General features: G+C 41.6%; 1 protein-coding gene across 1 annotated transcript; it reads right to left on the reverse strand.

Annotated features, from left to right (window-relative positions):
* Positions 1–30,897: 30,897 nt before the first annotated feature.
* Positions 30,898–118,694, reverse strand: dchs1b (dachsous cadherin-related 1b). Its single transcript, XM_023281254.3, has 29 exons — positions 118,115–118,694; positions 103,752–104,597; positions 103,451–103,648; positions 102,297–103,070; positions 53,346–53,534; positions 51,504–51,735; positions 50,380–50,616; positions 48,561–49,616; positions 48,128–48,315; positions 47,562–47,658; positions 47,286–47,443; positions 44,840–45,280; positions 44,074–44,369; positions 43,779–43,894; positions 41,279–41,518; positions 40,566–40,691; positions 40,236–40,445; positions 39,481–39,737; positions 39,177–39,383; positions 38,654–39,050; positions 38,416–38,529; positions 38,067–38,278; positions 37,780–37,931; positions 37,182–37,312; positions 36,730–37,016; positions 35,927–36,068; positions 35,613–35,784; positions 35,119–35,528; positions 30,898–35,006 (listed from the first exon to the last, which is right to left on the reverse strand). Exons 2-29 carry the CDS (start codon positions 104,577–104,579, stop codon positions 32,959–32,961), a joined length of 9,915 nt encoding a protein of 3,304 aa, XP_023137022.2. The 5' UTR covers positions 104,580–104,597; positions 118,115–118,694; the 3' UTR covers positions 30,898–32,958.
* Between the last annotated feature and the right edge of the window lie 5,930 nt (positions 118,695–124,624).

The raw sequence follows: 124,624 nt of genomic DNA on the forward strand, positions 1-124,624 counted from the left end.
AAAGGCTGGTTTAATAGTCTTCAGCTTAATAGTTTTGCTACAAAAAGTATGTTTGAATTGTTCCAAAGCCTTCAGTCACTGTTACATACTCGAGGAAAAAGCTATAGTGGAAGTTGTAACAGGGAAGAACCATACTGTCTCCACTTCACATATAAAGGAAAGTTAACTGCACAAAAAAGAGAAAGCCTATTGTATGGAAACAAACATGTAAACATGTTTCACATCACATCTCACCCTAAACAGTCAGTATGTCATTAATATAAAGTAGCTTGAAACAATGAGGAAACCAGCATAGTTGAGGATATACAAAAGAATGTCTGGCAAATGCATTTTTAAAATATTCTCCCTTCTACTTGATTTTCAATGCATTTAGTGAGTTTTTAGGGCATTAAATTATCATTTTAGACCCTTCTATGGTACTTTTTTAAAATCTCTTTTCACCACTTCCAAATCTCAGGCAGTCGAAAGTGCAACAAAGCCACAACACTGCCCTCTGTGGATATCTTTTCATATGTGATTTCCTGAGGAGGAAAAATGTGCTGGGTCACCACTGTCTTGTGCCTTTTTCCTTCAGTGTGGTCAGCCTTCTCAGAATGATGTGACCTTAATGACGGTTTCCATTGTTACCACACACACAGAAACAAACAGACCCAGTGACTTAATGTTATTTTTTGAAGGAAGAAACAGAACAGAGTGTATTACATGCATGTTTTTCATAAAATTCAGTTTACTTTTTTTGAAATATACTTTTCTGCCAGGTTACCCGGTTGTCACAAGCAATTAAAGCAAATTTGTTATGTTTGAATGAAAGGAAGGTAATAGCTGATAATAGCCAGCGTGCAGAAATGCTGGTGTCTTAGTCACAGTATGGATGCCATCCCAGAGAATGGTGCATTAAAATAGTTTCACAGGAGATGAAGGATAAAACCAGCAAAGCGCAGACAAAGTGCTGCAGCTGTGTGTGCCCATGAGTGCATTAATATTTTCTGGATGTTATGGTTCAAACCCACTCAATTCCCTCACATGGGCCTGGAGATCATTACTGTATGATTCAGCCTCTTGGTGATAGTTTGATGACAGAAACAAAGCAAATGTCTGAGCCTAACACAGACACATGCAGCATGTGCTCGGTGATGTGAATTTATAGTATATGTAGACTATTAATGGATGCGATCAGTGATGGGCTGAGGAGTTTCAAACAGCTTCTGTTGTCAAGCAGAGTCTTGAGGAAGGAGGTGCGAGGTGAAAGCGAGGGAAAGAGGGAGCGTTTTATTAATGAATAGATGGGAAGTTGAAAGAAGAGTGGAGCCAAGAGAAACTCTTGCGGTAGCTTTTGGAAGGGGGGTGTGAAATGTCATATGGGAACATTTTACTAATGTAAGTGTGCTTGAATACAGGACGAGTTTTCCAGCTGTGGGTGTACGGTTTTGTTTTTCTCTTCATTTCTTGGTGCCAGTCTGTTGCTACCTGTTTAAACATGGTGTGGCGTTCTGTGCAATTTCTTGTCATCTTCTTTTCGTATCTTATACCAACCTAAAAGCAACAAAAATGTTTTATGGCTTGCAGACATGTTGACAATATAATCACATGCAGCATAATAATTAGCTACAGATGCTGCTACTGCAAATGTGTGTGTACATTTGTGTCCACCCAGGCTGCAGCCGCCACACTCCAACTCCCAACTGGCCAGTTATGATCGACTTCTTCTAATTGTCATAATGACTCACTTTTATTGTGCAGTGAATTTTGATTTATTGAACTGAGAGGATTTATTGGCTCTTCTGGTTAGTTCCACGTGTTTTACACATGAGATGGACGATGACAAAATCCGAAGGGGAAGCAATAAATAATGGATAATATACAGTATGAATATACAAACCCCCTTTTTGAGGGACACCCAGTGAAATCCTACATGAACCACTGTATTTAGTATGTGTGCTTTTCATCCCCAAAAACAGAGAATGCACAATTACAGAAGCAATTTCTTTTTTCTCCAATTTTAGCGACAATAATGAAAAAGGAGACATGCTAATAAAACATTTTTCATCAAAATATCAAAACCATAAAGACATGTGCTGTAGAGGTGAATGGCTTTAACAGAGACTTGTGTTTAAAGCTACTTCTTATTAACTTCAAATCAAGGACCATAAGTTTTGATTGCTTTTTTATGTACAAGTGAAGGGATTTTGCTGCACTTCGTGTGGAGTAAAAGCCTAAAATCACAGTAAACTGTATCCATTTGTGTCAAACATACAAATGAACAATTGTGGGAAAACACTAAGGATATAATGATCACACTACACAGTAGGGAGCCACACTTAAATACCCAGTTGTGCGTGACCACCCATTAGTTTTTTTTGGAAAATGCAGAGTTAGCAGAGTGAAACACAGAGGAGGTAAGCACACATTTTTCTGCTCAATGTCAGTTGTAGAAAGTGACGGAGAAAGTTTTTGATGTCCAAATTAGTCAGCGACCACATTAAATGTGAGTTTGGCCATAAAGCGACTCTTTACTGTAATCAGGGATGTTATCCGTAACTCAGTCACTGGCCTGCAGACTCACCTGTTGACTCATGTAAAGGCTCACATAAATTTAGGAAAAGTCTCATGCAGACACTTTTCCCGCCAACACTGAACATAACAAATTAGAAATCATTGTTTTTCACATTTTTAACTCATGAGAGGAACTCTATTATAAGTGCAGCACACATTTTGTCTGCTTCGTCCAGTCACTTCCTCAACGCACACACTAAATACTGAAATCAGTCAATCAGGCTTTATTAATTTGGCACATTTCATACAAATGAAATGTAACACAAAGTGTTTTACAGATGGAAGGAATAAAGATGCAATTAAACAACACAAAAACTAACCCCCAACCCCAACATCATGATATAAATAACTAAAAAACACAGAGATTAAGGAACTGAGGAGATGCTATCATAAATAATGTATACAAAATGGAAATGCAAGATAACATTAATTGAGTGATTTAATATGTAGAAATAAAAATTATAGATGGATAGAGGACACAACAGAAGTCAAAAATTCATAAAAACAAAAAAGAAGTAATAATCAATACACTCAACAGACTAAAATGTGCAAATAAATAAATAGAAAAATCTGTAAATTAAAGTAGTTGTAAAAAAATAATAGTAAAAAAAAAAAAAGAAATAAAATCAATCAAATCAATTAAAAGTTTTTCTAAAAAGGCAGGTCTTGAGTTTGACTTTTGGTTCATACCTAAAACGCCCTCATGGTGGCACCAAATCCCAAAGTTAACCCCAAATGAGAATACTTTTCTATAGCATATAACATGTAAAAAGCAGATATCACATAAAGCCACTGCATGCTAAATGGATGTCTTTGCTGTCATCATCACATCAGAGAGACAACTCAGCAGCTTTTATGATCATTTCATGATCTGCTGGATGACTAAGAGTGTCTTGAAATCATCTGCTGACTTCACATGGGGCCTCCTCATCTTATTATAAACAGAACTCTTAATGAGCTCGCCAGTCACCACCAAACCTCGATCAAATGACGCTGATGTATATTCTGTAAGAGACCACAGCAGCCTTGATTGCTTTTGTTCATCAGCTAATCAGAGATGCCGCTAATAGACTGCTGTTCTCTTTGTAGAGTTTACATTGTGGAGCGACACCCCACCCTCTTTTCAAACAGAGTGTTTGACCTCACAGTGGTTCTTTCACACTGAAGCTGTGTATATTCTGCTACTTGATTAATGTATATAGATTCCTGTAAAGCAACCACACATACGCACAAACAATTTTCCATGTGTGTTTTAAAGACATATTAGTGTTTAAATATTTTGACTGACCACATAGCTGCTAAATACAGCGTGTTTAAATCTTCAGTAGCAACTGAAAATGTCCAAAAAAGTCATTTTCATCTGTTCTGCATCAAGAGCAACAAAAACACTGGCTTCTGCCCTGAGGTGTGCGAGCAGCCTCTGTATCAGCGAGCCAGTCATTCAGGGGTCACTATAGGTAAATATTACAGATCATTGCTATTGAAGGTTTTTCTTTTTCCTTGCTGCGTGTTGGGCTGCTGTTTTTGTAAAGTGTGTGTGTTTTGAGCCAGGATATTAGCACAGGAACCTATAGAGGCCAGACGTGTAAATCATCAACTCTCACTTGCATTGACAGCAGACTAACAGTAGCACCAAACACAGGCTTAGCCAAATTTAAAGATTTTGCAGATTTCAGTGTTTTTATTCACAGTCAAGTATGTTTTAAAAGGTAAAATATTTATATCACCAAGGCCACTTTAAGGCTTCATCCAGACCCTTTTTAAATCACATTCTATGTGGTTAAAATGGACATAATAACATAATAGAGTAGCTCAGCTATAATCACATGAGTTAAGGATGACAACTGAGCTATCTCCATGACAACCTGATTAAACTACATCCACTGAGGAATGCAATTAAATACATTTAAATGTTGTTATTAGTAGGACTTGGGTTAATAGTGAGAATAAGCTTTCTTGCTATGCATCTTTTCAAATAATAACTACTATGTCATTTGAAAAGAAAACACTTTAACTGAACTGTCAAATTTTAGCTCACAACTGTTTTATGGATAATTTTACTCAATTGTACAATTCTAACACTTAGAATAGTATCAGCTGACTACAGTCAGTTGCTTATTATTTAATGTTGCACAGACAACTATTACAGTGACAACATTCCCCCAAACTCCAACCCATTATTTTACCTATAAACCTCAACTGACAGTCTTATAATAATGTATATTGCACATTTGTACACATCAGCAGCAACATATTGTGTAGGTTCCCATTGTGTCTTCCAAACAGCCACGGTCCATTGAGCCATGGATACAGGATCAGATTTTTACACTTGCACCCCACGGACACTTGATCAGATCAGGATCTGAGGAGTTCGGAGGCCTTTAGCTCTTAGTTGTGCTCCTCGTGCTGTTCCTGAATGTTTTTTTCTGCTGTCAAGGAGCGCTGTTGCCTCAGGGATTGTGCACATGCTTTGTCTGAAACCATGTTTAGGTGGGTGATATGCGTCAAAAAAAAACATTTACATGAACGCAGGAAGGTTTTCCAGCAGAACATTGCATTTTAACAAGATAATCAGTGGCATTTACTTGACCTGTCAGCAGCTTTAATGTTGTGGTTGCTCAGTGTATGTTAAGTGTATTTATGCATGCTGAACATGATCTTGCTGTAGCTGTCTGTCCCACTCAAGAATTAGTAATTCCAATGTAAGCCTTTGCAACATTGGACGCATTCATTGGCCTAGTGTGTCCCAGAGATGTTATTAATGCTTCCTGAGTTTATTTTGCTTTTGAAATCAGCTACCTGTACTTGGCAGAGCACGGCATAGCTTGTTAAAACCCACACAAATGTACAACACTCACTCGCATAATGAACCACACACACACACACACGCATACACAGACAAACACACACAGATGTGGGCAAATGAGCAAGCTGCGATCAGAAGTGTTTGCCTCAGTTGCCAAGACTGGTGTTTTACAGCTGTATTTGTTCCTGAATCTGCGGGTTTATGGAGCGCTCTAGGTCACGCACTACATCTAAATACTGCCAGAGTAAAAAGGGGGCGAACGTGTACCCCTTCCCCTCACGGCTGCCACACACACTCAGGGCTAAGAGGTCTGCCCACACACACTAAGCAAGGCACAACCCACATCAAAGCAAATGCACTAATCCCGCCAGGAAATGGGGAATCCATATGTCTAATCATGAAAGGAGGGGAAAAAAATGTGTGTGAAATAAAAATTAAAAGGAGTTATCTTCTAAACGTGTGCCAGCTGCAGTTAATCAATAGTTAATGAGAGTCCAGACTTTTTTCCTCAACTATACTTTTTCAGAGGCGATAATTTTAGAGACTTGTCCAATAAAACATGTTGGATTAGCATGTCAGAGTCATTTCCATTGACTTTTGAGAGAAATAAAAGCATGAATGCATCTCAGCGAAATATGAACTCGGGCTATATTTTAACCTCCACAAAAAAGAAACACAAAATGCTGCTTTGGAAAAAGTCTGAATAGTTATCAGCAAAGATTGTTGGATTACAGCCATTAAAAATGAACGTAGGGATTTTGTACAAAACAATATGTCATAGCAACATTTAGGAGGTCAGAGGACCTCCAACATATTGTGTATTCTGAAGAATCCCCTTTCAAATGAAGGAGCTTAAAAGCACGTCTTTGATTTTTTTTTTGTATGTCCTACTGCTCCTTTTTTTTTTTTTGCACTGAGCCCAAAAGCCCCTAAACTAACCTCAGGTGGTCTGAGCTCTGTGGGACCACAGTGGGTTTGGTTCACAGAGGAGAGCCAGGCAGCCACCTGGTGGGGCTGTGGGAGAGGGGAAATGGACTATAATCAAACAAGCTGCCACAGAAACACCAACTATCCACCAGGTTTATGAGGCAGTCATATCCATTCGACCACAAACAATGAAAGAGGAAACACCTTTTTGTTGCAGACATTCTATGCCGTTCTTTGTCTTAAAAACGCTCTTTATTGTTGGTGCCTTACTATGAAATTACTATGAAATTTTAGCTTTCCCTTCCTCCATTGTTTGCAGAAAATGATTAAACAGCCATTAAAAATTCCAGGGAATGGATGAGTTACATTTATTATTGTGGAGGAGGCATCAAGAACTTTATGTCTTTGTATGTAAGATCAGGCTGAGTGAACTGCTTCATAGTTCACATCGATGAATTATAGATTTCGGAACACTACTAGCCATGTTCTAATATAATCCTTTCACATGCACACACTCAGACACTGGTCCTCTTGTTTTTTTTGTGATCTACGTCTGAGCGCCTGGGTGACATGTACATTATTTAGCATTATGAAACCCATTAGGCAGACTGCACTGTGCTGTGAGTCCAGTCTGGTTTGTTATGGAGCATTTCATTACACTGGTCAGCTCTGCGAAAGAGGAAAACAAGGACAAGGCAGAAAAAAGAATAGATGAGCAATGGAAAAGACAGGAACTTTGGAGCGTTTAAAGTTCTGCGTGAATCTTTTTGAATGATTTTTCCCATCTTGGAGGCATCCCAACACAAAGGATATTCTAAATACATGACCTTAATAGCATTAGCGGTAGCTCTGATGCTATATCTCAAAGTTAAATATGCAAAATGGAAGAACTGATTTGCCAAGTACCAGAAGTGACAACCAAACGGAAAGTTAACATTTACTAATGTGCAAGTAGTCAAAAGATATCCTCCCTTACTCAAATCCAAAGTTGTATTAAGTAATGTGCCGGAGATGCCAAGAATGTGTCTGTTTACCAGGCAACGGCATAATATGAGCCTCACTGGAGCATTTGTCTGAAAGAATAATGTCCAAAATTATGTCAAATAAACCACCGACAAGAACCAAAGTGATCGCAGGCACTGCAACTATTAACTAGCAAGGATAATACAACTGCATGGACACACATAGACATAAATAAATGCAAGTAATCTCATATTTCTTCAGATAGACAGAACCAACCACATAATATGCGCAACTAAATCTTCACAAATTTATTGGGTCTTTAGAAAAAGCAGCACATAAATAAAAAAAAAAAAAAAACAGCAAGAAACTATGGAACAGATGATCCTTTAATGTGTAAGGCCTTGTATCCTGCCCTCAGAACACATTGTTTTACCCTCTCCTCCCCTCTATCACCCTTTTGTACAACCGGCCATAACAGCACCACAGCAGGCCAGATGTGTGAGACGTGGAGGTGCAGAAAGATTCTATCCAGCGCCCCCCAGAGATTCTCAGGTCCATTTGGTCTCCATGTTTCAGAGCGAGCTGTCAGCCCCATTGCCAGGCTCCACGTGACAGACTTCTGTCCCTGGTCATGCTCAGTGGCAGGTAGTGTAAATGATTTAGAGGCTGATTTGTGTTCATGTATGCTGGTGACCTATTTTTATCTATCTTTTTGCTTTTTTTTTGCTGCAACATATTTGTAATTCTTTCTTTCGCTCACAAACTTGCAACACATGCACCTGGAAATTCCTCAAGGTCCCCTTACTGCATTTCAGTCAGTCTGTAAATATGCATTGGATATTTATTAAAATTAAGATATTAAGATTGGATGTAAAGAAGCTGCACTGTCTGCTTTCATTGATGAAAACAACATATCGTGTATCTACAAATATTTCTAAACACCACATACTGAAGTTTAAGTTCCATTAAAATGCAAAATCCCATACTCCTGTATGTCTGAGTGCAACAGAATGTAAACTGGTTTTCTGGGACTTTATTAATATAGAGTCTATCTCAGCTTGATGTCAGTGTAATGGAATTTGCTCTAATAATGGTATTTTTCCATGTGTGCTCGGGCATATCTGTTGGAGTTTGTGCAATCAGTCACGGGGCAGAATTGGTCCATTCCTCTTGGGCTTTCCCCCCTGAAATGCGTGGAGAGAAAGATCGATGCTTCCAGTCCTTTTAAGCCATTAAGACGTTGAGCAAACATCCCCTCGAAACCCTTTAAAATGACAGGACCATCTCCCCTACCACAAAAAAAAAGCAAATAATCTCCCCTGCTCTTCCTTGCTTTCCTCAACTTTCGTCCACTCCTCTTCCTCCTCATGATTCCATCTACAAAGTCTTGGAGATGGTGATACATAAAGCAAAAGCCAGTTGTTGACCTCTGCCTTTTAGCTGCTGTTGAAGTGATTGTACTAACATTCAGCTGCAGACACAGGATGTTTGGAAAACACTGAGTCCAAAGAATCATTAATGAACCGTAAAGAAGAATAATCAATCAATCAATATGAGCACTTTACTGGACAAATACTACAAATGTCTTGGAAGCTGGCAACATTCCTGCAGTGATGTAAAGAAACAGCCAGAGCTCATTCAAATACTTGTGATAGTTTCTTTTAAGAAACACACAAACTCATCTGGGAGTGAATTCCTCAAGGGGGTTAATTTATAGAGCTTACAGGGGTTTTGGTATGCAGGGGGCTGCAGCCACCCAAACGGCCACTTCCTAAGCTTCTATCCTCTGGGTAAGACAACTCATCAAAATGAACTTACTTTTCAAATCTACTAAAATAGGAGGCCAACAAAGGGGCAGACTAATAGGTCACAAAACTTGACCCTGCATTCCAGACATCCTACACCTCCAAAATGCACTCTTTGTTCTTGTATTCCATCCAAAAGTTTCATCCCTGGACTCCTTTAAGAAACAGTGTTCTTACAGGATCCAGAAAAGCTTCTAGTGGAGGAGAAGCAGTTGCTTTTTTTTTTTTTTTGTGATACTGTAAAATGGTGGAATTATATGACAGTGTCATTTTTCATTGAAGCTTTTATCGGCGTTCAGGCAGACACTGAGGATTTCTGCAGGGAAAAAGAGTTAGGAGAAAGGGGAAAAAATGGATACTTTATTCTACACTGTAAAAAGGATGTATTTTATTCAGTTTACCATTATTTTACACATTTGCCCTGTTGTTAAATAACTGAATATCTGGTACTAATAACAAAAAACTATCCATTTACATGTTAATCCTATTTAAATACACAGGCCAAAACTGAAAAATGTCCACATCAAAAATCTGTATTTCTATAAGTTATTCTTTTACCATGTTTGACTGCAAAATTCCACATTTTTTTAAACAATATTTTAGTCATTTAAATCAGAAAAATATAATTATTTAACTGTTATTTGGAAAAAAGTATGTACATTAAGTAGTAAAAATGGTATATCACGTTTTACGTTTTTTTTTTTTTACTGTTTTGCTAAATCACAGAAAATATCTAGTAAAATCATGGAAAAAAGTATTAATTTACATGTTAACTGTAAATGAAGATGGCATAATCTAACTGTACATAACGACCACATCAAAAATCTGTATTTTTACAAATGTGTTTTTTTACATTGTGTAACCATACAATATCCTTTCTACTGCTTTTAAATCTACTTTTTTAAAAAAAATCACTTTTTAACAGATATTTGCCATTATTTTCACAGTTTTTACAGTTTTTTAATATTACAGCATTACATTATTTTCATGTTCATTTTTTTCTGGCAACCTCATAGACAAACAATTTTTTTACTGACCTTTTTAATAGTGTACAACACATGGAGAAATCTGAGAAATGCACAACAGTCAACTCTCTATGCATACCTCACTCTCACTGACAGAAGTCTGCCAAATGACCAAACAGGGTGCAAGCACTACATGCTGACACTGGAAATGAACACAGCACATGATAAAATACTGTGCAATCTCAAAAATACTTGAGTTTTACTCACTGATGTTTGCATTCCCTGCCCAAGAACAAACCTTAACCATTGTAGTTGCATTCACAATACCTGACTGCAGCTCTCACCCAAACCTGAATCAAAACATAAATGTCCTATTTGTAACCTCAACCCTAAAACCTAGTCTTACAGCCATGGCCAAAAATTTTAAGAATTACACTAGTATTGGTTTTTACAAAGTTTGCTGCTTCAGTGTTTTCAGATCTTTTTGTCAGATGTTACTATAATATACTGAAGTATAATTACAAGCATTTCATAAGGGTCAAAGGCTTTTATTGACAATTACATTAAGTTTATGCAAAGAGTCAATATTTGCAATGTTGACCCTTCTTTTTCAAGACCTCTGCAATTCGTCCTGGCATGCTGTCAATTAACTTCTGGGCCACATCCAGACTGATGGTAGCCCGTTCTTGCACAATCAATGCTTGGAGGTTGTCAGAATTTGTGGGTTTTTGTTTGTCCACCCGCCCCTTGAGGACTGATGACAAGTTCCCAATGTGATTAAGGTCTGGGGAGTTTCTTGGCCATGGACCCAAAATTTTGATGTTTTGTTCCCCAAGCCACGTAGTTATCACTTTTGCGTTATGGCAAGGTGCTCCATCATGCTGGAAAAGGCATTGTTCGTCACCAAACTGTTCTTGGATGGTTGGGAGAAGTTGCTCTGTTTTGGTGCCATTCTTTATTCATGGCTGTGTTCTTGGGCAAAATTGTGAGTGAGCCCAGTCCCTTGGCTGAAAAGCAACCCCACACATGGATGGTCTCAGAATGCTTTACTGTTGGCATGACACAGGACTGATGGTAGCACTCACCTTTTTTTCTCCGGACAAGCTTTTTTCCAGAAGCCCCAAACAATCGGAAAGGGGATTCATCAGAGAAAATGACTTTACCCCAATCCTCAGCAGTCCAATCCCTGTACTTTTTGCAGAATATCAGTCTGTCCCTGATGTTTTTCCTGGAGAGAAGTGGCTTCTTTGCTGCCCTTCTTGACACCAGGCCATCCTCCAAAAGTCTTCGCCTCACTGTGCGTGCAGATGCATTCACACCTACCTGCTGCCATTCCTGAGCAAGCTCTGCACTGGTGGTGCCCCGATCCCGCAGCTGAATCAACTTTAGGAGACCGTCCTGGCATTTGCTGGACTTTCTTGGGCGCCCTGAAGCCTTCTTCACAACAGTTGAACATCTCTCCTTGAAGTTCTTGATGATCAGATAAATGGTTGGTTTAGGTGCAATCTTAGTATCAGCAATATCCTTGCCTGTAAAGCCCTTTTTGTACAAAGCAAAGATGGCTGCACGTGTTTCCATGCAGGTAACCATGGTTAACAGAGGAAGAACAATGATTTCAAGCACCACCCTCTTTTAAAGCTTCCAGTCTGTTATTCTAACTCAATCAGCATGACAAAGTGATCTCCACCTTGTCCTCATCAGCACTCTCACCTGTGTTAACGAGAGAATCACTGACATGATGTCAGCTGGTCCTTCTGTGGCAGGACTGAAATGCATTGGAAATGTTTTTGGGGGGATTAAGTTCATTTTCATGGCAAAGAGGGACTTTGCAATTAATTGCAATTCATCTGATCACTCTTCATAACATTCTGGAGTACATGCAAACTGCCATCATAAAAAATGAGGCAGTAGACTTTATGGAAATTAATATTTGTGTGATTCTCAAAACTTTTGGCCACGGCTGTAATCCTAAAAATGCCCTTTGAAGAAATGGGAATTTCAAGCAAAAACAGGCTCATTTTCCAAAGACATGCTCACTCAAGGTCTAAAACTCACATTTGTGCTAACGAAGTACAGCAGCACACACACACACACACACGCACACACACACACACACACACACACACACACGTGCAGCTGCATTTGAGATCTTAGATCAGGACACATAATTTCCTTATAAGGCCACAGTGTAATTTCTCTCACTGTGCTGCTGGCTGGACTAAATCTCAGTGTGTTTATAGAGTTTATGAAACCTGTGAACCTGGGTTAGCAGGAAACTTGGAGGAGTAAAAGATGCCAAAGCGACCCTTCCAAGTGATTTTCTGCAGCCATTGTGATGATTGCAAGCTTGACTTGATTTGTTTTTTAAACTCATTGTGTGGTTTCTCTTCAAAGAATAAAAAAAGGTTTTATTAGTATTTGCAAACGCAGAGCCAATTTATATCATGGAGTTATTTTCTGTCAGTTTAACATGGATACCCATAATTAGAAAACCACTGTTTTGATGTGGTTACTTTTGGATGTTCAGGATCTCTATGCTGAGTTAAAGCTGCTGCCAGAGTCTTAATCCATCCAACTTTTCTCTTCCACCTGCTACAAACGTTTACTGTGAATTGATTTTTTCTCCTGTATGTTACACTTTTCTGGTGCGGTCTTGTGGTTTTGGTTTCTTTACAATCTTTTCTCAGCGACTTCCATTCTCTGAAGATGATATGTTCACTGTTCAACTGTAGAGATTAAACCAGTCAAAACTTGGCATAAACCAAAGTGATCTCCATATTCTCTTGCAAATCCTCATCCTACTGGAAAAAAAAGTTCCAAAACGCAGCTTCAACTTTATTCTGGGTGAGCGCAGCTTATAACACTGCTCATCATGGCTTCTCTGAGCCTTTCATTGTGGCTTACTGTTAAAGCTGCTCACGCTAGTCCTGCTGATATTACTGAGACATATGTCGCTCATAGTTAGGAAATATGCAGCTCAGTGTTTATCGTGCCCCCGAGTCACATTCACCTCATCTAAGAGTAGTTTCAGTATATGTAGAGTAGCGCAGAAAGGGGTCTTTTCATTCTATATCTGTCTGTGGAAGCTTAAGAACCATTTTAATACCTCTCACTGCCTGAAACTCTGCTAGGTTTAGACTTCAAGTGTAAAGAGGGCTTTTCAGCCTGAATTATAACCAGGATGAACAAAGTAAACTTTAACGTTGTTTTATCTCCCTCTATGAACTCTCTCTCAGTCCTGATTTACTCCCATGCTCTTCAAAACTGGGTCAAAGGGTCAAAAGGGAAAGAAAATCTAAATATGCATGACTGACTGTGTATGACCAAAGACCATCAGCTGTGGAAAAGTTGCATCAGGCGAAAGCTTGTTGGCTGTTAATGCTGTCATGTTTCTTGAAAGCGTGTTCAATTCCTGCAGAGAATCTTTGGCTGTTCCTCTTGTTCTTGCATGATATCATCCATCAGGTGATATTTGTGAGTGGGAAACTTTGGATCTTCATCCATTCTCTTTCCTCCATGTTCTGTTTCCAAGCTTGATAAATGCATCATGTGGGACACAAGCTCAGACACAAAGTGACAAGTACTTGCAAAGCATTTACTGACAGTGACAGAAACGACATTTGTAATCCACAAACAGCAGCCAAGTGCAAGTTTTCCTTTCCCAGCTGACTAAATGTCATAAATCCTAAAAGCAGGTTGCGTTTTGAGTCTTATGAGTCACACCTGGCAAAGAATCCCCACCAGCAATAGATGCACATGCTGCCTCTTTTTGTTGTGATTGTGTGTTTGGATGGGCAGGTTTTGTGATCATCTTACACTTGCATTCACACATGTGCATGCACACACCCATACCACACACCAGAAGCATGCCTGTCATGTTTTAGCGTAACCCTGATTTACTACCTCCTGTCTATGTGATTGTATATTCGGTACTCATCTCTTCCTGCCAAGCTCATATTTTCTTGGCTGTTCTAAAAAATGTTTTCCTGTAAATGTGTTTCGTTGCGCGTCATTATAGCAAAATTGGAGCCGTGTAATGACAGGAGGCCAGGAAATGTTTAGATAAATATAGTCACATAGCAACCAAGCATAATCTGACACAAACAGCAGTAAAAACTAATTAAATCTTTATTGTGGATCAGGTTTTGACATTATCTCATGCTGCATTCTCTGAGCAGGGCTGTAGATGCTTACAAACGCAACAGAGAATTGTTGATTATTTGTATGAGCAGCTTGAAGAGTGCAGGATCTGGAATCAAATGCTAATGTGAATCTGAAGTTGAGATATCCTGCAGAGCGGAGGCAGAATGTATGATCGGAAAAGACAGGTGTGCGAGGCCTTTACTAGTCTGTGGCATTTTGAAAAAAACATACCGGCGCAGTATTTCTTCTTTCCAGTCATGCTGCATTCTGTTCTTCAAGGTGGGAAATGCTTTTTGGACTTTTTGCACATTTTTACATAAATTAGTTGGAAGAAGCATCAGGTTACCAGTTTAGATTGTTTTCTTTTCTCTCATAGTCAATCATCCTTGAAGCCCTTCTCACCCATCTTAAGCACTTTGTATTCTGACCTTCCACCTCTATACCCACATCATGCAGATCTTGTTCTCCAGGGGTCAAGCCAAAACCTAGACTGAAAAACAAAACATAAACACTTCAATAGAACGCTGCGTCATTCAAAATGTAGTCAGCAAGAGTCTTTTCATGTAATTTCTGATTCCTATTCAGTAATTTGTGACCTAATTCTGAATGTCTCTATGTTTTTTAAAGGGCAATAACTTATCTCTTCGATCTGACTTGGTTGGCTGGGCTCACTGTAGCCGACTGAGAATCCCACTGAGAAATCACCCTCCGTCACATGGGGCTAACATACAAACAAGTAAATCAATAGATGAATAAATTGCCCTCTTCACCACAAGTGGACCCAATGGAAAAACAGGGGGAAGGCAAATAAAAGGGCGAGTGTGCATCTTTTAAGAGAAAACTGACCCTGAAGCAGAGACGCTCAGGCTAGTTTTTGCTTTAATGAAGAAGCCTTTGCCTGAATTTAAATAAGCTAAAAGTAGGGAGAAAGGAGGCAAAGAGGAGCATCACCTCAGACAAAAAGAAATCCCTACTTCATGACTTATTCATGTGCGTTGTGTTGGCTGGTTAGAGTCCCATGGGAGGAATTAGAAGGGAGGCAGTGCACTCAGCCTGTTGATGTCTCCAGACCCATGAGGTCACATGTGACCTTGCTGGTCGGCAGAAGCTCAGTCTGCCCCCTTACCACTCAAATACCAAGCCTGAGTTACGCTGATCATCAGCAGGCAGAATTACCTCCCCATAAATGTACTGTAAATGTCTCTTTGGGATACGTAGTCGACCACAAATTCACTATTCATCACTTTCTCAGCAGATGTCTTTCCATGTGTGTGGACATTAATTTTATGAATTATTTGTCCGGATGGTGAAGTCTTTGTTCAGTGCCCAACAACTCTAATCCCTCCTTTTGCTGTCTGCTGTTTGAAACTCAAATAAACCTAACATCAAAAATGGACAGTGTTTGAATAGACAAACAAAAACATGGCCTCCGTTGGCTCGGGGCTGCAGCACATGCCTGGGAGTTAGCCCCGTGATTGTATAGGCTGCAGAGTGTGACAATCCAAACCATACCATGCAGGGAGAGGCCGGGGAAGGCAGCATGCTGGAAAGACATTAGCGGATGGATATAATTCACTGTGTAGGAGCTGCCTCAGTCAGCACTGGACACGCAGATGCTTAAACATGGACTCGAATGGCTCTTGGTCTACCTCCAGCAGCACCAGAGCTGCAGTGCTTCTCATCCCATTGACAATTTAATGGGACTCAAAGTTGCGGTGTTGATTCAGTTACTGTAGGTTGCCTCGGTTTACTGTGGCAACTGTTCATTATGGCAAGACCCTGTGAGCGCAGACTATACTCTCAGCGATTCTGTTTGTTGAACTGATTGGAATATTTAATGCTGCTGTGCTACTCTGTGGTTGTTTGTGCTGCTGGGAAGAGCACAAAGTTCAAAACAAAGATGGCTTTGATAAATGTCTCGTCCTCGGAGACAAGACTTTTTATGATGCAACCTCAGACAAAAGTGAAGAGAATTATACTTCACTTAATCAAATTAAGATCAAGGCGCATGGAAAATTTGTTTGTCTTGTTCCATATGACTCATAACCAAAAAGTATTTACTTGTTCTTTTAGCATATCCCTTTATTATCCTCGTTTTTTGCCCATATATCAAATTCTTGAAGTATTCAGTATAAAGAGAAACCAAGTTACCAAGACTGCAGGAGTAAAAACATGCTTGCACACTGTGTAAACTGTATAAGTTATTATTATTTCCTGCAACTAATTATTGGAAGAACAGTGTGCTCCTTGTTTCAGAGCAGATAAAAAATGCAAGCAAATTGAAAGGATGCAGCGAGGAAACATGTTGAAATGTGAAAGTTTTAATGATAAATTGAGCCTGAGTGATGTTTGTGAAAACACAGTTTTCCTGAAATCAAGTGGGGTAGTAGCAGCTCATTTGTTACATCCAATAGAAACAGTAAGGGCTCAAATAATTGGAGGGAGACATATTGATAGCAACATAGACTCCGCCACAAATACGATGGGAGTCCGTCAACAGATATGCACCTGTAACAACAAGAAGTGGGACAAAGTCTGAGCTGAGACGAAGCTAAAAATCATTTTAGTGCACCTCGGTAAAAAACAAACCCAACTGTTGCATATGAGATGGATCGGCTCAGGCCTTTACCGGGAACAGTTTAACTCATAACACCACGGGACAGTTTTATTCGCGATCGGAGAGAAAGGGGGGTATGTGTAACCTGCTCACATTCAAGTCAGCTCACACAAAGTAACAATAAAGAGAATCTGTCCTAGGAGTAGTAGATACAGAGAAAAAGAGTGGGACACAAAGAAGGATGGATAGAAAGAGAAGGGCAATAAAAGTGTTCAGGAGGGATCTTTATTTAGTTTAGACTCAGACTCTAAAGTGAAAGCAGATGGGACTTCAGTCTGGAATAGTTTCCACTTGAAGTCTTGGACTCGTGTTTGCGCTGCTCGCTGTTTCTGAGCTCATTCCAGTTTTCTTCAACCTGTGTTCTGCAACTTCAACAAGAGGTTTTCAACCACAGACAGGAACACATATGCAACGCTGCCTTACAAGAATGTAAATGTGCATATCTGTATACAGACAAGTAAAAATTTGCTGCAGTGTGCACAAAGGCATGCGGTGAGCGTAAAGCCTTATAACCGAGCCCGAGCTGCCTGTGTGAGGTCAGCTTGGAGAGACCATCCGCAATGATAGGGTGAGTGTGAGAGAAAACCCCAAAAACAAAGACAATGAGATGTCTTGCTGAACAGTGCAGCCAAACAATGCCGAGCGAGGTTCATAAGAGGTCAGCTGACTGTGTTTTCGAAGTGGCACACAATAAGTCACAATAACAGCTTACAATGCTGGGACAGTTTATTTTGTCGGTTTTAGAATGATGTTTGCAACATGCACATCTGTAATGTGACCCAGAGGAGCAAAATCGGGCAAATAACCACCCACCATATGAGTACACAATGCCCTCGCACTCATTGTGCATCAAACTGCACAAACAGCGGGAGCCGAAGTTACCGAAAACAAGTGCCTGTGATATATGTCTGCATCCTCCTTCTGACAGGGAAACCCACTGGCCATTGATTCAGCAGGACGGATACTGAAGAGCATGGGGATGTCTCAGAGCTTCAGTTTTGAGTTGACTGTAAAAAGATTTGTACACATTCTGCATTTATAGCCATCTTAAAATAAATATGCAATCAGTGCCTGTTGAGTTCTCCAAACATACACGGCCTGCAATGAGTGATAGTCCAGAGGAAGAGTTTTTTCCTCCTTGAAAAACTGCAATGTATGGCCAGATGCACACAGAGGCAGACACAAACATAAAGTAGGCAGTGATGAAGCTGTTTTCACCATCTCCAGCTGTACTCTCCAGAGAGTCCCAGCTTTGGTCACCCTCTCCATCACGTAGCGTTGTGCTTGTTTAAGTTTTTATTTTTAGCCGGTGATTAATGGAGCAAGCTACTTTTGTGAACAATCTCCCATATAGCTATTATTCAGTGGGGGGGACAAGAACATCTAAACTAAGGTAAATCTACTGTTTTATGTCTGGATTCATACAGAACAACTATTTTCACACGCACTTTCATTCACGATTCACACGTTCAAGCATCATCCTCAGGTATTCCTGCTTCATGGTGGGAACCAGAGAGTCTTCTGCCCTGAGAATTATATTGTTCTCTGACCTCTTAATAAAAGTGTGCAATGCAAATCCAGTTTTGGTTGTTCACTAAGGCCTTTGCAGAGGGAAGATCTGAAGCAATAACTGACATTTAATGTGGGAAGTATGTTAACATTCTGTTTCAACTATTACCATGTTTTAAATATAGGAATTATTGGATTCATTGCTTGCACTTCTGCTTACCTAATCCTCATTTTGTGGTGTTTTATTCTCTGATTAAGAAGAATGGCATCTTATATAGCACCTTATAACCACAGCACTTCACAATGTGTTTCTCATTCACCCATTTATACACACACACACACACACACACACACACACACACACACACACACACACACACACACACACACACACACACACACACACACACACTAGTAGAGCTGCCATGCAAGATGCTCACCTGCCATCAGGAACTTAAGATTCAGTTGTCTTGCTGCTTTACCAGCTGAGCCACAAGCACTATGGCAAAATGATGGTTCCTTAACTGTATCGTTCTTTATTTTTATTCAGATCCCCTTTAGCTGCCACCAAAGTAACACACACAAAGCAAAACACCTAAAAAAAGACACACAACACATGTTAAAAGTCTTAAAGCATTTTACAGTTCAAAGTTAAGGTGTGGCTTACACCTTCAGGATATACATAGTATGTGACCTTACAAGGTAAAGATAAACCAAAAGTACAAAAGTAGTAAGTATTAATACATTTCTGATACATACACACACACAAAGAAGCTTACGCAAATACACTACAGTATTAAATCTGCAATCATTTATTTTTTCGCCACTTGGGGCAGCACAGTAGTGACTATTAAAGATTAAATTATACAAGTTCCAGCCGAGCTGGATACTACATTTATATTTGTAATGATATATTTTGCATTGTAGATATTTCTAAAAGAAAGCTTTGATGTAATAACAGAGGTTTTAAAGCAAAGCAGACTATTTAACTTACATCTTTAAAATGTGGTCTCTCCCTACTTTCAAAACAGTCCAGAAAACAACATATAATAGTAGCTATTGTTTGAATTGTTTAAAAATGATGGGTCAGCCTATCAGCCCATCTCAGTAACACTTGATTAAAACACTGATGGTGAAGCACATCTGCTGAAATTAGAGCTTCTCTACCTGCAGATGTGTAAAAGATTTCACAGTAAGCAGAAAATTCTTCATGCTTAAAAAAATGCTTAACTGGCTTCTGTAATGAAATGGAATTCTCACCTCATCCATCTTATTCTAGCGCGTGATCTCTGGGGCTGATTTTTTCTCCCTCCTTCGTTCATAGCTTGCTGGCCCTGACATCTCACTGTTCCTCCGAGTGACATGCCACGCTGCCAGGAATTCAGTTCATCTGAGCTATGTGCGACCACAAACCGTATCCTTTACAACCTGGACGACTCTCACAGTGGGGGACGATAGAGGCGTGAGAAGGAGGAGGAAGATGGGGGTGCAGCACTACTGTGGGGGTGGACCGGTCAAAGCCGAACCTGTCAGAATTAACCACACTGGCTCTTCTGAAAACTGAGGGGGTGATGGTGTCTTGGATTTATTATTATACGTACAAAAAGCAACTATGTTTGCTGAATGTTCCATTTACTGCGCCACAGAGAGAGCTGAAAAAAGAAATCTGAATGTTCCTCAAAAGCTGGGAAGATCATTGGGAAGCTAGCCATGGAAGTAAATATTATCTTCTAGTTCATCAGAGTCTAATATTCACATTTCCGACCTCTTCAGAAAGCAGCTTTTTACATTCTCTTCTAATATTTCTCAAAATTTTACAACTTCGGACCAATATGAGAATGAACCAAGTTTTACCTACTTAATGACCACATCTGGATGATATTTATGCAGTTGAAATGCAATTTATTGTCTCCGAATTATGGCAATAAATCAATATCCTGGATGGATCCTTAAACACAAGTCGAGGTGGAAAAAAGAAAGTGAATTCTCATGAGCAAGAATTAATTTTGTCAGCTGAGTAAATTTTGGTGTTCTTTCAGTTTTCCCCATGTCATCTTAACCTATAAAATGTTTTAATCAAGTGTAAAATAGATACATGAAGCTGTGTGCTCTGTGCAGACTCTCCCCTGACACTAAGTCATGTTTATGCTTTGCTATTAATGTTTTAGCCACATCCAAATCTCCCCCGGAAAAAGACTCACTGTGCAGCCATCTTTCACACTGACGCTGTTGGAATACAAACCTTGACACGCTGACAACTTCCATGCTTCATTGTCCAAGAACTTCAGAATAAAATATGGGAGAGGAGAAACCGGTATCAAACCAGAAGTAGATAACAACTGAACCAAACATCTCTAGCTGCACAGTTACACCAGCAGCGACTTACAAAAATGTCATGATTTATTTTATTTTTTCCCCTTCCCTTCCTCGGCCAGCACTTGTTTTCCTCAATCAGCGAGGGTTTAAGTCAGTGTTTTTCTGCACTAGATATAATTCAAAATGACTGTGCACTGTAAGTATGATAGAGGAGGGCTTTGGAAAGGTGCAATACCCCGATGCATCTATCTAAATCTCTATAACTATGAGAGTTTTGGGGAGAGGGGAGGTAATGGGAGTTAGTAGGAGAGGACACCGTAGGGGAGGTGGCAGTCATGAGACTGAACTCTTATGCCGAGGTTACGGAGGGAGTCTACTTTCTGGACATGACAGGAAATGTGGGAGCCATGGGGGACACCTTGAAGATATCCACAGCGCTGCGATAAATCTTCATCATTCACAGCTCGCTGTGCCTGATATCTCTATTATGTGGTCAGCGGCTGTCAGCGGCAAAGAAGCCAAACCAATTCTTCCAGAGCCCAGCCATTCATTATTGGAAAACATTCTTATTCAAATGTGACTCATTTTCACTGCAGCTACACCACCCACTTTGACGGGGACAATCCATTTGGTTGTTTTGACCTTTTGGAGCACGGAAAATGCTGCAGAATGAGCATCATGCAATGTTTAACACCGCTATCAATCAGCCAAAGTAATCCACGTTTTCGTCAGCCAGAAAACAAAATTTTTGGAAGTAGTAAAACCAAAGCCTTGTAAATTTATATGATTTCGCATCCCTGCTGTAACGCAGCTCTTCTCCCTTTCTCGCTGCTTCGCGTGCAAGCCAGAAGAAATGTGGTTTCATTACTCATGCTGGCCAAAACAGATTGTCCTTTTTTCTTTCCTCATTTGCTGCACAGAAACAGCCTATGAGAGACACTCTAGGAGACGTGGAGCCCTGAGACACGAGGTTATAATCAAACGCAGGAGCCACGGTATCCTGACTCAGCTACTACTACTAATGGCAGCTGCTGTGACTCAGGCTTTTCAAGAAAAACACTTGGATGTCATTTACAGTAATGATTTATTGCAGAATGAGCATCCTGGATGTCTCAATTTGCCAGCTGATTTTCTTAAAGTAGGAACCAGATTTCACTGTCATCAGCATCGCGTGCATCAATATTACCATCACATAGAAACAGTGTGTTTGAACTGTGTGCTTTCGATAATACCAGGCTTTGTTTTGTGACCACACCTATTAAACCGGACTATGAGTAAGTCTTTCAGTGGGGAAGTCCATGATGTGTAATTGAATTCCACCAGTGCTGCCAACATACACTTTGGCAGGCAAGCCGTAAAACAATAGCAAAGGTAAAATGTGATTTTTTTTTGCATTGTCTGTAAAAACAGCACCTCCAAATATGTGATTAGCCAGTGCAATTTGTAGAAATGATAACAATGTCTTCCCACTTCCACTATGATTGCTTTCATTCTGACAGATCCACTGGAACATGCAATAAAACACCATGCCAATCTATGTGGATTTAAACAGTGCCACATGAATAATAATAGAATATTTGAACTACAGAATGGAAAGTAAGATTTTGCACAGTGAATGAAAATGAGAATGCAAAGCTCATGCCAGTCGGACCATTTAGTCAGATCAGTTTCTCTCTTAGCTATCGACTCAGTCATTCCACAAAGGAGCATGATGCTGCTGCTTGTAAGTGCATCTGTCAAAAAAAAAAAAGAAACCTCCCACAAGACTTGCAGTCAATTTATTTAAGTGCAAACGGTGTGGATATAAGCCACACTGCTTAGCAATACTTTTTCCCCTCAAACTTAATCTAAACAAAGTGTTGAGCACATTTCTCTGTGCCTGGAGTACTTAAGCAGTCCAGCGCTTTAAGCTGAAATGACAAGTAGTTGGCTCGTCCCGATGATAAGCCTGATCCACGTCTCTTCTTGGCCGAAAAAAAGAAGGAGCTCCATACAAATGATCCCCCTTTTATTGTAAATACTTCTTAATTCCCTGTTTTACTTCGACATTTTGGGAAGGCTCATCTGAAGCTAAGTCTTGTCCACACTCTCGACAGAAAGATGGAGCAGCTATTCTCCGTTGAGCAGCAGGAGGTTTGCTGAGATTGTTAGCGCTGATGACAAGCAGAGCACAGGAGAGAGGGTGGGAACGTTTGGAAACACATTCTGATCTGCAAAGTGTGTCAAAACAAAAATTATTCATGGTGTTATGGTTGAATATACCATAAATGTTCTTGTAACAAGCAGAAGGATCTGTAAGCCAAATCTGCTGTTCTCATTTCATAGTTTTATCCATAGAGCTTCCATTATTTTAAATTTAATATAGAAAGGCAAAAATATTTTTATTTAAGAGAAAGATAAAAGAGTCAGTCATCAGCATAATAAGTAATATGAATCAGTGCATAAAACGTAATCTGTGGTTAATGTACTGTTAAGGTGAGGTTCAGCAAATGGAGCGTAGACGTCCTTCTAGTTCACCCTCCTGTGTTGCTTTCTGTTGCATGAGCTATGCACTGCTTCCTGCTCTGGCACTGAATGGTGGCATTAAACATAAAAATGCTGCTGCTGAATAACTGCATGTAAAATGTAATTCATAGGAGACGTGGTTTGGAGAAAAACAGAGAAGTGAAGAAAAAAAATGAAGCAAGGGAGAGAAAACATCTGCTCCAACTGAGACCTGACCAACTTAGCTGTAATATTAAAGCAAATCTGAATGCAAATCATTCTAAACAAGAGAGCAGTCGGTGAAGCAGTGGCCCTGTGGTTAGACTGAACTGTCTGATTTTGAAGGACTGGAAAGTCAAAGGTAATAAAAGTAAAGAACAGTACAGCACTGTGCACATAGATTTATAAGGAGACCTGCCTTTCATTATCTTCTTCCTAATGCCCACAAGGAATATTTATTACTCTAGTGAATTATGGCTGTACAGGGTGAACTACAGGTTCTGGTAATCTCCCTTTTGACTGCTTCTCTATCTGAGCATTATAATCCAAGCCATAAATCATTTCGGCTCTGATCAGTCTCCTGAAGAATCTCTGGGCTGATGGGCAGTAAATTTGCATGTTCAGAAAGACACGTTGTTTACAAATGCTAGTGAATGAATTAAATAATTTGACAAGAAGAACTGAGTGAACAGAAGGTGCACACTGTAAGCCAGTTCGCCATACAGGAAACTAATTATTCATGGCTTGAGCCTCTCTGAATTCTTGTCAGATAATAGTCATGGGAGATTAGAATAAAATGAGAAGTTAATTAAAAGGGAACTCGCAGTGAACTCCGTGACTCTGGAAAGCAGCTACTTTCTGCAATTGTTTTCACCATGTATGGCCAAAATGCAAAACAGTAAGTGGACGCACTGAGATCTAACGTCTCTGCTGATTTGCTCTGCTCTTACTGAATCCATTACCAAAGTTTACATGCGTGAGATTTTGCTCGGTAGTGAGTATCAGACGAATAATCTGAGTGGAATGCCGGGTTTAACCCCACAAGTAAAGCTGGTCGTTATTGTTTTCATGTGAAAAATCTGCGGAGGATAATGCCGAGCGTTTCCTTGACAGCAAGGGGTCGGTGACCTACACCTCCTTACAGAGCTCTGGCATATGCTCCGCACACGGTAGAAAAACAGAAGGTGTACACGTGATATGCAGAACCACGGGGAAATAAATGGCCGACTGCGGTGTTTAAAAATGCTGAAAATGTTCAGTTTCAGCATTATAGATCGATTTTTCCATCTAAGAAAAAGCCTGACTCACAGTCTATCAATCTATCAATCATAAATCAGCATAATGGCTTGTAATGTGAAACATATTTCGCCTCCACCATCATCACAATTTTTCCCCTTTAAAGGCTCGCTGTAGCCCCCTTTTTTCTTTTGTTTGTAAAAAGAAGTGGTTTTGTTGTCCTGTTGCTTTCCCTTGCTGCCTATGGTGTTGGTTTAACCCTCCTGATTGAGGGCAGAGAGTGTTTTCTCAAGTTCTGTATCTCTGTCAGACCTTCGGCTCACATCTTGCACACAAATAGAAGAGGGCAGAGAATAAATGAGGCTGGGAGAGAGAAGAAAAGATGAAGGCTTTGTGACAGTGGGATGAAAGGAGAAGAGGAGGAAGAAAATGCAGAAAATGATGAAGGGAAAAAAAAAGCAGTCTGAACTTGACTGTGAACACGGGAGTAAGCTGCTGCTGACATTATGACAGTCCTAACAGGCTGACAGGCAGTTGTACCAGAACCAGCCCTCCTGCGGCAGTTACGCTCTGTAGAAATATGCAGCAAGCGAGAAGGAAACTGAACAGAGTGACGAGATGAGGGAGGAAGAGGTATGGAGTCCATTAAGGCTTTTGCAGAGTGGAGAACAATAATCCTGGCAATCACTCACTCAACTTCCCTCCCTTTTCCGCTGTGCTTTCGAATTGGGTGCCACATGACCTCTGAACCCAGTCTTAGTTACCACGGCTCGTAATTCATGCAAATAAGGAATTACGGAGCAGAGAGGAGCTCCACCCTGTAATGTGTTGGCTGGCGACACTGTAACCTGTGCGGAGTTGAATGGCCCATTCAGCCTCGGAGCATGAGATCATGAATAAATGGGTCACTGGGCTTCATTCTTCACAATCAGTAAAAGCAATAGATGCTGCAGCACATTGTAATGTCAAAAGATGAATATATTTCAGGCTCTGTTGTCTGGTAAGGGGATATCACTGACCTTATATCTGTGACCCTCTTCAGTTTACATCACACATAAGGTGGGAAAACTCAACCAGTAAAACAACTAAAGTTGCTTAAAGAAACAACAGGATTGATAGTTCTAGATTATTTATAGGGCTACCAATCAAGAAAAGTAATGAAAAGTCAGATTATCAGCAGACCATGGAAGCTGAGAGGCCAATAATTTATTGTGGTTCATTATCTCAAGATCACCGCATAATTATCTTGTCATCTTGTATAAGAAATGGTGCTCAGATTTATTTTAATCAACTCATTGTTCGCTCAAGACTTTTCTTTTCCATAAGGACATTCATCCAGAGCAAATATGTGAAAGGGTACATGTATGTTATTGCCTATAATTATGCCAGTATGTTCACCATTTGTTATCTAAAGATAAGAGGAGATTTCCCAGAGTAAACGGCTAAAAATAAATAAAGGCTGCACAAAGTCACTGCTTATCTTGAGAATATGACATAAAATAAGTAACTTTAATTAGAGTATAATCATTTTAGCACAGTTTATCTAATGAATTCGATCAACTTTGTGGTCAAGATACCTTGACTTCAAATGTACCTTCTAATTGTTAGATGGATGAATAAATAATGCAACTTTTTTCTTATAAAGGGAAAATGCTGAAACATGTTCGCTCAAGTCAATAGAATTTTAGACAGTACAGCTAGATACCTCACTTTACTAATATGATCCATTTTGATACCCTATGTTCACTAAAGCTGGGGAATTTCACATGAATAGTGCATTAAGTGACATTTAAAGTTAATTTGATGACTTTATGACTATTCTCTACTGTGCCACGGGAAGAAAAAAACATGCAAATACTTTTCTCTTAAAAGTAATAAATGTAAACGCTGAGGTAAATGCATCATATCTCACTAGGAGAAAAGTTTGTTGCTGTCACTTTGTGGTTTTGCTCTTAGTCATTTTGCCTAAAGAGAATGTTGGGAAATGAATGGAAATTTATATGTCACAATTCATATTTTTAAATCTGATTAATACAGTGTTGAGATCCATTTGTTGCTAATATATTTCTTAGTTGATTAGTGCGTGGAAGCAAAAACTATTTCTGTATCCTGATTTCTATACAGTCTGTCTCTCACGGTACAGAAGATACAGAAAATAACAAAATGTTAGGTGCTACAAAGTTTCCATCAGCCTTAAATCGAACAGACATTTGCAAAGAACTCTTGGAACAACTTGACATAGTTCATATTTCTTTGCCCAAGCCATTGCTTTCAGCCTAAAGCCAACACACTGACTGACTGACCATAAACCCAAATGTTTGGGCCCCAGAATGTTTGACACCTGCACACTCTCACAAGGAAACATTCAGCAGTTGTGGTGAAATGAGCTTTTTTTTTTCCTTTTAGAAGCACATTGCATATTTTTTACACTTGTACTTTGCCTTCCTGACTGATTGCTCCACACTGCTCTCCAAAGAACAATTTATTTTTCTAGCATTTAAGAAATTGATTAATGGTGCTATTTTTAACAATGTACAAACAAAGTGCATTAAACAATCACCCAAAGCGGTGTTTAGAAAGTGTAGAACTGCACCAAATTCTCTGTGGGATTATTCCCTTCAATTCCTGTAATTTCTCACTAATTAACAGTGTAGCAGAGTTCACTGGACTGTTTTGACTCTGTAATGCAAAAAGCGATCATGAGACTGTTTTTGAAGTGCAGACAGGTACAGTTGTGTTTGGTTCTTGCCTTGCTAGGCTTCCTTGTCATGTCTACTGCTCCATTTCCATCCCTCCATCTCGCTGCTCTCTCCTGCAGTGTGAAGTGTGAGTGACACTAGTGAGGGAGTCCTGTAACACAAGGTCAGCACAAATGAGAAACAGGCTCACACTGACTCAGCTGGCTCCTTTCTCCTGTCATTTTTCCTCTGCTTGACGCCACAGGAAAAAAAAGTGGAAACTCACTAAAAATAGCAATACAGAGGCCAGGAGCCAAATACCCTCGGTGACTGTTTTTCCTCCGTGAATCCCGTTAGACATGCGAGTGGCACGGCACGAAAGGGAGGGAGAAGTTAACTCCGTGTTGACATTGGAGGTAAATTGAAATTTGACAGTTTACCTTTGGGTTGAGCGAATTCTGCAGCTCTTTGTGGCACAAGAAATTAAGGCTGTTTCGCAAAAAGTTGATATTTGAACCACATGACAGTATCGAAGCCTAAACACACGACAGACCCGTGGATACACAGCTTGTCCGCAAATGTTCAGCCTCACGTACGTGCAGAAAACACGCAGCTCCCACACGGCAGTGACAATTTCTCCCTCCGCCAGCAGAGATAACAACTGATAAACAGCAATGAAACTGGATCTTGGCACCAGAGGTTCTCCTGAGAACCTTTAGATGTCATGGAATGTAGAAATGTATGTGTTCATGGTAATTTCCTGGGGAGGGAGATGGCAGACAGGGGGGAGCAGATTCATTAGGGTCCGCCTGACCTTGGAGCAAAAGTGGATTTCGCCAACTTCCACAAGTCTTCTGTGTAGCTCTGGGAATCTGTTCAAAGAGACTTCCGAGTGAATTGGACACTATCAACAGATTTTTGAATGGAGTTATTCTTATCTAACAGACAATGTCCTGTTGCTGGCTCCAGGAAAGCAGAACACAAACTGATGAACAGTCGTGTGATGTTACTGTGAACGCAGCCAGTCTACTTCCTACTGATACTTTGATTTCATTAAACAGTGTGCAGCGCAGATATTGTGGCCTTTACTCACTTGTTTGGATTAAGCAGCACTAACATTTTCCATAATGCACCTCTTAAATGAACCCCGAAAGTGTGATGTTTGCCTTTTTCAAACCGCATGCCTCCCTTTTGCAAACTTACATTTTAAATGTAATATTGTGATGTGTTATCCAAGCAGAGATAACAAAATATTTGACATTACATAGCACAACATTGAAAGAAGAAGAAGCCATGCCTATACAAATGTTTTCACATTCTCCATTTGACAGGTATACGGAACTTTAGGTGAAAAATCAATGCTTTGCCCCTTAAAATATTTGGTCACCAAATACGTGGCTTGACTGTCATGAGAAAATAAGAAAATACTGACAATGTTAGTGCTGGCCATGTCCTCAAGTGTACCAGATTTATTCAGTTTCTGCTAAAATATGTGAATAAGGAAGTCCATGGGTAAAAAAGAAAAATAAGTACTGTGAAAAGCTCAAGTTAGGAGGAATTCAATGCAAGGCGTAATTATTCATATCTTTCAGATCAGTCTTTTTCACAGCAGCATCGCATGCACAGTATATTGCTATACTTGCACAGCAGACACCACATTTGGGTCTTATTTTTCATGAATATGTCTTAGTGGAAACGTTACTCTGCCTCTAACAAATAGCAGTTCAAAAATTCCAGCAGGACCTCAAGCTCAGCTAAAAGTTGCAATAAAGATTCTTACTTCCAGAGCTCCTGTTTCTGTTCCATTTTTTCCCCTTTTGCTCTCCCTTTCTCTCTGCACCGACCGACATTCATGAATGCTCCATCAACCAGTGGAGTGCGTTAATATTTTTCTCTGATATACACTATACAATGCTTCACACTTAACAGCCACATGAATGTTTTGCTCCTTCGTAGCTGTACATTCATGTTCATGTCCTGCGCCGTCATTTAACAAAGTTGAACAGATCAAAGTCAGAATGAAAGAGCACCTGGATGCTAACTGCAGTGTGGGCCAAGTCTAATTTGATGTTTACAGGCTTGATTCCCAGAGAGTACAGCTGCAGATTAACCAGATCTACTGGAAAGAAAACAGCCTATAACAGAGTTTGCTTTTCTGGAATGTAACTTTTACAGAGAATAAGATTTATCAAAAGTGCCTGTTCTCCAAAGTCTTCACTTCTGTTCATAACACTCGGGGTGCCTTTTCTCTAAATTACTACTAAATTCCAAAAGCTGTCAGGGAAAATGATACCTTCTCAACAATTGACAGTTACGTTAAAAATCTTGATTCATATTCCAGTGTGAAAGTGGAAACAGCAATAAACTGAAATACAAGTCAAGGTTTACTCATGCTGTTGGAAGGTGAAAGCTGTTTTTCTTAATTTTCTTTTTGTGTTGGATCTCTTGTTTGCCATGTAAAGTTAAATTAGTCTCGATCGACTATTTAAAATGTAACTAATTTGTTACAGCTCTCATTGTAAACCTGTAAAAACACGTTTTGAGGGCCTTTAAATAATATGAAGAACAACTACGCAAGAATGAATGTAAAGTTGGATAATCATTAAAATTAGGTGCATCTTTTTTGCAAGTTCCTAATTAAATGTTACTCCAAGGATGAAGTAGCTATATATGACTTTACTGTGCCTTTCGAGAATCACCACTGCCTTTCAGATTATTACAATGCTTTGTAACAAAACACAAACGCAAATATCCTACTGCACCAAAGATTTCATATTTGGCTTACATCTTCTCCAGGGGATCGACTTCTCCTCCAGACAAATTTCTCCCAGATTCTGCAGCTAAAATACCTGCCAAGTATGTGCCTGTAGGAGCTGGATCAGGGCCAGTATCAGCTGGGGGAGATTGTTGTGGGCCATGTGTGTCACTGTGTAGTAGCCTTTAAGTACGTGTGTGCGTGTGCTTGTGATTATTTGAAGTTGTGTGGGGTTAGTGAAGGAGTAGGCTGCAAAAGTCGCCCTGGGACAGCAGGCTGTAAACACAGCTGTGTGTGGAGGTGAATGTAAAAGCCAGGGCAGCAAGCTTTTTTACCCCCTAAGGAAGAATATAATTTAGGTAATATGTTGTTACTGTAAATTATCCACATGAACTACAGTTGTCTATGTAATATAGAATATATACATGCATCCATGTGTAATCATACCTGTGAATTGTACAACCGATCTTCCACTGACTGATGACTATTTGTGCAATTTATCATCATTGCCTCTCATTTTACAAAATGTCTTCTGTTTCAAACTCACTCTCCAGGAGCTTCTGTCTCTGGTTCTTTCTCTTGTCAAACTCCATGTGCAGCTCCTTCTGCACATAACAATAACAGAGAAACACTGCACGGCTGTGTGTGCGATCACCAAATGAAGTAAAAAAAAAAATTCACAGCAGCTATGCAAACATGTCTATGCTCCATATGAAATAAACATCTTGTAATTAATCAGTTACATAAACATCATATGACTATATATAAGCTGGAATTTGACTGGAGTTCAAGATTCTGTGATACAGCGATTATTTTTGTGGGACCTATTCTGTATGTTGTGAAAGAAAAGTTGCATGGATGCATTTCCCAGCTTTATAAATGAACAAAACTAATTTATATTGTACAAGCAAAAACTGCATTTAAGGCCACCACATTAAACTCTTACCTTCAGGTGGTAGTTTTTCCCAAAGAATGCTCTTTCCCTTCAGTAGTAGCCTTCTCATAAATTACTGAACTTCCCCTCTTCAAAGTTACTATCTGCAGTTCACACAACTGAAACACTGTTAAACTTTAATTACCTCTCAGATGTTCTCTCAAAGTCTTGTATTGAATTCTGAAAAAGATGAACTCTGACTCTAGTTTGTCAAAAGAGATCAGTAGGAATTTATTATTTGCTTTAAATACAAGTACAGCTCCTTTCCTTCTGCCGTTGCTCCACTGATCAGTCACTGGCAGTCATCTCAAAGTGAACTCCAAACTGAGGTTTTCTAACACAAATGTTTCCGAGACAGCACTACTATGAGTCAAGAGATTGTTGTGCTGGAGTTAGGCTCATGGCATGAGTAACCTCTAGCTGATGCTGCGCCAGCTCTGCATGAGGCGATTTGTAGGGTTATGCGGAACAAAGAACAGAGGTAGAAGCCTTTTTTCTTGAAAGCAAGAGTATATCCAATCACTGCAATTACCCCAAAAGATCAAAAACAGGCCGGAATGATGTATACACATGGAAGAATGACAAGGACACTCTTAAAGCCTGTTGGCTCGTGCTGGACTAACAGATTGCTATAACTGAATATGAACAATAAAATAAAAGAAAGAAGGTGCAGATGAGTTACACATATGGAACGTTAAAACACCTCATCATGTTGGTGACAATCTCAGTGTATGAATCACAGAAATAAAATGCACAGAACTGAGAGTTAATGTGGACCATAAATACTGCACTGGTTGCTAAATCCTTGTACATTCATCAGGCCTCATGCATTCTGGCTTTTAGTTCCCACTTGTCTGGTTAATGTGCTACATTTCTCCAAGTTTTGCCACTTTCCTATGAGAATCTTAGCTGGGCCATTGCATGTTATTTCCATTGTGCTGAGATGAACAACTTCACAGTAATATCTTCACATAAAATCTTAAGTTAATGACTAATGCAACTGTCTTTAGGAAGCACTTTCTTTTCAAAGACACAGAGGTGATCAGCAAATTGAGTTGTCCCTGAATAACAAAGGGAATGTGCTGTTGTGCACAAGTGCTGAACTGGAGAAGCGAGCATTTAAATTGATCACAGGTTTTTATCCAGCTGCTGTTTTGGATTCGTGATGATCAACAATTTGACAAAAAAAAAAGAAAAAAAAAGAAAAATTCATAAGGTAACAACACAGCAAAGAGTGAGCTGTGCTTAGTTTCCTATTGTCAAACTGTGACAGAAAGTCCTCTTTTCATATAAATAATGCAAAAAACTCAAATATCCCCCTCACACTCACACCAGAACTGTCACAAGAGTCTCTAAAAACCTAGGAGACACATACAGTACATAGCGTAGCCTGCATACATACAAATATACATATATGCACATACACAAAAAACAACAACCTCTCAATGTGGAATAATGGATCTGAAATCATAAATTCATATAAAAATATAAAAATAAAAGTAAAATCAAAAGAAGTGACATCTGAATTAGTGAGAAAAACAATAATCTCCCTTGCTCTTCCACTGTGTGATGCATTGGCAATTCCATGAATCCATGACTTTGTGAACACACACTATTTTTCCGTCCATGGGGTTCACGAACACGTCCAAAGGCCATTTCAAAAGCAGCCACAAGATGAGTTTAATACTGAAGTGTAAAAATGTCCACAGACACAAAGAGAGGGACAAGGTCCTTTGCTCTCTGGCCAGCCAGCGAGGTAACATGAGAACTACACATTTATCTATCTACACACTAAGGGATCTCTGACTGCAGGGCGTGGTGAGTGCACGTTCCCACGAAGAGGTCAGTTTACCTCTTAACCCAGATCAGTTCGTGGAGACCTGCGTCACTGTGAAAATGGAGGGGTGGGATGGTCCTGTCAAACCAGGCACATGTTCCACTTTTGTGTATTCCTGCAACACTGCCAGCCAACAGATGCACTAATCCACATATTCTACCTAGAGACGGTTCAGTATGTTTTTTGTAGTTGTGTTTATTGCCCAAAAATCAAGCGGTCAGACACTTTACACAAACGTCTCTATCTGGACATTCATGAAACCTTCATTCTTGTGATGAAAACAATAATTTCTGAGAATGACAGTACACTTGACACCACCGCTTGCTTTCTTTTGAGCCATGCAAAAGAACATCCAAAAGGAGGGCCTATTATTCTCTGTTCATGTTGTCTGTCTTTAAGTCCCTCCTTTAGTTGGCTTGGGATTTTTCAATCATATTCTCATCTCATGATCAGGACTCTGGTCCAGTGAGGGCTCCCTGGTGCTGATCATGGACGCTGAGGGCCCTTGGGTGACTCCAAATGGAGAAACAGCTGGTGATCGAGCTGCCAGAGGGGACAGAGAAGGGGAGAAACTGGGTGACATTGCTGCTGATGAAATGGATCCCTCATGACTGATAGGGGACCTACGGAGTGAAGCCAAGTGAGGGAATGTCCGCCCAATCACAGGAACTTTGGGTGGAACTGACATGGCCCCTGGATGGGCCACTGATGTGATGAGTGGTGGGGGGTCAATTCTAGGTTTAGGGTCCATTTTGGGCTTAGGTTGGAAAGGTTGGCGGGGATTCTGACTCTGCTGAGCGGTTTCATCTTTCAGCCTCGCAATCTCTGTGAAGACATTTGCGAGAGGTTGAAACTGAGGGCACCAGTTGAGTAGATAATCCCAGTTGTAGCTGCCACGAAGCTCCTCATCACTGGCAACAATAGCTGTGAGGGAGCCATCCACTGACGGCTTACCGTCTTCAGGGAAGGCGTAATCCTTGGGGAGGGAAATGTTGAGACCCCGGCCTACTCCCAAGTAACCACCTCCCTCATCTCGATAGACTGGGAGCTGGCCAGAGAGCAAGGTCCCGCTGAGACTGCCTCCCAGTTTCTTTCCCTTGAACCATGTGCTGCCCTCCAAAGCTGCAGGCTCACAGGAGATATCAGAGAGCTGGTCAGCGTCCTGCTGGATTCCAGAGTCTGGTCCTCTGGCTGAGATGTGCTCCTGCATAGACGAGGTGATGGAGGCGACACGGGGGTACTCATTTATCATCCTGATCTCATCATCCTCTGCGGCTTCAGCAGATCCTCTTCCACTGGAATGAGAAGGATCCAAAGAGCCCCCTCTAGTGTAAGGACCACCACCTGCCCCACCCTGATCTCCAGCATAGCCTGGCAAGGTCTGATGATAGATCCTTTCCCCTCCCGGTCCTGAGTTGCAATCATCCAGTTTCTGCAAGGCAGTTCCTGAAGCAACAGTTCTATTTCCTGTATCTTGGCCTTTCTTTCTCCTGCGTGACTTGACCAGGAACACCACCACAGCCATGACCACAAGCAGTATGATAAAACCAAGAGACACAGCTATTATGCTGATAAGCAGGATGTTGACATCCGCAGCCAGACCAAAGTTGGTGTTTGTGACATCAATGGAGACCTGGGCTGTAGTAGTGCGAGATGTGTCTAGAGGACTGTGAGCTTTCACATCCAGGGTCATCACCCTGGTTTCCCGTTTACTCCGGCCTGACCCACTGCTACTGCTGCTGCCTGAGCTGTCCAACTTGAGAAAAATCACCCCAGTAGTTTTGTTTACATCAAAATATGGAGAGCTAGAGGTGAAAGAATAGAGAACAATACCATCCACCCCACCATCCTCATCATTGGCTTGGACCTGGCCGATGCTCTGGCCTTTCTTGGCTCCCTCTGGCACTTCAAAGGAAAAATCAGAGGCTGTGAAGAGTGGGTCATACTCATCCTCACCTGTGACAAACACCTGAACAGTCACAGTGGCAGAGTGGTTGCCTGAATCTACTGCTATTGCCACAAAATTAAAGGAGTTGATCTTCTCAAAGTCAAATGGAATTTTGCTTTTGATTTCTCCTGAGTTCTGGTCCACAGCGAAGCTGTCTTTTCCTGCCCCGGACCGCTCCACCATGTAGTACTTCACTAGGCCAAAAACCCCTGTGTCATGGTCTATGGCATGTAGAACAGTCACAGCTGAGTTTGCTGGTTGGTTTTCTCTGATGCTGGCAGTCAGGACTTCCACAGGGAAGAATGGGTGATTGTCATTTACATCTTTGACTTCAATGATGACTGGAGCTAGTGCAAAGTGACCCTGTCCGTCTGTGGCTTGAATGATGATAACGTGCGTGGACTGATGCTCACGATCAAGGGCTCGCTGAAGCCTCAAAGCTCCAGTCCACTGGTCCATGGTAAATAAGTTCACCTCATCACCGGAGCTGATGGTATACTGGACTTCGGCATTGGGAGTTGAGTCTGGGTCTGGCAAAAAGAAAGGGTAGAATAAATTAACTCAGACAACATAGGAAGGGAACTACAAGAAATGAGGAGACAATTGCAGAGAAGTTGATAAAAACGGGAGATATTTGCTCACCTGTAGCAGTCAGCCGAATGATCTCAGTCCCAGCAGCAGCTCCCTCACTCAGTGACACAGTATATTCTGCTCTACTGAACACTGGAGGGTTATCATTCACATCACCAATGGTTATCACTGCAGCAACACTAGAGCTCCTCTGGGGAACACCTCGGTCTGACACCACTACTGTGAGGTTGTAAAGTGGCTTTGTTTCAAAGTCGAGCCCCTCAGCTAACAGTAGGGTCCCAACTGTCTGAAAGCCACGTCCCTCCAGGAACCGCACACTGCTTTCGATCTGGAACGCATTTCCTTCATTCCCACTGGCGATAGCAAAGTCAAAACCGCAGTTTTCTCGAGAGAGGTCGCTGTCAAAGGCTTCAAAAGTCAGAACTGTGGAACCTGGGATGGCGTCCTCAGAAACTGTAGCCCTGCAAGCAGAACATTACATATATAAGGTACAACTGTTGACGTTACACTAGAATACATTCAAATTCTGATGAAAACAGACGAACCTGTAGTCTGATTGGTGAAACACAGGAGCGTTGTCATTGACGTCAGAGATCTGAACTTGGACTGTAGTGAGAGAGGACAGCGAAGGCGAGCCTCCATCACTAGCTTCAATGACAATACTGACTGACGGACGCTCAGGGTCAAACTCAGCTCTGTGATTGATGAACAGGGTTCCTGGACACGGAAGACGATAAAATGGATTCAGTCATTGTGTTGAAAGAGTTACTCCCAAAATGCAATAAATCTTACTTCCGGTTAAAACTGGAACTGATGCAGTGAGGTAAAATACATCAGGAAAGAGCCAAGGTTATCTCACCATTGCTGGGGTCAATGTAGAAACCCTCCTGAGTCGCTGACATCACTCTGTAGGTGATCTTTCCGTTCTCTCCTGAGTCCCTGTCAGTTGCTGTTACGGTGATAACTGCACTTCCTGGTGGTGTGTGCTCAGGAAGAGTGATCTGGAGTGCATAAATATTAAAAACATCTCTTAAGCATGAGAAAAAAGAAACAAAAAAGCTGTCCACTGATCACATAAATACTGGGGTAAAATTCCCAAACACATGGCGAGGAGGTCAACTACACTACACTCACAGAGGGGAATTTTTTTATTGTATTTTAGAATGTAGTCCCTGTTTTTTTCCTAAGTGTGTGCTAATGTTGAGGTCATTTCCTGAGACATAGTAGTAAATATTATTCGACTCATCTCTCCAACCTTTCCCCAGTCAATATTGGGCAGTAAACTTTTATCACCTCCACTGTGTGCAAGCTGGGAATGTATACATGTGTGTATGTGTGTTTTTTTCGTTACAGTGTATGTCAAGCCCAAGAGTGCCATTATAAAGCAGTCTATTGGAGAGAAACAGTTTATGAAGCAAATTAATTTTGCAATCAAACTTTATAAGGTGTTAATACATCACAAATTTAAACACACATTCTGTGCATTCACTCAAAAGTATGCGATGAAAATATGAGATTTATTTCTGCACTGTATTTATTGAGTACATTAAAACAAATACTAAGTATAGAAATGGAGGTAAAGCAGCTGTTTTTGAGGTGCATATATCATTTTCTGAGACTAAACAACACATGTATTGAAAACATTGTCTTAATTTTACACACCTGATAGAGATCATGGGTGAATGCAGGTGCATTGTCATTAATATCCTCCACCAGTATCGTAATGTTAGCCTCAGTTTGGTGCTGGCTGTCTGTAGCTCTGACAGTCAGGGTGTACCACGTCTTCTCCTCAAAGTCTAGAGGAGCAGTGAGTGACACTCCTCCACTGTAGCGGTGAATCCCAAACTTGCCTAAAGCTGTTGGGTCTAACTGCAAGGAGTAGGAGAGGGCGGGGCTAGAGTCGACATCGTTACCAGTCACAAGAGTGATCTCTGTTCCTATCAAAGTATCTGGAAGAGACGGAAGTTGAACAAAAAACTGTTAGTTGCATTCAATATTCCATAAACATCCTCCTACCTGCTTAGCTTTTGTTTTGTGAATGTTTGCTGTGAAGTGCCACATACAAAGAAACATAACGAGAAAGTGCAACAATTGCTTTAAATTAAAATATTTACTCTCTGGGATGCGGACTTCCTGGGGCAAGGGAATAGTGGGACTGTTGTCATTTTGGTCAACAATCATCACTGTCAGGGTCGCTGAACCAGCCAGTCGTGGGCTTCCTCTATCAGTTGCTGTAACTACAAGCCTGTGGATGGGCAGAAAAATGGTTGTTTAAACAGTCTTCCTCTCTCAAGTTTAATTTTAATGTATTTATAGAAAGAGTGCTTGATGAACTGATGTGCATCTTTTTTTTACATTTAGTTACAAATTCTCAATTTCTTATGAAAGCAACATGCAAAAAAATTAGAAAAATGTTTCAGTGAACAGGAGCAGCTGTGATACATCTGGCATGGAGATATCTGGTTGCACTGATGCTTGCATCTTCAGCAGACTATGCCAATTTTCTCAGCAGATATCTAAACACAATCAATCTAGCAGAGTGAAAACAATTCATGATGTGCTATTCATGTTTACCTGTGTAAACGAACCAGATTTTTTTTCTGCACAGCACCTTGTAGCAATATTTTTACATGTGCACTAAATTTTCTTCCACAATATATGCATACATAGTGGTTCTTATGAAGGTTTATTCAACCACACATCTGTCCTCACTTGGTTTGGGTGAAGATCTCCCGGTCCATGATAGCTGCTGTAGTGATGCTTCCTGTCACAGGGTCGATCTTGAACAGGCCACTCATGCTTGATGATTGGATGGAGTAGGTCACCTGACCGTTCTGGCCCTGATCCACATCCTCAGCGACCACCTGGGAAAAGAAGGGAGGAGAGGGAAGAAAAAGGGAGAACAATGAGAATTTATTTTTACTCTCAGCAGAACTGTAGCAGACCAAATATCCCCATAACTTTGTTTTACTGCACAATTTTTCTATATTTGTCAGCACCTGTATGATTGGCATTTCATATCCTTGTGCTTCTTTCATGTAGGCCACATAATTCTGCAGCTGGAAGCGAGGAAGGTTGTCATTGACATCCTGCAGGATCAAGTTAAAAGCCATGAAAGATGTGGAGGACATGGTTTCAGCCTTTACAACTAGACGGAGTCTAGGGGTGTCTTCGAAGTCTAGTCCCCTGGAGCTCTGCACCCGGATTTCACCTGATGAGGGAAGATGTGAATGAAAAATTTGGTATTAGTGATCATCATATGAATATTTTTGTATATACAATATTTTTAAATCCACATCTAAATAACAAACTGAATTAATGCAATATTAATTTCAGTGTGAGTTTCACCTGTTGAGGAGCTGATGCTAAAAGCCTGTTTTCTGTTCCCACTGAAGAGGCTATAGTTGATACCTATCCGTGTGCCATCTGGATGTTGAGCCTGAGCCTGAGCCACAGTTGTGCCTGAGTTTTTGAAGTAGAGCCGAGAAAATATTCCATAATTGTGACAACATGAAACTGCCAAAGAATATACAAGAACAAAAAAAACCTGCTCAAATCCCTCTAAATCCTGACAAAATTGTCTAACCTTTTGCAGCATTCTCCTGTATGCTGACGTCTCTAGCATTCCTAGAGAAACGGATGCCGCTGTACTCCACCTCCTTCACATAAATCACCACCACCCCCTGTGCAGACTGAGCTGGGCTGCCTTGGTCCATGGCCTCCACTATCAGGGTCCTCTGAGCCTGGGTCAAATCTCCAAGTGGCTCTGTGGCCTGGATCTCCCCAGTGAGGGAGTTGATGCTGAAGCCCTTCACTGGGGCAGCGAAACGATAAAACACTGAACCATTGGCTCCAAAGTCCTTGTCTTCAGCCTTCATGGTGGCTAAAACCCGCTGTGAACGCCTGCTGGACACTTCGATGACCAACGGATCTTGAATGAAGAAGGGAATGTTGTCGTTCACGTCGAGGATGGTGACTGTCACCTATAAAGTAAAGGTCATTTGGGTCACATGGAAAAGTGCTGAACATTAAAAATTTAAAAAACAATGTGCTTCTCAATCCAGTTCAATTGTTTAACTAAACATTTTGATACCTAAGCCATCATTTACCTGAGCAGAGGAGTTCCTGGGTGCAGCAGGAGAAAGATCGACAGCAAACACCTGGAAGCTGTATGATGCAGATTTTTCACGATCCAGAGGAGCTGATGTGGTGATCCGACCAGTGGTCTCCTCCACGTTGAACGCTCCATGTGCCTCTCGACTGAGGAAATACAGAACCTTCCCATTCAGACCATCATCAGGATCCACTGCTGACACCTGAAAATTAGACAAAAACAGAAGAAATGAAAATGTCAATGAGATGTTACATAAAGGAGTGAATTTGGAATCTCCGATCATCTTAATTGCTACTTGCCTCCAGAACTTGAGAGCCCTCTGGAGCATCTTCTGACACTTCCACCAAGTAGCTATTTTTGCTGAAGGCAGGGCTGTTATCGTTGACATCCATCACCTTGACTTCCACTGTGACAGCAGCGCTCAGAGCAGGGCTGCCTCGGTCGGTGGCCACCACCTCCAGAGTATATTCTGCTTTTGTCTCCCTGTCAAGCCCACGCGAGGTAGACAGAGCTCCTGTGGTGACATGGAGCTGGAAATCTCCATCAGGGTCCCCCGCTAGATGGAAAGAGATGGGGGGAAAAATTCAGGCATTTTCTGTGAGTTAAGTCTTGAAAGAAGAAAAAGGGCAAAATCTGTACAAAGTCTGAATGTGATCCAGAGAGGCAGATGGACAATATCAAGAGCAAGTTTACTGTAACTGTGCAGATCTTGCTTTTGATATGGAAGGAACGGAGTGTCGTCCAAACACTGCAAGTAGCCCAACTCCACTAGCTAAGACTAAATCCCATATGCTGTCACTACAACTTTAGATATCAACAAAAATGTCCAAGGTGTCAAGTGTCAACATGTCAACAATCTCTAAATTTAAACTTCACCGTGTCAGCCTGAAAAACAACAAAAATGACAAAAGTTCAATGTTTTTCCCACGATATTGTTAATTTCACAGTAGACACGCCCTGAAAATGCAATTACTGCAATTGTGGTGGATTTAATCACCCTTTAAATCTAATCCAAATAAAATACTTGGATTGGACACACAGCGCTGATTCTCACCAGTGATTCTGTACTCCAGCTCTCCACCAGGACCTGAGTCAGGGTCTGTGGCCTTCAGGAAGCAAAGCTCCACAGGGGTCTGGTTCTCCGGCACCTCGAGTTCATACCGTGGCTTTGCAAAGACCGGAGCATTGTCGTTCACATCCCGCACCTCCACACGGACTACGGCTTTAGCAAAGTTAGGAGGCAGCCCTCCATCCCTGGCATACACTGGTGACAGATGGAAAGTGTTAAGCTGAAGACGGCTGAATCTCATACAAAGGTCTAAGCTGATACACTCAAGTGTGCGATTTAATACATAACATTACAAGTAAATGTATATTCTAGTACCAGTGAGTGTGTAGTGATCCTGCAGCTCTGTGTCCAGCTCCTTTGTGGTGGTGATGACTCCTGTGACAGGGTTGATGATGAAGCCTTCCTCTGTCACACCTCCATATGTTATTTGGCCATTAGATCCTGCATTGGAACGACAGTAAAAATAAAAGGTAAGTTACATCATGAAACTGCTGGAAGATAAATAAAGCAAAGGGGCTACATTAAATGTAACAAGGCAGTGTTATTAATGAGCACAAAAGTGCATTGTGTGGTAGCACATCCTAATGAAGGCTCCAGAAATATTGGTCTCCGGATGATGACTGTAACCACACGTTTTCATTAGCATGTGCTTTTGGTTTGGTTTAAAGAGATTTGGTTTCTCAAAACCATTTATGTCTCTCTGTTGTTTAGTTCTATGGCCTTCTGCCCTGCTCTACCATAGTACTCATTCTTCCTGCACTGGAAATCTCAATTTTGTCCAACATTTTTCTGTTTTGGCATCCTTCCTTAGAACAGATATTACATTTATATTTTGTGGCATTATCAAGAAGACAAACTGTGCTAAATGTGTGCACTATTTGCTAACATAAAAAGAGTGTTTTTTCAAGCTAAGGGTATATCTCCACAGACTCTCTTGAGTTCTTGTGATACCAATATTCTGTCCCCATTTTCTGCTCACTGATTGTACTATTTCCTATATATTCAAATAATAAAAGATTTTAACAAACCTTGGTCCCGGTCAGTGGCTGTTACTGTCAACACCGTTGTTCCCGGTCCCTGGTTTTCCATCACCTGGGTCTCAAACTCTGCTCGCTGGAACACTGGAGCTTCATCATTCACATCAATCACCTGCACACACAGCACCTGAGAGGTGGAAAGCTGAGGAATCCCATGATCCTCTGCTACAATGGTGAGATTGAATACGTCTTGCTCCTCCCGGTCTAAAGCTTTCAGGATAGAGAGAGAACCTATAACAGAGAAACAAAAAAATCAGTGAGCAGAGATTAAGAACTTTAGAAAACTTTTCAGATTACTTCACTTAAAAAGTCGATTTTGATTTAATTACTGTGGGTACACGTTTTTTCGTGTGTGTTTTTTTTGAACACATAATTCTCTGTACCTGAGAGAGGTAGTGTTTGTATGCTTCGAGGACTAGTAAAAACAAAAACCTTTACAGCTGTGCTTTATGAGATTTTCCACAGTGACCACAGTTGCTTCATACCAGTTCAACTTTGCCACATTGAACATGCATTCGAAGTTGATTTGTATACTACAGCGCTGTATCAGTTAACACATAGCAAAGCAGGAAAACACACACAGAAGCCACACTACTGTGACGAACTACGTAGCTGCCGACTCAGATCAACCCATGACCTGAGCTTCAATTTTAGTTTTTCCCTTCGCTAAGGTATCTGTCTGACTTTAAATCTGCAAGACATTAGCTGCTATGTGTGTCTTATGTAAATCACCCCAGTTCACATGGAGTCTGTGAATCAGGTCTCTACTGCTCAGACAGACTTTAGTTACTCTCCTACCTTTTATGTATACATCCCACAGTCCTGTCATCGCCCTGACAACGGGGAGGGTCAGCCAGAGTGAGAGGAAATATGAAATGTGTGTGTGCTTTTCACAGCAGTGTATAAGTTGGCTGGTATGCAGTGGCTAGTAGACGTGGGTTAATTTATAAATGCCACAGCATGCTGCCAAACATACATCATGCGTTGCCTGTTTTGTGAAGCTGATTCTGTGAGGTCTTTTCAGCTAAAAGCGGACAGATGCAAAACATTTGCTGCACTATTTCATCGTCTCCTTGAGCCAGTGTGGTTTTACTGATATGACTCCAACTGTAAGATAAATGTGTTGTTGTGTTTTATCATTACATGCCATACCGGATAGCAGGAAAATGTGCACAAGTCAGTTCAGCCATAAAAACACTAACTAGGATGAGAGCAGCTGAAATGGTGCCCCAAACAAGCAGATATAGAATACATTAGGCAAGGAATGAAATGAAAATCCACTTTTGAAACTGCTTGAGAATGAATGAAAGAATTTATATGAATTCTCCTTCAAGTTGTTCATAAAAGTAGCAGTAAAGCTACAGTAATGTGAAATAACAGAAAGCTGGCAGACCAGATATTCAATTTATATGCTGTAATCAGTGTCTAATGACACCTCCCACATTAGTCAGGCAGTTTTGAAAATGTCTTCACAATACATGTTAATCTGCTATTACAGTCAATATTAGCCACAAGCTTAACACTACACAGTGTCAGAAACAAACCAGAAATGAAATCCACCTCGCTTAATGCGCCAGACGCTTGACAGCAATGACGAAAAGACTTTCTTCCATCTGGAAGCTGCATTAAGTGTCTGTCTTATGGTTCTTAATCCCATCCTAGCTGGAGCTGAGCACGCCTACACCGCCCAGCTCCAAAGATGGAGAGATTACACATCAAGATATATAAGATATCAGGGGCCGATCGTGTCCCTAGCCCAAATAAAGATCGGTTCCCATGAACAAATCCATCAAGAGAAGAACACCAAAGCGTTATTCAAGTGAAATATGGCTCCAAGGCATTGAAAGATCTTCTAGTAAAGATGGTTATGAGGGTTATGAGTGTTTAAGCAGTTGGAGACCCTGTAGACGCAGCACTTTAGAACATAATTATGATCTTGTGGAAAGTTTTGCTCATCCAGGCGGCTTCTCTGGGTGGGATGCTGATTATCCATCAATCACAAGATCCCACAGAAAAAGGCCACATAGCAGTTCTGCTGTGTTAAATCATTCAAAGCAGAACTGTAAACACAAGAAATTATACACTGAACTGTACACTAATTATCCCTTAATTGAGTGTAAACTGTAAATTTATGAGGAATTCCCTGTCTCATGATATATCATTTTAACATTTTTAGATGTTATGTTTCCCCCTAGTTTGCATGTTCTCCCTGTGCATGCGTGGGTTTTCTCCGGGTACTCCGGCTTCCTCCCACAGTCCAAAAATATGCTGAGGTTAATTGATTATTCTAAATTGCCCATAGGTGTGAATGTGAGAGTGATTGTTTGTCTCTATATGTAGTCCTGCAACAGACTGGCGACCTGTCCAGGGTGTCCTCTGCCTTCGCCTGAGTCAGCTGGGATAGACTCCAGCACCCCCCGCGACCCTAGTGAGGAATAAGCGCTGTATCGGTAATGGATGGATGGATGTTTCCCCCTTGAACTGAGCTTACCAGTGTTGGGGTTCAGACTGAAGCGACCAGCGCTGTTGCCGGCCTGGATTCTGTATGATACTCGGCCATTTTCTCCTTCATCTTCATCTCGAGCCATCACGTACAAAATCACAAATCTGTCAATAAAGGCACAAACAAAATGTTATATGCGGACAAAAAAAAAATGACAGCAATTTGGAGCAACGAAAGCAAATGAACTTGATTATATTTTGGGATGTTTCTCTTCTTTGTGGTCTGGATCATGACTGAGACGCACCTGAAGGTGTCAAAAACAGAGTTCTGATGTGACTCTCACCCTACAGGTTGATCCTCCATGACGCTGACCGCAGACGGAGAGCTGAAAACTGGAGCGTTGTCATTTTCATCGGTCACAAATACCCGAGCGGTCACCGAACCCCAGCGCCTCTGAGAAGGATCCACCGCCTGGTCTGTGGCTCGCACCACAAGGTAGAGGGAAGGGGTGGACTCGCGATCTAACTTCTGCCCCAGGGTCAGGACCCCAGTGGAGGGGTCGAGGGTCAGCAGGTCAGGGGAGTCAGGCCAGTGGTGCTCGATGGAGTAATGTAGCTCACTGTTAGGTCCACTGCCATCCTATAAAAAAAGAAAAGAGATGGATTTGTCAGGGATTGGTCAATTGATGCCTTCAATTCTGGTGCATATTAAATTATTTTGCTAAAATGCTAAATGATTATTTGTCTCCTAAATCCATTTAAAATGCATTTTGAAGAATTATGATAATCATCTCACCTTTGTTTTATCTTTTATTTAGCAAGCAAAAAATCAAACATTTTAAGGTTTGCGGTTCGTAATGGGATGCTTAGCTTGTTTCTGTTAGATATCATTGTAAATTGAATATATAACTGATCAATCTGAAGATGTCACAATGGGGTTTCCTCAATTTTCTTGCATTGTATGGCAGAATAGTATAATAAGAGATAAAAAGAAATATGTTGCAGGACTAGGCTAGCTGAAAATACAACTGACTCATACAAAGACAACAAGTATCAGTCACTGGTTCATATTATAACTCTACTAGACTGGAAAATAATTTAATTTCTCACCTGATCTACAGCCTGGAACGTAAATATGGAAGCCCCTGGCTCGATGTTCTCTGGGACCACAATGGTAACAGGGTCCTCTGTGAACTGAGGGGCATGGTCATTGCTGTCCTGCACGTCGATATCCAGCTTCACCAGGTGGCTGCTTGGAAATGCCTGGGAGAAGTCAGACACCTCGATGTGCAGCGTGTACCTCGATCCCTTCTCATAGTCCAGCTCACGTACCAGGTACACGTCGCCCTTTAAACGGTCCACCATGAACGTCCCATCCCGATCTGTCCCTCCCACTACCAGGTAGGTCACCTGGCCTTCCAGTACAGCAGAGTCATGATGGTCAGACGGGTGGACGGAACCAATTATGGACCCTGGAGGAGCTCCTTCCACTGTGTTCAGGGTCATAGAGAGAACATTGTGCTTGGGGGCAGACCTGGAGGAACTGAGGACCTGAAAGTAAAGAATTCAAGCGTCAAATAGATTAATTTTCTGAGTATTTGTTGTAGCTTTCTTCACTTAATAATGGTAATTCAGATCACAATCACGTTACAATTCTTTTCTTTCATCATCCGTGGATCTGTGCCATAACAGAGTGCAACAAACTGCAGAAACGAAAAAATGTATTATTTCAATTAAACATGTGCTAGTGCTGTACTTTGTGCGTTACTCTTTTGATATTCTGCAGACAGTACAGATTTTATTGCTCCCACCCCGACCCATCCCTGCACACAGCCTTGGGTTGTAGTCTGTTTCTGTTTTGTTACTACTATAATAAGCCTCACAGGCATTCTCATTGTGCATGAAGGCATTATATGAAATCCTTCCAGTAAATATGTTGACACTGCGGCATTCTGGCTTCAACATGAGAGTCAGGGTTTCTGACCTGTGACAAAATAATGAAGGGTGTGATTGTGTGGAAAACTGTAAATATTCCAGTTCAAACAATCCAGAGCAATAAGCAACTGCCATATGCTACGGTTGGGTCTAATAGGAAACAAATACACGCCAGAGGGGCTTTGACACTTTGAACCGCCTCAGGGGTTTGATACTGTTCTGGGACAGATCAAAGAGCTTTGAAGACACCAAACATAGGCAGATTTTAACAAGTTCTGGTTTCATCATCAAAAAATCCAGATAACACACCATGTCTCACTGTTGAGCCCAAGATCTGTTGCAACAAATTGCATTTTTCTTTATTGAACATGAATGACAAGGACAAAAGAAATGATGTAGATAAATCCGACCCTATGTTTAGATATTTGCAGCAAAAATGTTCAACAAACCACCTGTCAGGAGGCCACCTTTTAATGACACCTTTTGACTGTGTGTTTTTTAAACATAGAAAATAGAATGATGTTCTAGTTTTTCCTTTGCAATCTTCCAACAAGCAATAATTGAATGCTTTAAGCTGCAGATGTTAACCACAGGTGAAGAAACTCTTGATTTATTTGCTCAGGTATCATTTTTAGCTACCATGCAGTACTATCACCTGTATTGTGTTGCACGTTTTTGTTTTCTTTTTTGCCAATGACTTTCCTATATAATGTAGCTATGTGTACTGTAGTACTTGTGGTGTACAACAATATCCCCTGCATCTGATTTTACCTACAGCTACGTGAAACGGTATCTCAAAATCATTATCTGGAAATGTTACCTCATGCAAGTGTTTGAATCTGTCATTACAGTGAGTGTGTCTGTACTGTATGTACCGCCGCCTGCTACTGTATAGTGGTGGATTCCCTTTCTCTCTCTGTGATTTGATGCAGCTGGCTCTCATCAAATCTCATCTGGGAGCATTTGATTCCAAGGTGCCTGTTTCCCCTCTGTCTAATCTCAGTGTCACACAAGCAGCACGCAGGCAAAATCTAAGGCAAGCACTCCAACCGTAATTAGCATCCTTTTCCTCTCTGAAATCACATCACACAAAAAGCACTGAGCTCAGAGCTCCACAGTCAAAGCAAACCGCCACCCTTCTCTGGCTAAATGCCGCAGTGGCAGACATTTTTTCCTGCCGCCGAATTCCTGATAGTGTGTGTTGATATGCAGGACTGACCTCCGGCACAAAGTTCAGAGCAGCACCCTCCTACAGCTCAGGGTTTCTCAAACGGGCTTTGGTTACCACACTCACCTTTGGATCAGGAAACACACACTAAACTGGATAGATGATTTTGTTTATAAAGGCACAGTTTCAGTTTCTCTACTTCTCATATTTACCTCCTTTTTCAGTTCCTTTGACAGTTATGCTATTCACTTTGTGCACAGATTGAAGAGATTACTTCCAGTAAGTAATGCAAAAGCACTGAGGTAATGTGTGTATGAGGCAGTGTCAGGTTTGCTCACCGGACTGGCCTTTGTTTCCAACCGCCCGGTGTTTTAGAAACATTTTAGATGCAAAAGTGTTTGTCGTGCGGCTGGAATATGGATGAGGATGTAAAAATGCACATATTAGGTTTACCTGTATCCGTAGCTGGCAGGTGGAGCTGAGGCCTGGCGTGCCGTGGTCAGCAGCAGTCACAGCGAAGGCGTACTCGGCTCGCTCTGCCCATCTCAGAGGGGAAGCGGTTCTAATCTCGCCGTTGGTTGGGTTGAGGGAGAAACGCTCTGCTCTCGAGCCTTAAGAGGATGAAAATAGATCAACTCAAGGTCAAGACTGGACGATGAAACAAAGTCACTGAAACAAATGAAGGCAAACCTGTAAATATGCAGATGTAAGATTATTTAAGTTGCTCACCAGATAGAGAGTAGAAGATGGTGCCATTCTCTCCCTCATCTGGGTCTTTGGCCACCACTGTCCCTAAAACTGTCCCAGATGGAAGACTCTCCATCACCTAAAAAGAAGAATTATTATTCACATTAATGTCTTTTCCCACACTAAGCAAGCACACAATGTGTTCTTTATTCCTGTTCCTTATCTTTATTTCCTTTCCAACACTATAACTTTTCTGATATAAAGGAATAAATGGCTATTGTTGCCCATAAGTCATTTTATTATACTAAACACCCTTCAAAAATGAAACATGACTTTAAAAATTGTTATCATATTTAAATTATTAATCAAACAAATCACACAGTATATGAAATTGTTTGGTAATAAAGGCAATGAAATATGTTGCTGCTGAAATCCTAGCTGTAATAGCAATTTGCTGTGATAGCATCTCTCTCCGTAGGTTAACAAAACATGCACAAAGTCACACTGAAACCTGCAAAAACATCTATTCATTTTTATATACAATGTTTATCTCAGAAATCAGCTTCATCTCCTGCTGCCTGATCCATCAATTCTTGTTCCATTCTCACCTGAAGAAGCATCTCCCTGTCGGGCCTGGCATGAGTGAAACTAGGAGCATTGTCGTTTTCGTCCAGCACGGTGATATGAGCGGTACCGGTGGCGCTGCGAGGAGGCGTTCCCCCGTCCTGTACCACCACAACAACCTGATAGCTGGACTGCTGCTCTCTGTCCAGGGCAAGGCGGGTGCTGATCTCACCTAGAGCCAAAAAAAAAAAAAAAAAAAGGAGGACAAATGAAAGCAAAGGAAGTTAGTGAGTAATTACCATGTTGCTTTAATTTACAAAGAGCAAATCATTAATTTCTCCAGGGAAATTATGCCGGTATTATTGCTACTTATGAAGTAACTACATTTTCATCCAATGTAACACAATTACAATAAACTGCTTCAAGTGTACCATTAAATTAAAATTGAGTAGCTAAGTTTGGAATTAGGGTGTTCACCTGTCTGGGAGTTGATCTGAAAGTGCCTGTCAGTGTGCAGCAGCCTGTAGGTGAGTCGAGCATTTAGTCCTGCGTCTCTGTCCGTCGCAGACACCCTGCCAAAGCCTGTCCCTGCCAGCAGATTCTCCCTGACAGCCAGGAACACCCTCTCCTGGCTCAGTCGTGGCGAATTGTCATTCTCGTCAGTTACCGTGACCCTTACGGTAGCGCTGCCAGTTCTCCCTATCCCTCCTGGGCCTGACGTGGCCAGGACGGTTAGCAGGTACATGTCTTTGACCTCTCTGTCCAGAGAACTCCGTACAAAAAGCCAGCCACTATCTGGCATGATTCCAAAACCAGCAGCATCACCGTCAGGCCTGAGGCGGTACGAAATAGAGGCAGAGGATGAGGAGGAGCTCCCACCATTCCCAGAAGACTCTCTGTTGAGCGCCCGCACCTGGAGGAAACGTGTGTTGAGAGGGGTGTTTTCTCTGAGCTCCACGCGATATGTCAGGGTGTCAAAATTGGGACCTTGTGCGTCTTGGGCTTGGATGTGGACCACAAGGGTGAAGGTGGAGCTAAGCTGAGGTGCTCCACCATCCTTGGCGACCACCTGAAGATCGTACCGTGGGACAGTTTCATATGACAAACTCCCAATCAGACGTACCTCCCCGCTGCCCCGGTCCACACCAAACGTCCTCTGGCCACTGCTGCCTGCTGCCCCAGCAGAGACAAGATCGAAGCTGAGCTGACCGTTATGACCAGAGTCTTTGTCGGTGGCCTGAATACGGTAGATGACAGTCCCCATTTTGGTGATCTCAGGCAAAAGCAGGGATTCTGACGAGGAGGGGAGAAAGGTAGGGGCATTGTCATTGATGTCTGAAATGGTTATGCGAACGCGACTAGTTCCATACGCTGGTGGAGAGCCGGAGCGTGCCTGGATCTCCAGGTCGAGACTGGAGCAGGTCTCATGGTCCAGAGGTAGAGCAGTGCGAATGGTTCCAGAGGCACTGTCCACTGTGAAGTAACCATCAGGGTCCCCAGAAGAGATGGAGTAAAAGATTCCCTTAGAGAAACCTGAATGGTACACAGAGAGAGAATGCAAAAGTCAGAGAGGGAAAGGGTGGGACAACGGACAGTAACAAGGGATTAGGGCTGCAAAATGTCAAAGAATAGTGAAGAAAGCAATAATCCTCATGAGCCAAGGTTGACGTCTCCAGAAAGCTTTCAACTTGCAATGATATAAAACAGAGAGAAACAGCAAACAGTTAGTTTTCAGCTAAATTCCCCACCACTAAAAGTGACTGAAAGAGCATACATGTATTACATATTACAAAAAAATGGAATAACAGATTCATGTAAACTTTTAGGAGACAGGGATGTGGTCTGTTTACTTCAGCTCATTTCTCATCTAAGTGTTAATGAAGCACTGGATTCACCCAGTGGTAAAGGTCTTAATTCAAAAGACTTGTCCATTAACGCAGACAGCAGTAAGTGTGCATCTGTCCACTACACCACTCCACTCAGAATTACAGCCTCATTCAAACCCTTTTCTCCATCATTAACAGTGCAGAAAATTAAAAGTCTGGCCACAGTGCAAAAAAAATCATCAGCAGCGCTCAAGCTGTGTGATGGATGTGAGTTCTTAATGGAGTGTGTGCTCTTATTGCTTGCATATTTGTAAGGCATCATGTACTCTCCATTCCATTAGTGCATTTCTGTCCTTATGCTTCTCAGAAAGATGGAAGCAGGCATGCAAGTGTTAAAAACAAACCTGAAAAATGCAGAACAAACATAGAAAATATGCAAATGGAAGAAGCCAGAGTACAGACAACCTTACCTGTCTTGGTAGCAGCACGGACCACTCCCACTGCTGTCCCCCTGAGAACGTCCTCAGACACGGTGAAAAAATACTGAGCCTGTTCGAACACCGGAGACGCCACCGAGCCTCCCACCACGCTAACATTCACTCTGGCGTTGACTGGTGCCGTCAGACCTCCACCATCCTCGGCCGATATGACCATGGAGATTATGGTGTTGGCTTTGCCGTGGAGCGAGCGGGAGAGAGAAATCACACCTGCAAAGGAATGCAAAGGAAAAAAAGATAAATAGAGAAGACAAGCTACTCTACATTCTTTGGTTTGAACGTAAATTCACAGTAACACAGCATGCAAGCAGAATGCAGTAACTAGAGAAACAGCAAAGTTGATGAGGAAAGATGTAAAGTTGAAGGCTTATACTCAAACTGTGCTAATCTTTTTTTTTTCTTCATTTCTGATATTTTTGGATTCTTTTTTTTTTTTATCACCGTCACAGACCTTACAGAAAAGATACAAAAAAAAAACTCAACTAGATACTGCACTTTATGTTCAGATCAGCTCATGATTGCAGTAAAAACACAGACTCTGCAAACTGCTTGTTCATTACATTAGTTGTGAGACATTTACATTAAAATTGTGATTTAAAGTATGCTTAACCACTGGAAACAACATTAATTCCACTACAGTCAGAAGCTATTACTTTTTTGCTTATTTCTTATTATTTATGCTGCATAACAAACTCATTTGCAGTATCATAGCAGAGCATCAAAATTGCTTTTTCAGCGTCCTGGAACAAAAATGTGTAGACTGGGCTTAACATATTAGACAGCTCAATCACCAGATATCCTCAACTAATTGACTGCACTCAGGGCCATTTAGTTTTTTACAGTTCATATCACAAAAAAATGACATAATCTCATGATATATTTGTATGATAGGGTGATAATTACATCTAAAAAAAGAGACTGCAGTCGTGGCTTAACTTTGACCAAATGTGTAGCTAATGCTGCTGCATTTTGGCTTTGGAGGGCAAAATAGTTCATTTAATCATTAAAATACATGTTGCCATCTATGGCATATACACATAATTGCATCACATTCTTTTCATGCTATATTAATGTGCTGCACACACACAAACACATACCTGTGTCCTTGTTGAGGGTGAAAAAAGTGGAGCCTCCTCCAGGCACTGTGCGGTAGGTCACCCTGCCGTTTTCTCCGGCGTCTGGGTCATTGGCTGTTACCTTGACGACAGAGGTACCTGGGGCACTATGGGTACTGAGACTGACTGTGTACAGGACTGGGTAGAATGTGGGTCGATTGTCATTAATGTCCACCACAGAGACCCTCACACGAGCTACTGAGCTCAGACCACCCTGTAAAATAAAACGTTTTACAAACAAAAGTTTGATTTAGGCTTTATTGAAGATTTTGTGCAATGGCAGAGCAGACACAAAAGCTTCAATGACATAAAAGACCATTGTTGACTAATACATCTAGATGAATGGATGCTACATTAAAATAATAGCTGCCTTAGTTGTCGTGGCTGTCCCCCGAGGTCAAGAATGATCTGTTCCATTGATCTATTTACGGGCTCCCGAGTGGCTTATGAGTGTAATGCACAATATACCCCCGAGGACAACTTTCAATTTGTTTTCTATTCCTTGCTGAAAAATGACAGTCCAGGACTTCCTTGATATTAAACTGTGACAAAAGATTTATGTCACACTGTAAAGATGAGCGGCTATAAAGGAAGACAAAAAGACAAGTTCTCTGTTGAATATCCCAGAAATATGGAGCCAATCAGCCCGTGTATGCATTTGTCAGTGAAGAGAAGGGTTTGCACTCATTACACTGCATCTGCGGGTTTTGTTTTATGAGACCATTAAAAACAGACACAGTCGAGACAAAGGGGAACAGACACCAGCTGGAATGAGCTGGGAATGTGTGGGGAACATGACCACTACGATGACTAATAATAACACATCTAGAAGAACGGTTGTGTATCTATTTCTTTTGGTAAACTAACTATGCACAAGAGAATGCACGGTTTATTGCACCTTATTTAGAGTTTCAATTTGTTTTTAACTACATCCGTTGTGATTAATTGATACTCTAAATGTGTATGAGACTACTGGGATGATTCTAGAACAAAGAATGTGCAAATCTGGTCAAGTAGCATCGTATTTAACTTAAATGGAACCATCCTGTAGTAAAAGCTATTTAAATAGACTGTATAACTTGATCTGTTTTCCTACTTCTGTACCTTGCATTCCCTGTTTTCCCCTGATTGCTTTGCCATGCTGTTGAGGTTCCCCTTGATTTTTGAAGACACTAGGTAAGGAACAGGATGCTGTCTTCTTAAAACATGTCCTGAATGTCAGTTTGATCAGATTTATCTGAGTGCAGCTGTACACATCATTAATTCGATTTCAGTGTGCAGCTATGATCAGAAGGAATATTACATATGCAGCAGGCAACGTGTTTGGTCACGAAGCAGCGCAAGTATTCCTCCTATAGCTACAGAACAAGTGTTTTGACTTTAGTCGATCTCAACTTTTTGATATCCCTCAGAAGTTTATGTCAAATATAATTAATTAGGCTTTAATTGCAAAAGAAGATGAAAAGCATAAAGAAGTAGTTTAATATCTAAGCAGCCTGGCTCTCTTTAAAAGTTACAAAACTCATTAAGCAGAACCTCGAAAGCTCAGTAACACTTTATACAGTATGTCAATTGTTTAATCCATGCAAAACTCTAAATGTTTTCAGGCTTTTTGCTAAGCTAAGCTGGACTGATGGTGTTTCATATTCATTATACAGACATATAGTGGTATTGATTTTCATGCAGCTCCACAAGAAAGTATGTTTATTTCCCAAAACCTCAAACTAATCCTTTAAAGCATTTGCTCAATACCATTTAGAAGTTATAGAGATTAGAACTATGAATCACTATGTCTTTTATGGATTTGGGTAAATGTATTCTTACTCCATCTGTTGCGGTGACAGTCAGGTCAAACTTTTCCAATCCCTCATCCCTGTCCAAAGCTGTGCTGGTGCAAAGCTGTCCAGTCTCCTTGTCTATGGTGAAGCGGGTCGGCGCTGTGCTTCCAGAGGCTGAACCCAGGGTGTAGGCTATCGCTCCAAAGGAACCACGGTCCTCATCTGTGGCCGACACCTGAGGGAAAACAGACATGAGTAAAGTCAGCATAGACGCTCCAGCGATGCCAAACAGCCCGTGAGACATGCGGATTTCAAAAAGCACCACACCATAACACCCAGCAGGTCCCCCCATCTGCATGAAAGAAACCCTACAAGTGTCAGGATTATTATATACGAGCTAAGGGGCTTTCTGTTTTCACAATAATGTCCCATAATACATACACCTCATAGCTCCATACATCTGTTCTGGTCCAAATATCACACACCATAGCACTACTTGTTATGATTTCCAGAGTACTATAAAAATGAGCATCTGTGAGAGTAATTCACTTTTATAAACCGCAGATATGTGGTATGTTTAAAAAAAAAAAAAAAAAAAAAAGAAAAAGACAGATCTCCCCTATGGTGTGTTTGAAAAACTGGCAAAGGGACCGGTGGTGCTTGGTAACCATGGATACAGAGGGAGGAAGCTGACAGGTAACCTTTAGAGAAGAGAAGAGAAGAGAAGAGAAGAGAAGAGAAGAGAAGAGAAGAGAAGAGAAGAGAAGAGAAGAGAAGAGAAGAGAAGAGAAGAGAAGAGAAGAGAAGAGAAGAGAAGAGAAGAGAAGAGAAGAGAAGAGAGAAGAGAAGAGAAGAGAAGAGAAGAGAAGAGAAGAGAAGAGAAGAGAAGAGAAGAGAAGAGAAGCGTTGACAGAGGTTTCGTCTCAGGTTCAGAGGTCAACAGAGGCACTTTAATGGATGTTGGAAGGTCAAGTGGCACAAACTGGTTTTCAACTGACATTTAAATATGATACAGACTGACACACACATCACAATGGGGGAGCCCCTTAAACTCACACCTCAGACATTAATCCTTACTCCATTTTCCTCCTACAAAGGATGGTCTTGACCCAACCTTTGACCCGTTTGGTCTCATTAACCTAACATCCTTCTTTCCGCTAGACAAATACAAAAACACTCCTACACAAATATACATTGTACGTTCTGACAAAATCTATTAAAACACCCAGAAATCCCATAATACAACAAAGATTTCCTCGCAAAACACAAAAGGGAAATGTCCTGTGTGCTCTGGGGTCCTGCCTCTGACTGAAGTTTTACACTGGTCCATAACATTGTTTGGTGGCGTTTATGGTGCTTGTTAAAAGCAGCATTCTTGCTCAGATGTTCGAGCCTTGAAGGCAAGCCAAGATCCAGGAGGCCTGATGACATCTTTCACTCTCTGTCATACAGTCTCCTCTTATAAGTCTACAGGAAAGAGTCTGAACTTTGATTTTCTAGAAACTCACTGCAACAGAAGACACTGTTGCTTTGGAGTACTGAAAGCATGTATAAGACACAACGCAATACAAAGATGATTGGAGACACAGCTTTATTTCTGTAAATAACATAATGAGAATATAGCCCTCAGGAGTTAAGCAGTAATATTTTGGGAACTAGCTTGAGCAGTTCTGTGTAAGTAAGCAGAGAGCATTGTGGCAGTTTCACTAGTAATGGGTCACCATGACAAAGTCTTCCGTGACATTTAATGGCCTCTGATCAGAGCTTACTTATTTAAGACAAGTCAGGATCAACTAGATCAGCATTCCTTTTTTCCAATGCTAATTATAAATGATATGAAAGAGCCACCTATAAGGCAATGACTAATAGGATGACAGCTGGTAATTTATTCTCAGACCCTTCACCATTGATGAAGACATCAAAATGTTTTTATCAATGGTGACTTCAATATTCTCCAGTAGTATCATTCTATAGTACAGAATGCTCTGCTTCTCTCTAGATCCATACACACTGGTGTTGTTTTCCAACTCAACTAAGTTCTTAAAAAGGGGTTAAAACAGAAAAAGGCAGAAGTAAAAGACACAATTATTATGTCTGTGCTTTTTGTTTAATGATTTCATTACACATCTGAATCCTACACTTGAACTTGCCCTGGCCCTGAACTCCACAGAGGAGAGGGCCAACATAACAGACATCCGCTCGGTAACGTCCTTCCTTTCATTCCACCAACACATGTCTTCAGCATTACCTTCCCTACTGGCTAAAGACAGACAGACACATATCCACCTTGACTCATATTGTTGCTCCTGTAGGAAAGTAAAACACGGGAATATTAGAGCAGCCCTGCTTCAGGGCTTTTAGTCGCTACATTACCATGGCCAGACAGTTGTGGTTTCAGAGGGGTCATACTGTACTTATTTCTTTGGTCAGAGTTTACACCTGGGGGTTTTAGATCATTGCCTGAGACTTCCTATAGAGTACAGTGTTGAGACTAACGCTATCTTTGGGATCTAGGCTCATGTCTGAGTGTTCATCGTATCTTCCTGGTTGTCTGTGATGGATTAGCCACCTGTGAAGATGAGAACTGGACGATTATGTACATGCTCTCACACACACAGACTCATGCATATATGATGACCCCATCCTTTTCACTAAATCTAATTAAAGAGATTTAAACACCCATGACCGCCCACCTGGTCTTGGGGTGACTTCATCGTCACCTCTATCTTTACCCCATAAAGCCTGTCCTCAACAAACACAAGGGAAAGGGTGTTCCACCCTGGATAAAACAGCAGAAGAGGCATGACTGTGTTTGTTAACGCTATGTGAAATAGAGGGGTTAGGCACAGTGTACATTAATACACTTGGAAACAATTATTTAAATGGAGTCTTGAACCACAAAGGTCTTGCATAGAGGCTGGGAACAAGAAGAACAGCAGGACATTGATTCTCCACACACTCTAAAATTTAAAAACCCCAAGCAGTATGGTACAGATTCTTCATGCTGGAAAAAAATATGCAAGACAAACACAGGTTGTAGTAGAAAAAGGGCTATGCAAGCACACTTTCATGGAAACCATGGGAGCTATAAAATAAAAGATATAGAGATTTGGGGTTTTCTGCTGTTACATACTGTGGTTATGTGGTTCCAGACTTGAAATGCTGACGTAGAACATAGAAAAAGTGCAAAGGAGCAAAACAAAGACAGATACAAAACTCCAAGGTTGGCGTACATAGAAATAGTGTCAATCCACATCAATCCTCCTGAAAAAACAGGAGCTTAGAAAGACTGGCTCCGTCATCAGTACATTTTTCTTCTGTCAATCCATTTGATGGCACAGCAACACTGTTCAGTTTACACTACACAGGCCAGCAGGTTGCACCAGAATAGATAAACTCCTCTTCCAATATGTAGCTGCATTCTGCACTTACAGCACTTGTCTCAGCTTAAAAATGCAGCACGGTTTTAAAGCCAATAAGGTAATCTAGTAAACACACAAACTCGACGTGTCTTCTTAAATCAAGAGATCTGGTAGGCTAGACTAGTTTTCTTGCCAAGGTGGAATTCCTCCCTCGCAGGAGCCTGCGCTCTGATCCATGACCAGCCAGCAAGTCTCGGCTCTGCACGACTATTCCTCACCGTACTCTCCAGAAGTATCATGCTGTGATAAACATACAACTACATAGCAACACAAATACACACACCACCCCATACCTTTCAACTTCTAAATCTCTCTTGCTGCTGAGTACAGTACATGTCTGCAGAGTTCTCGCCTCCATAACGTTTTTGCTTCTGCTGCCATATGAATCTTCCACATTTATACAGACTTTTGGTTGGGGGTCTATAGTGTCCATAACAGGGTGGTCTAGCTCTAACAGGGCCAGTTCTGTAACTTAAAGGTCAGCATTTTTTCTCCTTTTTTATGGGATGTTTTAAAGCCAGATACTGTGGTCAATGTCTCCTTTTACTTTGGACAATGCAGTATTTGCAGACATGGGCTGTAGTTAGGACAAAAAAAATGTCCTGCAGTTGATATTTTTACACTGAATGATAATGATGGTGGTTTTCCAAGCTGATTTTTATATTGGTTCAAAGTACAACTAGTGCCTGTTTTGAAGATGGTAAATGCCTGGACTTTGGTTCACTTTGGAAAGCGGCAAATGCAGCAATGCGAAATCTACACAATTTGCAGTTGATGCGAAACTGACAATGTGTTTTGTTTTGCCTTTTTTCTTAGGGAGCTCTGACATAGAAGACAGAAGTTTAGAGAAAATATCTGATAAACGAGGCAAAGAACTCACATATGACAGCACAAGTCCATCCCCAAAGACCCCTATGTTAAAATCCTCGACTTTACAGCAGACATGAACATGTTTACAGCCTGGTTTGAAAAGGGTTTTGGTCTCTATGGCTATTTCCCCATTTATGATAGCTGTACAGGGGGTGTTTTTTTTTTTTTTTTTTTTTACATAACTCGCCTATAAATTGTATTAAGGCTTGAAGTTATGCATAACTTAGTATGAGTCAGGTAATGCCAAGACGGTGAAAGATGGAGACACGACACTGAGGTTCGAATGGTTTGAATACCTTAGAAACTCATGGGTGATGTCACGGAGAGTTTGTCCATCTTTACATACAGTCAGTGAGTACAATCAAATACTACTGTGAAAAAAAAAAAATATCCATGCTCAGCTTGTAATAAAAATATTCTGAATCTGTGTATTCAAATAAAAAACATGCAGAGGACTATTTTATCAGTAAAGGAAATGTCAACCTGTTTCTTCAGCTTTTTGTATGACAACAATCAGGTTTATAACAGAGAAAACAAGGCTTGAAAGTGCCTGTCTTGCATGTTATATGAGGTATCAGCTGTGCAGTATTCTTTGAGAGTCTGATGTTATGTACTAGACTTTTGCAGCATTAAGCATTGGAAAAACCATCAAAACACAAACTGACTAAGCTTAAGCATCTGCCAAACATCTGAATTTGTAATACACAAAGCATAACTACTACTTTGATTTGCCTATCATGCAGTTTTTAGTACTGATTGACTGCTTTGTGTCTGTAAAAAAAACACAGCCTAAGTCTCACATAATACAAGTCACCCTATTGAGGACTACATGAAAAACAGTCGGGAAGAGCGTGCCGAGTATCAGATTTAGCCAGGACTCAGGCCTGCAGCTTTTTGTCCATAGAGAGCCATTCATCCCTGACTGGGACAGTAGAGGAGCGATCACTCACTGGAGCATTAGCAAAGATCCAGACCTCGTTATTCATTTGCCTCACTCCTCTCCACAAACCGCTCTTTCTTTGTCCCCCTAATTTTCCACTTAGCTTGTCTTTTCTGCCCCAACTGTCACCCTCATGCTCTTTCACACAGAGTGGATGTCTAACTAAATGTCCAGACCCACATCTCAAGCTTTCCTGTCTGCCACTCAACACACATCAACCAGGTTCACCTGTCAGTCTTTAGTCTTGATGCAGGAATGAGTTTTCTCTTTCCTGGAATGTCGTGCAGATTAACAGGTGGTTTAATTGCACCAGTGGGCCAAAACCTTCTCCTTTGTACTGCGCATATCATATCAAACTTCCAGCGGGACAGGCATTACATCAGCAGACATATTCCAGGTTTTATTTGCTTTTACTTCTACACTGAATTATATTTTTCCTCTTCTCACCCCTTTTCGTTTCTGTTCTCCTCTCTTTCATTGTGCTCATGGCTTCATCCCTTCTGCCATACTCTATCTCTGCTCTCTTTTCCACTCGTCTATTCTCATCTTCTCCAGATGTGGGTGCTGGTCCAAATGGATCCTGCTGTTCTCCGCAGTTTGTCTCTGTAAAACATCAGTTAGTGTCAGAAGGAGTCTGCACAGGGCTCCTCGGACACAGCTGCAGTTCTGCTGCGGCTCAGGACTTTTATAGTTTTTATGCATGAAAGAGAGGGAGAGAGAGTTTCTATAGGCTTTCATCAGTAAAACCTGTAAAACACAGAGAGTCGTCCTGATCTAATCTACTTCTTCCTTCTGACTGGTGCCAAGCCTGAATGCTTATAAAGCCATAATCATCTCTCAAGTCAAACAGGCCAAGAGGAAGCCTGATATTAATGGAAACTTGTCCGACTACATGTAGAATTAAAAGATGATTCCAGTTTATTACAACGTGGGTCTTACTTTGTAGTTGTGGCCATAATTTATACTGGTTACAATAACACTACCATTTGGTATTTATCTGATATATCCTCACTTGAATCATAATTTTAGTAAATTCAGACTCTGGGTTTTTTCTTTTGACAAATCCAAGAGTTTGTTAAAAAAAAAAAAACCTGGTTGATTGTTTACCATTGGTGCTCATACTTCTTTCCCCACATGACATACTTTAGGTGTGCCACTGCATCCCCGGATCTTAAAAATTACCACAAACCTATTATTGCTAATATAAATAATGACAAAAAAATAATAAAAATCATGCTGTAATAAACTTAAATTATTCTCTAAAGCAGCAGCAATGACCATAAATGAGCATTGTGGATCTAGAGCAATGCATTATTGTTGCATAATTGCACAAAGCTGGAGTTATTTACAACAAACTGAAATAGAAGCCTGGATTTAAAAGTAATAACTGGTGATGCGGTGCCGCATTGAGCTAAAGTGTTCATTTAACTTTGTTGCTCTTTTTCCACTGACGCATTCCTTCGCTCTCCAGTGAGCCGCATTCCTCATATTAGGCATTCTCAAGTCTCCAAATCAATTTCTGCCTCGCTATTGCCAATGAGCTGAGGCACTATGGGTACAATTAAGATATATGGCGGGTATGGAGGGAAGGGAGGGGAAGGTGGGAGAAGGAATGAAGAGGGGGGGAAATAGCTTGGCAAAGGAACAAAAGGCAGGGCTAATGATAACATGAGACCTTGAAATGGGAATGAGGAGGACCGAGGCTTCATCTCCCATTCTCGTTTAATCTCCATTCCTCCCTTGACCTCCCCTTTTCTTTTTCTGGTGTCTTGCCTCTTTTCTGTCCTCTCTCTCACTCGTTCTTTCAGCACCCTATTACGGCAAGTGCTTGTTGTCTTTCATGTGGAGTTCACGGCTGGAAATGATTAGGAACATCAAACCACCGAAGGGAAGAGAAAGGGAGGGAGGTGAAAGAGACGGAGCGGGAGAGATTGATTTCTATATTTGGAAGAAAGAATGTTAATATTATTAATGAACATAATAAGGGATGATGGTCGCTAAAAACTCTCATTGCCTTTATTTCTGTCCCCCTATACTTGTTTACACACTGCAAACACACACATACATCCACAGCTGAACGCATTTGTAGTTGTCCCATACTTAAAGTAAACTATACTGTGGCGTTACAGCTCCAGCTTGTGGAGTTTAACATGCAGACATGTGGTGTGTGTTAGGACGTTCATCTTCGGGGCTGCATCTCTTGTTAAAGGATACAAGGCACGATTCACCCATGTTAGTTTAACAACATGTTGTTGCTCCCTGTGCCTGCTTACGCTCCAAGCTGAGCAACAAACAAAAAAAGAAGCAGGAATCTGACACTCCTATGAGGCAACTGGCTCCTGCAGCTTCCTAGCACTAGGTAGAACAGTGATACAAGTGTGCATGTTGCTGTTGCTGCAGAAATGAAATCAAACATAACTAATGAATGGGGCCAGGGCAACGCTACAGTAGGATTCTGTTTTTTTCATGTTGTATTGAAGTCAGCATGAAAACAGATGACGTCGATAGCAAATCTGAATCAATGAGAATCAAGATCAGCACAAGTTTTGTGGTTTGGGTTCCCATGAAAAAGCATTAACTGCATGCATGCTCCAACACTGTCTCCCAAAAGTCTTCATGTTCCAATACAACTAAACTGCTTTCCCACTGATCTCTTGAAAGAAATGTATTTTCTCCGCAAAAGATGATACTGTGACGCCATAGGAACGGCCTTCAGTTTGAAGGAACCACAAAGTCCAGGTAAGGAGACTTGAGGAAGAAGTCAGATTTTAACATAGGAGACTGTGGTACTTTCATTTTCCACTGGTTTTCCTGTTAGGTTTAGCTACCAAAACTATGTGTCTACGTTTAGACAAATATAATAATTTGGTTGACACGTTCACAGCAATAACTACTTGTTAGAGCCATGGTTAAGTTTAGGTACCGAAATTACTTGGTACCTAAACCAAGTAGTTTGAGTTAGGTTTGTAAAAATATCATGGTTTTGGTTCAAATATGACCCTTTCATGACATGTTTGAAGCTTCTCCCCCAATTTAGTTTTTCTCTTTGGTTTGCCACAGTGATTTGCTCCACCCTACCTAATTAGTTTATTGAAAAGAATCGAAAGTGATGCCATTTAGTACATGGCAAAGCTAAGTTGATCTAGCAGAAAATACGTTTCCCTCAAAATGGAACTGAGAATACACCTTAGTTGTGCAGGAACATACTTTTTTTTGCTTAAAAACAGTCATTTCTGTCATTCTAGAAGCGGGAACCAGCGAGTATTTAGCCTAACGCCATCCATTATCAAATGTATTGACAGTTCAGTTTTCAGCCGACTGATCAATTGACATTTCAGTGTCGTATCTAGTAGAATTTTCCACACATTTTATGTATGATCCAGCAATCAGACCGAGCCTGTCGCCATTAGCTCAACAGATACAGAACAAGCTGTCATCTCTTTTCTAAAAACAGGTAGAAAATCCGACTGGAGGTTAAAAGCGAGGTCAGAGGGAGATCAAAAAGCTGGTTACAGCGACAGACGGAGAGATAGAGGAGCACAATGAGGGATGACATCACTTTCCTGGACTCTGAGGAGCGATAAGGAGATTTAGATGGTAGCGATCCTATCTTGTGCAAAGCCCTGCAATGTGGCCACTCTTGTGTAATTTTGCGTGTGTGTGTGCGTCAGTGCCTGACTGTCCCCCCTGTAAAGTGAATCCTCTGGGCCCTGACTGACAGCTGGTCTAATCAGAGAAGAAATCAGCCCTATTTTTTACTTCTTGTTAAATATTTATAGCCGTTTAAACCCCATCTCTCTGTCTATGCCCGAGGCCTCAGCAAGACCCACTCTGGCTTGAACAGCAGCTGCAAGCAACAGATCTGCATACCTGCAATATACCAGGGATTTTATTGTCACTGTTTTCTAACGGGGAAGCTAATGAGGAGCTTGAGGTCAGTTGGTGACACCGAAGGGGGGATGTGTACATTCACCACCCAGAGAGACTTTAAATTGTACAGTTGTGGTAATTAAATGGTCTTCTGCACACAACAGACACTACGGCCCACAATTATGAAAACTCGTCAACGTCAGAACTGCTTTTTGAAGCATAATTAGCGAAATCAACACTGCGCCCTTGTAAATGATCCTTGGTCAGTAATCAAAGTCAGACATTTGCGAGCGTAATGAGGCTCAGCGCCGTCGATGAGCACTGCAACTGCTCCGTTTTATGGATTCTGAAAAAACTGCAAAAGTAAAAACGGAGGAAAAACAATGGATGAAAGTAAAGCACTCTCTAGATCATCATCTTTGATTTACACCGTGAGGTCTGTAATATAAAATGAGCAATGATTATCGCTTATTGTCTTCTGCTCGTAATTTTGCTCCAGAGATGACGAGAAAACAGTAATTAAGGAGAGAGAGCACAAAGACGGACTGTCGTTGGACCCCAGACAGAGGGCTGGTGTCTGAGCTGTTGGGTTTTTGGATGAATGAGGGGATGAATGTTTGAGACTGAGCGGCCCACAGTTGCCTCAGGGACACCACTCTGGGTAATTTCAAGTCCTCTAACGAGCTAAAACTGCAGTATGTGTTTAAGAGGATGCATCTGTGTTTCAGCTGCAGCGTTTCTCCCAGAATGGGAGCAGACGTGTGTGTATATATAAATTTTGGGCATTTCAGCGGTTTATGCAATAAAAACATGACAACGAGACAGAGAGATTGTGGAATCTGTTTTGTTTTTCCTCAACTGGCACACCACAGGATTCTATTTTCTCTCTGACGAGTTTGTAGGACTCTCAGACCACTGTTAAAGACTATATGAAGCGGCTGCTTGGAATTTGAGGGTTAGCATCTTGTTGCTGGTTATTGTTTGTAATTTGTATTTTACATTCAAAGCATGTCTGCAATGAAGGAAAGGAAGGGACTGCAATGGGGTAACATAAAAATCTGGGCCCTGCACAAAAGTAGTCACAGTTTGCACCACTTAGCCTTTGACTGTTTCTATTGTCATGTCAAGTGTCAATTTTATGATGCAATTAATCTGTCAACGGGCTTGAAAGGCATGTTGTTGTTACAAAATCACCAAAATTACACTATTTATCAGACCCAGAAAGTGTAAAAACCGAGAGAATAACAGGATTTTGAACTTTCAGGCAGTCCCTGAACTACTCATCCGTGACATGATATTCAGTTAAGAAACAAAATGTAAGCTTGGAAGTGTGATATTTTATCGAAATCTCTTTATTCTACATGTCTTTCTTTTTTTAAATGATAAGAAAATAAACCATTGTGTTTTCTAAAAAACAAAAAAAAAAACTCAGCACTCCTTGTCTCAATAGTGAAGGCTGAACTGGGATTTGCTGCAGGCAGTGTTTATATGGAGCAGATAGGGGACACATATAGAAACAAATTCAAAATCCAAGCAGTAAAATGTTTACAGTATGCAGAGTCACCATTTTTCCAGTACTGCTTACAATTGTGGGCTCTTGAAAAATTGTTGCATATGTTGAACTATTTAGATTTTTTGAAAAAAAAAAGGTTATCAAAGAAATTCAACTTTTTTCTTCTTTAAAAAAAAAAAAAGACTTCTGGCATTATGATTGTGACATACTGGACAGAAGGCATTTTGAGAACTTTGCCATGGTCATGCTGGTTCCTGACAGGTATAGGATTTTACATTGCAGTGAAAAATTAGCCCACAGTGGGTGAAAATGTAAGAAGATGCCCAGGGGTTCAGAGGGTTCATGTAAAATTACAAACTAAAACAATGTTTTAATTCCAGGCCCTCCACTATGTTGGCTCCTGATATCTTTTTCCACTATTTCCTCACCACAACTCCCCTAGAAATGGAGAGAATAAGAGGATGAGACGTGAGAAGATTGTTTATTGAGAAGCGAAAGAATAAACTCCATCACATATTATGTTGGTCATTTTTTTCAGTTTGTGGGTTTTGCAAATTGGGAAATGTTGTGTTATGACATCCGATCCATGCATATGTGTATATGTGTGTGTTGCGGGCAGACACAGTGAGCAGTCCTGATTATGGGTATTGATTAGTCCATCTGTGAGACACAGAAAAGAGGAGATCAATAGGTGTGATTTGAACAATTTGTCTTGAGGACAGCTGCTGAGAGAGTAGGGAAAGTCAATGTCAACTTCCTCCAGAGATCTAAAATATTCTAAATAATATTCTGTCATCAGCAGTACTTCTCCAAGTGAAATGTTAGCTTTAAACTTCGAGCTGGTAGTAAATCAGGCACGTCCTGCCCAGACCTTCTGTTATCTTCAAGTTTACATTCTGTTGGTCAGTTATTCCTGATAAGGCTCATGTTTTCTACCATCTTAAAATAAATATTATTACCACAATCATTTTCTCAGTCTAAGATGTTTAGACAAACTCTCTGAATACAGGTCAGATGGGAAAACTCCCGCTCTACAATTCAACAATGCTACAATTTCCTTTAGCAAACGCTTTTATCCAAAGCAACGTACATCTGAGAGCAGATACAACACAAGCAAGGATCTAGTCAGGAGAAAACAACCTGGATAAGTGCCATAAAACAAGTTCAATTCGCTCGATAACACAGTTCAAAGTTGATTCACAAATAGATACACACAATAGTTTCTACACATGCCGCACAAAGGTTCTGGCTGATCCCTCTTGATTGTGCAGCTTCGCTTCACTAAACCAAAATAGTGTCTCTAAGCCTCTGCAGCCCTCCGCCTATTTAGTCATGCTTCCTGGACGTGATCCCTGAGGCCATGGGACAGTTTCATCATGACCTCATCAGTCACCATGTCAACAGTGTGCTGCAACACTAAGGACAATGAAGGTAAGCTAATTAAGACCAAATAATGCACATTTTTATTTACGGTAGAACACTACTGTCATCATTTGTAGGGTTGTGCATTAATGTCTCAACTTTTAGTATTATAATTGTTGGAATACCATATTGTGTTTTATTTTTACAGAATCTTGCTGACAACACTAATGATACTCAAAATGAGTTGCTGAAAGTTTTGTTTCACATATTTAAAAAGTGTAATCTGACGGGAAACATGAGTGGAAGAGTTTTTGTGGTGCAGTCAATGGTACATGATTTTGATATACAACATGTCAAAGTTCTAAAATGATAATATTGTGATTTTCATATATATTGATCGGCTCTTAGGCTTATTTAATTAGAAAATTTCACTGCCTGGTATAAGCACTTGGGAAGTTTTTGGGATGTATCAGTTGGCTGCTGCCACTAGACAAAGCATTGTCTCGTGCACACTTGTTTGAACACGAGAAGCCACATATGACTCATTGTAGAGCCACAAAAGTTTCTCCACTACTTCTAAAACGAGGCAGATAAAAATGTCTGTCCTCATACAAACACGGAGGTAAACTCCAAAAATCATTTGTCACTGCCACAATGATTCCTTGTATCTTACGCCCACAGCCCTGCTTTCAGTTAGGGGCATTGTCATGTGTTGCCAGATGGAAGCCTTTAACTGAAAGACTTATTACGTTATTTATCTATTACTATCTCTGCCCAAGGGCTAAGAATACAATAAATCTAGCCAAACTTGAGTTAAAGGATTCTATACTGACATGTTTCCAATTCAAACTAAATCACGGGTCTATAAAGTAAATCTGATTGAAACCAATTCCCCCTCTGTGGAGCAACAGGCCTGCATTCTAGCTGAAGCCCGATTTTCTTCATGTAAACATTTATGTTTCTGTGTCATTTTATTTCTCAATCTGTAAACCAACACGGAGCCATGTGGGAGGCTCGCACTAAGAAGGCCGAGTGTGTTTATCATCATAAGCAAGCTGGGCTTTATTGGGGACAGACTAAACTACCTTTGTTTGCCCTTCAGAAATGGTCATACAAAGACCCAAAAGTCATTTGACAATATTAGTTTCAGGGATCATTACAAGCTGTGTGTGTGCAGATGTGTGTGGCATGTGTGTCTGTGTATGATCAAATCAGCGTGAGTCTGAGGGGTCAAAGGTGAGCAAAACTTCCAGCTGCACCTCCCTTTCTTTGACCCCAAGAGACCAGATTGGGTTTGTGTTTGTGTGTGTGCATCTGTGCATGTGTGTGTCACAGGTCGCGCATGACGGGACATGAATGAGTCACTGACAAAACACGGGAGAGAAACACCTGTTATCCTTGTAAAAAGATCAAAATGTGATCAAAATCCTGTGTGACATCAGGATCAATCTCACTTTTCTGTTCTGTTTTTATTGTTCTTTTGAAAGAATGGCAGATCAGCACACAAAACAGACACAACCAGCTGTGTGTTTTCTTTCCCCGAATCCCTCGTCTACATCTGCAGTTTCTCCACGTCGCTCCCTCTTTGCCTTGTTCTTCCAGGGGTCAGGCAGTTAGCGACCTCCACCTCGGGGAGGTGATAATAGTAAAAGATAGCAGGAGCACCCTCTGAGCTTTGAGCTTACATCTGGTGTTGAGTTACTCTGATAGTTGTTGACCACAGAGACACACAGAACCACAGGCTTCATGTGGGTGTGTGTGTGTGTGTGTGTGTGTGTATATTTGTGCACAGTTTTGACCCAAACCTGCACACTTCAAACATTAAAGCAGAAAATTTAACAGTGTGGGTTTGCAAAAGTGTGTGTGCATCGATGTAGAGTGATATCTCTGGTAAGAAGCTACACTGTATGTAGCATCAGAAAAGTAACTCTTTCAAACAAAGGTGAAACCCAGACCAGGACAGAGGACATCCACTCACACACCTGTATGTAACAGCTCACTCTTTCTTTGCTCTTGTTTAATCTCTACATACATATACACACAAACGCATGCAGAATAGGTATCACATGCAATGACAGGCTGATTTGAACCCAAATACAGTGACTGTCAGGGAAATTGAGGGGCCCTGAAAATGAAAAGAAAAAAAATGCATATTTACACCCAGATGATGTTTAATCCTCTGATTTCCAAACAGTTTCTGGGTGTTTTCTCGCATGGAATATTTTTTCCACCACAATAATCAAGTTCTGCGCCTCATGGAAACAGCACAAACATGATCAGAAGTACTCAAAAATATCTTCTGGGCAGCCATAAATCATAAAAAGTTGCATTTTTCTCATTATTTATTTTACAACCAAAAACAAAAACATGAATCAACATGTACCACATTTTTTCCAATTGCCACAGCTGTTACCAATACTGGAAAAAAACAATGGTAACTCTACATATAGATATGGAAAGAGATAGATGTAGATATTCTACTACTGATATTTGTTTCCATACTTGTCTCCTCCATAGTTTGTGCAAAGCAGCCTACAGTTTAGCTGAAAAGTTCCTCAATTTTTTTTCATGTGATGGTCGGTCACAGTTGTGTCAGTAACGGCTTCACAGTTGCACTGAGAAGCATATAATTTTTTCGATTTTTTAAAAATGTAGTTCGGAATTACTTCATTTTGGACACATTTTTTAAATGCGGCATGTACAACAATGTGATTTTGATTAAATATCCGGACTTTAAGCTTAGATTTGGTTTTCTGATGGAACGGCGTGTCACAGATGATTAGTTCAGGGACCACTGGAAAGTTGAACGCTCAATGTTTCTTATTGTTTTTACAGTTTCTGCCTTTGATAAATTGCGTAATTTGGGCCATTTTTCAAATACTAACCTTCCTTTCGAACCCGCCAACACACTGGGGGGTTCAGAGTATTAAATAAGCCAATTAAATTGATCGGCATTTAGCACACATATGCATTATGTTCATGTCCACATTAAAATGAAGGCATGAATACTTTTTATTATATGAAAAGCTTTGACAGCTATTTATAAAACTCTTACAAAACATCTGACTGGATAAAATGAAAAACAGCAAGTTGCCACACAGTACTACAATAAAACCAATGTTCTCAGCTCTCATAAAGGCGATTTTGGAAACCACAAGCAAAGTGCAATCAAGCTTTGGGGAAATGCTGTAGGATACAACCAGGTGTGCTGTAGCTGACAATATTAGTCAAATGTTTAACTGCACAGGAAAAACATGGGTGTCTTTTGAAAGTGTCCTTGGCTCAAAAGACATTTTTGGCTAACTCAGTTTTTGTTCAGGCCACAGGGGCTTTATACCTATAGCTCAACGTGAACTCATTACTGCTCCTCAGCCTTCAAACAGAAAACCCCACTTTGTTGTTGCTTCCCTACAGATGTTTGTGTTGTGAATTAATGCAGACATCTGTTCCTAATCAGGTGATATTTATAGAAGCCATGTCTTCTATGTAAGAATGTGCTCACCAGCTAACAGTTAAATTGTAAAACCAAAACTCCTGTACATTCAGGCTTATCTGATTTGTTCTTTTGCTGCACTTGGCTTTGACCTTGTGTAGTTTCTGCAGTCATGTGTGTCATCAGGACGAAAAAACAAGCAGCAAAACTCAATGGCTGCTAATAGCGGACCTCAGACGGACAATAGAGCTAAGTTGATTGTGCAGTTAGGGGGAACAGGCTGCTATGATAACTGGATTAGCGTCTCATTGACCTGGGCCTGAACCACAGCTAGAGTCACCCATAGGTGACTGGTGAAAGAATCTTATAGAGATTCTTCTGTCTGTGTTAAAGCTCATTAGCATCTAGGGGTCGACGGCAAGATGAAACTAAACACAGTTAGCAAATCAAATGTTGAGAAGGTTAAACTGCTTGGGACTCATGCATGACCTGGAAGGTCACGAACTCCAACTAATACAGGTGGTGTGTGTTTGGCGATTTAAAAACTGATAGACACTATTGGAACATACAATCCTCACTACCCTGCACACTCAGAGACGCACATGATACACCCTTACTGACACACAAACTGCTGAATGGGTGCTTGAGTCAAAGCTATTACATCTTAATGAATTCTATTGATTAACTTCATTCTGCTGAAGGTTCAGGAGCCGAATCCTTGTCTGCACACACTCACACACACACACCCATGCACGCACACACAGTATAACTAAGTTTTGTGTAATTGACCATCAGAGACACAAGAAGCCTCCATACAGTATGTATGGACGAAAGGAGGATATTAGACGCCGCGATTACATATTCATACACAGCCTGAGGGGGTGAAAAACTAGCTTATCCTCGTTAAATTAATTTCCTGACTCTGCACATGTGAGGTGAATATGAGGAAGTGGTGAGAAACACACTCCTGATTCCTAAAGCACCTGTTAAATCATAGTTCGTGCAGGACCAAAGCCGGATCCCCAGAATTTTGACCATGCTTAGAAGACGCTGCCAAGTTATTCTCGGGATAAACTGTTCTGTCTAAAAGTCCTTTAGCAGCTTAAATCATCTTTATCTTCCTCTGTTGTTTTTCCCTTTACTCGGTCCTCATGCTTTTCATCTACTATCATCAGTTTCTCAAGAGAGAGGATTAAAGTTAATTGTTCCTCTGGGTCGGCAACTTTCTCTCATTTGTTTCTCTGTCCCTCCGATTTCAGCACTAACAGAAGACAATCGGTGTCGCAGCCAAACAGCAGGGAATTTAGCAGATTAAAGCAAACACCAGAGGCATCACAAAACCCAAAACACACTTGGTAAACCAGGTTGTCAGTAATGTAGAGCATCTATTAGAGACACATGCATATGAACAGAGGTATACAAGCACACATGTGCACACTCTTCCCCACCATTATCATCCCATCCTCCACGGGCAAACTCAGCCAACTGGAATCTCCAAGAAAAACAGGTTGGCTGTGCATGATGCAGCCCTGGGGTCAGAGATACAGCCAACTCCTGCAGGGAGTGAATCAGGCAGGGATAAAGGAAAGGTGAAAGAGGGAGAATGTGAGTGGAAAAAAAAGAGCATAGGGTAAAGGGGGTTAGCAGTGCACACCTACAGACGTGTGGAAAGGAGACTTAAATCAGCTGCACGTCCGCACTCCATCAGCCAGCACACTGGGAAATGACTTTCTCAACACAAAGACCAACTTGAAGCACTGCACAGCAATGCAGCAGCTTTAAACACAAATACTGCAGACATGAACTGGGCAGCCAGAGCCTCAGCCACAGATTTCTCCTTTGTCTCCAATAAAAAGCTTTTAAAAGCCACAGGTATTCAAAAGATTTCTAAATGCTTAGACAGTTGCTTTATCTGAATGTTGGGAAACTGAAAATCTTAATTGCTTAAACAGAGGCAGAGATAAGCTGGAGTGAAGATTAATTTAAAGCTGAATAGTCTCCATATAGAGAGATTTAGGCTTCAAACAAAGAAATAATGAGACTCCAGTGACTGATTAACTGAAGGGCCTTTTATATCTTCATCATTCCATCTTTCAGCTATTTGTATCTCTGCCGGGCTGAATCAATTCTAAAGCGTCTCTGACGTCATTTTTCCAAAAAAAAAAAAAAAAAAGCGAAGAAAAAATGAGCACTAAACTGATTACCTCATCTCTCGTGCAGAAAGTTTTACCCTCATCTCTCGTGCAGAAAGTTTCAGCAAATTGGCTCTCACAGGAGACAGAAAATGGTTTCTTCACACTCCAAAAGAACTGAAGAAATGTGGTAACAGTTGGATAGAGCGTCTCTGCAAGGGAGCAGTAGGAGATGATGCTACATGCCAACATTTGTAACGGGGTCCAGCAAGAAAATGTTGGACGGGATCAGCTGCACTCCACTGTGCAAATCATAATGCACCCATCACTGCGGTCCAAGACAGGGAGAGAGAAGGAGGTGTAAACAGAAGTCAGGAGTTAAAGGGATGAGAGAGAGAGATTACACTAATGTGTACGACACTGAGAGATGAGGTGATGACGTGCAGAGAAAGTGTCGGGTACAGTATGTGTTGCGAGGAGTGGAAAGTGTTAGAATAAGTGTGCGTGAGGAAAGGTGCATAGCAGGGGAGGGAGCTGAACTAATGTGGTGTTTTGATGATATGAAACAGGGAGTTAAGAAAGACAAAGCAGAGGGGACAGAGAAAGTCAAAAGAAAGGGAAGAGAACACTTTGTCTAATAAAGATGATAACAGAATTTTTTTGTTGTGTTGGAAATATGCATAGGAAATGGGGAAGACTATTTTTGCTATTCCTTAGATGTCTTTAGATGTATTCCGGCATCTTGTTCGCCCATAAAGGAGGGGAGGACAGGCGATGAAGGCTGAGAGGTTTAGTCGAGAGTTAGAGGGGAGATTAGCTGGAAGTCACGGGGTAAACAGACCTCCAACACAGTAAGCCAAAGGGGTTCGAAGTAGGAGGCGCTGACTAAGACGCACTAAGCCACACAGTAATGGGAAATGATGGGGTCCCAGCTCTCACATGGCTGGTCACACCAAGGCTGCCTGGGAGTGGGATGAGAGGGGGCGCAGATTATTACCCAGATCAAAGCCACGTTTAGAGTAGATTTGGATTTTAGAAGTGGGAGGAGAACGGGGGCAGACTGTGAGATAAATGAAAGGTGGAGATCTGAAGATATAGCTTTTAAAAGAGGTGAAAGGAGCCTCGTTAAATCACAACTCAAATCTTATTTTCCAATGACCTGCAGTCATTCACTCACCTGAAAAGTGAAAATAGTTTTACATAGGCTACTTTCCCCCCTTAAATGCACCTCTTAACACACAGCATCCACCATTTCTTCCAATATGCACCTGCTACGACAGATTTGCATCCCCAACCGCCCAACCCCTGCTTTACTATACAGCTGACAGAAACAGCTTCTGCCCATGCCGCCTCTCTGTTTGCTTACCCTTTAACGCATTTACTTGACCTCCAAAAGGCATCCACATGATGATATTTTTCTCACCCTTAAATCTCCCCACCGCAGCTCAGATGGCAGTATCGTACCTTAGCCAGCAAAGCTCACCCTCGCCGGGGTCACATTTAGCTCAGCTCAGCACTTACAAAGGGGGAATGACAGAGGGACAACCGATACAACTGCAGAAGAAACAGAGGCTATGGTGGGAGTGGGATAAGATACAGCAGTAGAGGAAATGGAGAAGAGATAAAGGGATGTAAGAATAGAGGTGCACGAAGCTAAAGGGAGGGAAAAGGAGATCCCAGATGTCTTTAACTCTTATTGGATTTCTCTTTCATTACACAGTGTTGACTCTGCACACTGCTAGCCCCCTGTGGATTCACTACAATACCTTTACTCACATATACACTCACAAGGAAGCACTAACTCATGTGCGTAGTCAAACATGCATTATGGTATATGTGCAGACATATAGTGACAGACAGTGATTTAGCATCTGTGTAATGTCAAATGGCAACATCATCGTGGACGGGATATTCAACCTCCAGCATGCAGACGTCTCTGTGTGACAAAACACTGTCTCTTACAGTATGAGTGAAGCATGAAAGGGACCGATTTCAGTGACGGAAACATCAGCAGCCATTTGAACGTTGTAGAAACAACGTGCCCCTGCAAATTTCTGTCTCAAACACATTGCTCCCCAAGGGCCCAGTAAAAACAGGCCTGTCAAACCCAGTTAGCAAGCAGCTATAGATGCACAATGGTGCCTTGTGTGTGGGGGCCAAACAAAACTTCTCCCAGGTTCCCCCCTTGTTGGCTGCACTGACAGGGTATTTCCCTTTAAACCTGCTTCCATTAAACACCTCCATTTTCTTCTTATCGCATCTTCCCCTCCTCTTCGGGTCCTCTTTTCGATCCTTGTCACCTCAATCTCATCTTCATGGCCTCTCTCTGTCTCCACCACTGCCGTCTCCTGACTCGGTTTTATTGACTATTTGTCCCAACGTCTGAGCTTTAAAGGCAACGTGTGCAATATTCTTTGCTGAAAGTAAAGCCCAGAAAAGCTTGGGGTAATTGCTTGTTTAACTACAATGATTTGCTTTCCTTTCCCCCCTTTTTATTAATCTTTTTAAATGTAATTTGATTGCAATACATATCTGCTCTGGAATTTTACTCCTTCTGCCCAACTCCACCTTCATACATGCATCTGCATTAGGTATGTACATTTTTTAAAGTGCATTTTTTTTTTCAATTTCTTTCGGTTTTAGTCACAGTTTACTGTCCATCATTATACACACAGGGTGTGTCGCATTCATTTCTGGATGTTTTTTGCTGCAGTCCACTCTCATTTTGGTTTTGACCAAGCTAGAGAACCCAAAAATATTTCTGGTTGATTTTTATTTTATTTCAAGGGTGCGCTGCATTTCCTCTGCTGTACATTCATTCGGCAGTGGTGACACCGCGCTGCCAAAAAAGTAAGGCGAGCTGTAAGAAAATCTGACAGATAACATCATCACCTTCAGTGTCATCGTCTAGCAGATGCACACAAAAGATCACTTTTGTTATTTTTTGAACTTTAATAAACATTTAAACTTGTCATATTTCTGAAATGCAACAAGCTCTGAAAGCGGAAACGGGATTGTGATGTGGTTTGTAAATGGACCACAGGTTAAAATTGACTCCAACTTCTGCTGTTCCCAAAAGAGAAAAGACACAACACACAGGAACCACACACACACTGTAAATAGTGAATGTTAGCAAGGAACAGACGGAAATGTTTGGTATTTTCCACATATTTCAGTTTTATTTGATGTCTTCTTCACTTCACATATTTCTACAGTAGCATTACAGTTACTACAGCTGTTAATAGCCCGGGGCTAAAGACTGAAAGAAATTATTCGAGCCTCGTATTTCATTTTCATTTTGACATTGGTGTTATGCTTCGATCTATTTAACATTAACAAGGCTGTGAAATGTGTCAGATTCGGCTTAATGAAGCACAAAACCGAATATGGTGCAGCTGATGCCAACACTAATATGAATATTTGCATGTGACATCATCCGGCCCTAATGGTCAAACAAACTGCCAAAATACCCCTTTTAAGCAGGAAAAACCCATTAAAACTCTCATTCCTTTTCTCAGTCCTATCCCTGCCAGGTCTCTCTATCCCCCAATGTTTTTAATCTTTGTTTTTCCTCTTTTGTCTTTTGCTTCCCACTTGCCTTCTCCTCCTCCTCACTCTCCCCATACTCCAGTCAGTGCCAGCCTCCGCTCCTTTGTTCTCCACAAGGTGTGGCCGATGACAGAAGGCTAGGGGCCAGTAAACTCAGGCATTGCTCGAACACCGCTTCACTGATTTGGCTGCTTTGATGCTCTCGCTAATCTCCGGCACTCAGTGTGGCACATACTGGCACGGAGTTGCACAGGCTGCGACTACGGCACATGCACACAGACCGGCGAACAACTGAACAAACGATACAAACGGATTTAGGCTACAGTAAGTACAGTAGGAGCAAACATAACGCATAAGCAGAGTTCTAAAATGGCCATCTGCAAAACTACATCTGAGCAATTTCTGTGCAAAACAATAAAGCAAAATCTGATCTTTCTCCTGGCATAATGCAGAATGAGAAGTCATATTTAGGCTTACAACAGCAGAACACCAGCTGCAATGCGCTTTCCGTCAAACTGGCTCCATCATTAGAAACTGTTTCACCGGAACAGCAGACTGAGCAGTGTCAGGTTCAGAAAACAAAGAATGAAGAAAGGCTGAGTGGCTGCAGCTGATTAGCTCGCTAAAAGTTACTCATCATCATCATCATCACTGTCTCTGACTATCTTATAACGAAGCACATACAAAAAATGTTGACACAGAAGAGTTGTCTTTTGTCCCCCTGGAACTCCTGCGCTCAACAAAAACGCACAAAAAATGCACTTAAAGTTCTATTAAAAGATGAGATATGTAGCATTTGAAATATACGATACCCGTTCTCACAAATATATGAATAGTATTGTGAATAATGGACGATCTGACAGCTCTTTGACTAGAATATGAGCAGAATTTGCAGCAGCTTAAAGCAAAAAGCATTTTCTCTGAAACAGACTCCATGAGCACACTGTGAGTCACTATTTCAGTATCAGTGGACACAAAGTGTCACTACATGACGTCTTTAATTCAAAATTTGATGCACTGATTTGCTCTTTGGCACACAGCTGCTGCAGATATTAACTTCTCTGTCTGCAATCATTGCAAGCACAGAAAGTAAATCCTAGTTTTGGCTAAATTGTGCCTTTAAATCCAGGCCTAGTGTTATAAATCTGAAAATGTCAAATGAGCCTTAAGGTATTTTCTTGCTAAACTGTCCTAACTACAGAAACAGCTAAATCAAATATAATTTAATTCATATTTATTTTTTTGTACTATGGTATGAACCATTCTGGTATCAGGTCTTTCACTTAATTCTGATGAGCCCATTCAAGGTCAAGCCAAACGTTCTAAATAAAGTGCATTAACTCCACATTTACCTTAAGCCAGACTGCATGATTGCATATGATGGGTGCTAAAACACGCCAGGAGGATTGCACTCAATCAGTGCATCATTGCTGCATGGCACTACAAGAATGTTTCCATTCGATAGGTTCCCCCGGCTAGATGAAATGTACGACAAAAAAGAACACTTGGCACAGGAACAAGCCTTTCCATTTTAACATGAAAGTCTTTGTCATTACTCTTGGGTTCAGTTCGCTCCATAGCCTTGGCATGGGACTGAGTGTTGGATGAGGAGAAGGACTAGATTAACTTGTCAGCGGCGTGTTACTCAGGGCAGTCCTATTCTGACCCGCCTGCATTGTGTCCCGCGGCACCGTCTTCGCAGCCTTCATCACAGTCTGCAGCTGCTGTAAACAAGGCTCTGAGCCAGGTGTATCAGCTGACTCTCCAGTCGAAACCTACGGAGGGATTCATCCCGACTGGTGTGACTTAATTCAGGAATGATGAAACACAGCTAAGCACAGCAGCACAGTTTTATCATTGTCGCATTTTCTTGAATACTTGCCTTACATGGGCTTTGAAGTAAAACTGCAGACAAACTAGACCACCGGCCCACACAAACACAGAGACATACATGCAGACATATGGATCAAAAGCAAGCACAATGTGTGTCATAGAAGAGCCACTTTACTGTACCTCAGCTGTGATGTGAAGTTTAGGTATTGAGGCATATATAGTGATCACCACCGATTTTATAGTTTGCAGGTGCAAGTAGGCTTGATAAGTGATGTTAATATTGACATTTTATTCTTTTACTTTAATGCAATTAAATGACACCTGAATAAGTGACATATCAAATATAACATCACGGTACCTGCCATACAAATAATAGGCTTTTAAAAGGAAAGCTTCCTATCTATCTGGTTAGCATAAATGGCTGACCTAAATAACTGATTTACAGCAGTTTGACCTTGCTGCATTCCATTTACATGTGATAAATAGGACAAATTGTTGCAGAATAGGTGTAAAATTTGAATTTTAAGGCAAGCTACCACCATGCAGATGACCTGATATGGTCCTAGCTCTGAATACAACAAGAAAAAGAACAAGGACATGAATTCATGTTTTCCTTCTGTTCATTCAGGTAAAGTGAACAAATGTTTTATGGTGTGTAAAGTCACAAATTTCATTTATAAAATCAAATTAGCTTTGAATGATTCTTCAACTTTTTACCCTGCCCTTGATTACAGGGTGCGTTAGGAGTGGATTTCCAGTCTCTTGGACCGGACACTGTGGTGTGAGACTGTATTAGAACTGAGACAGGAAATGATGCGATAAACCAGGAAGCTGCCACTATTGTTAGGACCAAAAACGGAAGCCCTGCTCCGGACGATATGGTCAAGAACTGGACGTCTATGCAGAGATCTCACAAGAAAGCACGTGGAGACGCCACATGAAAAAGAACACATGCATACTCTCACATGCTCATTCAGAAGATAATGCTAAGCACATTAACAGTGTTTCCTCGAAAATTTTCCCAGGAATTTGAACAGCATATTTTGATTTGAGCAGATATCTACAAAGTCCTTGAAGTGGTCTTCTGTGGTCTTTCATTCCACGAGAATATCGTGGTCCTGCACGGTATTTCATTAAAATCACTTCATTCTACCGGTGTCATTTTAAAAATTGAAAAAAAAGATGGTTTACACTAAAACAAGAAAAATCTGTGCTCCTCACTGCAACTGTAACAAAATTAGTGACTCAACTGAAGCCAACACTGATGTGACAAAAATTCAGGGACACTGCGGTTGGATTGGGCTGAACTGCAGGCTGTGTTTACACAGAATAGACAGGAGACACGCATGGAAACAAATAAAAAATCTAAGTGGTAAAACATCGACAGTGTGTAGAGTCGTATTTCTTTCCAGTATTGGTAGCACATGTGGGTGCTTGGAAAAACGCTGTGCATGTTGATTCCATTTTTTTTCAACTTTTGTTTCTTTGTCTGATTTATGGCAATAGAACATTGTTATGCTGCACAAAAAATATTTTTGAGTTCTATCTACTTCTGCAATGCTTGTGCTGTTTCCACAGAGGTGCAGGACTTTATATTGTAGTGAAAAATGAGCCCACAGTGAGTAAAAATGTAACGGCAACAAGAAACACTCAGAAACTGCTTGGAGTTCACATGCTTAATTGACATTCATCATGCAGACAAATTATTAACTATATGACAGATACAATAAGATGATCTTATGTGCAACAAACCAAGTCTCAAGTTCAAGTCTCCTTGTGAAAACTGTGATTTCTGGCTGAGCTAAAACCCACAAAAGAAGCATTACAAAACTATTTGTTGATTCTTAATTATCTTTGTCTAGGTAATTTTTAAACACTGACCGTGAAATTAGCTGTTGCTGTGAACATTACATGGACATCAGGGGATGCTTTTAGACCTTCTTAAAAGGGTAAGTCTGTTGCCAAACTGGATAATTCTCAGAAGTAGACAGACACGCAGGGCATTGTTTGCTTTTTAAAAAAAAACCCAGATTTAACCTGATAACCCCGGCAGTTATTTTGGTCTGACTCAACAATTGCGGTTTGCTGACATGCATTTCACAACTCTCTTCCACAGATTCAATTAAACCTTTTTACAGCGTTGCCCCAGGAGAAACATGCGCATCCCTCTACTCTGATTTCAGCACAGCCCTCCTCCCCTCATCCCTCCTGTTACACACATAAAACGATTGGTGACAGGTTTTTTTTTCAACGTCCATGTCTCTACGTAGCACAGAATTGATTTGCACATCTGAGCTATGCTTAAAGTCCTCATCAACATCCCAAATTCTTTCACACAGACAGAGAAACAGACACGTAGAAAATAGAACTGGCATGCAGAGCGTAGAGCTTTCAAATGACTTCAAGCAAGCCGATGTTGAGCTGCGTTGAGTATGTTCGCCTTGTGTGTCTTTCTCCTTTGCTCTAACAGACCTGCCGTTTCTATTCGGCTTGCAAACCTCATTATGGTGAAGGACAAAAGGATACTTGTCAATCAGAACATGATGGCTAAATGGGATTTCTGCATGCTAGCACAGCATGACACAAACCGTGTGCGCACGTATATAACCGAGTGCCCAACAGTGACAGCCAGACTGTACGAGGCGTCAGGGATTAAGTATGAAAACCAATCCCGACCAGCCATGACCAAAGCCCTGTAAAATAATAAAGAAGAAAAGCTTTGCAGACAGAGGCTGAGATGAAATGGACCTTTCATTGGTTCATTATGGGAGCAGACTCACAGGAGGACACATCTGGATTACTCATACAGGCTTAATCAAACAGCAAGTATGTGTTCAGAAGGAGACCAGCGGGTTAATACATGTCAGCGTGAGTGTTTGCATGTATGTTTCAATGTGCATCTTGTTTGTAGTTAGTGTCATAATTTCATGTGGTTAAAAAATTAGGTTTTGATGATGTTTAAAGGGATTACAGCTGACACAATTTAAACTCTGAATCTTGCACTACATCAAAACATATAATTTCAGTATTTTTAGCAGCAAATGTGCACCCTCTTCCCAGTGCATGAATAAGTCTTTCCATCCTGATCAATGCAGCTGCTTTTTATTCCATTTTATCTCTCTTGGTGTTATCCTAAGAAAAAGAGGAGGCAGTAGATAATACAAACTAAACCTGACGTTTGCTTGCATCCCTCGCTCTGTATGAGTTCCACATCCCCATCGCAAAAATAATGAGATTTCTCCGTTGATAAGGCAAAGAATAATATACAACAGCTCATCACTGCATGTAATATTACTGGGCTCCTCAGTTATTTATTCAAAGGAACACTACAAGGCTGCTTGAGGACTGATCCTCCTCAGCTTTGAAACTTTCAAATCAAAGAGCCTCCTCTATCAGCATGGGGTGGTTTACAAGGGAAAGAGTGAGACACACAACAGAAGTGTGACACACATCTTTGATTTCATCAGATGATTCGGGATTTTGGAACAAACACTCCCGTCCAGGTAAAGACTTTGTGTGCTCCGTTTCTGTGCCATCAATCTCTCAGGGCACAACAAGGATGATTAACTTTCTTGACAGAAAACATCTTAAGTAAACTTCCTCCTGTCAGCTCTGGCAACACAAGAACTGAACGGGTTTTCTTGTCGTCAGCGGTTAGGAGTGAGTAAAGTCTTTTGAAGGAAGGGCAATTCCGGGTAATGATTTCCAGAGTGGTTAAGTTTGGAGAGATGGGGAATAATCCTGGTAGTTGACTTGCCAAGGTTAGGGCTCCACTTATGCACCCTGTGATGTACGTGAACTCTGAATGGCACAGACGGATCCTACAGCAAGTGGAGATGTAGTATAAACATCCAGGGCCAGCGCTTTGATGCCTCCTGTCTGGTTTTGGGAGGGTGGTCTTCTCAACAGCCCCTTCATACCGCCACATGATCAATAGGCCTATAAATGTTTTAGCACCGGCGCTACAAGGGGCATAAAATATTGAAGCGACACAGTGAAACACAACCTTATGGGATAAAGGAGGGATTGTTGTATGCGTGTGTGTTGGAGGAGGAAGGGGAGGGGGGAAACGCTGGAGAGCCAGTCAGCATTATGTACTACCAGTCACTCTACACCAGTGTTCATGTGACGACAGAAAGACAGAGAGGAGAGACAGCCTGAAACTGTTTCTCAGCAGTTACCCTGATCTGTAATTCGGCAAGCGATTGATTATCTGATAAGAGGATTAACTGTGTTTCATTTTCTACCAGCTCATCAATAACACTCCTCTCTGTCGCAATGCAATCATTGGTTAAGTTATCTGTCCTCACAGGAGAAACACACATAAACAGACCGAAGGAGATTTGATATAATTTGTTTACATATAAACCATTACATAACTCAAACTGGATTCTCATTCAACTACTGCTGACATGAGAGATTACCTTTAAACCACTCCTGTTCCACTCTCCCGCACACTTACAAACACTCCACTCACCTCAGTCTCCACATGATTTACTAGAATGTATATACACTAAATGGAGTCAAACCCAAACATGCCTGCTCATATGCGCTCTGTGTGAACGCCACGTCTGTATACATCAGGTAACGTGAAATGCAACCAGTCGTGCAGAAGCAGAGCTGACCTCAGGTTACTGTGGGTGTTAAATGACAGCGGGGCATGAGAGAGTGGAAGCTGGGCCTGCATGCATGTAGAATTTTATGACAGGAGTAACATGATAGGCTGTATTTGTGGCAAAAGAAGCTGACCTCTGCTCAGCAGGAGGTTTGGGCAGAGAGAGTTGAGGAGGTTAGAGTTCGATTTGTTTATTACAATTCGCATCGTGCTTTTTTGTAGTCATCATTTCCATTACGGCATTTCTTGTGAACATGGTAACATAGATGTAGTACAAGAGTAAAAATGTGTGTGCAGTTAGCTGAAGGCTAGCAGTGTAATGACGAACACAATGGCCATGCTGCAGAATTCCTGTTTAACCTGCAGGTTTTTGGCAAAAAGTAATGAATGACTGGACAAGTGAGAGTATGCAACACCTTCTGCATCTCATGTCCAATCCCACATTCCACATTTCCCGATCTCTGGACTTTTGCAAGAACCCTCTTAACCTGCACGACCCTGTGACGACTTCCAGCAGGGACACAGAAACACAAGCACATGTTCGTCTCCTCAAAGCATGTGAGATGCTTTATCTAAAGTGACAAAAGCCCTACTTGGTCAAATCTGCACTACACTCTTTACTCTGTTAACAACTCACCAGCCAAGCATTCATCATGCTTGAACAAGTCACAAACCTGAGAGAGTAAAAACTCCCCAATTGATCTCAAGGCCTGACATTCTCCACAAAATGAGTTTACACAGGCATTATGGCCATGAAACCTAATCAGTACATAAATTACCGTGCAATGTTTCAATCCAAGAAATATATCAACCTCGAGATTTATTTTTTTGCAACGTTATTCAACAGGAGTTTTGTCTCAAGTCTTGAGTTACCTTTGCTTTGCTTCTGCATATATTATGTTAGAGAGACAGGCCTGACAGATGGCTTAAGGTCCCAACTCACCACCTTGCGTGAGTAGCGGGCCTCAGACCCAGCTCTTACCCCACTCCCTGCCCTGGGCCCAGGCCTTAACCCAATCAGACAGATGGATAAACCAGACTCACACATGTGGATATTTACATTCATCTGCTAAATGTATCCCTTTGGGGGAGAGAAGATTGAGAGGATGAGATGGACAGACAAACAAACTGACATGACGGCTGCAACAAAGACCAAAGAAACCAGGAGAATATTAATTTATACGCACTCTCTGGCTCAGGTTCTTTACCATCCGTAAACCTGATCAAAACCCCTCTTCTCTTTCCTGCCTCCTACTATCTCTTCTTCTTTCCTCCAGGTCACTGCGGCAGTAAGTTGCTGCAAATTCAGACCCGCGATTAGACTAATTTCCTCACAGCTGACTCACCCTGGAGGCGGTTAGTGTTAAACTGTATGCCAGATGGAGAATACGGTGCTACAGTGCTGAGATCATTGTTGATAATTCACTTTTTCCCACCATTCAATACATGAGCAGTTAAACACAGGGCGACGGAACATGTGGGAGTGTTCGAAAGCTGCCTGTGATTGCTTCCAAGTGCGAGAATAAAAAAGCATAAGAGAAAATGAGGAAGAGATGGCAAAAAAAAAAATCACAAATTAGTTTATAACATAACGTAAAAGGAAAACAATTCTCCCCGAAAAATAAGTCACTGATGCAGAGAAGAAGATTATAATTCAACCTGTGATGAGTGGAAAAATGGATGTCATGTATGGAAATAATGAGCAGAATAGTGAAATACCAGCACTACAACACCAGTGCCGCAGCAGATACGCAGAACCCTTATTTGATATGCAGCCAATATTCAACTGCACTTCTGTTCAGGTCCTTCATCACAGGGAAATGAGGCAAGCAATTGTGCTACTGCCAACTTTACCATGACCAAAACGGTTTTAGTAGATGAAGTGAGAAGGAAGCGTGAGCAGATTGAATAAGAGGGGGGTGATTGTGACAGTGGAGAGAGAATGAAAAGGGGACTGAAGTTAAAAACAAGGAGGGTTGGGTTAGATGAGAATCTGACCTTAACCTCAGAGACTCATGTCTGTACACACAGACTCATAAGTTTACTGCATGTATAAACACACCACTTTCTGTATTGTATTATGGTGGTTCCACTACTTAACTCATGCGTACGTCTGGCTTGGTGCACAGGTACAAAAGGACAAAGTGAGGAAGAGCAAAACAAAAAAAAAAAGAGGAAAAAGAACAGATCCAGGAGATGCAGACAGAGAAGGTGGACACTTTGAGAGCTGTCCACAATAAATCATAGTAATAGTTCTCTTTGAAAATTCCCATAAGAGAGGGACACTGCTGGCCAGCTTAATAGCACAGATTAAATCTCTATAGCTGGACTATAAACGGACGTCTCTCTGTTTCCACGGGTCTTCTACAGCCTGCATCTCACATTACCTCTGTCCTGACTCTGTGGTCTGCTGGCTAACCAACCCTGACTCCAAACTCCTAAACCTGACTCCTGTCTCTCTCAGGTGCCATTAAGCTTAGAGCTGTGGTTCCCAAACTTGGGACCAGATACCAGCTGAAGGGGCCACCATGGGGTCTAAAATCAAACGAGAATAGTCTGTCAGTCAAACAGGCTGGAAATCAGAATAATAAAAGAATTATTGAATAAGTATTTTACATGAAAATAATCCCTTCATGCTTTGAATTAGTATTAGATGTAACTCTGCACCGCTTCAATGGTCGAGCAAGCATGCCAGCTCACCTACAACTCTGCTCAAACACTTAAAATACTCTACACTGTATAGTGGCGAGCTGTAATTTTAGAGTGAGTCATACATGTCCAACCCAGAAACTGATTCAAAAGAAGAATAATAATATGGAAAGTGCCACCCTGCAAGTAGACCAGATTGATTCCTCAGGTTGGTTATATACAAAAGTCCTGGAAGTTTAAATCCATGTGGAAATGTTCAATCACGGCATTGACTGTTTATTTTACTCACGACGTGTCTCCTGTAATACAAAAACCAACATATGAGCATGTTAACAAGGTTTTAAAAAAAAAATAGATTTTCATTTTCCATCTTAATTACGGTTTCAGTTTACCTTGTTTCCCTTCTACGTGATTCCTAAGCTTCCTCATTCAGTGCCCATGTACAATGGGCTGGAAAACTGTTTCTGGGTGTGCATTTATTAAACCACTTTCATGTGCTGGAAAACCAATTCTTGGAAAACTATATATAGGATGTAGCCAAGGACTGAGACAAAAAAATTGGAAACAAATACAAAACTAAATGCTAACTGCACCAGTTTTACCAAACATTAACATTAGATCCACTTGAGGAATGAATAGCTAGAATGTAAAAATGTCTAATGAAATATAAAAACTAATTTGTCTCCATTGCACAATACTGGCATTGAACCTATCTGGTGCCAAAAACAAAGTTCTCCACTGTCTTAAATATTTGGTAACATTTCAAGCAAACTTTGCATCTGTCGGATACATACGATATCTTATATCCTAAACCTTTCGTCAGAACCAAGACACGGCCAGTTTTGTGCTCATTTGAGTTGACCTGGTAACTCCTGCTTGTCAGTCAAAACTTTGCTCTGCATTCTTTCACATATTTCTTTTCACATTTACTGGAGAAAGTCCCTGTTTGTCCGACATGAATATGAATTTGGGTGGAAGCGCGGCTAAGCCCCGAGGATGGAACTGTCAGCTGTAATTCTGTCACAGGTGTTGAGATGTAAATGTACCTTTGTCTCCCACCTGAGAAACCCGAGTACATCTGACACAGTCATCCTGTTTTGCCCGACTGAGCCCAACCCAACTGGCTTAGCGTAGGACACAGGGAGGACCGCACCCCTATTCTACTGTACGTTTCCAAAAGGAGAGAGACTGACGGCGAAACCAGGCAGTATGTTTACTCCTCTGATCCAGCCCTCAGATACCTGGCCCTCCATCGTTCCACCCAGCAGTGGAATCCAGAGGAGTCTGGTTCTGGCTGGGGACAAACCAGACAGAAGAAGGAGTCAGAACTTTGGTGACATAGTTAAGTCACTTCATAAGCCAGCTGTCAGCCATGAAATAAGTGTGTGTGTTTGTTTTATGTGCACACACTCCTGCCAAGGTGACCTCCGAATGAACGTGATTATACAAGCCTATACATTTGTGAGCCTGCATGCGCATTATGTGCGTCTGTGAGTGCACGAATGTGTGTGTAAAGGTCAGCGGCGGCCGGGCAGGAGAGAGGGTGCACAGTGAGAGCATACACACAAAAATGAGTGAATGACTGATTTATTAGGTGTATAATTGCCACAGCTCTCCTCTATCTTGGCTGTAGATCTCTGTTGGATGTCCAGCTTGTGTGTGCGCTCGTGTGTGTGCTGGAGTGGGCAACGTGCAGCCAAGCAGGATTAATGGAACACTCAGCACGCTAACTCGGTGCAGACCACCAGCATTGCATTAACCTCGTATACCAAGATATTAAGACAGAAAAGCCATGAAATTGTGTGTATAGCTGAATATGAGCCTGTTTGCAAGGCCACCTGCACGCCTGTCCATCCCATTTTCATCTCTCTCAGTCCTCTTCTTGCATTTTTTTGTGCAGGATTTGTATCCTGGTTGCATATTTAAAGTTAGAATCTCTACATGAGGCGGATTAAGTTTCCTGCCTCTATTTGGTATCTTCCTTTCACGCTCCTACCGAAGAGACCGAGGCATTATTTTATCTGTTACCCTGGCGACTTACTGTATCTCATTTAGGACTGGAGCCAGATGCTGTCTGGTGTATATCATGCCTCAGTGATGTAAGTCGAAAGAGAGAGAAGCGAAGCGCGCACATACATGCGCTCTCAGACGTCCAGAGAGCAGCGCCAGAAGAAGCCTTATTCATCAAACCTGACCTTGTGAAAATGAAGACCTGAGTGTAGTCCTCTAAATCACAGGGGTGAAACGGCAGTGGGAAGAAAAAGCCAGATCACTTCATCACACAGTGCATAGGCTGAGTAGCACTGGAGCCATGGCTTAAACCAAAAAGCCGTTAAAAAAAGGAGGGGAAGTTAAGAAAATAGAGAACTTTCCTCCAAAAATAGTAGAACGTGTTTTGTTTTTAGAATAAATACACATCTAACTGAAGGGTATGGAGTTAACTGACAAAGTCACTTTGCCAGATTCTATGATTTATTTGCCTATTCTAACTCAAGCCTGTCTTTAGCTCCCTGCGAAGTCTTTGAGAACCTACACCTGTTTCAGGAATACTAAATGAGCCACTGATTGGACGTGAAGCCAAGGTTCAAGTCCTCGCTCTTTTGATTCTTAAACCACTAAAGACGGCTCTGAATTCGGAGCCTTAATTATGCGTCTTTAGGGCCGGTGCAGCAGAGGGACATTAATTAAGCTAAATGATCCTTCCTCCACAAAACATTTTGCAGCATTCATCAAGGAACAAGCAGGAGAATTGCTCCCGCCGAGTGAAATATAGGTGTGCATTGTATGGAGCCGTGGGCAGCCCAGACAACACTACAGGGTTCACATCCACTCGGCTATGAAAGGGAGGCAGCTGGAAGAAAAGGGCCAGACTAATGTGTAAAATTGGAGAATGTGTGATTGGACCGAGAACGGGACGTCTGCTGGGCAAATAAATATAAAAGAATGATCGCCAAAGACAAAAAGAAAGCAGAGAAAGAGTCCAGTCTATTCCACGTTGGAGTTTTCCACCTCGGAAGCCGCTCCCTCCCTTCGTCCTTCATATTTTGCAGACACGGCGGGGATGGATGAGGCTTTCTAGTGGCACTCTGGGATTAGAAACGCACACATAAACACATACAGACACACATGCTTGTCCTAGCATCTACATGTTCACAAGCACTTGCTAACACACACACGCACACATGCACACATGCACGCACGCGCACGCGCACGCGCACGCGCACGCGCACACGCACACGCACACGCACACGCACACGCACACACACACACACACACACACACACACACACACACACACACAAGCGAGATATTGAGGCAGTCTGTGAGGTGATTGTTACCAGATGAGGGGGGTCGTCCATCCAGCCTCACTCTGTGACAGACAAAAGATTGCACTGACTTTTCCTCATTTTCTCCTCATTGTGTGTGTGTGTGTGTGTGTGTGAGTGAGAAAGAGAGATTTTTCAAGCATGTTTGAGTAGTTTTTGGGGGGAAGGGGGCGCGTGCCTTTAATGAATGAGAGCTAAACCCCCACTTTTTCCATTGGATGAGCCGGCAGCTGGCATATGTGTGTCCCATTCAAGTAGAGTGACATGTTTAATTTGACAATTAAGAAAACAAAGGACTCCATTTAGAGCCACAGTTGGAGGCTGTGTATACTGCATGTGTGTGAGAGTCTGTGTGTGTGTGTGTGCTTGTCAAAATTCTTCGCTCAATTGAAAAAGACAGAAGGGGAAGTATTGTGGATGCAGAAGCCTAAAAATCTGGAGTAAACCTGAGCTGCCAGTTTAGATAAGCGAGAAGAGAAAAGAAGCCTTGAGTAGAAGCAGGCAAGAACAGAATGAACCTAAATGTGAATTTACTTTCCTGCTAATTCAAACCACTAGGCCCGAACTACTGCTGTGCCAGTCGATCTGGCTCACGCGTGGAGTATTTACAGTTGTGGAAAGCAAAAGGTATGCATTACCTCAGTTTACCTCAAAGCAGCAGAAGCAGGCCGCAGGGATTTAAAGGTGATGCAAATAAACTCGCCGTGTTTCTTTTTAGCCGGCTGAGAATCGTCAACCTCACATTATGTCACACTTCAGGTGTTGGAAAAGCAAACCGAGAACTTTCACACACACACACACACACGTTATCTGTTTTGCAAGTGTGCATGAAATTCTGCTACACAAAATTGCACACACATGCATACAAAACACAGCGTACTTCCTGCAGGAGGGAAGCTGTGCAGGATTAAAGCCTGTTTCCTAAGAGGTAAATAAAGAAGTTTATAGCTTTTTTGGCCTGAAGCATCCAATTGTGTAACCCACTTATAACGAACTAAGGGAGCTGTAAAAAAATTTTAAAAAAAGGTTCTGCATTTAATTCTACGTGCAGCGTCAGGCACGTGTTTTTGCAAACTCAAGGGTGTGAAGAAGTGCAAACTAATCTGGAGTGATTAGTCTCATCTTTATGTGTGTTACATGTGACCCGACCGGCTTCAATTCAAACTGTTCGGTTCTCTGTATAATTTTTCATTCTGCAATTTCTCTCATTTTGATAGACTGTGAAGTGAAGTGAACTCTAATTTAGATTTTAAATTCCCTTCCATTTTTTTTTCCCATTTTGGGTTCGTTGAGGCCCAAATTTCCATCACTGCTTATCACAAGATACAGACGCCAACCCAGCTCCCCATAATTCCTTCTATCTCCCCCTGTCTCCCCCATCCTCCTCCTGCTCCCTCCTCGCTCCTTCTTCCCTGTGGTCCTGAGAGTCCTGTTACCATGGTTACTGCTGAACGATGGCTCCAGCCCTTTTGAAAACCATCACGCTTCCCCCCACCACACACATGCACGCATGCACATGCTATCTGTATGAAGTAATGGCGATCATCCTTCACATGGATGAGTGTTCATATGAAGACTGTCTGCCTGCTCCTCTCTGTGCCCAGTTACAATAACATGACCCCACTCTCCCCTTGACAGCAATGAAAAATACCTTTGGGTGGAAGAGTCCTCCCTATATACACACACACACACACACACACACACACACACACACACACACACAGACACACACACAATCCAATCTGCACTCATTCTCATCTGCTTGCTCTAATTTGCAAAGACAAATAGAGTCCCCTCATTGCGGCTATTATCATCTAATCAATAGCATCTAGTGCAACCTCGTGGCATTTTGTGACACCATTCTCAGTCAGCACATTGTAGGAGATAATGTCTTGTAAACAATGGAGAGAGTCACAGGCTGCTTGGAAGTGAACAAGAATGAGGAGGAAATATTTGTCTCCTCTTACTCTCTTTCTGCAAAATGCCATGTTAAACAACCTCCACAACTAATTCTCCGCTGCACTGCTCTACTTTTTTTTAATAAATATGTGCTCAGGCGTGTGTGCAAGCAAGGTATACAGGAGAGAAATAGCCCCTTTCAAGGGCGTCCTCAGACAGATGGAGGTGAAGTCACGCACACAAACATTCAGGCACTTGCACACACAAGTAATAGTGATGAATTGGCTTGGCCCCACCTCCCATGTCCTCCTTCTACGTCTCTCATTGTCATGGTAACCATCAGCACCTCCGCCGCATCCCGCATTCACGCTTTCACACCAGCCATCCTTTTCATCAGTCCTTCTTGTACCCTCGCTTGTTGTCTGCAATCTGCTGAGCTGTGGCCTTTCCAGAGCTCTTCATTTCCTTGCTATGAATCTGCCATATATTCAGCCCCTTCAGCTCTTCATTATGAAATATTAAGGTGGTCACACAATAGCAATAAATCCCTTGCTTGTAAAACAGCTCGGTTTGAGTATTAGTGCACGTATTTGGAGTAACTAGGTCTGTGTGATATAGAAGAAACCCCTCAGGAAACCTAGATAAGCAGCCTTCTTTCTTCTCCTGCAGCATCAGTCAGCATTTAATATGAATGAACTGTAACTGCAATATGACCCGTTAGGCCCGTTACTCCCTAATTTGACAATCACATTGCAAACCATGCAGTCCAAGACTCTCAGGGCCACAATGTTGGTGAACTTCAATGTGTAGCACTTTAGCCTTCGTAGAATTAAAACTATTTAAGAAGCTGTGAATGTATTACAAAGTATTTGGGTTTAAAAAATTATTTGGAATGCAGACATATAGCAAAAAAAGTGTCAAGAATGTTTTTGGTTTATTATAATAACAGTAAATTAGCATTCAGCTTTAAACAAGTTTTGTAGAAGTTTTCAGTTTATTAATCTAATGTTGCTTCTTCCACAAGGTTCATCTTATCATTATATGCCATTTATATCATTATGTTCAGTAGAAAGGTACAAAATCACCTGGATTTTGATCAGTCAAGATCAGAGTCTTGTAGTTTTTTACCGGCACTGCACACTTCATTACAGTGTAAAGTTTATACTGCGTTACATGTTATTAACAAAATAAGCAGTATCATCTGTTCTGCACTTCCTGTGATCTTAGCTCTCTCCATCTGCACGACTTGAAAGAACCTTTCTTTAGATAAGAAACAAAGGCCTGAGAGGAGAAAATATCCTTCGATGGATTCACATTAGCCCTTGTATCCGGTATTAGAGCAGCAGATCTGGCACTCAAAGATCCTTGCAATCAAGCAGCTCCTCTGTAATCGTCCCCTGGAGCAGGGCACAAAATACTCTATAGAGCCTGCCAGCGGTGTGGGTGTTTACTAGTACGCACGCGTCTGCTCAGTGCTGATGGGGAAGCATGCATGGGTATACAGAAATGTGTGTGTCTGTACGTAGAATGTGTGTATCTGAACACCACTTGAAAGCGTCAGAAATCACTTCCAGCTTTCTAAATTGATATTCCCCTACAGAGACCGAGTTGTTGGCCAAGAAACCAATGTCTGCACCTACTAGAGATACAGAGAGAGAGACTGCATCACCAACATCCCTCCCTGTCCAGTCTGAAGAAATGATTGGTGTAAATGTGTACAGTCTTAAATGTGTTTTCTTGTGCCTGGGTCTTCTACAAACGTTTCTGAAACACAAATTTAAAAAACTCCACCAATGCATTCAAGATAATGTTAAAGAAGGGCTTTAGAAGCTACGAGATGAACCCTATTTCCCTACATCCTGCTCATCTGGAGCTTTTGTGACACGGAACTAAAATCATTTTTCTTCCTTTCTGGTGAAAATTAATGAGTGGAATATCAGATTTAATAAAAAAAAAAAAAAAATCCCGTTTTTCATCTTCCAAGCCACCAACTGCTCCCTCTTGCCACAGCAGTCCCGCTCTGCTGATCCGTGATGTGAAAACATTAAGCTGTGGTGAGTGACAGCAGCTAGGACACCAGATGTTGACATTTAACGATGGCTGCTGCAGCTCCCTACTATTCTTCCTGTTGTCAATTCCTTTGATCCCTTTCATAGGAGCAGAGCAACAAATTCAAACGACGACAGCTTGTGTGCTTTCTCTTTATTTCAGAAATATATCTCTGTCACTAGTGTGAGCAGAGTGCTCTTCTGTTTACGGTCATGTACACCTTCGCTACCTTTTTTCACTTGAGCACTCATCCATTCTGCGCAACGGACATGTTATTTCAAAACCGAGAGATTTATTCCAAGTGGTATAAAGAACTTCCTAAACTGCACAGTGCACACCAGGGTGTGTTAGGCCGCAGTGAATCAGATCCAAAACCACAGAACTGAATTTGGGCCACATGCAACAGAAAAGTTGGTTCTCCTAAATTGACATTAAATCTGACACATCCTTACTCTCAAAGTTAAATCACTTACAGCAGCAGGAGAGAACACAGGCCAAATCAGAGGACTCACCTAACCTCAGCCAACACCTATCACTCAGGCCAAACGTCTGTAAATGTACTCAGAGTAAAGTTAAAACATCACATAGCGACTACTGTTTCATGTCAGAAAGATCCATCTTGGAGTCCTTACACAACTCCAGCACAAACACCTTATACGAGATCTGACATGGATGTTGTAAGACCTATAGGTTTTGTATAAATTGCAGGATGGGAATAGAGGAAGGCAGAGTGACAGAAGAGATGAAGAATCCCTTTTTCCTTAATGACGAGTTACGGTATGGTAAAGGATAGACCACCCTGAAACTGCTGAAATATGGCTTGAAGCTAAATATTTAATTACACCTTGTAGGAAATGTTTACATTCAGGTTTGTAGAGAAATAATCATAACCATTATTGATGAATGGCGAACAGAGGTGTATGAATTTATGGGTTTATTATAAGTGCTGAAGCTTTTGAAATAATACAGCGGGTGTTGATTCATTCATCATCATCAATATCAAGGCTATATGTGGTGAAATTATTGATATAGGTATACATTTAGAGGATATACTAAACGCCAACGCACAGTCACAGCTTTCAAACAGTCCAATCCACACTGCACTCTGTTAATTTAGAAGGAAAAAAACACACCGAACTTTATTCCACATCTCAAGGCTGCTTTTTAAATTACTTTTGTGCTTGTCCTGCGTTGATGGGTTCACCGAGTCTAAAAGGCTACAGCGCAGTGGAACTTCAAGACCGAGCCTAAAGATGGGACGACTTCTTAAAAATGGAATAATCAAACCCTATAAATCAAAATCCCTCGTGTTTATTGATTTTCTGCTCCAGCCTTTTGACTCCTTTTCTGATCAGCTCCACCATTAGTTGTCATCGCTCAATCGTTCACTTCGCCCTCGCAGCCGAAGATTTGTACAGTCCATCGAGACAAATCGTAGCAGTTGCCCATGCAAACAGTAAAGTTATTTCCACTCCTGTAGTCCTTCCAACCTTGTCTGACAGACCGCAGCCAGCGACCACAAACACACATGCATGCGCTCGTGCACGGAGGCCCACAGTGGAAATAAGTCTGCTACTTACTGTGGTTTCTATCCTTAAACCCATCGCTCTATGGTTTCACCCTGTGCTTCAGCTCCTCTCTACACATGCTTTTATTTAAATTTAAACATCCATATCTGCTATTATCTCATTACAAATATGCATATACACTGTAAATGTATAGTGAAGAGCCCAACTTCAGTTCTTGCACAGCTCAGGGACACCACACAGAAAAGCAAAAAAAAAAAAAAAAAAAGTAAGGAAAAGGCAGTAGTGGAGGTTAGTGTGGGCAGGTGAGAAGTAGTAAAAGATCTCTTGTAAAAGATTCCACTATAGGGGAGTGGAAACTTTCTTTCACTCTTTCTGATGTTGCTCTAACCTTTAATAGACATCTCATGGTGAGAACTATCCTTATAAAAGCTCAAGTCCAAAGAAAAGACAATATGAGGTGCACGCATGACAGAAATGCAGCTGGGAGACGTAAAGAAAGCGAGAGACGTGATGTGGACCATATTGAATATAAAATACCTTTTACTGGTCGGTGCCGTGGCTGTGATCTCATACAGACAAAGCGAAATCAGTTGTTTAATATTGTGTCTTTTGGCACCATTAACGCGACACTAGATCTGGAATACTAATGTTCCCCTCTCTGCTTCCCTCAGCATCTCTTCACGTTTGAGTTCCTGAGGTGCAAAGGAAGTGGAAGAGGACGAGCGAGATGATTAAATGGATGATTCATTTGAGAAAACAAATATCTGTTGCCGCACTGTCTTTGACCCCCAAAGAGGAAAATAAATAGCGTGGAGTGAGCTGGGACGCAGACACAACACCAGAGGAGCAGAGTCAGCCAGATAACAGCTCCGAGGCTGCTGCTACAACACTCACGCACACACAAACAACAACTAAAAAGTCACGCCGCAGGAGTGCAACAAAAAAAAGCCAACAAAGAACTCTGAAGTACACCGCTTGGATCATTCATATCTTTCACCACACTCAGACATAAACTCGGTCCCTCAGAGTGGAAAATCTTAGTCACACCCAACTGTGGCTTCAAATCTAAAATCTATTCCTCAGTAAATCCGAAATGACAGAAACTGATACACTGGGAAACAAGCCCTCACACCGCCCTTCACCCCTAACTTATTGACCACCTGCTGTCCCAAACTGCAGCACCCCTCCCAAAGCAAATACGAGGTAGAGAAACACAGGAAGCACGTTAATTTACACCAACTTAACTCAGTGTGTCATGAAATTAGATTAGTGTGACCTAATGAACTGTGGAGAGGCTCAGGATCACCTGCCGCCTGCAAGCGTACGTGCAGCAGCCATTCTGCATGCGGCTGAGTTTGTTCCTTCCACTTTTAAAGTCAAAGCGTAGAAGAGAAATGGAGGGTTGAAGCAAGAAGAGATGAGACAGCGACAAAATGGATGCTCAGACGGAGACACGGGGAGGACGTCTGGACGGCAGATACGTTTGATACGAAGCACAAAGCAGAAGCAGCACAGGAGAGCTGGAAGAGTGAGATAGGCGGGAAAAGAAAGGGACAGAAAAAGTGTTCTGTATGGAGGATCCTGTGCCTGCAGCTGTTTGATATCGGTGTATTTCACAGACTAGAGGAGCTGTCTCCACTGTTTTCATCCTCAAGCTGAAGACGTCAACTTGTGAGTTTCTGACCGGTGAGAGAAACTCTCAAACTTTGGATTTTACAGTTGTGTCCATTGCAGACAAATCTGTAAATATTCATGAATTCTGGGCTCAGAAGTACAAAAACAAAATAGTGTGGTCTGAAAATTAATCAATTAATCCCACAACTCTTCCACAATTTGGGTGATTGATTAGTCATTGAAGTCATTTATCAATCCAAAATGTCAAACATTAGATTTTTCCAAGATTTGCTGCCAAATTTCTTCTTTAAATTGCAGGAAAAACAACAAAAAAAATGCAGCTGTCATCTTCAGCTGCTTGATGAATAATAAAAATAACTGTCAGTTTCAACCCAATTATTCCTTAAGAAGAAAAAGTGGAGTGATGCATGAGAGCACTTAGATAATATACACATGGTTGTTAATTTTCAAAAAGTCAATGGTGCATAAATTGCATTGAGGGGACATTTTAGCACATTTTTACTGGACTTTGTTTGATTTTGTTTTTCTTATGACTGTTTTTAGAACCTCTTGGGTGTCACTGCTCAAGGGAAAGAGAATAAAATTCATGTTTTGGGGCTTATTGCTCTGGTGTCGTGCTGAGCAACAACAACAAGCAGCACAGCACCATGAAAGAAATATTTTCCATATTTGATGGAGCAGCCATGAGGGTAAAAGCCCACGAGGCAGGAGGTAGAAAACTAAATTTAAAAAGAAAGAAAAGAATGGAAAGTGAGATACTCACTACCAGATGAAATGAAGAAATGGAAGAGAAAGCAGTCAGACTAGAGAGAGACGGGAGTGCAAGAAGAAAAGCCCTCACTGCCATATGGTACAGAGTATTGGGCTTAATGAGGCATGAGGCCATCCCCTCCACAGAGGCATCAGCCAGTCAGATCACACATGAATGAATACTCTGATAGGTTAAAAACACAGCATATGCCAACAGCTTGTGCTTTTGGACTAAACTACTGCTTTTGAAAAGAAAAAAAAAGAATTCCACCAAAGAGATGAAAAATGTTCCAGCGGCTAAACATTGTGAAGCTGATTATCACTGAAAATACTCTAACAGAAAGACATACTGGCAGCCAGGCTCTGCTGTCAACTGGTGCCTCGGAAAAAAAATGGCCAGGTTTGAACTATTGGGTTACATAGTTTCAGTCTTGGTAGATTTTTCAGCACCTGTGATTACTGGGGCAAATGCGTTTTATGAGTTTTGTTCCAACTGATACAGAAATTCTGAGAACTGGATACCTGATCCAAGAATAGCTTCTACTCAACTGAATGAAAAGTTCTTGCTTGGTTACCTTACAGGGCAGCTGGATTCTTACAAGATTTCACGAACCTTGAGATCATGTGAGAATCAATCTCTCCAGGCTTTAAGCTATGCAATTGTGGCCAATCCACAGTTTGTCAGACCAATCAGCAGCCTTGCTGAAGAACAACTGGCAGCTGTAAGGCATGTCCTGGCTGTTTTAGGTTATAATTGATGGTGATGAGCAGATAGTTCATACAGTCACCTGCCAAGTACTGAAAGTGTTCTTTCCCAGATTCCATAGAGGACTTCTTAGAGGGTTCCATCTAGTAAATCATCTGCCCCATCAGGTTGGTTGCCTGGAGCATCAGGCAAAAATATCTTCTAGTTTGCGGGCTCACTGCTGCATTGTAGGACACTGCACATACACAGTTGCAGGGTTACATTGGACCAGAGCTGCCTTTTAAGAATCCAAATCACACCCTGCTGGAGCTCTGTTAGTATCACAGTACTGTCAACTTTCAGTATTGTCACTGTCTCGTGCTGAAGAAAATAACTGAAAAATGCTGGCTGCTTTTCTTTGTCTTTATAAAACAGTTGTAGCCTTTACACAGTGGGATAGATGCTGTCTCTGACTTTAGAAAGTTTCAGCTGTGTGCAGTTTACACAGCTAATGGATAATAACCCTAATAATGAAAACACATTTTATTTTACTTAGTCTGTAAGTTGCTGTTGATACTTGGGCCTGATTTCTCTGTTCTTATGTAGCAGGGATGTCATTGTTTCCCAAACTAAACCTCAAATAATGCAATGAATAATCACAGTTTTTCTCCATGTTCATTTAAAGGGTTGCTCCAACAAAAAAATACATCAAGTACACAAATAAAATAAGATAAAAATGAGAATTCTTCTCCTTGTTAACATCTGTCTGATATTTGTCTGAAGCTGAATGGATTTTACTTTGTGGCATCATCAAAATGTTAAAAAATGACATTTAGAAATTCAACACCACAGGACCCAATGTGTGGCCTACAGTTTTGAATGAAAATACTGTCTACTGAGGAAACAGTTCCTATGGAAACTGTCTGCAGTAAAGTCTGTAGACTTCAAGGGCTCTCCTTCGTCACAAATCCCAATTCAATCCCAGTGCATTAGTGGTTCCCCTGTTGGCTCCGCCCGTACGTTCCCACCCCATAGACTCTCCATTTCAATGGCATCTGCGTAGCTTTTATAAAAATCCTCCATGGATTAAAAATTCATAATAGAAAGAATAAAAATCAGCCTTGTGGAGGTGATGTCTTTTGATGGGAAAATGCTTTTTGGGACACTTGTTGGGCCCATGGGCATGCCGAATAACTGTAGAAAATTTCAAGGCAATCCATCCAATATGTGCATATTTCAGTCAACACCAAACTGGTGGACAGACACAGACATTCAACAGAGCAACACTGCCATCCACACGGCAATGATAGCAGCCGTGTTTATGAGCAAATCCAAAGAATTAACCCTCAAAATTCTAAAATATACAAACTTTCAGACCTAAAAACACATTATGATCATAATGTTAACAAACAAAGCCCACCTTATTATGTATAAAGTTTATGGGCGCAAGCACAAAACCAAAATGGATTATCGTCATGGCACCTAATCCTCCAGTAGCTAACAGGTGATGAATTCACAGCGAGTGTTGATGGATGTTATGAGAATAGTTCACATAGCAGACACACCATCCTGATCCCTCGTCACACACATCCTGTCAGCATCGCCAGCAGCTGAGAGACGTACGAGTTGGTGAGAGAGCGAAGGAGGAAGAGACAAATACTGCAGCAGAGAGGAAGCGTGTCAGAACAGAGGCCAGCTGTTAACAGCATGAAACGATTCACCAAATTTTCAATCTCGCTGGTGTCGGTGTGTGAACCCACCCGTCGGTTTTCACCTGTTGCATGCAGCTAAGGCATGTGGTGACAGTGATTGCAGCAATCTATAGCCTATCCTCACTCAGCTACTGATTCAAGCAAATTAAACCCTCTGACAGATTAATTAAAACACACAAAATAAAGTTTCAACAGATGAGGGCTGCACTAAGGCACAGTTGCCACGGTACGAGAACAAGAAGGAGGGAAGACATCAAGCGGACAATAAATTTCTTCCTCCTCCCACTGTTTCAAGCTTAATAAAAGCTAGAGTGTGCGTGTTGTGAGTCTGGGCTGGAGAGAAGTGTGTGAGATCCAAGTGGAAGCTGTGGTTTGTTCTGGCTCTGGTTTCTACGGGGGCCAGGTTCAGCACGACACCAGCAGAAGACTGGTTCGGTGTTACAGGAAGCTCAAGCTGAATACCTTCCTGCTTCCAGTGCGTCACCATATGTCTCTGGCTCTATTGCTATTGGTTTAACAAATGCGATTAGTCTCAGAGTGCACGAGTGTGTATGCTTTAGATGTGATTAGTATTTCCTTATAGAGGCCGTAAAGACTTTAGCCACGGGGTCCCCGATTTTGAACTTCAAACTCAAAGGGCTGATTGCTCTGACAGACAGACGTGCTGTGTTTGTCTAAGTGGTTTTGTAGGAGGTTCAGAAGGACCAACTCCACCTGTCAAAAGAAAACCTGGCTCCTTCCTATATGCTCTTTCTCTATTTCAGTCACCTTCACACCATGCTCACATATTCTTAGGTGACTTTCCTACTAGCAAGGCTTGCTCAGTAGGTGAGATAGTCTGTCAGTCAAAAAATGTGGTGCAGAGCAAGATATCGGCACGTGACTGGGAAATTAAATCATCACCATCGGGTAAAAACTTTTCCATGACCAGAAGTTTGGTGAACGACAGACTTTCTCAAAAAATATATTGTCTCCAAATGGGGAGCTCTGATTTTATAAGCAGATTCCTGAATTGAACACATCTGTGCTCCCCAGAGGATGAACCGTTTGTTTTTTGGATGCATTTTTCTTGAATCACTCTTGCACATGTCAGGACATTTGGGAGTTAAATCATAATCTACAGCCCATTCATGATATTGTTGGATAAACTTCCTGCAGCTCCTATTTAATAACACCACCCTCATCATAACCTATTTTATCCTTAGCCACAGTGAGGATGTTCAGGGTTTTCATGATGAAAGTTGTTAGATCCAGCAGCTGCCACTGTCCCAAGGGGGCTCAGTCCTAGAACATGTGTAAGCATGCTCTCAGGTGCATCTAAATGATATGTAGAGGGCAAGTAAAGACACAGATAGGGCCAGTGAAAACTCTTTTAAGGTCCACGGTAGGCCAACACCACTGTGGCCATGAGTCTTCTTTGACAGGGGTCCAGCCGGAGGTATAGTCCTATATTTTCTGTGATAGCTTACCACAGATGAGGTACTTGTCTGATCCTAAGGAAGAGGTGCTCACTGTCTGCACTTCCTTGACCCGTGGCTGGCCTAATCTTATTGACTCGGTGGAGCCGTGAATGCTAAATGTCACTGGTGAGCTTTGCAACTATTATACCCGCTTCCAACTGAGCTGCCCCATTGTGACTGTAGTTTAAAAAACATCTTCCCTGATGCTTAGATCCTGCAGGGGGCTCAACTTAAACCCAGCGGGCCGCTGGTCCTGCAATAGACTGACAGAAATCCTGATACTTAGCAAAATCATGAGTATGTTTCTCTTTCTGTCCCGTATTTTGTACTGTGGGGTTAAATAAAATAGCATCTTCTACGTGCAGCTTACAGGTTGTACTCATGTCTCAACTTTTTTCCCTCCCTTACTTTTGTCAATTCTTCAAAATTACTCAGTTTTAAAGCACTATTACTATAGTCCAGCTAGAGACATTGCAGCACTGTTGCACCGTTCTGCTGCAGTGTCAATAAACTATTCACCATCTCTTTGTACGTCTCCCAGAAGTGCACATCTGCGTGTCTGTCCAGATGATTGAGTGTTGTTTAACAGGCTTGACCAGGAAACCACATGCTGAACATCACAGGGGAGATGCATCACCTGCTGAAAGTGAGGTCTTGGCTTCAATAGCGTACACAAGTACACACACAGATGTATGACAGTCAGACATGCATATGTACAGATACGCACGCAACTATTTCTCTCACTATCTCAAATAATGCCCCCTTTTGTTAGGGTCTTTTCATAGCGTATTCATTTTGACGTTTATTATATTTGGACTGCTTTATTCATTAATCAGAGTTCCTTCTTGCTTGCAGCTTCTAGCCTGACCACAGCGTGTGTGTGTCACTGTTGGTGAGATTAGCGGTGCTTTTCCACAATCCAGGTTATGCTGAAAGTCAGCATGTCATTGGATTTGACAGAGACTCTGCAAAGCACAACCCACACAGGATTGAAAAAATGCTTGGACTTTGAAAAGCAGAGATTTTCACCAAGAAAAGAAGCAGGAGATTTGAAAGTAACCATATTAACTCAATAACAATGGCAGTGATTCAGACACAATGATGGGATCAGGTGATTTCCGTGATCTTCACATGCAAATAAGAGCTTGTAAGCAATGAAGAGGCACCACTCTAACTATGCCACCAGCCACAATTCATGCCTTTCTCATGACCTTTACCTTCTCAGGTTATAACCCTGATTCCGATGGATGTGCAGGCCTTACATGCACACACACACTCATACCGACAGGCACTATAACCTCTCATCCCTGGGAAATACTTTAAGGAAGCGGGGGAAGAGGAAAGCAGGGAAACTAAGAAATAAATAACTCCTTTGTGTCGCGGCTACATAAACAGTGCAGCACATTACAGATTACCACAGTGGCCAAACTGATAAGACGCTTCCTACACACTGCATGAGTAAGTGTGTGTGTATGTGTAAGTGAGGAGTTAGAGAAAGCAAGAGACTTATTGAGAAAGATATAGAGAAAGAGAAACAAAAACGGAGCACGGAAGAAAAACAGACATCGGAAAATGAGTAAAAAAGAGAAGTGAGCAATGAAAAACAAAATCTGGAGAATTGAAACTGCATATATGTCCTTCATACATGCCTTCTGATAACATATTTCCTTGTTTAGATATTAAACATTGGCTGATTTCCCTCCATTTAGTTAAACAAGTGTCCAAAATCTAACCCGAGCCAGCCAGGCCAGTGTAATAATTCTAAAATCCAAATAGCGATTGTTATCTATTGTAAATATTGGTACAATTCTGAGAACATTCTGCCGTCGTCTCGACTCTGTCAGGAACGTGACAAAATCTCACAACCGGATCGTCGGTGCCAAATAACATCACACAAAAATGTAAACCGAGTCCTGCTGGAAGAAATGACCCAATTCTTAAATTTGTCATTAGCTGAGAGAGTAAAACACCAAATGCTCCACAATCCCCATAGTTGTTTGGCAGTCAAACTGAGGACACAGAACAAATAACAGAACACGATCCATTAAGCCGTAATGTCAGGTCTAACATCATTTATGTGTGTGTCCTCTCCGAGCGGCCACATATTCCGTTGACGAATAAAAAGAAGTTTTAAACCAACTAGCATTATACTGCAAATCACAACCTTTGTGGGGAGACTTTCGCCTGGAGAATCTTGGCTCGGTCAGAGCAGGCCTTGAGGAACGTGCCGGAATGAGCAAATCAAGCCTTATTCACTCACTCTGGCATACTGGAAAACCACCCGTGATGCCTGGCATGGGATTACTGCTGTACCTAGTGCCAGAATAACTGCCGGCTAGGATTAGAAAAACGAGTAACAGTTGATTACAACTGTAGCAACAACTTGGAATGGAGGTCCAGAGGGTTCATTTGGTTGGTTAAGGGATGTAATAATTCAACAGAGCAGGCTAACTGGGAGTAAATTACAGGGTTCAGACAGACAATATCACATACAGTTTCTGATTATAAACACACTGAAGGTTTGCCTCGTGTCTTTTCTCAATCCTTCCATGGGCCAGTCCCTTTTCTTTCTAGATCTTTTTGCATTTGCATCTCATCACTACTCCTACTACTGCCTTCCTTCACTTCCCTGTGTCTTCCCTAAGGGGCACACCCATATGCCAGTTTCCACAGAATACCAAGCAGCCACCCCTTCCAAATACATATTTTGTGAGCCAGGAAGAATGTGAAATACAACTATTTATCTGCTTCCAGTTTGGCTGGTATAATTAGGGGTCGGGATCCTTTTATTGGGGCTACACTACAAGTTTTAGTTCTAGCAGCAGGATTTCATAAAATTAAAATAAATAAATAAAAAATACCGAGAGAGAAATCCTTCTTTCTTTTGCACTATTCTCACATCACATCGGAGGCGGTAAACCCAACCTGTAAAAACAGTTGGTCTAAACGGTGCATGATGCCAAGTTAAGACCTTGCTGGAAGACAAACAGTCAGTCATCCCTTTTCATTTCTCAGGAGAGGACCTCCGTCTACAGAAGAGCTGCTGGAATCAAGATAAAAGTAAGACACCCAAGCTGCAGCAAGACGGTGTGCCGGTACCGAGGGCTCACCCTATGCTGCTGGCTTGGTTACCATGGCAACCCTACGAGGTGAGAGAGAGGACATAGCATAACAGAGCAAATCTACTCACAGTAGCTTCAGGAATTCAGGTGAAGTTTGACTCCCTGCCTTTCTCCCTCTGTATCTTTTTTTTTCTCTTACCTTTAGAAATCTTTTCCCTCTAAATGAACACACTGAATGGTTGAACTACTCTCATAGCCTAGACTTTATGAATCACATCACAATGTGTCAGTGCTTCCAAATGCGCCATTTATTTCTGAAATACAACTTTAAGACTGCTTTTCATTTCAGACATGACTTTGATTTCCAGACCGCTTTATATTGATGTATAAATCAGGCTTTTGCCAGGGGAGTAATCAGAGAGGGCTTTAAGGGGAGGGTGTGAGTGAAAAGAGAGAGTGAATAAAGAGATGAGAGGACAAGGCAGACAGTGAAAACTTGGTTTTGGCTGCATAAGTAGGACAGTAGTGTTGTGGCCAACGCGCAGCAAGATTGAGCACCATGAGAATTAACAATGGCAGTTTCCTTACAAAACAAAGATGGATAGAGTGAAAACAGAGAAAAAGAGAAAGACATAAGGAGACTAAGTCGGAAAAGGGGCAGTAAGCTGGAGAGAAAACTTTCTTTGTCAGAGCTTCTCTTACCTCTAAGAAGCAGGTCCCAGCAGGGGTGTTTTCTTTGATGGAAGTATTGTAGAAGCTGCTGGAGAACACAGGCGTGTTATCATTAACATCTTGTAGCACAATGTCCACCTTCGCTGTGGATGACAAAGGCGGACGGCCGCCATCTATCGCTATTACAGTCACACTTGGTGCCGGCTCTGATTCGAAATCCAGAGCTGTTGCAGTGGTAATGATCCCTGTAACTGGGTCGATCGAAAACCAGTCAGAGTGGGAGTTTTTGCCCTTTAGTAGGCTGTATCGCACATCCCCATTGGGGCCCTGGTCTTTGTCCCTGGCAGTAACTTGAAGAACAAAGGATCCAGGATACACAACCTCAGGTATGGTCTGTCTATAGGCCTGCTGGTCAAACAGAGGCGGGTTGTCATTGACATCAATCACCTGGATGGTGAACGAGGACTCTGCCCTGAGGGGAGGTGTGCCAGAGTCGGTGGCCATAACTCTGAGGTCGTACGAATCTCGCTCCTCTCTGTCCAAGACCTGGTCGACATATATCAGGTAAATGATGCTGTCCTTGGTTGTAAGAGCAAACTTCCCATCACCTCCTTCGAGGGACACGTTAACGTTGGCATACTCTCCATAGTCTGGGTCAGTGACAGATATCCGAGCCACATACTGGCCTGGTTGGGCTCCTTCTGAGATTCTTGGAGAGCCATCCTCACTGAGGAAGATGATGGTCATTGTGGGCTGGTTGTCATTGTAGTCACGGACATGAATAGTCACAAATGCGTTGGTCACCTGGAAAATGATAACAGTTCAAGACCCATTTTATCCAATGCTTTAATCAATTTGTGTCACATAAGAGTACAAGACCACTACTATTGCAGAGATTTGTTCATGAACCGGAATAACAGACACCATGATGAGTCAATCACAACCAGTCAACATAATAAAATCTGTTTCTTTTTTTGTCTGTATATCTGCACATGCACAAAGCATGTGAGTCAAACTGGCCCATAAATTCACTACAAACATTCTACAACACACCACTGTGCCTACATTCTGCACCAAAGGTTTAAACACCAAAAAAAACTATATGCTACCATATGCTATGAATCACTACAAAAGAACTGTGCATTGTACTTCATGCACTTTAATGAAAGCCATAATGGAATTACCTCGGGGTGGCTGGCATTGTCCCTGGCCTGGACCACCAGTTCATGGACTCTCTTCAGCTCATAGTCCAGGGGTCTATTCAGGGTGATGACCCCTGACTTTAAATCCATGACAAAGTAGCGGTCAGGGTCGCTCTGACGGCGGTTGATTTCATAAAGCACCAGACCATTATCACCTTCATCCTCATCTGTCGCAAAGACCTGCAAAGAAAAGACGAGTCAAACACCAAAATATAGTTTTGAATCTGGAGCAAAGAACTATAATTTTAGTAACTACCAAAATAATGGCAAGACTGGAGCTAACCTGTAGGATACTGCTTCCTTGTGGGAGACTTTCAGAGATAATAGCGTGGTATCTGCTCTGATTAAAGGCCGGTGCATGATCATTGATGTCCGTCACTGTCACTTCCAGGGTCATAGATCCCATCCTTCTAGGTGAGCCCCCATCAAAGGCCTCTATGACCAGCGTATAGGAAGAGCGTTTCTCCCTGTCCAGCAGCCCACTGACCACTAGGTCTAGATAAAGCACCTTGTTAGCAGCTCTCTTAGTCTCAAGTGTGAATGTCTGGCCCACATTGCCCTCCCGAATAGCATAGCCTTGGGTGGTCAGCTGGTCCTTGTCCGCATCCATCGCAGGTTCCAGGGAAAATTTTGTTCCCACCGCTGTGTGCTCAGGGATCTTGAGAACAACTTTCTTTTTGGGGAACGCAGGTGCGTGGTCGTTAATATCATTGACATTGATTGATACCTCAATGGTGATGCCTGTCATTGTCACAGCGATGAAGCTGTAGTGGTCCCTCTCCTCCCGATCCAGACGGCGTGCAGTGGTAATAATGCCCGTGGTCTCATCAATGTTGAGGTCGCTACCAACACCTGTGCCTTCATGGTCCGAGATGAAGTAAAGACTTGCAGTTTCACCAGGCGGTAACCCGGCGCTAATGTCACCAACAATGGTCCCTGCCGGCTGCTCCTCATCTAGCTGGAGCTCCAGTGCACCGAGAACAGTTGTTGACTGAACTAGGACAAGGATCACGCAGAAATAAAAGAGTGGCTTATGTTGCCAGAGAGCTGAACACACGCAGGATCCACTGACCCAAGACCTCCGTCTTGACCCTTTACTTGTTATCGGCATGGCTGGGTTCTGCTACGCCTAGAAGAAAAAAAAGAGAGAGAAATAGAAAAATATCAGCCAGAGCAAAAACTCCCTCAAAGTACAGACGTATTTTATGATATGCGAATTGAGCAATTGAACAGCCTTTTTCATTCTCTGTTTGAAAGCATCTTGAAAATTCACTTGGCTCTCTTAGTGCAAAATGAAAACAAAACGTTTTTTCAAAGTGGAATGTGTATCTTAAATCCTTGCATGACAACGTGTTAACACTTTTACAGTCCAGATCCTATATTGAAGACACTGCCTGATGAATTTCAGCTTTTTATCCCATAAAATGGATACATCTAACATTTTGGAAAGAACTCTTCGGCTGGATCAGGAAGCTTTGAAAAAGCATGAAAATTGAAGTCTAAGTCTGTCCAGGATCCACACTGGCTTGAACCACACTGAGAACAGACTCATAAACTATATTTATCTCAAGGATAACAATTTTTATTCACTGGGTGAGAACATCTTAAAGTGTCCAGAGCATCACACACTGTAATCACGAGGGAAAGCACATTAAAGATACTGGAATGGGCATTAAGATCTTTTGTAAGATTCTTTTTCATCCAACACAGATCCCAATAGCAAATGCCTACACACGCACACATGCGCAAACACATGGAATGCATGGGAAAGTAAGCCTATAGCTGCTTCAGTAGAACCTTTATGGGGAAAAGCAGTCATTTAAGACTGTAAGCTTAGTAAGCCTTTATGTTCCCTAAACTCTAAATCATACACATATCCATAAAGATAATATCCTCCTCATGCTAATGCTAAATCAATCTTATCAGTCATATTCTGGATCTAATCGTGAACAGATCCTGTAACTTTCCATAAAGTCCTCCATCAGAGTCAACACTTCTTGCCAAAAAGTGTTTATTATGGTTTGCCTGGTGCGCTAGAAGGTTGGATATGCCTCATTTTATGGCACATTGACTGCAAGAAAGTTAATCACAATAGTTTAAAAGGCTATCTAAAACTCACCTGACACTGTCTGAGTTACCCTGCAGTAAAGCCACCATCTGGAACTTCCAGCAAGTCAAAACAAACACCAATAATTATTTGCAAATGTCAGTTGACCCGGCTGTGACTCACATACTTTAGTGCACGACCATAAAATTCTGAAAATACACTCACAACTGTTCAGCCGAGTTTAGCTGAACTCTCACGAGAAAGATGCACATTTTACCTCTTGATGAGGTTGACAAATATTTAGATTACTTTCAAAATGAGACCAGTTGTTTATGCGTGTTCCTCTAGTATTTATGGGGAAGATTTATCGAGCGAATAACTCTTCAAAACATCCTGCAATGAGGAGAGCCATCCAGCCCCGACGTAAGTCATTCATCACACTTTGAGACTTGAGAGTCCTTTGCATTGATCTGAACAATAATATCTAAACCTTCTGGAATGTGAATGAGTCCTGCCTCTGTTAGCTAATGCTTGGTGCAAATTATCAAAACTATTAATGTGTAAAACAGGCAAAAGGCCAGTAGCAGACAGGAGGCAAGTCAGTGGCGGGTGTTGGCCAGCCATATTCACCCAGACAATCACTCCCAAAGTGCATGTATAATCTGGACAGTTAACTTTAGGAATGTCTTCCACCTCTAGAGGAAAAGCCAGCCTGCTGCCGGCTGCAGTATTTGCACATACGTTCAACTGAAGCAGTCATACTCGCACATACAAAAAGACCATAGACTGACCTTCTTGCATGTCAATGGAAAGACTGACTAGTATTCCAGAGAAGTGGATGAAAACCAGCTTAATTCTAATAGATAATAGTTCATCAGAGTGAGGCTGTAGAAGCATAATCACTGAATTAGTAATCTCAGTTTAATATAATTCAGATTTAGATTTAGCTTTTTTTTTTTTCAATCATACAACACTTTTTTTCATTGAGTTAATACCACTGCCATTAATTGGAAATTCAGCAGGCTCTTTTAGGACTTCCTTGAGCACACATAACACACAAAGAAAACCATGCAAACAATATTTAGTTTTTAATGAATCCTCCTGCTTTCGTCCACCTCGCCAGTCTTTCTGCTGACCCTGACCTCCTGCGGTAGTTTATGAGGCCTCCGAGGAGGAGAGATTAATAAAGGCTATAGCTCCACAGGGAAAGCGAGAGGGACACTGATACTGGCCCCTCTGATACGGTCACTGACCTCTACATCTGGTCCAGACGGCTGCTCTGGACAGTTGCTGCACTCCTACACAAAGAGGGAGAGCGGAGCTACGACTGAGCACATGTCTGCACACACACACACACACACACACACACACCCTGCTTTTGCTGTGTTTGCTGTGTTGTCCTAGTCAGTGTTTATGTCTGTTGGATTGTCTGTCTTGAGCAAAGAGTGGGAGGAAAAGAGAGAAGAGATAGAAGTTGAAAGGAGAGGTCTGAGAGAGACAATCAGGGGTGTGATGATGAAAAGAAGCCTTTCAACAGCTGAGAGGGGAAACTCAGAGTCAGAGCTTGGGCCTTTGGAGACTCGCTCTGATGAAATTAAGCCACGGCACTATAATGCAGCCATTGAGAACAAAAAAGAACAAAGCAGGGAAAATGGAAGGAGTGGATTTGGGACACAATAGAAAAAGTTATTTTCTGCAGAGTGATTGCACTTGGGTCTGTCTCTTTGTGTTAGCCCTGCTATGGACTGGCAACCTGTGCAGGGTGTACCCCACCTCTCGCCTAACGTCAGCTGGGAAAGGCTCCAGCCCCCTGCGCCCCTCTCCAGGATCTGGTATAGCTGATGGATGAATGGATGGATTACAGTTTGCTTTGGCCTGAAAGCCTTATTGTCTTCAGGGACCGCTGAGCAGCGTAGGCAAAACTTTTGGAGTGAGAAATAAAGTCATATAGGGTGTATTCCAAAGTCTTTTTTATGTCCCCTCTCCCTCATTGCTTCAGCCGAGTGTCAGTGAAAGGTTATATTGATGAACAGATCGCATGGCTGCAATCTGTCACTGTCAATGAGCAGTTGGCCGATGACATCATCCTTTCCTTTGACATGTGTTGTAATACACTTGTGTTTACCCTGGAAAACACAAGCGGATGAGGAATAAAGAGGGCAAGGGCTAAAATATAGCTCATGCTGAAAGCATACTGGCTTTAACACAGTGGAGTAAAAGGATATCCACCTGATTCACTCCCTCTAGTGGCTCTTCATAGCAGCCTGCTAATTGTGATAAATTATGACTGTTGTGGTTTTAGGTGTTTAAAAGCAGTTCTCTATGTAAAAATATATCTAAGAAACAACAAGTTTCAACCTGTCTGTGTGGTTGCATGGATTTTCGTGGCACGTGCACGCAAACAGTGACATCATTTCTGTGCGACCACATTGACGGACAGGGCAGACCCAGAGGGCTCCATGCAGTCTCAGCCACATTATATCTGGCATTGCACCCCCATAATCTGCCTCTGCTGTGTGCAAGCCTCAAAGCCTCAAATACATGGGCCTCGACTCTTAAGTGCTGCTACCAAATAATAGAAGACCATAGTGTTTTCTATATGTGGCCATTGAAAGCAGTACAGCCTGTGTACGAGGATGTTTATGCTATCGAATCTCAGTTAGCTTTTCCTCACGCAGTGCCATCTCCCTATCCCTCACACATTCACTCCTCCTCCTTCCCTCTGTCCATTCCCCTCTAATGGATTTAGCAGATCCTGTTGGGCACGCCATCGCAACCCGCAGCCAAGCTAAACAGGACCCAAAGTCACGGAGTTCCGAGAAAAAAATGGCCATTCCACCTCTATCTCTGCCATGTTTCTTGTGCATTGATGGAACAACACAAAGTTGCATTCAACTCGTTCCTCAGTGGTTGAGAGGTCTGGCATTGCCTGGAGATACTTGGCAGCGGCTCATTTAGTCCTGCAACGGCTTCTGTGTCACCCAGAACAAACATTGGCTGGACCTTGTGATTGACAGTTAAGACACACGGAGAAAAGAATAAAAGAAAAAGTTTCTCATGTCGAAAGTTGATTTATGTTGGAATTTTCACATCTTGCAACAACTTCCTTGCAATCCATGCCGTGCGATGTGCTGCGTACGGTGTTGAGATATGAGATTGTTGTAGTTTTAGTGCCATTTAAAAGTGAAAAAAAAAAACAGTTTCTCAGCAAGTGTACAATTACAGTTAAATGGCTAAGAATGAAAGGGTAGGTCAGGTTGTGGTTAAAGAGGCTGCAGCAGTCTGCGGCGGTATAAGAGCTTTGTTAGAAGAGAGGGGAAGGGAGGGCTGAGTCTGGCGGGGGGCAGAGGATAGATTAATGCTTTGCATCTCAGTTTTCATGTCGTTTGGGTTGTGTGTGTGTGTTTAGGGGGACGACAGCTATGACCCCTGTCTCCCCTTGAGTTGCTTTTCCCTGGATGTCTGGATATAGACGTCCCCACTTCTAACCCCAGCTGTCACCAGCACTGTGAGCATGTGTGTGTGTGTGTGTGTGTGTGTGTGTGTGCGCGTGTGCGTGTACTGTCTGTGTGTATATTTGAGTCCCCATCTATGTACATATACATGGGTTTCCTCAGTTCCCCTTTTCCTTTTTCTCCATTTAAATAATCCACACTAAAGGTGGATATCAGTTTCAATTTATTTCCATGACAGAATCAACCCTCAAACCAATGATTCCAAAGTATTACAGCCACTCAGACAGCCAGACGGCCACTGTCTGGACAGCTACGCTGAAATATACATGCATGTGCTGCACCAAAGCACAATCAATATTAATACTACTACTCATAGTGAGAATTCATGACTGAGTATATAACTGGGCTGCTTCACCTCAAGGGAAGCACATGGCCGTAAAAGCTCTCACAACCTGTGAAATGCAACCTCTCTGGTTTGTGGAGACCGGTGGAGTCTAAATAGGAATGTATGAATTAATTATGATGAAGTGAGAACCGATTACTTGGCAGTTCTCCCTGAAGCTGTAGATGCGGCATCAAGTGTTAACTAATCCATCCAGGAAATGAGAAAGTACAAGAGAAGATGCTAAAAGTGATCAGATGTTCGTCTTCTCTAGTTGATCTATCATTACATCTTACTTTGTTTTTCAAATCCGATCATTACTTGGTTTATCTAACTTCTTACTTAAATTTTCTTGCTACCAAAATGCTACTATCTTTCCTAACTATGCCAGTGATTGTTAACCCTGCTACCAAGGAACTGATTGTCACATTTTTCCGACTTTACATCAACTCTGTGGAAGCTCTTGTTTTTAATTCTGTCCATGAAATGTTGCTCTGGGGTTTTATTTTATTACTTATTTCCTTCATAAATGTCCATGTCGGTGACATCAGTGAGGCTGGGGGTGGGGGATCACGAGACTAGTCAGTTCACAGTGGGACCCTCTGTGCCAGAAGCCTATGGAGATTGAATGTTTGAGGCTGAAGTCCAAACTGTGCTTTCATATTTCAGTTTTTGTTTTGCAGACCAGAATAAAGCAGATGACACTATTTCATTCCTTTCATTTAAGAAATGAATACTGGTTGCGTGTGAACAATTCTTGATCCAATCCAAAAGGTACTTGGAGAGTGAGATATGTTTTCATGGTTTGGCTCCACACTCTCATTTGGATGTGAAATCAGGCGATGAAAATGAGGTTGAAGTGCTGACTTCTTGTTTAAATTTTGTTTTATTCTCAACCATAAAACATTAGCCTTGGCTGTAGATTATGCGTCCTCAGTTTGGGGTTAATGTTATTTAAGATACTGTTCAATAAGATCATTGTATGTTGCATCCCCTTCTTCGCATGCAAGAAAACCACAAATAAGTTCTGCTTGGCAGCCATTGTGTGTCATAATTCATCTGAGTATTGAGCTACATGGACTATATTTGACAAACTGCTCAAGACAAGTGTCGCACCATTACAAGGACTTAGTGGCTGAAGTTACTAAATCAGTTCACTATGCTGCTGCAAAATACTCATGTGGCGCTGTCATTTTTGCATCTCTCCACTAAAACTCTTTCTTGATTCCACTGGGATATTAGCCAGGGACAAAAAACAACTGCAGCAGCAGCATGACAACTCAAAGCTGGTGTGATGACTCAGATTTGTTTATTTACTCTCACAGAGGCTGTCAAGCAGGAACACAGATACACACAGTTACAAACTGCATTGGGTCCCCTGTGACAAAACGTCCTAGATTTTACTGGTCGACAAGTCAGAAGGAAAAAGAGAATGATGCAGTTAAGAAAGAAGGAGGAGAGGAAGAACTGCAACTAGAGATGCAGAGGAAAAGTTTGTTTCTGAATAAGGTTCCTTGAAGAAATACTGCCACTGTGACAGTTAAACTTTGTCTGAGTAAGTGCATGAATGCAGACTCGCATGCACAGACATAAATAGTGAACCCTGTGGACCATCCATGAGGCAATGGAGCAAGTAAAAACACAGCCGGAGGTGCTTCACTAGCCTCTTAACCTTCAAGGCCATACTGCCAAGTGAACGCACAGCGAGTTCTGCACCTCTGATGCACATGTTTGTGTGTATGATCATTTGCTTTTAAGAGAAAAATGGGTCGAGACTAAGACAAACTGATGTAATAAAAAAGGCAAAAGGTAAAATCGTTGAAAATGAAACAAAAGAACAAGGATGGCATGGCGAGACGTCCATGAAGGTGAAGCAGCAGCTGCCATCTACCATCACTCAACGCCCCTCCCCATCAGAGCATGTTTAATATCCCACAAGGGCAAGCTGTCGACTTGAACCATATCCATGACTCTGTCAAACATTATTACATCACTGCTGAAACGGAGATAAATACCCTTATAGTGCATCAAGCGAAAGGTTTCTCTTTTTTGTGATCTTCATCTTGAGTTCTGTCTGCAAGGAGAACGCCAATTCTGTCCTCTGCAGTGAAAAGCAAAACATTGACTGGAAGCAATTAAACATCAGGAAATATTCTTAGTGGTGAATGTGGAAGACATTAAAGTGTACAAACAACTACTTAATGACTCCATTGGTTCCATATTGTTGTAAAAGACGTGACACAATTATCTTAGTGTTTTGGTATTAGGAATTAGAAGACAGTGTTCATGTTTTTATGTGTTCACGTGTAAAACTTTAGAATCTCTGGAAGTTAAATTGATGAAAGTCTAACACAAATGTTCACCAGCTATCCTCAACTCCGTTATACTGTTATTAAAAGTTCAGTTTTTAGCAAATTACTTGCTATATTTATCTGCATTTCATTCCTTAGACTCTTATCTTAAACCTACAGGCTTAACCCCACTCTTATACCAAATATAATTCTAAATTTAAACCTCTAAAATAAATATTTCATCTTGTGAGGACAGGATTTTTGTTGCAAAAGGGCAGTTGAGTCCCCATATGCGGCACTGCGAACAGACTATTGTTCTCACATGTGATAAATACAGTAAAACACATACAGACAGTGTTATATCAGAGGATTTACAGCATTGGTAGATGAACTAAAAGAGGAAAAGTTCAAAGAGAAACACTCAGGTGGTGGCCAAAATAGGATCCAAAGTAGGGAATCCTTAGATCCATCTTGTGACATTTACACACACAAGCAACCACACACTTTAATCCGTTTCTGCATTCCATCCAATAAAATAATCAGTGACATGGCCCGACAGCAAACCAGGCACAAAGTCGTATCAGGTCGTGCTATTGTTTCAGAAAACACATACATATTAATAAAAGTGATAAGATGTTTTGTTGAAGACTTTGCCAGCTAACAGAGCAATTTGTAGGGAGGTGAAAAGAGGTCAGAATCTTCCTCAGACAAGTGCTGCAGGCTTTATTTCACTGGCAAATAGGGTGATTTTAGTTCTTCTCTGGCTGAGAATATATCAAAATCTGCAATTACTCAATTCTAGCTCTGAACACGAGACAGTGACTTGGATTATTAGTTATTAAATTCCCCATCAACTCTTGAGTTAGTGGCGCGCCAACAGCTGTTCTCAAAGAAAATGCCTTTGTATCATGTTACTCCATTACATTTCTTGTGGTAAGTGTGGGAATTAAGTCTGACTGTCTTTGTTTTAAATTGCTTTACACAGTTGTTTGGACAGAATGACAAAATTAACCTATAATAAAAAGTGAGGCGTGTGTTCGACATGCTTGAAGCTTCAAATTAAAACTATATTTCCCAACTTAGCAATAGCGCTTCATTCTAGAACAGAAGAATCAGCAACAAACAGCACAGGATAACATTTTAGATTCTCCGAAAGGTCACTGCTTTCAAACTCTAAGTTGAGAACCCAAAAACTTTTCTTCCAGCCAACTTTTTTTCTTCCCTCTTTTTGTTCCACACCACCCACACACATATGCAGTCTCTGAATCCCTTAACTTGCATAACACGTTGTCTCACCTGAGCCGTGGTGCCCTACACAGCTCTCAACTGGAGCCCAAGTGTTTGAAGTTACCAGATCATCTCACTTACTTCATTAAAACACATGAGATGCTACACAGACGGGCTTCTCCCTGTGCTTGGCTCACTCGCCTCAGAGCTTAGACACCTCTCATCCATCCAGCAGCCAGATGGGCAGCGGTTACTACGTTTCATTCATCTCAGTTCAGAGCCATTCCCACATTTATCTCCTCATGTGAGTAATGAAATTAATACATCACTTCATTCAGATTCATGTGAGCGTAAACGGCACACATGCCTGTAGTGAACGTCTCCTCACTGGGGGAGAATCAATAAGAAGGTCCAAGCAGAAATCTCTCTGCTGGTATCTGGAGGAGCAGACGGGGATACGGAGCTGAGGCAGCTAATCGGTAAATCGATTAATGGACAGACTGAAAGTTATTCAGCAACAATGAAGACATTTAAGCAAAAAATGCCAACCGATTTACTGTTACAGTTGGAACAAGTCTGGACAGTTGGTGAGAGAAAAGTAATGGTGCTTTTCCACTAGCACCTACTCGGCTCGACTCTACTCGGTTTGTGAGGTTTTCCATTAGGACATAGTACCTGGTACCAGGTACTATTTTAGTACCTACTTGGCCAGGGTTCCAAGCAAGCTGAGTCGAGCCAATAATGTGATGTCTACAGAATGCAGGCCATTGATTGGACAGGGAGTGACGACACACGAGAGTGACTCCTTCACAAAAACCAAACCTGCCATATTTTAAAAAACCTGGCAACAGCGACAGTTAACTTCACCACGAATGAGACATCAACATCAATTAAAGCTACACACTTGCATGCACACATGCCTCTGCAGTAATAGGCACACTTGTTGCATTCATCTACTGCAAAAGCAAAAACCCTAAATTCAATGATGTCGCCACACTTTTGTACTCGGAAGCCAGTGTCACAGGTCCAACCCACAGTGGAGAAACACAGGGTGGGGAAACTCGAGACAGCAGCAGGCTTTAGAGAACTTCCATCTGCAGCTTCACCCAGTAGTTTAACAACTTATTCCCAGAAGTCATTTGTCTCGATCCTAATCATGAGCCAGCTGAAGGTTTGGTCTGCAGCTACAATGACCAGTTTTGGATCAGTACATGTTGTCCAGTTAAGATGACACTGCAGCAAGTTGAAACTTGGTGTTTTGGAGTAACAGTGGAACCAGTCCAAAAGCACTTTGCCTATTTCCCTGTAGACATCCCCTACTGTCCCGTATCTGTAATGCATCCCATTTGGTATCATTATACTAAAAGGATCCCTGCTACCTGGACAAAGACCATAAATAATGATGACGGCAGTTACATCAGAACTGGGACTCAGAACAAACAAAAGAGGAATTGCATCGTCTCCAAGTTCCAGCTAGTCAATCACTCTGCGTCCGACAGGAGAGTCCAGTCATTTCCTTTGATTAGTCGAGTCAGTCAAACCGTAATATCTTCTCCAGAGCCACAGATAAATGGGTTCTTATACCATATGTAGGAAAGTAAAATCAGAATTTCCCAAAGGGGAAGACGCGCATTCAGAAAGTAAGCTTCAGTCCGGGCTAAACGATGAGGTATGACTTTGGAAGTTAAAGTATCAGGGTTTGATTAGGTTTGATAGCATTTATTTAACTTCTCTGTGATCAATTACAGAGGCATGGTCTTGTATCTCCTGATTTAAACATCTTTCAAAGTTGTAGCAAAAAGGAAATTCCTTTTGAAGCATGGTCAGACAAAATTCAGTTATGAAATGAAAACCTAATGCTTTTACCTTTGTTTCTTTTTTAAAAACTCCATCAATGCGCCGATATACCTGAAGTTGTGTTACTTAAGCTACAAACTGCGTGGTGCAACAGCATTTTATTTCTAGTATGATTCTGGGTACCGCTTCTCCTAAATGTGAGCACACACACACAAGACTCAGATTTTGCAATGGTATAATTAAATTTCACGAGTATAATCAAAGCAAAGATGGCAGACTTGGTGATTGTAGCTGCCATGGCAACCCAGAGGCCCCCGAGGGTAACGATACAAAAATGTGGAGCAATCAGCAAAGGGGATTTCTTATCAATGGGAATCGTATTTTTTAACTAATAGGAAAGCTAATTATAACTGTCTGGCCTTCCTGTGAACAGATGATGCAAACAAAAGAGTGACTTTCCAGGAAACCAAAGCTTCTCCTTCCCCTCACACAGCGCTGCAGCTCAACACTGGTTATATTCCACACAGGCTACATAATGGATTAAAATGGCACTAAGTCAGCTTGGTATTGAGAATTTGGTTTATGTTAGGTCAAAGATGGTGGTCTGAGAGGTAAATAAAAACACCAACACAGACCTCAGGCATCAGCAGCACGCAGTTAGTGAAAGATGGAGGGTAAACATTTCCACTAGCTACTTGTGGAGCCAAGGCAGAGGAAAACAATCTTTTTTTGTTTATGTTTGTGTTTGTTTTTTACGTTGGCTGTCATCTGCTTCCCATTCAACAGTGCAAAGAGTAGATGACTGTGTTTTAAGGTGCTAATTTAGCATTTGTAGGTGACTTGAGGAAGGGTTAACAAGTCCAGGATAACTGAGTGAGGCAATGTTATGAATATGCAGTGTGTATACTTGTGAGTGAGTGAGAGAGATGGAGAGGGAGCCTCTGAGTCACTTTCCGATATTTGTACCCAGAGTCTGATTCCCCATGCTATAAAAAACAAAACCCAGGAAACAACAGTTCTGGGATACTTTTGATGAGCTGCAACATTTGGGTGGGAAGATGCTCTGTGTTTCTACTCTCCTTCGCTCTCTTTCTCTAGTTGGCAGCACTGATATGAGATGATGAGCTGAAACAGATAATACACAAAAGCTTTCACTCACTCTGCAATATTCTACATGAAGCGTCTTTGTATTCTTTATTAACGGTTCAGTCGTCGGACTGTGTGAGAAAGGAGAGAACCTTGCACGTGACTGTAAAAGACATATTTTTCTTCTTATGTGGGTTTGGTAGGAGCCACAAACAGGACAACGGTGTATACAGTACTAGCAGGATTTTCAGTGTCTATGTGGGTGGCAAATGCGCAATTTGATTACACTGTGTATCTTTTAAGTAAACTCTCAAGATTGCTTGAGATTTGCAAAAGAATAAAGCCTCAGCTTGGACATTCCCTAAAGTAAGACCATTAGAATAAACAAAAAAAGCATCACTGTGGATGCTGGTTTTAGATTTCATCTTGAAGCAAGCGGCAAAATTAATGACAGCTTAAAAGAGAAATGCAACAATATTTGCATGATTCAGGTTTAAGGTTTCAAGATTTAAGTCAGTTTGCTGCCAACATGCACCCCAAATAATGTGATATATAACAAAGGCAGTGGGGGTTGGAGGTTAGTGGGTACCACACAGTCACCTCCCCCAAACTGTAGTATTAAGTCATTCAGCAGATGCTGTTTTCTAAGATATGTGTGTGTATGTATTGTCAAGCACAGCCTCAGTGAGAATCCTCGACCCAGTCAGAGTCTGTATCTTTCTCAGCCATTCAGTCGCATGGAAACACATGAAGTGCAAGTTAAACAGCACTGTTTACTCTGTTGATAAGCTCTGCAAAAAGTCTTGACACAGAGCCGAATGAATAGACATCTCTGCCTTGACAAGCTTGTTACAGACAGCATTAAAAACACAGGTGCTATCGCTGCCGCCTTCCTGACAGGGACTAAATGAAGATGAATAAAACCATCCTTTACAAGGAAGTCAGGGGTCAAGGTGGACACGGCAGCAGCCATGCTCCAAAATCACCCACCCAAGATCACAATTAAACATCTAGGCTCAAAGATATCCTGCTTTTCATGGTTCATTTTTCTCAAAATCTGTGTCGTAAGTACCCAAATTCAGTCAAGCCAGGGAAGGAAATGTAAAATGTGAAAATACCCCATATTTGGTGGGATCTTGCCCCTGCTAAAAGTAGAATCTCCACCTCTAAGCAGCCGATGTGAATAATTATAAGTTGTTTGTATAACTTAGACTCTACTCAGTTCTAGCTACACCAACTAGATATCCACTTCGCAAGAAACCAAACTCTTACTGGTTTTGTGCAAACCAGAAGCTGAGGCTGAGGCCAGTGCGCTGCAGAGCTGGAGCGAACAGAGCTGTGTAAGTGGATAGTGTAATAATGCAAAGATCTGTATCCCTCTATACAGCAGAAAACCAGGAGCTGTGGATGCCACTAGACACCAGATACGACTAAAATAACTATTGTGGTTAGGTGCTAAAATATGCCCCTGGCTTTACCATTTTCAGTTGTTGGCCATGTAAACATATACAGACAGAATTGGCAGCTATAAATACACCTCATGTTAGAAAAAAAAGTACAATTGTGTCAAAATCTATTTGTTAGATAACTAACCTGCTTAGTTTTGCATGTTTAAGGTGTTAAGCAGTTTACGTTGATATTCCCTCTGCGATCTTTGGTTCTGTTTTCAAAATCATGCCAAAAACTGGAGACCAACACCAGCAGAGCAGGCCCAATTACTCTCAGTGCCTTGCTCAAAGACACTACATCATATTCCCTCCACTAGTGATGCCTTGCTGTCAGCCCTACATTGTCACTTCAGCTGGTCTCGCCAGGAAATATTTGAACAAACGCTGGCCCACTTTGAGCACTTCATGGTGTTTCCCATTAAGCGGTTCTGTCCTCGCTCCAAGACAAAAAGTGTAGTCTCTCTAAGTTGCCAACCCTGTGGAAGAAACCACTGACTTACTGTTATTAAATAGTTCCAGAAGCCATAATAAAATCATGTGGTAACCTACTAGAATGACCTCTTTTTGATGTTTTGCCTTTATTTTAATGAAGGAATCATTCTTTTTTTTTTTTTACTCTGCTTCCAACCTGGCTGTCTGTTTCCTGGCTCTGCTCTGAATAGGGATCAATAATCAACATAAAGCCAATGCTGCATCACTATGATCCACTGGGCTACTTTTTTTGTAGTCCCTCCAGTCTAGTCTCACACATCACAGCAGCCTGACCAGCTACCAGCTCATGCATGCAAGGTGCAGATGCAGGGTGCACCCCCAGAAGCCTCCACCCAATCATTTCTCCTACATTCATCCCCCCCTTTTTCCCCCCTAATCAAATGTACAAGTGATCGTGAAGCTGAGAATAAATGCCACTTACATTCATCGGATCCACTCTGCTGCTCTGGATGTGCGCTCTGGATATCCCCTCCAAAACCTGATTAGTATGCAAACGGGTTTCCAATCCCCCCCAAACGACAGACAATCAGCCAGGACCAAAATCTTGAATGGAGCCGTTCTGGCCAGCTGGACTGAGCTCTATTTTTTCTCTTTTGGCTTTTACATAATATCCACACCAAAAAAATAAATAAAATAAAAAAATAACAGTTGAGCCCAATTCCACAGATTTTCCAGTCCGGTTGACCGGTTTTACTCCACCGGTGAAGGGTCTCCTGGCGTCCCTGTGTCAGTCAGGTGAGCGCGTTTGGATCAGCTGGGAAGCGGCGCGGCTTCTTCGCTGTCTGCAGCAGGAAAAAGGAGCCGCCTGTGGTGGTCTGTCCGGCTGATCTGAGACGTTTTTCTCTCCTATCTCCCCCTCCCTCAGCATCCAGTCACTCAGATACGGCGTGTGCGGCTGAGACAGAGTCGCTCCAGGGCACCGTGCACCTCACCAACTGAAAGCCGACTCCTCCGCCACAAGGCCCAGCCCCCTACTGCTCTCCATACACTCCTCCGCCTCTCCATACCCTCCCTCCGCCGACTTGGATCGCTAATTTATTCGGGTAGCTACACAAAAGAGGGGGACAGGAGGTGGGAGAGAGCTGTGGAATACAGTAGGGGAGAAAGTGGAGAGAGAAATTGGAGAGCAGACTTTGGTGCCCCCCAGCTCCGCTCAGTGGAAGTAGTCTTTGAGACAAAGGAGCATGCACCATCAAAGGAGACATAATGCAAGTCATTTAACATATTTAGGAATTTTATATTGCAGACTATGCCGTAATTTTATGAGAGAAGAATCATAAAAATTCGAATCATGATTTAGATAAGAGGAATCCTTAATGATAAATGTTATTTGCAGAGATTTGTAACTGCTGGCATTGAAATTTCAACTTAAATTGGCACTAAGAATACAGCATATGACTCTAATGTTGCATGCAAATTTATGCAAATTATAATATATAGAGATATGTGTATTTATGCAAAAAAAAGTTTGTCACTTGGACATTTTACAAAACAGGAAAAAAGTTGTGTTCAAGGTAGTTGGTTTGGATAATGGTTTGTATATCCAAATATAAAAGGTCAAGACAATAACCTAAGAGAGGAAGCAGCATATCAGGCAGGGCTGAGCTTCACACACACACACACACACACACACACACACACACACACACACACACACACACACACACACACACACACACACACACACACATCCTTTGGTCTGCAAGCATCAGCAAGATGGGAGTCATTCATCACCCCAGATTTTAGGTCAAGCCTCCACCTACATCACTGAAGCAGAGTGAGGGAGTGGATGTGGAGGAGGGTGAGGCGCTGTGGAGGTGGGATGTGTGAACACATACAGGGAGGGGGTCTGCGGTGGGTGTCGGAGGCAGTGGACAAGGACAGCAATCAATCCATCCCGTCTTCCTCTGGGAGTATCGGGTGAGCGTGTAACGCTGCAGCCCGTGAGGAGGAAACGGAACATTTACACTTTTACTACCGAGTGTTTATATTTATCCACATTGAGCCTGACATGATGGCCAGACATCGTGGACTCAGGCTCATTTTAGCTCTACAGGAGACCCATTTTACATCCAAAAACTGTTTAGTTAGTGGCCGATGCAGTCAGCAGTGATCTATGAAACACAAACAAACATGATGTTGCTGTTTCCTCACATTGTGACAGTGGTCACTAGAGGGTTGGACCATCAGTCATGGCAGTGTTAGTGGAGCTTTTCAGCGTTAAAGTGCAAAATTATATCCCATGGGAGCAACAAGGAAGTAAATGTAATTGTAAAGGCAGTAGTGGAAAGCAGCTTAGTACATTTAGTCAAGTTTGCACTTAAATATTTTCCATTTTCTGCTATTTTATAATTCAATCCAAAGAAGAATGTTGCACATTTTGTTCGACTCATTTGACTACAACATTAAGGTAATGTATCATTAATTATGGTCCAAAAAATGCACAATTATGCATAATGATTACTTTTACTTTGACCTTTTAGATACTTTCAGCGTGTTTTCACTCTAAAAAAATGTGTTCGTTTGTACGTTTGTCATGTTGCAACTTTTACTTCTATTGCTCTTTGAAATGACAGTTGTTCTCAGATTTAAAGGGTCAAAATACATTATCCAATAAAAAAATTACCCTCCCTGTAATTGTACGGATTTCTCTGCATAGTCTGTAAAATACTTCACTACTTCAGACGTTTAAATCCTTTTCATCACTGAGTACAAAACCTGCTCCTTTAGGTCATAAACTGAGCAACTGTGGAATCATTCACAGTGACAATCAGAGTAGAGACTAGCAGTCTGAGTTCAGTTTGTTTTTGAACTTTATTTTGAGAACTCCACCTTCTCTTTTAAGCTATTTAGAGACATAAGGACACCGTTACCAGTGGTTGTCTTTGCATTTTCTGGGATAAGCATATTCCTTCAGCATTCAGCATCTCATCAGCAGTCAGCTGAATTCATTACATTGCTGGTCTTAAGTTTAACTTTTGGAAGTGCCAGTTGATGCAATATGAAATATTTCCCCTTTTCTCACCCTTTGAATTATCACATCCTGACTCAGTCTGAGGCCTCAAACAAATGTGCATTTCTAACATGCCAAAGGGTTAACATGAAAAGTTCCAGTTTATAGATAAGATAGACGATGATCCACCAGCTGACAGTAACTTGCCCCTGCTAGTAGTGAGTTATGAGGACAGTTCGTTCCATGCTGTTAGAAATAGTTGTTGTACTGGACAAGGACTGCTCGGCAGGAAAGACCTTACAGTTGAAAAGGTGCCAAGTCCTGATTAGTTTGGACCTAGTAAATGCTTTACAATTTGAAAATCAACACACCTCTTTTAAAATTTGGTAAGTTTCTTTGTTTTCATGCCCTCAGAGTCCCTGAAAGATTCCAGGTCTCCATTTCCATCCAAGTCCCTGTCGTTGCAGAGTGGGTTTTTGTGCACGTGCGGTTGTGTAAATGTATTGCATGTGTCTGTGACTGAATTTACTCAGCATCGATCTCGTTGTGTGAATACTTGCCACAGAGTTGCAATTACACAGCTTTAACCGAGAGCAGATGCCTGAGGAGTGACACTTTTGGTGGGGCTCCCCACGATGGAAGAGACCAGTGTGAGATTTATATCAGTGCCACACGCATTCATAAATGTAAAAATCTCTCTCCGCCTCGCTGTCAAATGCAGATATACACAGACACTCGCGTGTGCACATACACACATATATCATTACCGTGGACGACCATGAAAGGATTTATTTGGCTCCTGTGCCTATCCTGTTTGTCAGTTCCTCCCTCTAACCTCAAAACTGACAGTCTGACCATGATAACCCTGGTCCACATTTCAAATCCTCTAGATTTATGCTGTGTCGCCTCTTAGATAAGCCTTGTATTTATTCAAACTCCTTGCCTTCATAACAAAACTGATTAAACCAGCAGACCTAGTAATTAACAGAAACCCTTTAGAAATGAATTAATCTGGCCTCCAGAGCTCCATATATTATTCTACAGCAATTTTACTAACCTGGGATTTGACCCATCTTATGACAACTATCAACACAATATAGAAATAAGTGTGCCATGAAAGCTAGTAGCTGTGAGGTCGTTTGGAAATGCATCGTTAGGAGCTAATGAAGGGTCCTGTCTATATTGGCTGTACAATTGGACTTGTTGGCCGGGTCTCTCTCTCTCCTATACAAACACTCTCACACAGCTGACTGCTGCACTGTGATGCTTCTGATGTGAATCAAAGCAGTAAATTCGCCAAATTGGCAATGTTTGCATGTTCAGTGGACTGAAACTAATTTTTAAATTTCATCACTTTAAAGAAAATAGCCAACACTGTAGCAAAATCTTCTGGAAAATGTACATGAAGCAACGTCTTGTCTGGCAAGCAGTGCAATATCTTATTTCTATATATGCTGGAAGCTACTACTCATAACAAGCCATGTCCCACTGGTGGTTAAAAACTTATACTGTGCATCCAAACCTTGAGCACTTTCTCTTGGAATGATCTTAATATGATTTAATGGAGAGTTTGAACAAGCTGATACTGTCACTGAGTGAGGAATAAAATGACTTTAACAACCTTAAAGCTGCTTAAGGGAAAACAAAAGTCTATTTCCACCTTATCTTATATTTTTTTTTCATTCAGCTGTTATCATTTCAGACTTTTCCTTGGCACTCAATTTCATATCTGCAGTCCTGCGCATACGTTCACTTTCTCATTTTTTGTCACTTGACTCTCTCCGATGCTCTTAACTTACGGTTCCACTCTGGGTCTGTGCAGGTGTCGGCCTCGGCTATCTGATCCACCTTTCCTGTGCAGCAGGATGAGGTGAGGTCACAGCTTCTTTCTGTGACTCAGTGCCAGAAGAGGAAAGCAGTGATTTAGTCAGACCTTCCTTTCCCATGGCCAAAATATCACTGCATGCTCTTCGTCAAAAAGTTTTGCAGGCAAAGAACACTTGTTGCTTCACTTTTTTAATTTTTTTGTCATTCGGAACACATCTGATGAAAATACAGCCATTATCAAATGTTTCTTTACTTTTCTGACAGAGATTTATTCTTTGTATTTCAAAACATGTCTGCTCTAAGTGAGTCGATTGCCTGGCCTCCTGTGTTGCCGCCTGCAGCTTTCTCAATATCATCGATCAACTGCTCATCCAAACTACTTCACACTGAAGTAGTTTAGATCTATCAAAACATTAACATTAAAACTCAAATTAGCTCAGGCCTTGCCAGATATAACCAGCACTAATGAGAGAGAAGGTTAACTCTAAACTCCAACACTTTAGATCATTGTGCTGGAGGTTTTTTAGCTGCAGCTTGTTCTCCGGGGGAATCCATGCTTCTTTGTAATTCCTGCTTCTCAAGAACTGCTCATCCAAACAACCTTAAACTCTACGCTACACTTCCTTGATTCCTTACCAATAAGCCTGAATTTTATCAGAAGAATGGTAGTTGAGAAAAGCGAAGAACAGACCCACACACACACACACTGATGATGAAGATATCGTCAGGAGACATAACATTTCTTTTTATAGCTTTGCTGATGACACACAGCTTTATGTGGTGGTGTTTCCTGATGACACAGGACCACTTGATGTTTTGTCAAGCTATATTTAGATCTCAGTGCCACAATATCACAAACTTCCAGGAGGAAACAAATACACACCTCGTCTCATTTCTGAAATATTTACCAAATTTTAGGGAATTACTTAGCCTTTATTTTGTACAAGTGAATCCATGCATTTATAATTGATTTTTAAAGATTTGGAACAAAGAGTGGTAAAGTATTGGGATATGAACAAACACATAGTGTGGTTTTGGTGCCCTTTGTTCATCTCTTAGCACCGTAACACTAGGGACAATTTTACTAACTTTTTTTTCTTTCCCTCTCCAGTAGCTTTCATTGTCACTGGAAACAAATAGAATTGTATTTGTCCTCATCTGTGCCTGCAGCGTATGGTATTCTTGGAGAGATTTTTATAGCTTACTTTGCTCTGAGGCCAGTCTCCGTACCACACAACCACACACCGGCCCAGTGACTTTGGCTCTTCTTTCAAAGCTACTGCATTGTGCATTTCTGCAGATGTCACTAAAACCGGACCAACAGTCAAGCAGGCTGTATTGAATGTAAATCTGTGGGAGATGGGTATTGTTCTGCCAACAGAAAAAAGACTTTTTTTCTCCTTTTTTTTGGGTGTTGGCACCACATTTCCTGTTGGTTATGTGTGGTTTCCTCTGAACCTTTTTAGCTGTTTCTGTGATTTTACCAGTGCATTGTTTATGGGACTTTTCTGTATGAACGGGTGCAGCTTTGAGATTATTTTGGGGAGAGACTGTGAGGATAAATGGCACGATGATTGACAGAGCAGGAAGAGGGCATTGTTATTAAGAGCTTGGAGAGATAGCACTTCCCCAGAGCTTCGCAGAATGAAATCACATATTATGTTTCACATCCAAAAGGAAATTATGTCTGAAATAAAATGTTTCGAGTTGTAGATATCATCGCAGCAGCTATTTGCTCCTAAAATACCTGCTTTATATGGTGCAGTACTTCTCCAAATCCATCATTAAATCCTCTTTTCACTCAGTAAAGTTTCTGCTAATTCTAAGCTTCATATTTCAGCCTTATCTTGGATTACGTCATCTCCAAAATGTGCTTAGAGTTGAAAGAAATGTTAAAACTTGTCTTTCTCTGACTGAACTGCTCTAACTTCAGAGACTGGCCTATTTCCACTTGGCAAGCACCTGAACAAGGCCTCCCAACATTAGCTAAACGTTTGTTAAGAAACTTATCTTATACCTTCAAGCGTGGGGGTCATAATTTTTCTTTATCAAGCAGCGATCTTGAGGTAAAGAGTGAAAACAGGAAGGCAGTGGCTGAAGTTTTGTGCTGCAGTCGTAGTGCCTCTTACACTCTCTGTATCTGTACATGCA

This window comes from Amphiprion ocellaris, chromosome 14 (assembly GCF_022539595.1).
Source record: "Amphiprion ocellaris isolate individual 3 ecotype Okinawa chromosome 14, ASM2253959v1, whole genome shotgun sequence".
NCBI lineage: Eukaryota > Metazoa > Chordata > Actinopteri > Pomacentridae > Amphiprion > Amphiprion ocellaris.

Excerpts from the sequence above, each read along its gene's own strand:
- dchs1b (XM_023281254.3), bottom strand. The coding sequence starts at position 104,579 with ATGCCGATAACAAGTAAAGGGTCAAGACGGAGGTCTTGGGTCAGTGGA. Across the intron at positions 41,519-43,778 it reads CAGTCTGAACCCCAACACTG|GTTCTCTCTCTATCCTGAAA; the intron begins GTAAGCTCAGTT and ends TCTCTGTTATAG. Across the intron at positions 40,446-40,565 it reads GGATCACTACACACTCACTG|TGTATGCCAGGGATGGAGGG; the intron begins GTACTAGAATAT and ends ATCTGTCACCAG.